Genomic DNA, 144179 nt, shown 5'->3' on the forward strand with positions numbered 1-144179 from the left:
GGACATGGTACAGGAGATGGTCAGAGACTGGGGACATGGTACAGGAGATGGTCAGAGACTGGGGACATGGTACAGGAGACAGTCAGAGATTGGGGGCATGGTACAGGAGATGGTCAGAGACTGGGGGCATGGTACAGGAGATGGTCAGAGACTGGGGGCATGGTACAGGAGATGGTCAGAGACTGGGGACATGATACAGGAGATGGTCAGAGACTGGGGACATGGTACAGGAGATGGTCAGAGACTGGGGACATGGTACAGGAGATGGTCAGAGACTGGGGACATGGTACAGGAGATGGTCAGAGACTGGGGGCATGGTAAAGGAGATGGTCAGAGACTGGGGACATGGTACAGGAGATGGTCAGAGACTGGGAACATGCGCTTGATAAAACGTTGTGCTAATATCGTGTAACATAAATTCTAGAATTAGTCCCGACCGGAGCTCTCAGGTTTTTTTCAGGTTGCACGAAAAAAAAATTAGTAGCGTGTACCAGACAATTTAGACTTGTGCACAAGGAAAATTTTGTTTAGTTTTGTTTTCATTCGTAAAATACATAATTTCGTTCTGTTATATTTGTTCATTCGTTTTCAGATAATTCGTTATTTCTGTAGAGTATCCATATTCGTTATACCGAATTGATTAATTTTGTATGCACACCGATTCGATTCCATATTTATGTATGTATATATATATACATATATTCGTAATAATGATTCGTAGTTTGGAAAGTTGTTTGTTTATTCAATCTATTAACACACACAATGACAATATCTCTTCTCCTCTGCTCAAATACAATACAACACCCTTCTCACTCAGTTCTCAGGAATGTACTTTGCCAGTAATCCAACCTCCAGCACCAAAATTAATCAGCTGATTGGACTGTACTGTTCACACAGGGGCGGCTTCAAAGTCGTCCGACTCTGAAGCCGCCCCCGTACAGTGTGACTTCAGCGCGGCTTACAAAAACGACTTCTGTATAGAAGTCAATGCAAGCCGCTACGAAGTCGCCCCAACGTAGTACAGGAACCTTTTTCTGAGTCGGAAGCGACTTGAGTCGCTCCTATTAGAACGGTTCCATTGCAATGCATGGAGCGCGACTTGTCATGCGGCTAAATCAGGCGGCCCCCGTGTGAACCGGCACTAATAAGGCCTCATGTACACTGCTGCTGGTAAAGGAACGTTTAGGAGCAGTTGGGCATTTTTTTCATCTGCTCCTGAACTCTCCTCTATGTTATCTTATCAGTTGAGTTTTGAGGCCTTTTTTGGAAAGCAAAAAAATGGGTTCAGTCGCTGAGTTTAGAGGCATTTCAAGAGCCAAACGCGGCTAAACGCGGTAATTCGCATTTAGCCGCGCTTCGTTTACAGGCATTTTTCATTTTGGACACACAGAACCCAGAAATCGATCATAATAGAGTATCAAAAATTCTAAATTTATTATATTAAAACAGGTTTGGCACAATCAGAGGCCAGTATTAAAAGAAGGGAAAACAGCTTCACAATAATTGGCCAACAATGAATCACAGTTGTGAATATCTCATAACCAATGAAACCACAAAGCTCCTGATTCACTCCCTGGTTATCTCTCGCCTCGACTACTGGAACTCCCTCCTCATTGACTTACCTTTATATAGACTATCCCCCCTTCAGTCCATCATGAATGCTGCTGCCAGACTCATCCACCTACAAACCGCTCAGTGTCTGCTACCCCTCTCTGCCAATCCCTCCATTGGCTGCCACTCGCCCAATGAATTAAATTCAAAATACTAACAATAAGTTACAAAGCCATCCACAACTTGGCCCCCAGCTACATCACTAGTCTAGTCTCAAAATACCAACCTAATCGCAATCTCTGTTCCTCCCAAGACCTCCTGCTCTCTAGCTCCCTCATCGCCTCCTCCCATATCCGCCTCCAGGACTTCTCCCGAGCCTCGCCCATCCTCTGGAATTCCCTACCCCAATCTGTCAGATTGTCTCCAAATTTGTCCACTTTTAGGCAATCCCTGAAAACTTTCCTCTTCAGAGAAGCCTATCCTGCCTCCATCTAACAACTGCACTATTTTCTCCCTTAGCTCATCCCCCACATCTATTACCCTTTTGTATAACTTGACCCTCCCTCCTAGATTGTAAGCTCTAAAGAGCAGGGCTCTCTGATTCCCCCTGTATTGAATTGTATTGTAATTGTACTGTCTGCCCTAATGTTGTAAAGCGCTGTGCAAACTGTCGGCGCTATATAAATCCTGTATAATAATAATAATAATAACATACCCTATGTCTTATTTGGGGGGTAGGGCTTATATTGCAGCCATCACCGACAATCACGCTAGGTCTTATTTACGAGGAAACAGGGTAGGTGTGCACAGCCTATTGCATTAGAGTGTGCACCCCAAAGCTCAAACACATACTATATGCATGTGTGTGCATGTGTATATATACAGAGGGTGTCAGTAGAGTAGTGTATAGTGTCAGTAGTTTTTATTTTTACTATTTTTCTCCAATTTATTTATTTATTTATTTTTTTCATTTTTTTTAATAGAAAAAAAGAGCAAAAAAAAAAATGTTATTTGGTGAGATTTTAAGAGTCTAAACAGGGGGAATATGCACCACACGGGGTGATTAGGGTGTGCCCAGGAACACCTGGCACACCCTGTGCGCACGCCTATTAATAATATTAATAATATTAATCTATTCAAACACACAGACACAAGACATTACATATAACAATTAAACAGAAACGTCCGGACGCCATTAAACAACACACAGATAAGTTGTCAGATGAAAATTCATCATAATTATAACTTTAAAAAAAAAGGACAGCAATGGCCGTATCAATCAATGACATCTTAACCTGTGTGTGGCTCCAAGGAAGGATGGATAGAAAAGAAATGGTATGGAGAGAGGAAGGCTAGTGTGGTGGTGGGGGGGCTGGGATCCAAATCACATCATCAGAGAAATAACCATGATGGCTTGACCCTGGAATTAGGAAAAAATATCAAATGGAAGTCCAATAAATGTAGCAGAGTTAGCATATGAAAGGTCCTGGTACCAATAACAGTTTGTGGGGATATGGATCCTTATGTGGGGGACTGCATACTCCTGGAATTGTATGAACCTTAATTAGTATTTAATTTTGGTCCCATCAGGGTAGGACAGTATGGGTTGTATCTTCAAATCCCTGTAAGGCAGGGGATAGGGGACTTAGTATACGCCGTTATATTGAAGTGTCCTGTTATGGGCTTGATAGAGTCGCCCTGTAGTGGAGGTACTTTACCGTCCAGTATGAGTAATGTGCGGGTTACCTTCGTCCTCCGTAGTCCCTTCCCTGAGTTGGTAATAAACTTGCCTTACTCACATATCACGATGCATGCCTGTCTATTTGTTGTTCGGTGCACTCGACTGATTGCCGTGCACAATCGGATGTCTCCCCGCTACTGTCAGCATCCTCAGCTGGTGGAGCTCCGCGGAAGCGGCGTCACGTGACGGAACGGTCGTGACGTCAACGCGTTTCGCTATTAGAAATAGCATAGCTTCATCTGGACGATCGGTGAATGATCTACGAGTGACCACTTCACTAGTTGAAGTGGATAATATGTGCCAAGCCTGCTTCTTTGTTTTCTTTATTTTTCATTTTTGGCTATTTTGAAAATAAATAAATTTTTTTTTCGAACGCTTCTAAACGCAAAACGCCGCTAAACACGTCTTTTAAACACGGCAAAACAGTCCTTTTTTAATGCGGGTTACTATCTGTCAAGTTAAATCGTTCAGGAGGGGTTTGTAAAAACGCCCCGTGTACATTAAGCCTTATGCTGCGTACACACAGACGGACTTTTCGACCGGACTGGTCCGACAGACTTTCCAGCGGACTTTTGACGGACTTCCGAAGGACTTTCTAACTATCGGACTTGGATACACACAAATCACACCAAAGTCCGACGGATTCGTACGTGATGACGTACACCAGACTAAAATAAGGAAGTTGATAGCCAGTAGCCAATAGCTGCCCTAGCGTCGGTTTTTGTCCGTCGGACTAGCACACAGACGAGCGGATTTCTGGGTCCGGCGGAGTTACGACGTAAAGATTTGAAGAAAGTTCCAAATCTAAAGTCCGTCAGATTTGCGGCTGGAAAAGTCAGCTGAAGGTCCGGTGAAGCCCACACATGATCGGATTGTCCGCCGGATTTGGTGCGTCGGCGTCCGTCGGACCAATCCGGTCGAAAGGTCCGACCGTGTGTACGCTGCATTAGATTTACTCTGAGTTGACCTTTTGTTTCATTCGCCCTTTAATGAATCATGTCGAATTCATTTGTATTTTTTTCGCTATATATTCTTTCGTATTAGTTGAAATTAGTTTTTTTTTTTCTGCATCCAAATGTCCGAAAGATGCAAAATTTGGCCGAATTTCGATTCGTTAAGAAACAAATTGCACATGTCTACCAGACATTACCTTCAACTATGTAGTGGAAGAGCCTGCCTGATTGCATACAAATTGAAGGTGTTCAGGCTTGACCTCATACTGTATTACAGGGTTTAGATAAATCTAAAGAAAAATTGGACAAGAAAATTGTACAATGTATGACCAGCCAAACACAATGCTAGGCCCCCTAATCTCTAGAATAATGCAGCTTTTAGCACAGAAAACACCATTGTGTTTATTACCTATGTTGTGACATTATGCTTATCAAGCTTTTAGGTATCCATTAAAATACTGCAGATTGGCTTGTTACTAATGGAGACTGTGTGCCCTTACCTATGGGAGTCCAAGCTGATGCATACCTCCCAACCTTCTGAGATGGGAACGAGGGACACCTACTAACAAACGTATGTAGGCATAGGACACGCCCCCTGCCACACCCCCTTAAAGGAGAATTAACAAAAAAAAAAAGGTTAATTAAATCCACAAGTACTTTTTTTTTACCACTACTATTCCTTTAGATTGGCTTTTAAAATGTACAAATGCAGCAATTTAGAAATTGGATGAAAGGTTTAGCACTGGGAACACTTTTCTGAAAGATAAAAAGTGCATCTTATACACAGTGGAACCTCGGATTGCGAGTAACACGGTTAACGAGCGTTTCGCAAAACGAGCACTGTATTTCTAAAAATCCTAACTCGGGTTTGCGAGTGTTGTCTCGCAAAACGAGCAGGATTCAGGCCAAAAGCAGTGTGCAGTACCGCTTTTGGCCTGAGGTGGGGAGGGCGCTGGAGCCAAACAGCGCCGATCATCGGCGTTCGTAAATGCACGGAAAGACCCCAGGACAGTTCGGCTGACCTCTGCAAACTTCGGAAAGGCTTGTGAACTGAGTCTTTTGCCGAGGTCAGCCGAATTGTGCTCGGGCCTTTCGGCCGTTTCCGAGGCTCTCCAGCGCCCCCCCCCCCCCCGCCTCTGGCCCCATGCGGTATTGCATCCCATTGAAGTTAATGCGGAACAAATTATTTTAGTTTCCATTGATCTCAATGGGGAAACTCGCTTTGACATGCGAGTACTTTGGATTACAAGCATACTCCTGGAACGGATTATGCTCGTAATCCGAGGTTCCACTGTACAACTATATAGATCAGACCAAAATGAGGGACAAATAAGAGGGACAGAGGGACATTGCTCCAAATCAGGGACAGTCCCTCCAAATCAGGGACAGTTGGGAGCTATGCTGATGTGATCGTGTGAACAATGCCACCAACTAACGAAATTTGAAGGCTTTCCACTGGGTAAAGCTTACAATTTAAAAACTTGTACAAGAATAAAGGAACAAGATAAGTAAGTCATGAATACTACTCCCTAAGTTAATTATTTTTACTGCTCCAACTTAATCTTATTTAATTTAGCAAAGAGGTGGCGTTACACTTTAAGGTTTCTCGTATGCACAATGGCTTTAAGCCAAAAAAAGAATTAAAAAAGGGATGCGAACATGAATATGAACATGACAGACGGTTGATACTCTGGCCTCAATATTTTCTGGCATATTACAAATAATGGGATACAGTGAATTTAGTTTAGATAATCTCCATTTCATGTTTTGTTTCTGATCTGCAACCTGATATTGCTTTTAATAACTACACCTTGGAAGAATCTCCCTTGCAGATAATGTGCTGTTGTTTTTTTTTTTTTTTTTCAACTGTATGAATGAGAAAAAAAAAAAATACAGTATTTGTCCTAGAGGGGAAAAAAACGTAATCGCGGTCTTCTGCGTTATGTCAATGTTTTAAATAAAACTTATATTGCCATAATATTTACACATCAGCTGACCTCTAGTGGCCAAAACCTCCCATGTTACTCGGTATTATTAATATACTTATGGAGAAATTCTAGGCAACAAGTTAAAGTATTAAATTCAATGCGCACTGCCCTTATGACATCAAAATAAGTGAAATATATGCTGCTATTAAAATAATAATATATCAACCATCAGGTGAAAAAATGAATAAATGAAAAAACATATATATAACATGTTATATATATTTTATTTAAAAGAAAGAGAAGATTTGGGAGGGGACTATAGCGGTGCTTATACAAATGATAATGGAAACCAATCAAATGTATATAAAATATACAAAATAGTTTTTATATTAAACAGAGACTAAAACAAATAACAGAGTGCAATAAGTTGTTGGATTTCATAGAGTATCTCCATTATGGTGGTTAAACATAGAGGCTTTATAGAGATTGAATGGTCGTATGTTATCCCAGACAGAGATTGGGGGCGACCTGTTAGCCATACTTTCCTGTTGTTGAGCTATAGTCCTTAATACTGTGTTTCTACTGGACCTTTGGTTTCTCATATACAGGTGCCCCCTCCTTTCTCATCTTTAAGCTCTGAGTCTATTTGTTTTTATTGGTCTTTGTGTGTGCTCACTATGGCCGCATAGTGCTCTCCGTCCTTGGCATTCTCCGCATCGTGGTTGACCCCTCTCCTCCCCTTGTGCTGGGGGGGTGGGCCTTGAGGTGCTTTTTCGCTAGTCTATGGTTGATGCATATATCCCCTGATGAAGCCACGAGGCGAAACATGTCAGGATAACATACGACCATTCAATCTCTATAAAGCCTCTATGTTTAACCACCATAATGGAGATACTCTATGAAATCCAATGACTTATTGTACTCTGTTATTTGTCTTAGTCGCTGTTTAAAATAAAAAAAATATTTTGTATATTTTATATACCGTATATACTGGAGTATAAGCCGAGTTTTTCAGCACTTTTTTTTTGCTGAAAGTGCCCCCCTCGGCTTATACTTGAGTCAAGCACTTTTCTGGTGCAAAGAATTACATTTTCCGAACCGACTTTGGGGCCCTGTATCTCGGGACCACTTGGTGCTTGGAACCCCAAATTTGGTGTGCAAACCCAGTGGAACTAGCACTACAACATATCCAAGCACCAAGTGGCCCTGAGATTTGGTGCTAGGAACCCCAGCTTTGGATATGTTGTAGTGCTAGTTCCACTGGGTTTGCACACCAAATGTGGGGTTCCTAGCACCAAGTGGCCCCAAGATACGGGGCCCCAAAGTTGGTCAACTGTGTCCATCTGCAGCAATGTCATTTTGGGACCCTTTGGGTCCAGAGATCCCAACTTTTGGCTGCAGCTAGGGGACATCTAGGAACCCTTAACTACTGAGTTTGAAGTTCAGGGGACCTATGGCTGCAAATGGGCACAGTGAGGCTGCAAATGGGCACAGTGAGGCTGCAAATGGGCCCTGTTGACCCTCTTTTCCACTTACAGTAGCTATGCATTTCTCACCCTCGTCTTATACTCGAGTCAATAAGTTTCCCCAGTTTTTTGTGGTAAAATTAGGTGCCTCGGCTTATATTCAGGTCGACTTATACTCGAGTATATACTGTACATTTGATTGGTTTCCATTATTATTTGTATAAGCACCGCTATAGTACCCTCCCAAATCTTCTCTTTCTTTTGAATAAATTATTTCTTGGGATGAGGTGCATATTTTCAGGTGTCTACCCTCAGTCGGACAAAAACTACACAAATGTTATATATATGTTTTTGCATTTATTGATTTTTTTCACCAGATGGTTGAAGTTAAAGTATTCAATGTGCTACTAATGGTATTCAGTTAACACAGCAACTGTGCTACCATCAGAAAATTCCCTTTACCTAAATCAAAATTTTTATCTCCTCCAGAAGAAGCACATGCGCCGCTATCATAGGCGTGCGCACAGGGTGTGCCAGGTGTGCCTGGGCACAGCCTAATCACCCCGTGTGGCACATATTCCCCCTGTTTAGACCAATGATATTTCAACAAATAAAAACAATGTTTCTCCTTTTTTTTATTTTTTCTATTTAAAATAATAATATAAAAAATAATAAAAATAATACGCTGCCAAACTACCTCAAGGCTTATGACCCCAACATACACCAATGTAATGGAAACACCTTGTGTGGTAAGGCGGCTCACAGATACCCAGATAGGCTCATTAGAACGCATCATTGTGTTGTGGTAACGACAGCCCACGGATTAAACGTGGTACCCGTGTTGAATATTTCACCACTTTGTTAATCAACGGGCTAGACGCCCCTGTTGCTTTTCGAATGTTTGTTACTTGTTTATGCTCTCTTCTTGTTACATCATACTTATGTACAAAAGTATAATGTATAACGTGCAATTCAGTATATTTTATCTCATATTCTGTACCAAAGCGCTGTATTACACCTTATAAATTTTCATTCTGTATCACTATTGTGTATTAAATCTTTTTGTATACAATAAACATTGATTTGGAAAAAAAGTAAATAAATAAAAATAAACAGTGGTTTCACTAAAAAAAAAAAAAAAAAAGTAAAAAATAAAAAAATTGCAACAAATATTAAAAAATTACAAAATGTAAAAAAGCATAAAAAAATAAATTCACACAGGTTCTCTTGGGCATACAGTGCGAATGAGCGGTTTGTTTAAAATACTTAATTTGTTTTAATAAAAAATTGTTTGCATTTAACTTTATTTATAAACCATAAAAACGGCCCCCCAAAATCTTTCAGCACCAGGCCCATGATGCTCCTAATCTGGCACTGGCAGAAGTTTTCATACTTCCCTACTCTAGCCAAAGCTAAATAGAAATGTTTTAGCCATACATACATTTTAGGGGGGGGTTCCAGTTTTATTTCAAAGCTGAGTTTGGCTTGAGACCCTTTCCCAGCTCTGGTTGAATGAAGGAATGAATGAATGATTTGTAAAGCGCTGCAAATGCGAACTGAATCGCCTCAAGGCGCTAAATGCGTTTAGTGTTGAACAGCTTCTTAGAAGAGGAAGGTTTTGAGTTCTTTCCTGAAGGCCAGATGGTTTTCTTCCATGCGGATGTGAGTCGGAAGAGTATTCCATAGCCGAGGTCCCTGGACTGCGAATCTGCGTTCTCCCCTTGCTTTGTAGCGGTATTTGGGAACGAGGAGGAGGTTTTGGTTGGATGATCGCAGATTGCGATTGGGTGTGTAGTGTTTTATTTTCTCTCTGAGGTATTGAGGGACGTTACCTTGTATGCATTTGTGGGTGAGGCAGAGCGTCTTGAATGTGATCCGATTCTTTACCGTTAGCCAATGTAGGCTCCTCAGGGATGGGGAGATGGACTCCCAGGATTTTTTTCCTGTTATCAGTCTTGCCGCCGCGTTTTGAATGGCCTGTAGGCGCGCAAGCTGATATTGGGGTAAGACTATGTAGAGTGAGTTTGCGTAGTCAAGATGGGAATTGATGATTGTTCCAACTACTGCTGCTTCGTCCTTTTCTGGGATAAAGGGAATGAGTCTGCGTAGCAGGCGGAGGAGATGGTGAGAACCGCTAACTACTGAACCTATTTGTGCATCCATGGTCATTTCTGAGTCAAAGATAACTCTGAGACTCTTGGCTTTGGTGCTCGGAGAGATGGTCTGTCCGAAGATGGTGGGAGGTATCCATGGAGTCTTGGATTTGGGACTATGGTTACTGGTTAGCGTGTAGGAGGAGAAGTTCTGTTTTTGACCCGTTGAGTTTGAGGGAACTAATGGTCATCCAGTCATCTATCAAAGTGAGACACTTCTCTAGTTGTTGATGGTGGTCTTTTTGTCCGGTGATGCGAAAGTAGATTTGGGTGTCGTCAGCGTATGAGTGGAAGCAGAGGTCTGATTTTTTGATGATTTTGAGGAGTGGGCGGATGTAGATGTTGAATAGTACTGGCGACAAGGGTGAAACCTGGGGGACTCCACAGGAAATTGTCTGGGTGTCAGAGGTGAATGCTCCCAGTTTCACTGTCTGAGAGCGATTCTCTAAGAAGGATGCAAACCATTTTAAACTCGAATCTGTGGCTCCTGCAACTTCTGTGAGGCGGACAAGTAGAGTATTGTGGTCCACTGTATCAAATGCTGCACTAAGGTCTAGCAGTATCAGGAGACATGATTCTCCGTCATCTGCTGCTTCGAGGGCATCATCCCATATTTTTAGAAGTGCCATTACTGTGCCATGGCCTGGGCGGAAGCCTGATTGTAGAGTGTCCAGAAGTTGATGTGTGTCCAGGTGGTGTTGTAACTGTTGTACTACCGCTTTCTCCATAATCTTGGAGATGGTGCTAAGGCTTGTTATCGGTCTGCGGTGGTTAGAGTCCTTAGGGTCGAGATTGGGTTTCTTTAGCAGGGGTTTGACGGTGCCTTGCTTGAGGGAGGTTGGCACAATCCCTTCTTTGAACGACTGATTTATGAGGTGTGTTATAGTGGGAGCCAGGATATCGGAGCATTCTTTCAGGAGTTTCGTGGGAATGATGTCATTCGGTGATGTGCTGTCTCGAAGGCTTCTCATAATGGTTTTAGTCGTGTCAGTGGTGATCGGGGTCAAGAAGAAGTCCGGCTGTTTGATGTTCATGTTGATGTCCTCTTTTTGCTTTGGTTGGGTGAGGTTGGTTGTTTTTTTCTGTTGGATTGATTTCCGGATGTTTTCAATTTTGTTGATGAAGAAATTTGATAACTCATTGCAGAAATCTTGAGTATCGTTTGTTGGGGGCTCTAAGCAAGTTGGGTTCATTGACTGGGCGACTATTTTGAAACGTTCCCGCGGCCGGTTTATGGCAGTTGAGATGGTATTCGAGAAATGTTCTTTTTTGGCTGTGAAGATTGCTTTGTAGGATTTCACGGTGAGTACTTTGTAGTTTGTATGATTTTCCTTGGTAGGATTTCTTCTCCATGCTCTTTCAGCTCTTCTACGTTCCTGCTTGAGTAGGGTGAGAGTGACATTAAACCATCTTGAGTTTTTTTGGCGGATGAGTGTTCTGCGTTTTTGCGCTATAAAGTCTGCTGTTTGTAGTAGTGTCTTGTTTAGGGAGTTGAGTGTTTGTTCCGTTGAGAGGTTTAAGTTTAGCGATTGTATTTTGTTTGATAGTGTGGTTTTGAAGAGTTCAGAGTGCAGTCTCTTCTGAGATCTGTTCCAGTATGTTGTTGTTGCGTGTTTCTGTTTTTGGAGGGTGGTGTTAAAGGTGATTTTAAATTTGATAGCGTGGTGGTCCGTCCATGGTAGTGGTGTGTTGTCGAATATGTTGATGTCCATATTCTGTTGGAAGATAAGGTCTAGAGTGTGTCCTGAACCATGCGTAGGAGTATTTATCAGCTGTTAAAGACCTGGTTCTTCCAGTTGGTTGATGCAGGCGGTCGCAATAGGGTCTTGGGTAGAGTTTGCCCAAAGGTTGAAGTCTCCAAGTACCAGCAGGTTTTTGGTTTTCAGGGTGTGCATTGAAATGAGTTCAGTGAGTGGTGTAGGGAGATTGGTCTTTGGTCCTGGTGGTCTGTAGCATAGTAATATGTGAATGGTGTCTTGGGGTGTTGTTTGAAGATGCAGGGGGAGCGTCTACATGAAAGGCACTGAGTTCTGTGAAGTTGGTTTGGTGAAGGCAAGGTGTGATTTGAAGATCACTGCTAGGCCTCAATCCTTTTTTCCTATTCTATGCTCGGTTAGGATGCTGTAGTTCTCAGGCACCAATTCAGTTAGGATGGTATTGCAGTCGGATGTTAGCCAGCTTTCCGTAATGAAGAGGCAATCAATGTTGTATTCGATGATGAAGTTGTGGATTTCCAGTCTGTGCTTGACTGCAGATCTGGTGTTGATCAGGGCGCATGCTAGTTGTTGTAGTTGGATTGGTGTCTCCCTGTAATTGATGGTTGCTTGTAGGTTGGTCCTTAGTAATTTTTCTTTTTTTAGTCTTTTTTGAGTGGCAGTTGGTAGAGTTGAAACCGTGTTTCTTAGCCTATGGAGGGCCTCCGCTGTGTACTTGAAAATGCACATGGTGAGGGCAAAAGCTGCTGAAGGAAGATGATGAAAGAGATGGAGGGCTACCTAACCACCCTCCCGTTGATCCAGAGGAAGGCGAAAAAACCCCTAGCTGAGCTGGCCAATTGCTCCTGCAGAGGAAAAATTCCTTCCTGACCCCCCAAGGGGCAATTGGATCTGAGGACCCTGGATCAACTACTAGGGTACCCTGGTGGCTTACCTGTACAGGATGGTCCGGAGGATGGCGGTGGGGGGGGGGTATGGGGGGTCTGGCCGCTACTTACTGGTTGGAATGGTGCTGCGGCTGGGTCTCGGAGGATTTAAGATGGGCGCTGATCAGGTCCAAAGTCTCTGGTGGCAGCCTGTGCCCCCGCAGTGAGGTCCTGTGTAGAGGAGGGGGTGTTCCAGGTGTGGGGCACGGGGGCCCTCTGGACAGGAGTGGGTGCTGGGTGGCTGGAGCTAGGCCGCAGCCATGGTCTGTCCCCCGAGTCTAACAACTAGAGAGCGGGGTGATTGGATGGCGGCTGCGGTGGTGCTGTCAGGAGTGGGCCGGACAGGCCTGTCCGGCGCTTTGCCGGCGGTATAGCCGCGCTGCCCCATTGATTTCAATGGGCAGGAGCGGTGTATACACCGCTCCTTCACCACTCCGAAGTGATAATATATCATATATATATATGATTGGACACAGCCGATCACATGACTTAAGAGCCGCGCCTTTACAGAGCTCGGGGTTGCGCCGTGTCCTAGCAACATGGCGTGACTGCGTATGCCACGCGCTCCTCGTGGGCGTGCAGGAGCGGCCATTTGGGTGCGCCTTCATGTGACGTCCACCCAGAACAAGAGCTGCACTGCCTCGCTGTCATTTGACAGTGGGTGGGCGGCAAGTGGTTAAAGAGGAACTGCGGTCTGCTCACATAATCTGTAATAAAAAAAATATTTGTCATTCTGAAGCTTCCCTCCAACCACTTTGCCTATTATTTTATATATACTGTGATTCTGTACTTGCCAAATTCAGTGGACCTGCATAACATATGTTGAAATGTTTACCTACAGTCTCGGAGGTCTAGGTGATGGGGTGACAACATTGGAGCACATATAGACAGGGTCAGAGTGTTGTCACCCGATAACAGGAACAAGAACCTTCATAGCAGGATCACCAGGTATTTTCTTATGGAAAGCTACAGATTGGAAACGATTGAAAATCATTTTTGAAATGACATTAAAGCGGAACCTTCAGTCATTTTTTCATCTTTTCCATGTATTAAATCTTCTGCCCTTGTTGTTGTTTTAACTCCGGATAGTAAAACATTTTTTTCCTGCCAGTAAATATCTTATACAGGCCACTTCCTGTTTCTTGTCTGGTCATTAGCCTAGGCCATAGCTCCCAACTGTCCCTGATTTGGAGCAATGTCCCTCTGTCCCTCTTTCCTCCTCATTTGTCCCTCATTTTGGTCTGATCCATATAGGTGTATATAAAATGCACTTTTTATCTTTCAAAAAGAGTTTCCCAGTGCTAAACCTTTCATCTGATTTCTAAATTGCTGCATTTGTACATTTTAAAAGCCAATATAAAGGAATGGTAGTGGTAAAAAAAAAAGTCCTTGTGGAATTAATTAACCTTTTTTTTGGTTAATTCTCCTTTAAGGGGGTGTGACAGGGGGCGTGTCCTATGCCTACATTTGTTAGTAGATGTCCCTCATTCCCATCTCAAAATGTTGGGAGGTATGGCCTAGGCTTAAGACATCATGCACAGATCCCTCTATCACTCTCATGAGAGTTTTCCAAGAAAGGGGCGAGGGGTGAGTCATAAGAGGGCCAATGAGAGCTGCAGAGCTGGAGGTGTGCCTCCTGTGTAAATCCAGGAAGTGAACAGGTAGCGACTTCAGCTGCCCACAGTTAAAATGTCTGCAGCCAGACTCAGTGGAGGGAGATTTCTGCAGCATATTTGGCACGTACAGAATCACAGTATGTATAGAATAATATGCAAAGTGATTGGAGGGAAGCTTCAGAATGGCAAAGATGTTTTTATTACAAATTATTAAACATTAATTCGTATTTCGTAATTCGTGTCCGAAATTTCGTACGAAATACAAATTTTTGTTAACTTTTCCTAAAAAATTACGAATGTTCGTTATGATGAATTTATCATTATGAGGGGCTCCCCCCATCCCTGTGCTGTGCTCATTATGAGGGGCTCCCACCATCCCTGTGCTGTGCTCATTATGAGGGGCTCCCACCATCCCTGTGCTCATTATGAGGGGCTCCCACCATCCCTGTGCTCATTATGAGGGGCTCCCACCATCCCTGTGCTCATTATGAGGGGCTCCCACCATCCCTGTGCTGTGCTCATTATGAGGGTCTCCCACCATCCCTGTGCTGTGCTCATTATGAGGGGCTCCCACTATCCCTGTGCTGTGCTCATTATGAGGGGCCCCCACCATCCCTGTGCTGTGCTCATTATGAGGGGCTCCCACCATCCCTGTGCTGTGTTCATTATGAGGGGCTCCCACCATCCCTGTGCTCATTATGAGGGGCTCCCACCATCCCTGTGCTCATTATGAGGGGCTCCCACCATCCCTGTGCTCATTATGAGGGGCTCCCACCATCCCTGTGCTGTGTTCATTATGAGGGGCTCCCACCATCCCTGTGCTGTGCTCATTATGAGGGGCTCCCACCATCCCTGTGCTGTGTTCATTATGAGGGGCTCCCACCATCCCTGTGCTCATTATGAGGGGCTCCCACCATCCCTGTGCTCATTATGAGGGGCTCCCACCATCCCTGTGCTCATTATGAGGGGCTCCCACCATCCCTGTGCTGTGCTCATTATGAGGGTCTCCCACCATCCCTGTGCTGTGCTCATTATGAGGGGCTCCCACCATCCCTGTGCTGTGCTCATTATGAGGGGCTCCCACCATCCCTGTGCTCATTATGAGGGGCTCCCACCATCCCTGTGCTCATTATGAGGGGCTCCCACCATCCCTGTGCTCATTATGAGGGGCTCCCACCATCCCTGTGCTGTGCTCATTATGAGGGTCTCCCACCATCCCTGTGCTGTGCTCATTATGAGGGGCTCCCACCATCCCTGTGCTGTGTTCATTATGAGGGGCTCCCACCATCCCTGTGCTCATTATGAGGGGCTCCCACCATCCCTGTGCTCATTATGAGGGGCTCCCACCATCCCTGTGCTCATTATGAGGGGCTCCCACCATCCCTGTGCTGTGCTCATTATGAGGGTCTCCCACCATCCCTGTGCTGTGCTCATTATGAGGGGCTCCCACTATCCCTGTGCTGTGCTCATTATGAGGGGCCCCCACCATCCCTGTGCTGTGCTCATTATGAGGGGCCCCCACCATCCCTGTGCTGTGCTCATTATGAGGGGCTCCCACCATCCCTGTGCTAACTTCCTGGGTTTTTAACTTTTAGGTTTGTTAACTTTTCGTAACAATTACGAATGTTCATTAGGAATTTGGATCTGAAATCCGTAAACGAAATTTCGTACAAAATTCGGAAGCATAGCAATTCGCATTTCGGATCCTCCCAAATGTACAGAATTTACGGAAATTCGTACGAATTTTCGAGTCGTGCGAAACGAATCGCACATGTCTACAAATGATGTGAGCAGACAGACTGCAGTTCCTCTTTAACATGATATAGCTTACATTGAATTTTAGTGATTTACATGTACTTTAGGCTAAGCATAGCCATTAGTCAGGGAGCCGACATTAGCAAATAATATACAGCCATTGACGGCTCTTTCTTTTATTCACTGCTTACATAAATATGCCGGCTGTAGTCAGTAATGGCTCTTTTATATAAACCAACTTGCAGTTTTCTATTTGCTGCTTTTTAACTCTTCCGTTGTTTTATGGCAAATACATTCTTTTCTAATATAAAAATTCACAAAGCATAGCCATCCGAACAAATGATATTTTTACTTGAGGCTCCGGGAAGGCTTGTATCAATGGGAACGTGACCCTATAATTATGTCATTCATGGATTTCCCTTGTTTGGTAGCATGAGCTCATTTTTAACAATAGCAGATTGAGGCCTCGGTGTAAGGATAATGACAGACTTGCTTATATACTGCACTAGCCCTAGTCACAGCCACAGGAGCTGACAATCTGAATTGGCTCTTACTGCTGAGGGGTCTCAATGCGAATTAGCAGGAAGGTCTCTTTGAAGTTCCCTGTTAGTGGTGTTCCTATTACTGAGATGTGCTGTGCTCATAGCTTGGCTATTGATAGAGAATTGTGGCACAGGGGCCTTTATTGCACACGCACAAAGCATTCTCTCTAAGAAACAAATAGAGAGGCCTGAAAAGGTATGGTTAGATGGCGGCCTGAAATTTACCAGTTAAGCACAGCGTAATGGTACACTTGAAGAATACTTGGTAGCTCTTTTGCTTTTGCAGGCCTCCTTCCACATGCACTCACTTTGCCGTTTAGGTACTATCATATAGAGTACAATATAAAAATAAGGGCTCTTCAATCCGAATTCCAGCCATATTTTTCATTTTTTTTGGATATAACAGGGATGAGTTATGCCGCGTACACACGAGCGGACTTTCCCGGCAGACTTGGTCTGGCGGACCGGACTCCATCAGACAATTTGATCGTGTGTGGGCTCCAGCGGACTTTTTTTTCCCCAAAAGTCAGATGGACCTAGAAATGAAACATGTTTCAAATCTTTCCGACGGACTCGAGTCTGGTCGAAAAATGCGCTCGTCTGTATGCTAGTCCGACGGACGAAAACCGACGCTAGGGCAGCTATTGGCTACTGGCTATCAACTTCCTTCTTTTAGTCCGGTGTACGTCATCACATACGAATCCGTCAGACTTTGGTGTGATCGTGTGTAGGCAAGTCCGGTCGTTAGGAAAGTCCGTTGGAAGTCCATCGGATAGACCGTCGGACCAGTCCGGTCGAAAAGTCCGCTCGTGTGTAAGCGGCATTACATTTTTTTGTCAAATTTATATTTTGTCTTTTTCAAAAGACTAACCAAGGTGACAAGCGTGGATTTATAAGCTATTGTCAAGTAGGTGTTTGTGCCATGCACACAGGTCAACAACAATAGACTTGGGGGGGGGCACACCCTAAAAAATGCATTACATTGAAGATGGTGCAGCTATAAGACCAACAAACAGAGGAAAAGATTACAGCGCACACATTAGGGTTGCCACCTGTTTGGGATTCACTCGGACAGTTCAGGTTCGGAATCATGCATCCGGGTTTCAGACTGTCTGAGACCCGGACACATTGTTCAGACTGGACTCTGTGGACTCTGATATAAAGGAGGAACTCTGTGGACTCTGATGTAAAAGGGGAACTCTTGTGATTAACTTCATATGATTAGAAATGCTATTTAAAGTGGAGTTCCACCCACTTTTACAACTCTTCAGCATCCCTCACTAAACTGTGCACTGTAAACGAATTGGATATTTTTTTATTTTTTCTCTCAGCACCTACTGTATATCTGCTGTATTCATTTTTCACTTCCTCCCCCCTGGCTGCGGCCCATCGCATCATTTCCTGTTTGCAATGCCTTCTGGGAAGGGGTGGCAACTTCCTCTGACACTGCCGTTGCTATGGAAACCTGACCTAAAACCCTATTACACTGCTTGTGCTGCACTGAGCATGTGCGAGATCTGCAAGGATGAGATCCAGGAAGAAATACAGTCTGGCTTCAGATGCCCACACTTAAGATGGCCGCAGCCTGCTGTAAGTTTATAAAATAACAAACTACTGCTATAAACTAACAAAACAGACCTTAGTTTACAGACTAACTTTACTAGAATACATTAAGCTTGTGTGTTATATTGGTATTTTTATTTAAAAAGTATAATTTCGGCCGGAACACCACTTTAATAGCAACATCTATGCACACTATGAAAAAAAATTGCTGTGCAACGCTGAAGTTTTTCGGGTTTGACTTGAGGGTCAGGTGGCAACCCTAGCACACATCCAAAAATTACATTTAAATCATGTAGGGCTATTTAAAACACCTGAACATATTCAACAAATAAGCAAAACATTTTTTGGTCACACCATATGGCCATAAAGTGCTTAAGCCCACTACTGCGTCAAAGTACCCCATTATCAGCGGGTCCTACGCTAAGGAAAAATGGAAGATCCATAGAATGGAAGATCCTGCTTCTCTTAACCACTTTGCGCAAATCGCCGTACCCGTACGTCGGTACTTTGCTAGTGGCCATAAACCCAGTATTTTCAGGAATGGTGTGCATTTCTCTTTAAGATGAAAATGGTCTCTGCGGCGCAAGATCACTTTTATCGGTGGCGGGAGAGCCCCCCGCCGCGCTCCAGTCGTCTTTGCCGCTTACCGGAGCCGTCGGTAGCGGCGGAAACTATCGTGTCCGCTCCCCTCACTGCCTGGATGCTGAGTAAGGGAAAGATAGCCCCCTCTCGGCTCCATAGCATTGGAGGGCGGAAGCGACATCAAACGTCAATTTCGCCCAATGCTCTTAAAGGGGAAATTTTTTTATTTTTATTTTCGCCAATGGATATTTTTAAGTGCCAAAGTTTGTCGCCATTTTATGAACGGACGCAATTTTGAAGCGTGACATGTTGGGTATCAATTTACTCAGCATAACATTATATTTCACAATATAGAAAAAAATTGGGCTAACTTTACTGTTGTCTTATTGTTGTACTCAAAAAAGTGTATTTTTTTCCCCAAAAAATTTGCTTGTAAGACCGCTGCGCAAATACGGTATGACTTAAAATTTTGCAATGACCGCCATTTTATTCTCTAAGGTGTCTTAAAAAAGACCAAAACATATATATATATATATATATATATATATATATATATAATGTTTGGGGGTAAGTAATTTTCTAGCAAAAAAAACAAACTGATTTTAACTTGTAAACAACAAGTGTTAAAAAGAGGCTTGGTCCTTAAGTGGTTAACCATGGGAGAAATACACTCCTCTTTATGGGAGAACTAAAGGATTCCTCCTATAACACAGGTGGACACTAATAAGAGGTAATGGCAGAGGGATGGGGTGCTCCAGCCCAAGGGATCTGGTCAGGACCCTTACAACAGACAAACAAAAACTTGGGGGGGCACACCCTAAAATGCATTACATTGAAGATGGTGCAGCTATAAGACCAATAAACAGAGGAAAAGGTTACAGCGCACACATACAAAAATGACATCTTATCAGTGTCCACCTGTGTTATAGGAGGAGTCCTTTAGTTTCTCCCATGGTTAACTGCCTCAGCCCTGGAAGATTTGGCTGCTGAATGACCAGGCAATTTTTTTCGATTCCGCACTGCGTCATTTTAACTGACAATTGTGCATTCGTGCGACGTTGCACCCAAAGAAAATTGACGTCCTTTTTTTTCCCCACAAATAGAGCTTTCTTTTGGTGGTATTTGATCACCTCTGCGGTTTTTATTTTTTGCGCTATAAACAAAAAAAGAGCGACAATTTAAAAAAAAAAAACACAATATTTTGTACTTTTTGCTATAATAAATATCCCCAATTAAAAAAAAAAAACGAATTTCTTTCTCAGTTTAGGCTGATATTTATTCTTCTACATATTTTTGGTAATAAAAATCGCAATAAGCGTATATTGATTGGTTTGCGCAAAAGTTATAGCGTCTACAAAATAGGGGATAGATTTATAGCATTTTTTGTTATTTTTTTGTTTTACTAGTAATGGCGATGATTTGCGATTTTTATCGGGACTGTGACATTATGGCTGACACATTGGACACTTTTGAAACATTTTTGGGACCATTGGCATTTATACAGCGATCAGTGCTATAAAAATGCATTGATTACTGTAAAAATGTCACTGGCAGGGAAAGGGTTAATACTAGGGGGCGATCAAGGGGTTAACTGTGTTCCCTCTCTGTGTTCTAACTGAAGGGGGGAGGGGACTGTCTAGGGGAGATGACAGATCGCTGTTTATACTTTGTATGAACACACGATCTGTCTCTTCTCCCCTCAGAGAAACGGGATCTGTGTGTTTACACACACAGATCCCGGTTCCTGCCGTGTCACGAGCCATCGCGGAAGACAAGCGGTCATCGCCACCGGCGGGCACTCGCAACGGCTCCGGGGCGAGCAGCGCGCGCCCCTAGTGGCCACAGGGTGAAGCGCCGTAACATAACGTCGTTTCGCCCAGCCGTGCCATTCTGCCGCAGTAAAACTTGGTGGGCAAATGGTTAAGAGTAGCAGGATTTTTCATTCTATGGATAGTGTAGGACCCGCTGATAATGGGGTACTTTGACGCAGTAGTGGGCTTAAGTACTATATGGCCATAAAGTGGGACCAAATCCTCATATTTTTTGCCTATTTGCTGAAAATGTTCTGGTGTTTTAAATAGCCCTGCAGGATTGAAAAGTCATTTTTGTCTGTGTGCGCTGTAACCTTTTCCTCCCTATGCACACAGATCAGACACATGCCCATTGACCAACCTATATGAAAGGCCACACATCATCTGTGTGCACATAAATTAGATCAGCCGTTTTCAACCGGGGTTCATGGAACCATAGTGTTCCTCCAGGGGTTCCTCGGGCTGTGGTTGATTGACCTCCCACTTGATGTTGCCTGCAAAACTCTGGGGGGCCAACACCATTTGGCAGACTCAGTGGCATGATACCAAAGATCTTAATAGATATCTGTAAGGGTGGCATTCTAACCATCACTGTAATGCCGCGTAGACACGGTCGGAATTTCTGACAACAAATGTTCGATGTGAGCCTGTTGTCGGAAATTCCAGCCGTGTGTAGGCTCCAACGGACATTTGTTGTCGGAATTTCCGACAACAAAAATTTGAGAGCTGGTTCTCAAATTTTCCGACAACAAAAACCGTTGTCGGGAATTCCGATTGTGTGTACAGAATTCCGACGCACAAAGTTCCACGCATGCTCGGAATCAAGCAGAAGAGCCGCACTGGCTATTGAACTTAATTTTTCTCGGCTCGTCGTACGTCTTGTACGTCACGGCGTTCTTGACGTTTGGAATTTCCGACAAGATTCGTGAGACCGTGTGTATGCAAGACAAGTCTGAGCCAACATCCGTCGGAAATAAATCCATGGATTTTGTTGTCGGAATGTCCGATCTTGTATGGGGCATTAGATGTTTGGGGACATTCTTTCTGCTGACCACCAATGTTAGGGGAGTTTTCCCCCCTAGTGAATTGGTTTTATGAGGTGTACTATGAGACCTGAAAATTATTTAAAGGGATTCTCTGGGGTAAAAAAAAAGTTAAGAAAGGTTGGATTAGACTGGCCTTACTGACAGATTTACAATGGCAGTGCCTTTCTTTTCCACCTTTCACTGAAGGATATTGTTTAATGTAATACCAGAGGTGCACTTTAAACTGACATAATCTTTCAGGAGGGTCTGGTCATGGCCGGCCCCAATCATGGCTCCCAAGGTGGTCTTTCACCATGCAAAAGTAAATATACCAAAGCTCAGAGCACACGCCTGGGTCCCAGCTATGACATTGGAGCTGTCTATGGTGCTGACGAAAAGAGCTGAAGCAACACACAATTACAGCTCGTCGGTGACTCAATTCATCCTTTTTTAGAATCCTAATCAAATGGAAGAAAGAAGGTTGTGCTGCATTCTATGAGCCTGTAATAGATCTTGTTTGAGCCACCCACATAACAACAGTCTAATCTAATCGTCTCTAAAGCTATTAGGGCTTCATATGCAGCACAAGTGGCATCAGACCGAGAGGCATGGATGCTGACGTCTCCCTTCAGGCACGTATGGCCACATGTACAAAGGCTTGTTACTGGAGGCACTCGAATCTCCCTCAAGATGATAAAATAAAATGGACTAGAGAATGCAGCTAAATGGCTTCTTAATGACCTTTACTATACTTTCATTTACCTTAATAAGACAAAATGAAATCTCCTAATATTTGTAATTGAAATTATGTAGGAAGTAGCCATTGCTCAGCTGCACTCATCCAATTCAATGGCAGAGTTTGATATCCCTTTTCTTATTTCGTTATTCTACCAGCAAAAAGCAAACAGCTAATCTGAAACCATTATTATGACAGAGACATACAGTAGATAGATAGATAGATAGATAGATAGATAGATAGATAGATAGATAGATAGATAGATAGATAGATAGATAGATAGATAGATAGATAGATAGAGCAGTGGCGGCAAACAGTATGCCCCCCCCCCGTCGGTCGGCCGTTAGCATTTACCCCATCACCAGCGGCTTCCTCTGCTCGTCGGTGGCGGCCTCCCGTTCTGCTCTCCATCACCAGCCGCTTTCCCTGCTCAGTGGCCTCCCGTTCTCCTGCTATCCATCACCAGCGGCTTCCCCTGCTCAATGGCCTCACATTCACCTGCTCTCCATCGCCAGCGGCTTCCCTTGCTCAGTGGCCTCCCGTTCTCCTGCTCTCCATCACCAGCAGCTTCCCCTGCTCAGTGGCCTCCCGTTCTCCTGCTCTTCATCACTGGTGGCTTCCCCTGCTCAGTGGCCTCTCGTTCTCCATCACCAGCGGCTTCCCCTGCTCGGTGGCCTCCCGTTCTCCTGCTCTCCATCACCAGCGGCTTCCCCTGCTCAGTGGCCTCCTGTTCTCCATCACTGGCGGCTTCCCCTGCTCAGTGGCCTCCCGTTCTCCTGCTCTCCATCACTGGCGGCTCCCCTGCTCAGTGGCCTCTCATTCTCCATCACCAGCGGCTTCCCCTGCTCAGTGGCCTCCCGTTCTCCTGCTCTCCATCACGGGTGGCTTCCCCTGCTCAGTGGCCTCCCGTTCTCCTGCTCTCCATCACCAGCGGCTTCCCCTGCTCAGTGGCCTCCCGTTCTCCTGCTCTCCATCACCAGCGGCTTCCCCTGCTCAGTGGCCTCCCGTTCTCCTGCTCTCCATCACCAGCGGCTTCCCCTGCTCAGTGGCCTCCCGTTCTCCTGCGCTCCATCACTGGCGGCTTCCCCTGCTCAGTGGCCTCTCATTCTCCATCACCAGCGGCTTCCCCTGCTCAGTGGCCTCCCGTTCTCCTGCTCTCCATCACCAGCAGCTTCCCCTGCTCAGTGGCCTCCCGTTCTCCTTCTCTCCATCACCAGCGGCTTCCCCTGCTCAGTGGCCTCTCGTTCTCCATCACCAGTGGCTTCCCCTGCTCGGTGGCTTCCCGTTCTCCTGCTCTCCATCACCAGCGGCTTCCCCTGCTCAGTGGCCTCCCGTTCTCCTGCTCTCCATCACTGGCGGCTTCCCCTGCTCAGTGGCCTCTCATTCTCCATCACCAGCGGCTTCCCCTGCTCAGTGGCCTCTCGTTCTCCATCACCAGCAGCTTCCCCTGCTCGGTGGCCTCCCGTTCTCCTGCTCTCCATCACCAGCGGCTTCCCCTGCTCAGTGGCCTCCCATTCTCCTGCTCTCCATCACTGGTGGCTTCCCCTGCTCAGTGGCCTCCCGTTCTCCTGCTCTCCATCACCAGCAGCTTCCCCTGCTCAGTGGCCTCCCGTTCTCCTTCTCTCCATCACCAGTGGCTTCCCCTGCTCAGTGGCCTCTCGTTCTCCATCACCAGTGGCTTCCCCTGCTCGGTGGCTTCCCGTTCTCCTGCTCTCCATCACCAGCGGCTTCCCCTGCTCAGTGGCCTCTCGTTCTCCATCACCAGTGGCTTCCCCTGCTCAGTGGCCTCCCGTTCTCCTGCTATCCATCACCAGCGGCTTCCCCTGCTCAATGGCCTCACATTCACCTGCTCTCCATCGCCAGCGGCTTCCCTTGCTCAGTGGCCTCCCGTTCTCCTGCTCTCCATCACCAGCAGCTTCCCCTGCTCAGTGGCCTCCCGTTCTCCTGCTCTTCATCACTGGTGGCTTCCCCTGCTCAGTGGCCTCTCGTTCTCCATCACCAGCGGCTTCCCCTGCTCGGTGGCCTCCCGTTCTCCTGCTCTCCATCACCAGCGGCTTCCCCTGCTCAGTGGCCTCCTGTTCTCCATCACTGGCGGCTTCCCCTGCTCAGTGGCCTCCCGTTCTCCTGCTCTCCATCACTGGCGGCTCCCCTGCTCAGTGGCCTCTCATTCTCCATCACCAGCGGCTTCCCCTGCTCAGTGGCCTCCCGTTCTCCTGCTCTCCATCACGGGTGGCTTCCCCTGCTCAGTGGCCTCCCGTTCTCCTGCTCTCCATCACCAGCGGCTTCCCCTGCTCAGTGGCCTCCCGTTCTCCTGCTCTCCATCACCAGCGGCTTCCCCTGCTCAGTGGCCTCCCGTTCTCCTGCTCTCCATCACCAGCGGCTTCCCCTGCTCAGTGGCCTCCCGTTCTCCTGCGCTCCATCACTGGCGGCTTCCCCTGCTCAGTGGCCTCTCATTCTCCATCACCAGCGGCTTCCCCTGCTCAGTGGCCTCCCGTTCTCCTGCTCTCCATCACCAGCAGCTTCCCCTGCTCAGTGGCCTCCCGTTCTCCTTCTCTCCATCACCAGCGGCTTCCCCTGCTCAGTGGCCTCTCGTTCTCCATCACCAGTGGCTTCCCCTGCTCGGTGGCTTCCCGTTCTCCTGCTCTCCATCACCAGCGGCTTCCCCTGCTCAGTGGCCTCCCGTTCTCCTGCTCTCCATCACTGGCGGCTTCCCCTGCTCAGTGGCCTCTCATTCTCCATCACCAGCGGCTTCCCCTGCTCAGTGGCCTCTCGTTCTCCATCACCAGCAGCTTCCCCTGCTCGGTGGCCTCCCGTTCTCCTGCTCTGCATCACCAGCGGCTTCCCCTGCTCAGTGGCCTCCCATTCTCCTGCTCTCCATCACTGGTGGCTTCCCCTGCTCAGTGGCCTCCCGTTCTCCTGCTCTCCATCACCAGCAGCTTCCCCTGCTCAGTGGCCTCCCGTTCTCCTTCTCTCCATCACCAGCGGCTTCCCCTGCTCAGTGGCCTCTCGTTCTCCATCACCAGTGGCTTCCCCTGCTCGGTGGCTTCCCGTTCTCCTGCTCTCCATCACCAGCGGCTTCCCCTGCTCAGTGGCCTCCCGTTCTCCTGCTCTCCATCACTGGCGGCTTCCCCTGCTCAGTGGCCTCTCATTCTCCATCACCAGCGGCTTCCCCTGCTCAGTGGCCTCTCGTTCTCCATCACCAGCAGCTTCCCCTGCTCGGTGGCCTCCCGTTCTCCTGCTCTCCATCACCAGCGGCTTCCCCTGCTCAGTGGCCTCCCATTCTCCTGCTCTCCATCACTGGCGGCTTCCCCTGCTCGGTGGCCTCCCGTTCTCCTGCTCTCCATCACCAGCGGCTTCCCCTGCTCGGCGGCCTCATGTTCTCCTGCTCTCGATGGTGGAGGCTTTCCGTTTCCTCCCTCCTCCTCGGCGACCAATCGGGAGTCTTCTCTTTTCGGCCAATCGGAAAACGGGTCTCACACTGCTTCTGATTGGCCGGATTGAGGATCAGTGTTTCAACAGCGAACATTCATTCGCTGTTGGAACACATCTGGGTGGGCTCCAGGTCGCATGCTCTGCGACCCGAGCCCACCCTAACTTGAAGCCTATTAGAGCCTCTGGCTCTAATGAGGTGCTTCAAAAAAAATCCCCTGCCGCTGTAATTCATGCTCCCGGTGCCATAAAAGGGACCGGACACATGAATGGGGGGGGGGGGGGCGCTGTGGCCGTGGATAGATTCATGGCCACAGAATCTATCCGTTATGCATATAGGGGTGGTGTGGAGCAAGGGGGCGGAGCCTGGGCGCCCCTAATGGACAGGCCACGATAGATAGATAGATAGATAGATAGATAGATAGATAGATAGATAGATAGATAGATAGATAGATAGATAGATAGATAGATAGATAGATAGATAGATAGATAGATAGATAGATAGATAGATTTCCCAAGATCTGCTCTTGGGAATGGACAGTACAATGTGGGTTGGGCTGTCATTCATTAATAAAGGCATCCTAGTGCACCTGTACAGTTGCTTCTATGTAAAGTAGATGAGGTATGTGCCTCAAAGCAACCACAGTAAAACCTTGGACTGTGAACATAATTCGTTCCGGAAACATGCTTGTAATCCAAAGCACTTGTATATCAAAGCAAATTTCCCCATAAGAAATAATGGAAACTCAGATGATTCGTTCCACAACCATTTATTCATAGGTCCTTCAGTTTATAGTCCATATAAAAAGATTATAGCAATGTGACCAGGTTGTGTAACCATAAAATGTCCATCCACAAATGGAAGCCTCCACAAGGGGATTAGAAGCAAAATCCAGCAGGAGCTCCAGAGTATAAAAGAGAAGAGAGGCGCCTCTAAGTGTAGCAATATGGTTACATTTAATGAAGGTACAACATTAAGCAACTCACATGGTTGATGATTAAAGAGGAGGTCCACCTTAAAAAAAAATATTAAAAGCCAACAGCTACAAATACTGCAGCTGCTGACTTTTAATAAATGGACACTTACCTGTCCAGGGTGCCCGCAATGTCGGCAGCAGATGACGAGCAATCGCTCGGTTCTCGGATGCCCCCGCCGCCATCCTCGGTCAGGGAATCAGGAAGTGAAGCGTTGCGGCTTCACTGCCCAGTTCCCTACTGCGCATGGGCAGGGCAAGTCGCGCTGCGCGTCTTCACTGGTCCCCGTTGTGTTGTGGGAACTGTGTGTTTCCCCAGAAGGGGGGGGGGGATCCGATGAGCAGAAGTTCCACTTTAGGGTGGAGCTCTGCTTTAAAAGAGGCACATCTAAGTATGCAGGCATCCGGGGTAAAGCTGTCCACATAGACCGCCCCCGCCCCCCCCCCCCCGCACCCCGCACCACCGGCTCTCACCGCTGTCAGTCTGCAATAGTGACCGGGAAGACTACCCTGCAGTAGAGCGATCTGAAAGCGAGGCTTGAACCACTCGTGGAGCGCAGCGTGGAAGGGATGACATTGATGGCGGTGAGACGATGGTCTATGTGGACAGTTTTACCCCGGATGCCTGCATACTTAGATGTACCTCTTTTATTCATCAACCATGTGAGTTGCTAAATGTTGTACCTTCATTAAATGTAACCATGTTGCTACACTTAGAGGCGCCTCTCTTCTCTCTTATACTCAGTTGTGACATGACGCTACTTGTTTATCAAGACATCGCTTGTATATCAAGTCAAAATGTATTAAAACATTTTGCTTGTCTTGCAAAACGCTCTCAAACCAAGTTACTCTCAAACCAAGGTTTACTGTATAGTATTACGCATATTGGGGGACCATCATCCTAATGATAGCAAAATTTGAAAAGCCTGGGCCCCCTAGCAGAGAAGAGAACCGGTACCTAGAAAGTCCACTCTCTTCTCTGCCAGGGGCACAATAGAGGTAGCCCCAGGCTTTTCTATGTGAAGTAGCTTTTCCTGTGTTTAGATAAACTGCCAATCCTTTGAAAATGGTGAGTTTACACTCAATGCACCTTAGTTGCATGAAAACAAGTCAGTGCCCAAAATGATTTTAAATGAATACAAAAATGCATTTAATGGTGTTTTTTTTTTTTATATCTTTCCAGAGTTCAGCATTAAAATAAGCCGGTTTCAAACCTGGAACTGACTACAAGATCAAAAAGTATATGAGCGAAGGTAAACTTTGCACATCATATCTCTGCATACCCCCCAGGTTTGTGACTTCTCTTCACCATGTTCAGACAGAGAAAATATTTTTTATAAAGTCAGAATAAAGCCATTTGATCACATCAGTCCTGTGTCTGTTGGATTTGGCTGGAATTGGCCGTGTGTATTTAGGCCTCTAATTTATGGTCTATTTGCTTTGGCTATGAAGCACTTAACAATGTATTGGCCTAATTAAAATTGTGCCTCGGTTGTCACAAAGGTGCAGTAACCCGTGGTGATTAGATAGGCATTTGTGTTCATTGAAGCCACATTTACACTTCACTAATCAAATATCTCATTGGTTGCCACGGGTTACAGCAAAAATTGCCTTTTAAACCAACTTCCAGTTCAGGGGTCAGTAATTTCAGTGGAATAGAATTCACTCTTCTCATCGCCGCCTTGGTATTCAGCACTTTTTGTACGGAGCGGTGTGTCTGCCTCGCTTTATTTACATACATTACATCGATGGTCTTTCATGCTTCTTATCTATTTTATTGATCTCCAATCCATGCTGACGGTATTGATGAATTTTAGGTGTTCAATATTCTTTACTTTACCATAACATTTGTATCTCGGCAAAGGGAAACAGAATCAATACATTTATTTAACAGGAACATCCTTTAGGAACTGTATCAAGAATGAAATCTTTCAAGGTATTGCTTTTTAGCCAATCAGATTTTCTTTTAATCTATTTCATCCCCTTTTGACACTTTTAACGTCAACAGAAATTTAAAGCAGAACTTCAGTCATTTTTTCATCTTTCCATCTATTAAATCTTCTGCCCTTGTTGTTGTTTTAACTTTGGATGGTAAAACATTTTTTTTTTTCTGCCAGTAAATACCTTATACAGCCCACTTCCTTTTTCTTGTCTGGCATAAAGCCTAGGCCAGTGTTGGCGAACCTTGGCACCCCAGATGTTTTGGAACTACATTTCCCATGATGCTCATGCACTTTGCAGTGTAGTTGAGCATCATGGGAAATGTAGTTCCATAAACATCTGGGGTGCCAAGGTTCGCCAACACTGGCCTAGGCTTATGACATCATGCACAGCTCTCTCTCTCGCTCACTCTCCTGAGAGTTTGCCAGGAAGGGAGGGGGATGAGTCAAAGGAGGGCCAATGAGAGCTGCAGAGCTGGACGTGTGCCTCTGTGCGTCTGTATAAATCCAGGAAGTGAACAGGCAGCAGCTTCAGCTGCCCACAGTTAAAATGGCTGCAGCCAGACTCAGCGGAGGGAGATTTCTACAGCATATTTGGCAAGTACAGAATCACAGTATATATAAAATAATATGCAAAGTGTTTGGAGGGAAGCTTCAGAATGGCAAAGATGTTTTTGTTACAAATTATGTAAGCAGATTGCAGTTCCTCTTTAAGATCCCAGTAGCTCTTTTAAAAGTTTAAAAGTTGTAAGCTCCTTGAGGGTAGGGACCGATGTGAATGTACAATGTATATGTAAAGTGCTGCCTAAATTGACGGCGCTATTTAAGTACCTTAAATAAATAAATAAATAAATACAATATAAGTACAATGCATCATATTTTTTTTTTCACAAAAAACATATAACTTTTTTGACTGTTATGTAAAATAGAAGAACTTGGTTAAAATTTCTGCAGGGGCAATCAAAACTGATCACTTTCATTGTCTAGAAATTTTTGTCGAAAAAATCAAGAGATTGGAGTCAGTAGGAAAGATGAAATGAAGGTGGTTTTTGGTGGTTTTCATGGCGCAACATACAGAATACTTTATTAATCCCAAAGGGAATTGGGAAGTTACCTCAACACAGACACACTAGCAAAGACCGCACCAGATCACAACAATAATGCCGCGTACACACGATCGGACATTCCGACAACAAAACCGTAGATTTTTTTTTCCGACGGATGTTGGCTCAAACTTGTCTTGCATACACACGGTCGCACAAATCTTGTCTGAAATTCCGAACGTCAAGAACACGGTGATGTACAACACATACGGCGAGTCGAGAAAAATTAAGTTCAACAGCCACTGTGGCTCTTCTGCTTGATTCTGAGCATATGTGTGGACTTTGGTGCGTCGGAATTGGGTACATACGATCGGAATTTCCAACAACAATTTTTGTTGTCGGAAAATTTGAGAACCAGCTCGCAAACATTTGTTGTCGGAAATTCCGACAGCAAATGTCCGATGGAGCCTACACACGGTCGGAATTTCCGACGACAAGCTCACATCGAACATTTGTTGTTGCGGCTTAACTGAACAAGATACAAAAACACAACAAAAAACAATTGGCTTTAAACGGCTCCCAAGGATCACAGAAGCTAATTTCACGTATGCTGAACCTGATCTTATGTCCAAAAAAAATTACTTATACCCCGTACACGCGATTGGAAATTCCGCCATCAAAAGTCCGATGTGAGCTTTTGGTGGGAAATTCCGACCGTGTGTGGAATTTCCGCCAGCAAAAGATTGAGAGCGGCTTCTCTATTTTTCCAACGGAAAAAGTTCCTATCGGAAATTCCGATCGTCTGTAGCAATTCTGACGCGCAAAATTCCTACGCATGCTCGGAAACAATTGGACGCATGCTCGGAAGCATTGAACTTAATTTTCTCGGCTCGTCGTAGTGTTGTACGTCACCGCGTTCTTGACAGTCGAATGTTCAGAGAACTTTTGTGTGACCGTGTGTATGCAAGGCAAGCTTGAGCGGAATTCCGTCGGAAAAACCATCCAAGGTTTTTCCGATGGAAATTCCAATCGTGTGTATGGGGCATTAGCCACATTTTGTAGTGTTTTGTCACAGAAAGATAAAAAAATAGAGAACGAAAAAAGTAAAATAAAAATAATTGAAAAATGTAACTAAAAAAAATAACAGTATGCAAGCAACAATAAAATGCAAAAAAAACAAAAAGGAAAATATACAAATAATACTAAATAAAAAAAGGAAACTACTCTAAATACACCCAAAAGAACACATCTTCTAAAGAAAGAAATAAAAAAGTAAAACTTTTCTTTTCAAGCCAATTTTGCCTAAGCAGCCCAATGAGTAAAACTGAGAATTCCCGATTTGCTGAAATTTCCAACTGTGAAATTGATAACTTTGAGGTGAAATCAATTTTGCCAAAATGACTCTGTTCATCCCTAAATGTCAGCTTTAGCATTACTTTTAGGCAGTAGAAGCATAACTTAATGTGTAACGCCAGTCAATTTTTATTTATTTAGGCTGCATTCAGACCTGAGCAGAGTGATTTTAAGGCGTATTTTTTGAGAATTTTTTATGTGGTTTTGCTCGCGTATATGAGCATTTTAGAAGTGTATTTTAAGCACTTTACGTGTGTATTCAAGCCTCAGGCTTTTCTGTTTCAGGCATGGGAAAGCACTAGTCAGAGGCGCATCTAGTGAAAATGGCGCCTATGGCAAGCACTGAAACTGCGCCCCTGTCAAAAAAAAAAAAAAAAAACAGCTAACAAAACTACAAGTCAAGCTCTTTAATCTTTTAATTAACAAATTATGGATTGGCACTACATAAACTGCCCGATGGGTCAGTTCGCCCCTGGTCATTAAACATTCTACATTCGGTGAAAGTTCATACACTGCGAAGTTTGCACTACATGAATTTTCACTGAATGTAGAATGTTTAAGGAGCTTGTTGCACAAATCACTTTATTACACTTTATGATATCTATTTATTTAATCCATATTGAGCACTATTTGATTGTGCGTGTGTGCCAAGCAGAAGCAGCCAATCAATTATAGTGCTCAATATGGATTAAATAAATATGCATAGCCATAAATATCAGAAATAAAAGTGTAATAAAGTGATTTGTGCAACAGCAGGTACTGCTTTTAAATAGACTGTAGATGCGACTACAGGAGATGACCAGAGACTGCGAATGTGACATACTACAGGAGATGACCAAGTAGCCAGTTTTAAAATTTAAACTTTCAGCAATGCACAGCTATACAGGGGGGTAAACAACATTGTCAGGGAGGGCCATCCGGGCTCACCTCCCGCTCTCAGAGGTCCGGAGGCGGAGCTTTCCACTGTAGGGGTGGGGCTTACTGCGGTAGGGGCGGGGCTTACGACGGTAGGGTGCGGGAATATTCGTGGTCCAGGAGAGGCGATCTTATTGCTCGGAGGCACATACAGAGTACATGGGGCGGCAGGGCAGGGTCAGAGCATCAGTGGAGCTCCCTGCCCCGCCCCTCCCTGCTGACAGAGCCTCCCTCAGCCTAAGCTGAGCCCAAAAGCCGGCTATCTAGTAGAACACCGGCGCCGCGATCCAGCAGGCTGGCCGCGGCACCGGGGGCTATATTAGTCCGGGAGGACAGGTGGGGTTTTTTTTCATGCAGAGGGTGGCTTTTTTGCCGCCCCTTCCCCCCATGGTGCCCATGGCACTTGCTATGGCTGCCATGCCTTAGATACGCCACTGGCACTAGTGGAAGGAGACCAGTTTTGAAAAAATGCCTGAAAAAAAATGTGAAAATGCTTAATTTGAGCATTTTCAGGTGAATTAATTTAAATCTTTTGGGGCTAAAAACACCCAGTTCTGACTCAAAAGTAGCTAATGTAGCTTTTGGAGCATTGGGCATCAAGCTACGGGCACCTGAGTGTTCATATGTGAACAACTAATATGAAATACATGGGAGTTTGGATGTTGAGCATTTTGGAGCTTTGAGCTACAAAACACACAGGTATGAATGGAGCCTTATAGAAGAGTGATAAGGCTTCAAACGTATGCCATCTTCTTTTTGCTCCCTGTGTCCCATTGAAAAGATTTTTCTATCGCCTCCATTGACTGATTATCCTCACTGTGCAAAGGTTATCTAAAACAGAGACACAGGGGTTCATTTTCTATAGGCAATAAGCTGTCCATTTTGCAGGGGAATGTCATGAAAATTCATTTTGCCAAGAATGCCAAATCACGTGCAAGGAAAATGTAAAAGAGAACAGTATTTTTGCTTGCACATGATTGGATGATGGAAATCAGCAAAGCTTCACAGCATTTACATACCTCCCAACTTTTTGAGATGGGAATGAGGGACACCTATCAGCAAAAGTATGCAGGCATAGGACACACCCCATTGCCACGCCCCCTTAAAGGAGAATTTTACAAAAAAACAAGATTGGTTAAACCCACAAGTGCTTTTTTTACCACTACTATTCCTTTATATTGGCTTTTGGAATTTACAAATGCAGCAATTTAGAAATCAGATGAAAGGTTTAGCACTTGAAAACACTTTTTGATAGATAAAAAGTGCATTTTATATACAACTATATAGATCAGACCAAAATGAGGGACAAATGAGGAGGAATGAGGGACAGAGGGACATTGTTCCAACTCAGGGACAGTCCCTCGAAATCAGGGACAGTTGGGAGCTATGACTTTACTAAGCTAAGGTCCCTTCCAAAGTGAACAGCCTATTTGCATTTAGTAAATAAACAAAACATTTTTACAGAGGTTCTAGAGTCTCGTTCTACTAGGAAAACTGTTTTAATTTCTGTTAAGTCACTTTAGGAGGAGATTTTCTCTTACTTCCTGTTACAGTAACTATGTGGCCAAAGGGCCAGGAAGTGAACAGAGATCTTCCAATCAAGAATACAGACAGCATTTAAAGACTGAAAGAGGTTCTAAGCCTTCTCCGTTCTACCAAAAACAAAAAAGCTTTTTACTGAGCTTTTAAGAAAACTATAATTTTAGAATTAAGAGGCTCCCAGTGCTGACCTCTACTTCTGAAAATGCTAAAGGCATGTCTGCTTCGCTGATCCCATGGCATTAATGCTTTCTGAAACATGGACCTCTGGAAGAACATCTGTCAATTTTGGGCGTGCTCTCAAGGATCCTCCTTGCTAATGACCAACCAATGAGGTGGCTTAATTGATGATGTAGATGTGACTGTTGTGCAATAGGACTGGTAGACTGCCAAATATACTGCAGTTTTGCTTATTCTAACGAGTCAGCCAACAAAACCGTACAACAGTTTAACTTTAGGTGGACCAACCTAAAAATATTTTTTTTTAATTATTTCCCAACACCAAGAATGGCGCTAGGCTTATCAGCACTCAACCACTCATGAGAAATGTGAATGATGCAGTTAAAAAATGATTAAACCATAAAATGAACAGAGACAATACAGACCAAAATTGGGGGAGCTTTATGAGCGGGTAGCCCTTCTAGCTAGACAAAAGGAACTAATGACCTAAGGGTGCTGCTGTCAAAAGAGGGAAGGGAGGGAGACAGTGTGACCACTCTGGTGTAGTAAGTTCCAAGAAGGTTTAATTAGAAAGAAAAGTTAAAAATTTATTCTCACAAAAGTATAAAAGCCACACATACTGTATATATATGGAAGTCCACAGGAGAATGTAAGCCTATGGTGGAGGCACAGTCCTAAAAGGATTAAGGCATTTTTGTAGGTTGAATGTGGCACCTGAAGTGATGTTTTAAAATAAATGACAGCTGCCCCTTTAAATGGGTGTAAACTTGATATGGGTAGGACCCCACTGCCGCCATACTTTTGCAGCGCTGTTTTTAAGGAATTCATGTGAGTGTATCTCTTTTTTAATAAATTTGGTACTTGTTTTACGGAGTCACACTATGTGGTCTTTTTCCTTCCTATTTTACAACACTGCCATCCGCCTTCCAATACCATCTCGAGGGACTCACTAGCATCTTGTCAGCCCTTGGACTTCATCTCTTCATCTCTCATCTTTGACCCAGTTGGGTGTATGCCCTTTTGGGTCTACGTGATCCGGTAAACCTCCCTATTGTCGGTGGTGGTGTGTCTCTTCTGTGTTCACTCCAGATGTCACACATTTGATATGTTCCACACATGAAGTCACTGAAATCATATTGACCATTTTACGAGTCCTATATGCATGGAGGATTTCTAGTTTTTTCCTTGATACCATTTAACATTGGTTGGACATTGTTTTTACGTTGGACTTTTAGTGCTACACATATTTTCTGTTTTAAACTTGATATGTGAATGAGAAAAGGTAAAGGTGTTGGTGCTATAAAACATCATGAATGAATACATCATAGAAATTAGTATTAATATATCATGTGCAAAAAAGCAAACTAATAAAGTCCAAAGTGACAATCCCAACACCATATAAACATAGATATGAAATCTTCTTGTTTGATGTTCCTTCATATACAAGCTTCACCACGAATACTCACGAGGTAGATGGCAACTCACCAGAGGTGTTTGACCACTTTTTACAGTAGGTCAAAATGCGCTTTGTTTGAATGGACCAGATGGATCTTAGGTAGACATCTCTCCGCTAGGGGACCTCCTCCAAGAAAGGCTGAGGATAAGGGAACAGACTCCACCAAGGACACAAAGAAGAACTCTTATATTGTAGTAAGTTTATTTAAAAAATGTTTTTTAAAATTTGACAAAGATTGCCCTCACATGTGATTGTGCTATGCCCAGCAGGTGTCTACAGCATGTGCGGGTTGATATATCAAAATCACAGCAGCGTGCAATCCACGCCTCATTCTGGATATACTGGAAAGATAGATGTCACATACAGGACCTGGAAGTGACGAGTCCGCGCTACCGGGTCCTGCGTGTGACATCCATCTTTTCAGTATATCCAGAACGAGGCGTGGATCACACGCTACCGCAATTTTGTGTGGGGCATAGCACAGTCACATGTGAGGGCAATCTTTGTCAAATTTAAAAAAAAACATTTTTTTAAATAAACTTACTACAATATGAGAGTTCTTCTTTGTGTCCTTGGTGGAGTCTGTTCCCTTATCATCAGCCTTTCTTGGAGGAGGTCCCATAGCGGAGAGATGTCTACCTAGGATCCATCTGGTCCATTCAAACAAAGCGCATTTTGACCTACTGTAAAAAGTGGTCAAACACCTCTGGTGAGTTGCCATCTACCTCATGAGCACTCGTGGTGAAGCTTGTATTTGACTGAACATCAAACAAGAAGATTTCATATCTATGTTTATATGGTGTTGGGATTGTCACTTTGGACTTTATTAGTTTGCTTTTTTTGCACATGGAATATTAATACCAATTTCTATGATGTATTCGTTCATGATGTTTCAAAGGCGCCAACACATAGTTACATAGTTGGTGAGGTTGAATAAAGACACCAGTCCATCCAGTTCAACCTGAGTGAGTGTGGGTGCGTGTCTACAATTGTCCCCATCCCTGTACATTGTATCTCATTCAGATGCTCAAGGTACCCATATAGAGCTGTCAATTTACGCAGTGCTGCACACATACATTGCACACTCACATCGGTCCCTACCCTCAAGGAGCCCACAAGGTCCCCAACTCACATTCATATACTAGGGCCAATTTTGGACAGAAGCCAATTAACCTGCCAATTAACACCTTTACCTTTTTCTCATTTACAAGTCCTAAAAGGGTGCAGCTGGATGAGGAAGGTCCCTCGAAGCGCATCCTGTGACCGTGGACTCTAGCTGGACATCACCATCCATTGACACTGGGAACAAGGAAGCCGCGGCACTACACGTTTACTGGGCTGTCAGAGCCATTTCCCCATTAACAGCCAGTGGCACAGAGATCCGGGACTTTGTGCCTGCAGCAGCTCATCATCCATCCATTCAGCTGCACCCTCTTAGGACCGTGCCTGCACCACAGACTTACATTCTCCCGTGGACTTCCATATATAAGTGTGGCTTTTATACTTTTGTGAGTATCCATTTGCAACTTTTCTTTGTAATTATACCTTCTTGGAACTTACTACACCAGAGTGGTCACACTACTGTCTCCCTCCCTTCCCCTCCCTAACTTTAGGTGGATCATGCTGTCCTAAAGGTGGAGCAGCCAAATACAATTAATAAAGTGGTTTTCTTGGTGGTTTCTGGAGGACATTTTCTTGCTTTAAAATCAATTCTAAACTCAATGATTTTATTGGAGACCCTCCTTCTAACTTTCTATATAAGGGTAGTTTATAAACTATACTTAGTCCTAGTAGAGTCCACATTCAGGTAGAACTCATCTCTACAGCCATTAAAACCTAATTTGATCCAGAACGGTGGGGCTAACGCAGGTGGACTCACTGCCAATGCTGTTTAGGGCTTAAATGGAAAATCTATATCAGCGTCTCATTCAGATTTGGCACTGTGGTTTTCATGGTGGCTTCAAATGTAGCCTTTGCTGCAGATTTTCAGTACACCTAAAAGCTTACAGTGGGGCAAAAAAGTATTTAGTCAGCCACCAATTGTGCAAGTTCTCCCACTTAAAAAGATGAGAGAGGCTTGTAATTGTCATCATAGGTATACCTCAACTATGAGAGACAAAATGTGGAAACAAATCCAGACAATCACATTGTCTGATTTGCAAATTATGGTGGAAAAACAGTATTTTTTCAATATCAAAAGTTCATCTCAATACTTTGTTATATATCCTTTGTTGGCAATGACAGAGGTCAAACGTTTTCTGTAAGTCTTCACAAGGTTGTCACACACTGTTGCTGGTATGTTGGCCCACTCCTCCATGCAGATCTCCTCTAGAGCAGTGATGTTTTGGGGCTGTCGTTGGGCAACACGGACTTTCAACTCCCTCTAAAGGTTTTCTATGGGGTTGAGATCTGGAGACTGGCTAGGCCACTCCAGGACCTTGAAATGCTTTTTCTGAAGCCACTCCTTTGTTGCCCGGGCGGTGTGTTTGGGATCATTGTCATGCTGAAAGACCGAACCATGTTTCATCTTCAATGCCCTTGCTGATGGGAGGAGGTTTGCACTCAAAATCTCACAATGCATGGCCCCATTCATTCTTTCATGTATAACTATACCTGAGGTATACCTATGATGACAATTACAGGCCTCTATCATCTTTTTAAGTGGGAGAACTTGCACAATTGGTGGCTGACTAAATACTTTTTTGCCCCACTGTATTCTTATGCCCCGTACACACGATCGGACTTTCCGCCAACAAAACCGTGGATTTTTGTTTGAAGGTTGTTGGCTCAAACTTGTCTTGCATACACACGGTCACACAAATGTTGGCCAACAATTACGAACGTGAGAACGCGGTGACGTACAAGACGTACGACGAGCCGAGAAAAAGGAAGTTCAATAGCCAGTGCGGCTCCTTCTGCTTGATTCAGAGCATGCGTGAACTTTTGTGCGACGGACTTGTGTACACACGATCAGACTTTCCGACAACAAGTTTTGTTGGCGGAAAATTTGAGAACCCGCTATCAAACATTTGTTGGCGGAAAGTCCGACAGCAAATGTTCGATGGAGCGTACACACGGTCGGACTTTCCGACAACAAGCTCACATCCAACATTTCCCGTCGGATAAAATCCGACCGCATGTACGCGCCTCCGTATTACCTAACTATTGCTAACAATGTCTATACCAGTCACACCACAGAAATTAGGTTACATATGGCCGTGCTGATATTTGCATCAGCCTTGCTTTCTGTTGGGATGACTATATAACACAATACTAAGCGACGGAGTCCATTTATGCCATGTCTCACAAAAGGAGTTTGGTCGATAGAATAACCAGGCGGAAATGCATTAGCCCTCCTCATCTGGAGTTGATTTAATGTTTGATGTTACTCTTTTATATTCTGAATAAAACCAAAGTAGCAAAATATATATGTAAAAAAATAAAAAAATAAAAAAAAATAAAGAGGAAGAAGAGAGAAAGATATCAACAGCCCTCTGGCCCTGTGTGTGAATAGAGCGCGGGTCCCGGCATAATTCGAGGGGGCAGCCATCTCATTCTCCGCTAAATAGGTCGCGAAAACAAGTCGAAGTGAACTAGCTCCTGGTTCATAGAATCCCCTTTTCTTACTGGCCCCCCCCTTCACCTCCCTTTCATTACATTCACCAGTCCCGTCGCCCCCCCCCCTCCCTCCTTCATTGCTCGTTTGCCGTCTCACTAATGTACTCAGTGAATAGCAAAAGTGGAGCTAGTGAGAGTAGATGGTGTAGCGTCAGGCCTAAGCTTACCGCCTGCCCCTCCTCCCCCTCCCCTTTCGAAGTAATTGACAGGGAAAGATGCTGTTCACTTCATGATTCCAGGCCCTTTTTACAGGTTTTAACAAGCCTGATGCTTTTAATAGCACTTTGAGCACCGTGTCTTTAGCAAGCGCACTCTCTTTCTAAAGCAGTTTTAACTCGGCTCTTTCTGCCACTAATGTCTGAAATCTGCCCTCCCTTTAATCATTGGCAGGTCAGCCAGCAAACAAGGGGAGGAAAAAAAAAAAAAAGCCACACTCAATTACAGGATTCGACGCAATCAGCCAGAGAAGAAAGGCCGAGAGTGGGAGCCGGAGAGGTGTAGAAAGCTGCCGCCGAAGAGTTTGCTTCTTTTTTCTTTTCTTTTTTTTTTTCTCGTAAGCACTAAAAAATTTACCTCGGAGATTCAAAAAAGAAGAAAAAAAAATAAAAATGAAAAAGCCGAAGCAGAACAGAAAAGTCATAAAGATTTATAAATTTATTTTTTATACCTTCAAACTGATTTTTAAAAGAAGGCTTTAATTTTTTTTTTTATTCGGTAGCGTTAAGGGGACCTGTTAGAGGATGTTTAACATAATAAAACCATAAAGGAAATAGATAGCAGGGAAATGACTAGGAGCTATTTGTTGGGTTGTTATTTTGAAGAGAACAAGAAATGGACATTTGTAAGAATCTGACTTTTCTCCCTTAAAGAGGAACTCCGGCTTTAATGATTTAATGATTTGCAAATCTCATAAACCCACATTTCATTTACAATAGAAAATAGAAAACAGATCAAATGTTTAACCGCTTGCCGCCCGACCACCGTCCAATGATGAAGGGGCAGTGCGGCTCTCGTTCTGGGACGACGTCATATGATGTCATTCCAGAACGGCCTCTCTCCTGCGCCCGCTCTCGCACGCCCTACGATCTCTGTAAAGAGCCGCGGCTCTTTAACCATGTGTTCGGCTGTGTCCAATCACAGCCGGTCACATGTAGACACGGAGATGCCGTTAATTGGCTCTCATCGCTTCACACTGACAGAGTGTGAGGAGAGGAGAGCCGATCAGCAGCATTTCCTCGCAGGCGACATCCAGACATGTAATCAGGGCACTGATCATCAGTGCCCTAATTACAATACAGCACCACCAGTGCCAGCAATCAGTGCCCACCAGTGCCAGCAATCAGTGCCCAAAAGTGCCAACAATCAGTGCCCATTAGTGATGCCAGTCAGTGCTGACTATCAGTGCCGCCTATCAGTGCTGCCAATTAATGCCCATCATTGCTGCCCATCAATGCCCATCATTGCTGCCCATCAATGCCCACCAGTGCCACCTATCAGTGCCCATCAGTGCCGCCTCTCCGTGCTGCCTAACAGTGCCCACCAGTTCCGCCTCTCAGTGCCCACCAGTGCCACCTATCAGTGCCCACTAGTGCCACCCATCAGTGCCGTCTATCAGTGCTCATCAGTGCCACACATCAGTGCCACCTATCAGTGCCCATAAGTGAGGCATATTAGTGCCTCCTCATCAGTGCTATCTAATCAGTGCCCATAAGTCCACCTCATCAGTGCAGCCTATCAGTGCCCATCAGTACCGCCACATCAGTGCAGCCTATCAGTGCCCATCAGTACCGCCACATCAGTGCAGCCTATCAGTGCCCATCAGTGCAGCCTCATTAGCGCACATCAGTGCAGCCTATCAGTGCCCATCAGTGCAGCCTCATCAGTGAAGGAGAAAAATTACTTATTTACAAAATTTACTGACAGAAACTAAGAAAAAACGGTCTTTGTTTTTTTCTTAAAAAAAAAAAAAAAAAAAAGAGTTGTGATTAAATACCACCAAAAGAAATCTCTATTTGTGTGAAGAAAATGATAACAATTTCACATGGTTACAGTGTAGCATGACCGCGCAATTGTCATTCAAGTGGTTAAAGCGTAACTCCACTTTTGTTGAGAAAAAAAAACATTCCCCTCTGGGTGATCGATGTACATTGCAAGGATTATAAGAACCATTGTTGCAGATTCCTACCTTTTGTTATTCTGAAGGAATCACTGTTTGTTTCTCTGTGCCTTTGGACTGAGTGAGTCTAATGGGAGTGGTTTTATAATTATCAATCAGCTGTGCACCTGCACAGCACTAATGAGGAAATCTGCTGTGTCTGCATCACTTTATATGTGTTCCTACAGGAACTATCTCACCAAAAATGAATTTTTTGTTGCAAGGGATGCCTGAAATCTGATTTGTATCTCAGGCAGGACAATGCTAAATCGTATAGTGCATCTATGACAATAGTTTAGCTTCATAGTAGAAGAGTCCAGCTGCCTTAATGGCCTGCCTGCAGTCCAGACCTTTCACCAATTGAAAATATTTAGCGCATATTGAAACAAAAAATATAACAAATAAGACCCAGGGCTGTTGAGCAGTTAGAGTCCTATATTAGGCAAGAATGGGACAACATTCCTCTCCCAAAACTCCAGCAACCGGTCTCCGCAGTTCCCAGCCGGGTACAGAATGTTGTTAAAAGAAGAGGGGATGCTACACTTGGTAGAGATGACCCTGACCCAACTTTTTTGAGATGTTGCTGCCATCAATTTCAAAATGACTTTTTTTTTCCCCTTAAAATTGTACATTTTCTCAGTTTAAATGTTTGATGTGTTTCCTATTTTCTATTGTGAATAAACTGTGGGTTTATGAGATTTGCAAATCGTTGCATTCTGTTTTTATGTAGATTCTACACAGTGTCCCAACTTTTTTGGAGTTGGGGTTTCTATATATCTTTTTTATCCAGGGGACTTCAGACCAGTCCGTTGACAGGACATGTCCTTTCTTTTCTACTCCGACAGCTGCAGTAGGTGAGTCTTCCTCATGCACTAAATATATAGAGATGTGCTAGCACCGTTAGGTGCAATTGTACTCTGAGCCCAGGCCAGCATGATAATGCAACCCCAGGGGGTGCATCTATGACAGCCTGGGATAAGAGGAAGCAGTGGCGGCTGATGGGTTCTTCTTTTAGGGGGTGGCAAACAAAGAACACCCCCCTCCCCGGCGGCACGGCACGAGACTTAAACACCCAGTTCAGCACTTACCTGCGGGGCTGGGGTGTCCTCTCCTCTCCTGGAGTGCGGGCAGTGGGCGCGGCGGCTCTGGCTTCCTCCGCCGTGTGTCTCCTCTTCCGCCAAAGTGCTAGGCATCCAATAGGTTTGCCTGATGCTTTGGCCAATGTCTCCTGATTGGCGGGGAGGAACATTAGTGTGAAAATAGCGAAAATTCATTGGCTATGGTCACACAACTGGGTGGCCTCGAAGTGCAATGCTCTGCGCTCCGAGGCCACCCTTTTTTGAAGCCTGATAGAGCCTCTGGCTCTAATCAGGGACTTCAAAAAACACCCACCCCCGGCATTGGAATCAATGGTCTGGCGCCACTGATATGTAGATCAGGGGCCCGTACCCATGGATAGGGGAGGCGGCGCCCGTGCACCCTCTATGGACAGGCCGCCACTGAGAGGAAGTAGGCTAGATGACGTTGCCCATCCTTCAACCCGAATGATTGGGGGCATCTAGTTGCAGAAATGAATTAATGTGGAGGACAGATCTAGATTGAGGGTAAATATTGCAATACAATCAGCTTCTTTTATTTTTACACTGCTTGCCTATGGATTTTTACCACAAAAGTTCTATTGTAAATAGTTTTTTTTTTTCAATTTTGGATAGAGTAGTAAAGAGACACTAAAAGGAAGTAAAAGGACATTTTGAGGGGAATTCCCTTTTTATACACTTGTCACCGAAACAGGTGATAAATGGAAGCACTAAAAAGAATATATGTTTTGGATATAAATACATTTTACATTCTTATAATACTACAAACATAGTTGTGAGTTGTTATTTAGTTATGTTCTCTACTTGTTGAAAAAGAAATGTTGCCCAGTTTTGGGGCTGTAAGACTCCCATTCCTGAGGTTAAATCTGATAACTTATTCTCCGTCTGGGCTGCTGGATGAGGGTAAAACTTTAAGTGTTACTAAACCCGCCACAACAGTAAGATCAGTCTGTATATGCAGTAAAGCGTGCTTGTTAGTCCTCATGCACACGGACGTTTTTACAGCTGCTTTTTTGAGCTTTTTTTGCAGCTTAAAAAGGCCTGTCTATGTTAGTCTATGGCTTCATGCCCACCTAGGCGTTTTTGAGCTGCAAGTGGCATAGGCGTTTTTAAGCTGTAAAAAAAACCCAGGACCAGTGGGTTCTGAAAGACGTTTTTCAGCTGTAAAAACGCTCTAACGCTGAAAAACGCTGAAAAACGCTGAAAAACGTCATTCACCAACGTTTTTTAGCGTTTTTGATCCATTAAAAAAAAAAAAAAAATTTTTGAAAAAAAAAAAAAAAAAAAAACGCTCAAAAACGCTAACGAGGAAAAACGCTCAAAAAACGCCCAAAAACGCTAAAAAACGCTATTGCAAAAACGCTGAAAAAAGCTGAAAAAAGTTAAAAAAAATCACTGCAAAAATACTGGCGTTTTCATAACGTTTTTTTAACAGCCTGTGTGCATGAGGGCTTATACTCACTGTGGAACCTTTTTTCATGGGAGGGTGCATGCGATCAGCACAGGACCAATCAGCACTGTCCAGACAGAGGGTCAGGGGTCCTGCAGCCTCATAGAACAGAGTCAGAGTAGAAGGAGTAGGTATTTAGCAGATTATATTTACTAAAATAATTACACTCCCATGTTCTGTGTACTGTGGGTGACCAGATATAGTGAATGCAGGGTACTTGGTTTAGTAAGACTTTAAAGTGGAGTTCCACCCAAAAGTGGAACTTCTGCTCATCTGATTCCCCCCCCCCTCCTGTGCCACAATTGGCACCTTTCAGGGGGTAGGGGGGTGCAGATACCTGTATTAGACAGGTATCTGCACCCATTTCCGGGAATAGACTCCCGCGGGAGTCACGCCCCCTCCCGCACCCCCCCCCGCTGTCTCCTGGGAAACACACAGGTCCCAGGAGACAGCGGAGACTACTTAGGACGCGCAGCGCGACTCACGCATGCGCAGTAGGAAACTGGGAAGTGAAGCCGCAACGCTTCACTTCCTTATTCCCTCACCGAGTATGGCGGCGGCAGCAGCCAAGAGCCGAGCTATTGTTCGGCTGCCGACATCGCTGGACTCCTGGACAGGTAAGTGTCCGTTTATTAAAAGTCAGCAGCTGCAGTATTTGCTGCTGGCTTTTAATAATTTTTTTTCAGGTGAACTCCCTCTTTAACAAGTGCCTTATATTTTTTGTATAATTTTGACAACTCTTTTGTTTAACCACTTACCGACCGGGCCATAGCCGAATGACGGCTACGGCGCAGTCGGATAACTGGGTGGGCGTACAATGACATCCTCCCAGAATGGCACGCACCCGAGAATGTCTGTGACAGTCAGGTCTTCCAGACCCGCGTCACGGATCGGGGCAAAGGGCCAATGACAGCGGCCCTTTACCATGTGATTGCTCCATCCAATGACGAAGTAATCAGTTGTCAACAAACCAAAGCATGTCCAGTTTAACTCCTCCCCCCTTCGCACCAATCGGTACAGTGTGCGAGGAGAGGAGGAAAGTGGTGCAGCAGCACTGTGGGCTGGATTTGAAGTTCCCACAGCGCTGATCTGTGCCCATCCATGGCTCATCCATGCATCCTCATTCATGGCTTATCCATCCCTATTCATGGCTCATCCATCCCCATCCATGGCTCATTCATGCACATCCATCCCCATCCATAGCTCATCCATCCCCATCCATGGCTCATTCATCCTCATCTATGGCTCGTTCGTGCTCATCCTTGGCTCACCTGTGCCACATCAGTGCTCATCCGTGCCACATCAGTGCTCATCCGTGCCACATACATACCACATCAGTGCTCATCCATGTCACATCAGTGCTCATCCGTGTCACATCAGTGCTTATCCGTGCCACATCAGTTCTCATCCATGCCACACCCATGCCATATCAGTGCTCATCTGTGCCACATCAGTGCTTATCCGTGCCACATCCATGCCACATCAGTGCTCATCCGTGCCATATCCATGCCACATCAGTGCTCATCCATGCCACATCAGTACTCATCCGTGCCATATCCATGCCACATCAGTGCTCATCCGTGCCACATCCATGCCACTGCAGTGCCTCACAAAAGTGTAATAGGTAGTCAAATTAGATTTGAAATTTATGTCCCTAGAACACCTGATGGTGCTCCCTGCATGTTGGGCCTCTGTATGTGGCCACGCTGTGCAATGCAAAAGTCTCATATATGTGGCATCGCAATACTCAGTACCAGAATATATTTTGGGGTGTAATTTTTGCTATATACATGCTATGTGTTAGAAACCTCTTATAAATTGACAACTTTGTGTAAAAAAAAAAAAAAAAATGCGTTTTTATTTTCTTTCCACATTTTCTAAAAACTTGTGAAAAAAAAATGACATGACTCAATACGCCTTATAGATTTTACGTTGGGGTGTTTGCGTTCCAAAATGGGGTAATTTTTGGGGGGGTTTCATCGAAAACTGTGATAGGTAGTCAAGAAATTATATGAGTAATTTATGCTCCTAGAATGCCTGAAGGTGTTCCCTGCATGTTGGGCCTCTGTATGTGGTCAGACTGCATAAAAGTCTCACATATGTGGTATCATCATACTCAGGAGGAGTAGTAGAGTAGAATGTATTTTGGGGTGTAGTTGCAAGTATGCATATGCTGTGTGTGAGAAATAACGTATTATGACAATTTTGTGAAAAAAAAAAAGAAATGACAAATCTTAATTTTGCAAAGAATTCTGGGAAAAAATTACAACTTCAAAAACCTCACCATGCCTCTTACTAAATACCTTAGAATGTCTACTTTCCAAAAAGGGGTCATTTGGGGAGTGTTCGTACCTTCCTGACATTTCAGGGCCTCAATATTTAGTGATTGGCACCATAGCTTGTGGACTCTATAAGACCCCTTGCACACTGAAGCACCGCTAACACAGCGCTAAAGCGCCGGTCATTTTTGTGGTGCTTTGGAAGCATTTTTAAGGCGCTTCGGAAAGCGCTGCCCATTCATTTTAATGGGCAGGGGCGTTTTTGGAGCACTTTTTACATCACTCCAAACACCGCTTCAGTGTGAAAGTACTCATGCAAATGAATGGGAGGCCGTTTTCAGGCACTATTTCTAGCGCTAAAATGCCTGAAAACCTCAGTATGAAAGGGGTCTAATTTTCACAAAGACCAAATAATATACACCAATTTGGGTTATTTTAACCAAAGATATGTAACAGTATAAATTTTGGCCAAAATTTATGAAGAAAAATTACTAATTTGCTACATTTTATAACAGAGATGAAGAAAAATGCATTTTTTTAACAAAATTTTCGGTCTTTTTTAATTCATAGCGTAAAAAATAAAAAACCCAGTAGTGATTAAATACCATCAAAGGAAAGCTCTATTTGTGTGAAAAAAAGGACAAACATTTCATATGGGTACAGTGTTGCATGACTGAGTAATTGTCATTCAAAATGCGAGAGCGCTGAAAGCTGAAAATTGGTCTGGTTAGGAAGGGGGTTTAAGTGCCCAGTGGGCAAGTGGTTAATGACAGTTTTTTGAGTATTTGTTATCACTGCTGAGCTCAGGCAGAAAATAGGACGGCCATAGAGCCTGACACTCAGTCTGACATTTCTACTCTTATAGGGAGAGGATACAAGTAAATAATACAAAAAGAATAAATCCCTGAGAGATACGGTTACAACATTATTACAAAAGTTACTTTTCTTATTATGTGAGCTGAAGAAGTCCTAATGCTGAATCCTAATTAATCTACTTAAAGAGGAACTGCAGTCTGCTCACATAGTTTGTAATAAAAACATCTTTGCCATTCTAAAGCTTCCCTCCAACCACTTTGCATATTATTTTATATATAGTTGTGCTCATAAGTTTACATACCCTGGCAGAATTTATGATTTCTTGGCCATTTTTCAGAGAATATGAATGATAACGCAAAAACTTTTCTTTCACTCATGGTTAGTGTTTGGCTGAAGCCATTTATTATCAATCAACTGTGTTTACTCTTTTTAAATCATAATAGCAACAGAAACTACCCAAATGACCCTGATCAAAAGTTTACATACCCTGGTGATTTTGGCCTGATAATATGCACACAAGTTGACACAAAGCGGTTTGAATGGCTATTCAATTTATTTATTTATTAAAATGCTTAACCTACGCAGTCTTACCCGAAGGCCTCGATGCGCAAAACAAAAGGACATTGAAATTAAAAGACCTTAAGAGAACCAACAAACCAGCATGGCAACATAGAGAATAAAAGCCAGGGAGTCTGACTGTCCATCACAACCCAATTAAAATTAGGTGACTCCAAAAGCTTGTACAAAAAGTACGGTTTTCAATTTCTTTCGGAATTTCAAAAAGTCATTCTCAAGTCTCAGTTTCAGAAGCAAAGAGTTCCAAAATTCAGCTCCCTGTACTTCACTCGTTCTCCATCCGCATGTTTTCTTTTTAAATTTTGGAGTCTTCAGTAAGGCCAAGTTCGCCGCTCTCAAGGATCGTGTAGGGCACATACTTGACAAATTTTTCCTTCAGGTACTCTGGGCCACATCCATGCAATGCCTTATGGACAAGACACCCGGGTTTGAACAGAACCCGTTCTTTAACAGGCAGCCAATGCAGGGCTCTAAGAGATGGAGTGATGTGGTCATGATGACCAACACCTGTCAGTAATCTTGCTGTGGCATTCTGAATCAACTGGAGCTTGTAGATGGTACAAGCAGGCAAACCCACATACAGGGCATTACAGTAGTCCAGTCGACTGCTGATAATGGCATTGATCATGGCGATCTTGTCAGAGTCTGCGATATAGCGAAAAGTCGACCTCCGGAGTCTCAGATAGAAGTGGCATGAACTCACCACCTGATTTACCTGAGGGCACAGGGTCAACCTAGAGTCAAAGATGACGCCCAGGTCCTTGACCTGAGTGGCCGGAATTGGAAAAGGTTTGAAAGATTCCGACCAGGACGGAAACAGGTTGGAATGCACCTGGTTACTGAAGATGATGCATTCAGTTTTGGTGCCATTTAGCTTTAGATAATTGGCACCCATCCAGGATTGGATTTCCTCCAGGCAGGAGGCCTGACATGACCCTCTGAACCCTGTCTCGCAGGATCAAGGCTACCCATGCCAGAGTTCTATCATCCATTCCCGCCACCATCTTCAATCTATTCACAAGTATAGAATGGTCGATGGTATCAAAAGCTGCTGACAGATCCAGAAGTACCAAGGCTGAAGCTTCATTCTCATCCAAGGCCCAGAGTAGGTCGTCCTGGACTTTTACCAGGGCAGTTTCCAAACCTCTCCCAGGACGAAATCCTGACTGGAAGTCATCAAAAATTTTATTAGATTCCAGGTGAGGTTGAAGTTGCCATACCGCAGCTCGCTCCATGATTTTTGCCAAATACGGCTCCACGTTAGCTTTCATTAGCAAAGATATAACTACCGCCTGCTTCAGAATACATGGAACGACACCGGTAGCAAAAGACATGTTGACAATGTCTGCAATAAAAGGCGCCAGAGCATCTGAGGAGTCCTTCACCAACTGTGCAATGCAGGGATCAAGTGATGAGGACGAGGCTCTGAGAGATTTGAGGATGATTTTAATATCTTCTGGAGTCATCGAATAAAATACCGAGAAGTGGGTCCCTACATATGGTGGGCATGTTTCTTCCACCTCCACAGATGAAATGTTTTTTCTGATGATTTCTATCTTCTCTTTAAAATAACAGGATAAAATTTCGCATAATTCAACAGAGTTTTTCTCTTCAGGTTGACCACATGTGGGATTAGCCAATCGCCTGGCCACCCTGAAGAGCTCTGCCGATGCGTTAGAGGCATTTTTTATTTTGCTTGTAAAAGAAAATGTTCTTCCTTGTAATTTTTTTAATTAACCTAACCATATAATTTAATTTTGATGATTCATTTGGGGATTTTCTCCATGCTCTTTCAGCAGCCCTACATTGCCATTTTAATTCTCTTGTCTCCTGAGAGAACCAGAGCTGGTTTTTCTCAGGTTCCCTTATTATAGAGATTTTTTTTTAAGGATCTAGGTAATCAAGGGTTTTTATAATAGCAGCGTTTAAAAAATTAAATTAATTTTTTCAGCAACCGACTCAGATTTAAAAAAGCTTAGATTATCTATATTTTTCACAAAGTGTCTGCCAAAATTATCAGCAGACACTTTGGATATATTTCGTATCACTTTTACAGGGATATTTCTATTAGGAATATGAGGTTCCTTTTTATTTGTTTTTACATCATGGTACATCATACATAAAGGTAACCATCCTCACCTGTGATCCGTTTGCTTGTAATTAGTGTGTGTATAAAAGGTCAATGAGTTTCTGGACTCCTGACAGACCCTTGCATCTTTCATCCAGTGCTACACTGACATTTCTGGATTCTGAGTCATGGAGAAAGCAAGAGAATTGTCCAAGGATCTGCGGGAAAAGGTAGTTGAACTGTATAAAACAGGAAATGGATATAAAAAGACATCCAAGGAATTGAGAATGCCAATCAGCAGTGTTCAAATTCTAATCAAGAAGTGGAAAATGAGGGGTTCTGTTGAAACCAAACCACGGTCAGGTAGACCAACTAAGATTTCAGCCACAACTTCCAGGAAGATTGTTCAGGATGCAAAGAAAAACCCATAAATAACTTCAAGTGAAATACAGGACTCTCTGAAAACATGTGGTGTGGCTGTTTCAAGATGCACAATAAGGAGGCACTTGAAGAAAGATGGGCTGCACGATTGAGTCGCCAGGAGAAAGTCATTACTACGCAAATGTCACAAAGTATCCCGCTTACAATACGCCAAACAGCACAGAGACAAGCCTCAAACCTTCTGGCACAAAGTCATTTGGAGTGATGAGACCAAAATTGAGCTTTTTGGCCACAACCATAAACGCTACAATTAGAGAGGAGTCAACAAGGCCTATGATGAAAGGTACACCATTCCTACTGTGAAACACAGAGGTGGATGGCTGATGTTTTGGGGATGTGTGAGCTACAAAGGCACAGGAAATTTGGTCAAAATTAATGGCAAGATGAATGCAGTATGTTATCAAAAAATACTGGAGGAACATTTGCATTCATCAGCCAGGAAGCTGCACATGGGACGTACTTGGAGATTCCAACATGACAATGATCTAAAACACAAGGCCAAGTCGACCTGTCATTGGCTACAGCAGAATAAAGTGAATGTTCTAGAGTGGCCACCTCAGTCTCCTGACCTCAATATCATTGAGCCACTCTGGGGAGATCTCAAACGTGCCGTTCATGCAAGACAGCCCAAGAATTTAAAGGAACTGGATGCTTTTTGCCAAGAGGAATGGGCAGCTTTACCATCTGAGTAGATAAAGAGCCTTATCCACAAATACTACAAAAGACTTCAAGCTATCATTGATGTTAAAGGGGGCAATACACGGTATTAAGAACTGGGGTATGTAAACTTTTGATCAGGGTCATTTGGGTCGTTTCTGTTATCATTATAATTTAAAAAGAGTAAACACAGTTGATTGATAATACATGGCTTCAGGGAAACACTAACCATGAGTGAAAGAAAAGTTTTTGTGTTATCATTCATATTCTCTAAAAAATGGCCAAGAAATCATAAATACTGCCAGGGTATGTAAACTTATGAACACAACTGTATACTGTGATTCTGTACTTGCCAAATATGCTGCAGAAATCTCCCTCCACTGAGTCTAACTACAACCATTTTAACTGTGGGCAGCTGAAGCTGCTTCCTGTTCACTTTCTGGATTTACACAGACACACAGAGGCACACCTCTAGCTCTGTAGCTCTCATTGGCCCTCTTATGACTCCCAGACCTCCAAAGCTCCATCAGATTTGAAGCTGCAACTGAAAAACAGAGAATCTCTTTGCACAGAGGGCAATGTGAGCTGAGGTCATTGGACATCTTCTCTCACACACAAGAATAGTATGTATACGGGGGTTGTGGCTGAAAGCTTGCGTATCATATTTAGCTAATTTTTAAATCCCATAACACATCAGTGCAGGAACTGTCAGATGAATGCAAGTCAAGTTATAGTGAAAAAAACTCATGCACTGGAAAAATCAAAGAGAAACGGAGTAATGTGGCCTCATGACTTACAGATTAGAAGAACTAACTCCATTGATTTATAAAACCTTTCAGCAGCTAATTAAACAAACAAAAAAAGGAATACCAAAATCCAACTAACAATGGGCATACTGATGAGGATTATTTTATATTGCATTCATATGTGAAAGTATTTTAAATGCACATTGGCATTTGAAGTAACCCCCTCCTAAAGGCTTCCTCTGCTCTAAAATGCTTTATCTAACAAATATGATGGAAACAGCATCATTAGAGAATAAGTTCATGACATCTATCCTGTGACAGTGAAATGTGACTTGTCCACAGTGCCAGGGAGTTTCGACTGAATGTGAAGAACTTGACGTGTTTAGACAAATATTGGTGCTCAGTCTGTCAATGAAACAAGGGCTTAGATTTCAAATCCATCACCAACTGCTCTCCAGTGGAAAAGGAAAGTCTGGATGTTAATATCTGCTGGTCCATCTGACTTGCTGCACCACCTGGACATAAGACTTTGACCTCTTGTTCAGAGCAGACGACAAGGGCAATGGCCTTCCTGTATCAGACAGCTCACTGTCCCATATGGTCAAAGTCCAGACGGCCTGAGGTGTGTTGGTTAGGGAAGGGACAGAGTTCAAGTCCTTGCTCCTGCCAGGGTCAGCCTGGACTGATGACTTTGCAGCCTGACCAGAAGGTGCCTGGTGAACCTGGTGGAATGAGATACTAAGAGGTCATAACTCAAAGTATTTAGATGGCATGTGAACTCAGATAAGAGGTGCCAAGGGAAAGATCATGATCCCAAACTGCCCATAATGTTTACAATTTTACGGGTGACCATATAGACACTGGACCTCTATTATGTCTCTAGTAACCTGGACAGGAATGTAGAGGTCTTCACCTTTCTTTCTGATAGGGCCCCAGATGTCAAAATGGCCATCTTTAAGGAACCCAGAACACAGTGTGTCTTTGTTCTGTGCCTATAAAAAGATATGGCTCGCATTACATATTGGATCATTAAGGTAACCTAGGTGCCTAAATTTGGGACCCAGTGTAAGCTACCCAACTCAGGGGATGTGCACCTCTTTACTAGACTGCAGTACCACGTTAGGAAAAGCTGCACCAAAAAATTGGACAGAAAACAGGCAGCTCAGTCATTGACTGTCCTTGTATGTGAGTCTATTGTGCCCTCTAAAAAATAGTCAGACACCAAATGAGTGTCCTATGGTCCAGTCAAAAATGTACCGTATTGAGTGTCTACCTTCTGTCTGTGGTAGTGTCAGATAGCGCTTGACAACTGCGGGGATAGGTAGTCAGTCAGACTAGTTAGATAACCTTGTCTAATCCCTATTGTTCACCTATAGCTAAATTGGTCCCCTAGCTCTCTTCTTTTGGATAAGCCAGACTACGTACTATAAATGGGGGGAGGGGGTCCCAGCAGCCATGTTTACAGTGTGCTTCAGCTGTGATAGAGAAATTTAGGAAGTGCTGTGGATAAAGTGTTTAGGGAGTGATTAGTGTAGTGCTTGTAGGCACTGGCAGGTCTCTTAAAGTAAATTTAAACCCTTTATGAATGTCCTGTATTTAGCAAAATACTGTGCATTTTGTAGAGTTCAGGGATGGGGGACGGGAAAGTTTTTTTTTTACATCTTAGACCCCTTTCTCACTGGGGGCGCGGCCATATTAGCGTTAAAGCGTCGCTAGTTTAAGCAGCGCTTTAGCACTGTTTAAGCGGCGCTTTTCGGCCGCTAGCGGGGCACTTTTAACCCCAAATAAGGGTTTAAAAGCGCCCGTGTTGCAGCGCTTACAAACCGCTTTTCTGGTCGATTTGGAAGCGCTGCCCATTAATTTCAATGGGCAGGGCGTTTTGGGAGCACTAAATACAACGTTCCCAAACCGCCCCAAAGATGCAGCTTGCAGGACTTTTCCTAAGGTCCTGCAAGTGCACCGGCCCAATGTGAAAAGTCACACTAAAATGAATGGGAGGCGGTTTTCAGGCACTTTACAGGCGCTATTTCTAGCGCTAAAACGCTTGAAAACTGCCTCAGTGTGAAAGGGGTCTAAAGGTTACATCTTAAAGTGGTTGTAAACCTGAATAAAATATAAAAAAAAACCCCTGTAAGACAAAGGCATAATGAGCTAGTATGCATCTACCAAATACATACTCGAAGTCCATTTTTTAAACATTTTGGGAATATTTGGACATAGGGGGTTTTTGGAGTGTGGGGTTTGAATTTTTTTCGCGCAGTCTGTTTTGAAAATGACCTCTTACCTGAGATTTAAGCCTCCTACACACGGTTCGACTGTTGGCCAACCGAGCGTCTGATTTTTGTCAAAAGGGCGTGTGCCAGGATCTTGTCTTGCATACTAACGGTACACAATTGTTGTTTGACATCACGAACGTAGTGACATACTACGAGGAATTTCAGCTCTTGAGCGCCACCCTTTGGGCCCCTTCTGCTAATGTTTGGTGAGCATTGATTCCGAGCATGTGTGTTTGTACTTTCTTGTGTGATGGATTTGTGTACTGACCATCCGAAAATCTGACGTGGAGCTGTTGTCCGCCGAAAATTTACTAGCTTGTGATCCAACATTTTTGGACGAAAATTGGAAAACAATTGTCTAAAGGAGCGTACTAACGGTAAGAATTTAGGACAACAGTCTGTCAACAGACAATCCCCTTCCAACATTCGAACCGTGTGTACGAGGCTTGAGACAATGCAATGTGGTACTGTGGAAAAAGAAGCGCAAAAAACTGTATCATGGAACTGTATGGCCAATTTATTAGAAGTTGAGGGCTTTAGCTTTATTTTTATTTTTGAATAAAATTTCCTTTTTTCTTTTAGACCTTTTGTGGCTGCTATTTTCTATATTCGATTCAGGCCTATTAACTATAGATATAAAAAAATCAGGTTTTGTAGACAAAACTACATTTAACACAGATTGGGATGCTACTGCTAAATTGACTTCAACCTAAATGTAAAAGTTAAAAAAACAATTGCACATCCAAAATACATGATGCCAGAGTAGAGTGTCACTCATACTATCCATGATAATCATACTGTTCCTCTCCCTTCTGTATAGTATTTTTAAAAAATGTATTTTACTTTGTTAAATGTTCCCTCCTGACAGTGCCCAGCACCCAATGCTCTTTTTTACTATAGCTTGCCTTTTAGCCTTAGCAGGTTTCGATGAAGCCCCTATAGACCTAACTCAGGCAAATTTGCTAATCCCTACCCCAAAACAACATGGTGCTGCCTGCTTCCCATGGCATATCTAGTTATCACTTTTATACAGTATATCATTTTGAATTGCCTGTCCTTAAAGTGTATCGAAAGAAAATTTTTGGTAGAGAAGGGTTAAAACCCTGATCAGGCTTTTATTGCTTCTTGTAAACAAAAATGTGTTGTGCTTTCCCTTTAAGACAGAGTGAAAATTATATACGCAAACACCTATTTGAACAATGTATTACACTATATCCCAAAATTAATCTGCAAATATGCATATAAATCAATTCTTTTAAATAAATGGATGCATGTAAAAATGATGAACTAATAAAAAGATGCAAAAATATTAATATATTTGACCACATGCACAATAAAGTGAATAGAGTCCCAAGAAAGTTCCAAAAAATATATAAATTTCTCTTCCTCATGTGTTCAGTGCTCCACCACCTTATCTGAATCTGCCTCTTAGCAGAAAACCAGACCTCAAGATAATGGAGGTCAGCCAGCCCTTGCAGTGAGGGGAAAAATGTATTTGATCCCCTGATGATTTTGTACGTTTGCTCACTGACAAAGAAACGATCAGTTTATAATTTTAATGGTAGGTTTATTTTAACAGTGAGAGACAAAATAACAACAAAAAAATCCTGAAAAACGCATTTCAAAAAAGTTATACATTGATTTGCATTTTAATGAGTGAAATACGTATTTGACCCCTTCTCAAAACATGACTTAGTACTTGGTGGCAAAACCCTTGTTGGCAATCACAGAGGTCAGACGTTTCTTATATTTGGCCACCAGGTTTGCACACATCTCAGGAGGGATTTTGTCCCACTCCTCTTTGCAGATCCTCTCCAAGTCATTTAAGGTTTTGAGTCTGACATTTGGTAACTCGAACCTTCAGCTCCCTTCACATATTTTCTATGGGATTAAGGTCCGGAGACTGGCTAGGCCACTCCAGGACCTAAATGTGTTTCTTCTTGAGCAACTCCTTTGTTGCTTTGGCTGTGTGTTTTGGGTCATTGTTATGCTGGAATACTCATCCACGACCCATTTTCAATGCCCTGGCTGAGGGAAGGAGGTTCTTACCCAAGATTTGACAGTACATGGCCCAGTTTATTGTCCCTTTGATGCAGTGAAGTTGTCCTGTCCTCTTACAGAAAATCACCCCCAAAGCATAATGTTTCCACCTCCCTGTTTGACAGTTGGGATGGTGTTCTTGGGGATCATAGGCAGCATTCCTCCTCCTCCAAATGTTGTGAGTTGAGTTGATAACAAAGAGCTCAATTTTGGTCTCCTCTGACCACAACACTTCCACCCAGTTCTCTGAATCATTCAGATGTTTATTAGCAAATGTCAGACGGGCCTGTACATGTGCTTTCTTGAGCAGGGGGACCTTGTGGGCCCTGTAGGATTTCAGTCCTTCATGGCGTAGAGTGTTATCAATTATTTTCTTGGTGACTATGGTCCCAGCTGCCCTGAGATCTCCTGTGTAGTTCTGGGCTGATTCCTCACCGTTCTCATGATCATTGAAACTCCACGAGGTGAGACCTTGTATGGAGTCCCAGACCGAGGGAGATTGACATTATGTTGTATTTCTTCCATTTGCGAATATATGCACCAACTGTTGTCACCCTCTCATCAAGCTGCTTTGTGATGGTCTTGTAGCCCATTCCAGCCTTGTGTAGGTCTATAATCTTGACACTGACATCCTTGGACAGCTCTTTGGTCTTGGCCATGGTGGAGAGATTGGAATCTGATCGATTGATTGCTTCTGTGGACAGGTGTCTTTTATAAAGGTAACAAGCTGAGATTAGGAGCACTCCCTTTAAGTGAGTGTTCCTAATCTCAGGTCGTTACCTGTATAGAAGACACCTAGGAGCCAGAAATCTTGCTGATTGATATGGGACAAAATACTTATTTTACTCATTTTCCTGGATATTTTTGTTGTTATTCTGTCTCTCACTGTTAAAATAAAGCTACGATTAAAATTATAGACTGATCATTTCTTTGTCAGTGGGCAAACGTACAAAATCAGCAGGGGATCAAATACTTTTTTCCCTCAACGTATCTCCCCAAACCATCAGACTGGCAGCTATGATCTGCCTCTCCAATGCAGGCACTCCAGTTATACAAGCGTCATCAAGTTAGCCAGGAGGAAAAAAAAGAAGGTATCCATAGTGCAGTACCCTCAAGAACCATTTATTAAAAAGGCACAAGGGGTACTCATAAGTATACATAAAAGACAAGCATAAAAATTAAGCATCGTTCCGACAAGCTGCCAGGTGTGTAAGCTCCACTTACGCGTTTTGTCTAAACAAAAGTCTTACAGGGGCACTGAAGGAGTTGCGTAAAAATTCTCAACATCTTTATTAAATCAGCCTCACTATCTCTGGAAAATCTCTCCAGTAGAACATAGATAGTAAAAATATTACAATGTTTTTAACTATTCCATATTCCATTCAACTTCAAAAAAGGTTTTGGCTTTGTAAACTGTATACTTTAAATGTCAGAGTTACCCACAGAAATCAGACTCCTTTCATCTTCAGGGCTGCAGCAGAATGGTGACAACTGAAATTTGGTAGCTTTGGGTAACACAGACTCTTTCCTTTCAAATATTTGATCCATGGTGTCTCCTCTTGTAGTTTTCTGTAATGAGCATGTAGTTAATAGTATGGTAACTGAGTATTTATTACTCTCTACTGTACTTTTTATTAGCAGGTGAGATTATTTTAGACAAACGGAAAGCTTAGCATCTGTCTAGGGCACTCTTGCTGTAATAGACTTTAAACATAAGTTCTGTTTGTGGCAGTTTTAAAACACATCATTAAATCCAGGATGGCTGAATTATCGTCTGACTTTCTTCCAAGGGGAATCGCACCTTGTGTTCTACAATACAAAGATGGAATTATTGAACATTCTTCAGCCCAGCACTTAATGTCAGAACCTCGTAACATACAATCGGTATGTTCCCAGTCCGGAACTGTGGGGTAAGCTTTTATTTTTATCCAGCTGTCAGAAAATAGACAGGTGTTCCAAGATAGGCATCTGCACATATAAATATCTACACATATTTCAATATATATATATTTATATATACCGTATCTCACAAAAGTGAGTACACCCCATCACATTTTTGTAAATATTTTATTATATCTTTTCATGTGACAACACTGAAGAAATGACACTTTGCTACAATGTAAAGTAGTGAGTGTACAGCTTGTATAACAGTGTAAATTTGCTGCCCCCTCAAAATAACTCAACACACAGCCATTAATGTCTAAACCGCTGGCAACAAAAGTGAGTACACCCCTAAGTAAAAATGTCCAAATTGGGACCAATTAGCCATTTTCCCTCCCCGGTGTCATGTGACTCGTTAGTGTTACAAGGTCTCAGGTGTGAATGGGGAGCAGGTGCGTTAAATTTGGTGTTATCACTCTCACTCTCTCATACTGGTCACTGGAAGTTCAACATGGCACCTCATGGCAAAGAACTCTCTGAGGATCTGAAAAAAAAGAATTGTTGCTCTACATAAAGATGGCCTAGGCTATAAGAAGATTGCCAAGACCCTGAAACTGAGCTGCAGCACGGTGGCCAAGACCATACAGCGGTTTAACAAGACAGGTTCCACTCAGAACAGGCTTCACCATGGTCGGCCAAAGAAGTTGAGTGCACGTGCTCAGCGTCATATCCAGAGGTTGTCGTTGGGAAATAGACGTATGAGTGCTGACAGCATTGCTGCAGAGGTTGAAGGGGTGGGGGGGTCAGCCTGTCAGTGCTCAGACCATACGCCACACACTGCGTCAAATTGTTCTGCATGACTGTCATCCCAGAAGGAAGCCTCTTCTAAAGATGATGCACAAGAAAGCCCACAAACAGTTTGCTGAAGACAAACAGACTAAGTACATGGATTACTGGAACCATGTCCTGTGGTCTGATGAGACCAAGATAAACTTATTTGGTTCGGATGGTGACAAGCGTGTGTGGCGGCAACTAGATGAGGAGTACAAAGACAAGTGTGTCTTGTCTACAGTCAAGCATGGTGGTGGGAGTGTCATGGTCTGGACCTGCATGAGTGCTGCCGGCACTGGGGAGATACAGTTCATTGAGGGAACCATGAATGCCAACATGTACTGTGACATACTAAAGCAGAGCATGATCCCCTCCCTTCGGAGACTGGGCCGCAGGGCAGTATTCCAACATGATAACGACCCCAAACACACCTCCAAAATGACCACTGCCTTGCTAAAGAAGCTGAAGGTAAAGGTGATGGACTGGCCAAGCATGTCTCCAGACCTAAACCCTATTGAACATCTGTGGGGCATCCTCAAATGGAAGGTGGGGGAGCGCAAGGTCTCTAACATCCACCAGCTCCGTGATGTCGTCATGGAGGAGTGGAAAGTGGAAGAGGACTCCAGTGGCAACCTGTGAAGCTCTGGTGACCTCCATGCCCAAGAAGGTTAAGGCAGTGCTGGAAAATAATGGTGGCCACACAAAATATTGATATTTTGGGCTCAATTTGGACATTTTCACTTAGGGGTGTACTCACTTTTGTTGCCAGCGGTTTAGACATTAATGGCTGTGTGTTGAGTTATTTTGAGGGGACAGCAAATTTACACTGTTATACAAGCTGTACACTCACTACTTTACATTGTAGCAAAGTGTCATTTCTTCAGTGTTGTCACATGAAAAGATAGAAGAAAATATTTACAAAAATGTATATACAGTAAAACCTTGGATTGGAAGTAACTTGGTCTGTAAATGTTTTAGAAGATGAGCAATATTTTTTTATAAATTTTAACTTGATAAACGAGTAGCTTGGGATCGGACTTGTGAGACTCTAAGCCGTGTGACATGTGAAATCCAATTTTAGTCAATGTGAGCTGTCTTAATTAGCACTACTGTAGTCGCTCCGACTTTAGAAAAGGTTCCTGTACTACTTCAAGTCGACTTCTATCTGACTTTTACCCATAGACTTTAAGGAGGGTTTGTAAAAAAAAAAATTGCTTATGCTCAAAAAAGCTCAAAGGAGCTCAAAGAAGCTTAATAAAAACATGCACAAGAGCACAAAAAGCGCAAGCTTCTTCAAGCTGAAATAAAAGCTCAAATGCCTGTAAAAGCAGCTTTTTTTTTTTTTTTTTGAGCTGCAGTGTGCATGAGCCCTAAATCAGATCTTATCTTAATTGATGTGATTTGAATCCGACATTACAGGAAGATTACCCAGGATTTCCCTGAAGTTGCCTCGAAGTCACATTGCTATAATCTTTTTATATGGACTATAGACTGAAGGACTGAATAAATTGTTGTGGAAGGAATCATCTGATTTCTCATTATTTCTTATGGGGAAATTCGCTCGCACTCCAAGGTTTTATTATGTATATATATATATATATATATAAATATATATATATATATATATATATATATATATATATGCATTATTGCCCCTTTCTATGAAGAAAGGGGTTTGTCTGCACAGAATTACATCTCCTTTGACAGGCTAAACAATTTTCATATATTTAAAATTCAAACGTGCATTTAACAGTTTGATTAGAGTTCAGCTTTATGGCGGCCATACGCATGTTAATAAATAATTTATTTCTCTCTGATCAAACTCTTACAATAGGAATAATCAATTTATAGTTGACAACCCATTCAATTAATGTGCCACACACAGGGAAATGTATTTCATTGATAGGTATAGCTGTAATAAACCCAAAACCAAAAATGTAATATATTGCAGCTTACCAATCGTTAGATGTGGCGGCTGCATTCGTTAGTTAGTTAGTCAAACTCCAGGTAATATTTATTAATAAGCAGTTACAGCAAACAGTTGTTTCCTTTTGGGGTAAAGGTTTTACATAAATAAATAAAAATTGATCATTGTAAGCATCCCTGTCAGCGCTAAATGGTTTGTCTCATCCCTGTAAATAAAACTGATCTGAAAGAGAGCTTGTTCTTTTGAAAAATAACAGACTTACTGGCTGGATCACCAGATGAAAATAAAAGAAAGAAAGCCTAATAAAGAAAATGAATGCAGCCATCACATCTACAAATTGGTAAACTGCAATATAATGTTGTTTGTATTTCGGGGATGGAGGAGTGTCATTATCGAGGCAGCTTTGAGGCCATTTTGTCTTTGCAATATAATACATGTTTGCGTTTGGGTTAAATAGTGCTTTAAAGTGGTTGTAGAGCTTAATTTAAAAAAAAAATAAAAAAATAAAAAACATGTTATTCTTACCTGCTCTGTGCAATGGTTTTGCACAGAGCAGCCCCGATCCTCTTCTTCTGGGGTCCCCCCCCCCCGGCGCTCCTGGCCCCTCCTCTTCCTCGGGTGCCCCCAGTGAAAGCCTCTTTCTATGGGGGCACCTGTGTGTGCTCGCTCCCGAGTCCCACTGCTGCGTCCACTGACACAGACAGCGGAACCCGGCCCTGCCCCCCCCCCCTTCCGTATCACTGGATTTGATTGACAATCACTCCTGCTGCTATCAATCTTTCCAATGAGGAGAGAGACAGCGGCTGGATCCGTTTTGCTCATGCACATCGCTAGATTGGATGGGCTCAGGTAAGGAAAAGGAGGGGTTTGGGGGGGGCAGCTGCACACAGAAGGTTTTTTGCCTTAATTGGTAGAATGCATTAGGGTGAAAAACCTTAAGGCATTATAACCACTGTAAGATACGATGATAACTACCAAGCTGCAGCAAGCAAAGATAGAAGACTATTAGCATCCATTAAAAAGGAAATCTAAAAAAATAAAATTCTACCACTTTACAAAACTTTGGTTTTGCCACATCTTGAGTATGCCATCTAGTTTTGGTCACCAATCCCCAGGAAGGATGTGCTGAAGCTGGAGAGAGTCCAGGAAAAGGCAACAAACTAAGGGGGCTGGAGGACCCCAGTTATGAGAAACGGCTACAAACATTAAACTTCTCCCTAGAAGAGAGACACTTAAAGTGATTGTAAAGGTTTGTTTGTTTCCTTTTGTTTTTTTTAAATACAAACATGTTATACTTACCTCCTCTGTGCAGTTGGTTTTGCACAGAGCAGCCCCGATCCTCCTTTTCTCGGGTCCTTCTTTGGCTCTCTTGGCTCCTCCCTCCTATCAAGTGACCCCTCAGCCAGCAGCTCTCTACGGGGGCACCCGAGCCGAGTCACAGCTCCATGTATCCATTCAGACACGGAGCCCCGACCTGGCCTTGTCCACTTTCTTCCCTGATTGGCTAATTGACTTTGATTGACAGCCGCGGGAGCCAATGGCGCTGCTGCTGTGTCACAGCTAATCAGGAGGAGTGTCCCCAATGAGTTAGACATTCGTGGACATCGCTGGAGGGAGATGGAGCTCAGGTAAGTAATCGGGAGCTGCTTCACACAGAAGGTTTTTTATCTTAATGCATAGAATGCATTAAGATAAAAAAACCTTCTGCCTTTACAACTCCTTTAAGAGGAGAAATGATCACAATATACAAATATCTAAATAGTGATTCTAGCATAGAGAGAAAACTATTCCGTTTCGGATTGCTTAAGAAGACATGTGGTCATTTAATGAATTTGGACAAGATGCAGTTTACCTTAAATTGTCTTAAGCCTCGTACACACGATTGGACTTTCCGCCAGGAAATGTTCGATGACAGGCTGTTGGCGGACAATCCGACCGTGTGTACGCTCCATTGGACAATTTTTGTCGCACTTTCCGCCAACAAATGTTGGCTAGCAGGTTTTCAAATTTTCCGCCAACAAATGTGTGTTGTCAGATTTTCCGAGCATGTGTACACAAGTCCATCGGACAAAAGTCCAAAGTACAAACACGCATGCTCGGAAGCAGAAGCGGTCGGTCTTGTAAACTAGCGTTTGTAATGGAGAATTAACATTCGTGACGCGGCAAATTATGAAATCTCGAAATGCAGCGCACAATTCTCTTCTTCTTTAATGGGATAATAATGAAGCTACTTTGCTGGTGATACTGATGGAGTTATTGCAAACTAATTTTCAAAGGCTTTTTCTATCTAGTGATATCAAGAATAATATTTTTATTATTTTTTTTTTTTTTTTTGTGCAAATTACCACAACATCATTATTCCGTAGTTTTTAAGATCAAAGATACAACTATGTTGGTGTCCTAATTTTACATTATATTTTTTTAAATGTAACTGCCTACTCCCAAACTGTCATTTGAAGTAAAACACATAGCCAAGTATTATTCTCCACAATTTTTTTTTATTGTGCATTAAAAAAAAAAAAGAAATTAGACATGCTATCCGCCAGTAGAAAATAACCAAAAAGTGCATTCTATGCATCCAAAAATATAGAAAATATACCAAATCAAATCATTATTATGCAATCAAAAAAATAATGCCAAAGCAATAACTCCAAGGCCAATAATAAATAATACGTTATCTCCTCCAATTCCGCAACATGTCTGGTTGATGAACGGCCGTTCAGGAACAAACTGAAAAGCACGAAATGAAAAGCGCGAAATGAAAAATGCGAAAAGAAAAGCACAAATATCACTCACCAAACTTCTACTAACATGAAATTAGCAGAAGGAGGGTGGAGCTAAAGAGCTGAAAACCATGTAGTACGTCACTACAATCGTAATTGTTGGCCAACATTTGTGTGACCGTGTGTATGCAAGACAAGTTTGAGCCAACGCCCTTCGGACAAAATTCCACGGTTTTGTTGGCCAACAATCCGATCGTGTGTACGAGGCATTAGGAGTTCTTTACTGTCAGAAAGGTAATAAATGTGGAACTCCCTTCCACAGCTGGTGGTGTCAGGGGGTTGTACCTTTTAGATGGGCATCCTAGCGAATATACCGGGATATGGGAATGGATGTGACATAGGCACATACACACATACCGTCGGGAAGGGAAGTCCTAAAAGTCGAACATCACAGCAAAACCCTGTAAGGAGGTGTATGACAGCCTCAGTCCAGGCTCCAGACAGGCCGGGCCCCAACGCGTTTCACTCCACACTAGGAGCTTAATCATTGGGATCCATTAAAGTGTTTGTTAACCCCCCCAAAAAAATTACAGATCCAGGTCCCTTAAAGCAGATTAAACACCACAGTGCTCGTGCTGTGTAATCTGCCCCTCTCTAAACTGTAAAAAACCTGGCTGATCCTGCCACTTCTCTCTGTGCTGACGATGAAAATCAGGGCTTCTGAGCCCTGACCACTGTGGTCAGTTTACGTCCCTTCATCATCCGCACCCTGCTCTCTGCTCTCCTCTCTCCCCCTCACCCCCTCCTTGCTGCCTGTCAGCTCTGTGTCTGTGTCTCCCCCCCCCCCACCGCTATTAGTACAAATAAAAGTTTACAAAATGTCACTGCCAGCCCCTCTAATATAGTTATTCATAGCACACTGTATAAGTATTTTATAAAAACGAGCGTTGTAAATACAGTTTTAGTGTGATCTTCAGGCCGGTCACGTGACTCGCGGCCAGTCTCCAGGGCTACTACGGCCATGTGATCTCCTAGGCTGACGTCAGAGGGAGATCTCGGCCCCTCCTGCAGAAGCCATGTATCGGATTTATACATGTGAGTCATGTGACCGGACTGAAGATAACCCTAAATAGGTATTTACAACGCTCGTTTTTATGAAAGACTTATAGAGTGTGCTAAGCCAGGCTCTAATAGAGGGGCTGGCAGTGATTTGCACATGTGGGTTAACAAACCCTTTAATAAGCTTCAGGGGTGGTGTGAAACGCGTTGGTACCTGGGCTATTTGGAGCTGAAGCTGTCATACGCCTCTTTACAGGGTTTTGCTGTGATGTGCAACTTTAGGACTTCCTTTCCGTACTAGATGTTTAGAGTTGTGACGAGCTCTGTCCTTGTCGGCACTCCTAGCAGTTTGTCATGCAAGAGGACCTGGTGGAGCCTTGAGCAGCACCTGTCATTTTTGTTGTGGGTTACATTCACACATACACCTACACACGTTGAACTGGAAGAATATAGGTTGTAGATTGAAACTCTGTTTCCACTGTAAAATTTCATATTTTGATCAATTGAAATATGATCATATTCATAAACAAAGCATCTCAGCGCTGCCAACTGATGGCAAACGATTGATAATATTATGATCTGGCTGATCGACTCAGTTTGATTGAAACCAACTGAAATAGAGTCTAAATAGATCAGAAGTGAAGTTACAGTGGGGCAAAAAAGTATTTAGTCAGCCACCAATTGTGCAAGTTCTCCCACTTAAAAAGATGAGATAGGCCTGTAATTGTCATCATAGGTATACCTCAACTATGAGAGACAAAATGTGGAAACAAATCCAGACAATCACATTGTCTGTCTGATTTTTGAAATAATTTATTTGCAAATTATGGTGGAAAATAAGTATTTGGTCACCTACAAACAAGCAAGATTTCCGGCTCTCACAGACCTGTATCTTCTTCTTTAAGAGGCTCCTCTGTCCTCCACTCATTACCTGGATTAATGGCACCTGTTTGAACTTGTTATCAGTATAAAAGACACCTGTCCACAACCTCAAACAGTCACACTCCAAACTCCACTATGGTGAAGACCAAAGAGCTGTCGAAGGACACCAGAAACAAAATTGTAGTCCTGCATCAGGCTGGGAAGACTGAATCTGCAATAGGCAGCTTGGTGTGAAGAAATCAACTGTGGGAGCAATAATTAGAAAATGGAAGACATACAAGACCACTGATAATTTCCCTCGATCTGGGGCTCCACACAAGATCTCACCCCGTGGGGTCAAAATGATCACAAGAACGGTGAGCAAAAATCCCAGAACCACACGGGGGGGACCTAGTGAATGACCTGCAGAGAGCTGGGACCAACGTAACAAAGGCTACCATCAGTAACAACACTACGCCGCCAGGGACTCAGATCCTGCAGTGCCAGACGTGTCCCCCTGCTTAAGGCAGTACATGTCCGGGCCCGTCTGAGGTTTGCTAGAGAGCATTTGGATGATCCAGAAGAGGATTGGGAGAATGTCATATGGTCAGATGAAACCAAAGTAGAACTGTTTGGAAGAGAGAGAATGCTGATTTGCAACCAAAGAACACGATACCTACTGTGAAGCATGGGGGTGGCAACATCATGCTTTGGGGCTGTTTCTCTGCAAAGGGAACAGGACAACTGATCCGTGTACATGAAAGAATGAATGGGGCCATGTTTTGTGAGATTTTGAGTGCAAACCTCCTCTCATCAGCAAGGGCATTAAAGATGAAACGTGGCTGGGTCTTTCAGCATGACAATGATCCCAAACACACCACCCGGGCAATGAAGGAGTGGCTTCGTAGTAAGCATTTCAAGGTCCTGGAGTGGCCTAGCCAGTCTCCAGATCTCAACCCCATAGAAAACCTTTGGAGTGAGTTGAAAGTCCGTGTTGCCCAGCGACAGCCCCAAAACATCACTGCTCTAGAGGAGATCTGCATGGAGGAATGGGCCAACATACCAGCAACAGTGTGTGACAACCTTGTGAAGACTTACAGAAAACATTTGACCTCTGTCATTGCCAACAAAGGATATATAACAAAGTATTGAGATGAACTTTTGATATTGACCAAATACTTATTTTCCACCATAATTTGCAAATAAATTCTTTAAAAAATCAGACAATGTGATTGTCTGGATTTGTTTCCACATTTTGTCTCTCATAGTTGAGGTATACCTATGATGACAATTACAGGCCTCTCTCATCTTTTTAAGTGGGAGAACTTGCACAATTGGTGGCTGACTAAATACTTTTTTGCCCCACTGTATGTCTATTCTATTGTTTGTGGATTCCATCGTTTTGGTTTGATAAGATACAAAATTTGAAGCATGTGTGGCCACCATGTTATGTTGCTTTCTGCTATCTTTTTCAGAAACCATAAAATGGCTTCATTATAGGATATACCTTTAAAGCTGAACTCTGGGGAAAAAAATATTTTTGCACATAAGCTATGTACCGGTAAATTAATGCTGTGTTTTCAGTGTGTGAATGGCTCTTAGTTTTGGTCTGTGTATCCTAATATGGAGACCAGCGCATTATGCCCTGCTGCTGTCCTTGCAAATGTGTCCCCTGTCTATGGCTGTCCATACATTTTACAATTTCCTTATTCAATTTCCTTCAGATTTACTTTCAGCTATGTAGTGTAAGGACCTTCCTGATTCCATGCAAATTGAAAGTGTTTAGGTTTGACCTCAAATTATATAGTTTTGGTAAATCTAAAGGAAAATTGTACAAGAAAATCGTATAACGTAAGACCAGCCTTAGAGCATGATACCGTCCAAATCATTTTTAAATCAAACAATCATTGCATTGCTCCTTTGATTTATAAAGTGTACACATTCCTGCGATAGATGAAAAAGAACAGCCACCCCTGGAACCAGCCTTATACTGGTGGAAACAATAGCAATATTCCAGCGTACGATCGCCAGGTTCCCACCGACAACTATAATCTTCACGTAAAAAGCCAAAGCTAACCACATAGGTGTCCATCATCCTATGTTTGTAGAAACCTTCAACTGTTTCAATCTACTGCATGATGTTTGTAGTTTGTCATGATGCCACAGAGATGCTTGTTGGCTTCTCGTCATGCACAGAAGTACAGTCTGGCCTGGTCCTGAATGGCTGTATAAATGGGCCTGGTAGCGGCGTGCCACAGCGCCCTGCAGAGCTGTATCGGTATCCTGCAGGCCTGCCGCTGAGAGCAGCATTAGTAGCAGCTGTGCTCTTTATGTTGCAAGTTCTGTTAATATAGAAGCCACAGATTCCGAAGAGCTCCCCAGAGGACCTCCAGATGTGTTTTATTCTAATAGGGACATTACACGCTAAATTAAAATGAGACAGTAAAACCACAATGACTCTCAGAGCACAGGCTTCTCAGCTTCAAGCTTCATGTGTGACGTCAGGCTCCCAATAAATGTGAATTAACTAGATGCAATAACTGTTCATCATCCCTATAATAAATAGTGATGAGCACAGGGAAAGAGAGCGAGGAGGCAGACAGCGAGAGATTGTGTGTGTGTGTATGAACAGGCAGACAGGGGAGAGATGGGGTGTGTGTGCGAGACAGATGAATAGCTGGCAATGCTGAAATGAAGAGCGGCTAAATGATTCAATATAGACCGTTGGAAAGGAGAGAAAATAGAGTAAAAATATAAAACGAGAAATGGAAAAAGACAAAGAAATCATTTAATGCTGCAGCCGAGGTTTAACCCCTGTACAGAGAGGAGTATTTCGTTCCTTTCAAAATGTCATTTGGCGGGGGGTTTAAGAAAATTGTTGATTTGATTTCTGACTTGGTGGTTAGCTCTGGTATCTTTGTATACATCTTTGTGTAAAATAAATGACATTTACAGTATATGTTTCTTCATTTACTTCCTATGAGAAGTCCTATCATTTATGCTTTGTTTGCTACAGTGCAGAAAGTTCTCCCTGTGCAGCTTTTTCTTGTCATCAGAATTTAAAGTGTATCCAAACCCAAAAAGTAAAGATGTAATTTATTGCAGCTAACCAGTGGTGGCTGGTGTTTTTTTTTTTTTTTTTTTGAGGGGAGCAGCAAACAACCCCCCCCCCCATTGGTCGGTCAGTTGGTTTGCGGCACCCCCCACACCCAGGGACTTACCCCGGCATTTACCCCATCGGTTGCAAGCGGGTGGGCTCCTATGGGCGACCGGCAGCGGCTGGGTTGCGGGCTCCTATAGGCGAGTTGCGGGCTTCTATGGGCGAGTTGCGGGCTCTTATGGACGGGTTGTGGGCTCCTATGGGCGAGTTGCGGGCTTCTATGGGCGAGTTGCGGGCTCTTATGGGCGGGTTGTGGGCTCCAATGGGCGAGTTGCGGGTTTCTATGGGCAAGTTGCAGGCTCTTATGGGCGAGTTGCGGGCTCTTATGGGCGGGTTGGGGGCTCCAATGGGCGAGTTGCGGGCTTCTATGGGCAAGTTGCAGGCTCTTATGGGCGAGTTGCGGGCTCTTATGGGCAGGTTGCGGGCTCCTACTGGCAGCAGGTCACAGGCTCCTATGGGCGGCGGGCAGCGGCTCCTGTGTCCTCTCTGCATCACGGCGGCTTCCGCCGTGCGGCTCCTCCCTCCTCCTCCTCCAAGGTGTTCAAAAGGATCACCTGTCCTTTCAGCCAATCGAGTGACCGCTGTAGAAACCCGCTTCCTGATTGGCCGGGAGGAGGATCAATGTTACAACAGCAAATATTGATTCGCTGTTGTAACACACCTGGGTGGGCTCGGAGTGCATTCTCTGCGGCCCGAGCCCACCCTATATTGAAGTCTATTGGAGCCTCTGGCTCTAATTGGTGCTTCAAAAAAATAGCCCCTCCGCATTGGAATCCATGCGCCGGTGTCCTGAAAGGGGCCGGACGCATGGATAGAGGAGGCGGCGATAGACGGGGGGGGGGCTGTGCCGATTCACCCTTAATGGACAGGCCGCCCCTGCAGCTAACCATTCTTAAAGGGGAACACAATACTTACCCCTGCTCAGACGCCTGATAGGTCCCTCATCAGCTGGCATCTTCTTTTGGGTGCCGGTCTTTTAATTGGCTGGCCTGGGATGATGTACTCCTTCACATGTGCAACAGTCAATGATAGATGCAGAATATCAATCAAAAATCCAGAAAAAACACATGATACAAATGTTATAAATTGAGTTGCAGTTCAGTGAGTAAAATAAGTATTTGAACCCCAAAGCAAAACATGACTTAGTACTTGGTGGAGAAACCCTTGTTGGCAAGCACAGAGGTAAGACATTTCTTGTAGTTGGTTACCAGGTTTGCACACATCTCAGGAGGGATTTTGGTCCACTCTTCCTTACAGATCTTCTCTAAATTCTTAAGGTTTCTTGGCTGTTGTTGAAGTTTCAGCTCCCTCCATAAACTTTCTATAGGATTAAGGTTTGGAGACTGGCTAGGCCACTCTATGACCTTAATACCTTGGCGGTATGTTTTGGGTCATTGTCATGCTGGAAGACCCATCTGGCTGAGGGAAGAAGGTTCTCATCCAAGATTTTACAATACATGATGACCCGTCCATTGGTCCCTCAATGCGGCAAGGTTGGCCTGTACCTTTAGCAGAGAAACAGCCCACAGCATCATGTTTCCACCTCCATGCTTGACTGTAGGGATGGTGTTCTTAGGGTCATAGTCAGTATTTTTCTTCCTACAAACATGGAAAGTCGAGTTAATGTTAAAGAGCTAAATTTTGGTCTTATCTGACCACAGCACTTTCTCCCAATCCTTCTCCGAATAATGGTGGTGTATTGTGTTACCAATGGTTTGTTTGGTGACTGTGGTCCCAACTGCCTTGAGATCATTCACAAGCTCCTCCCATGTAGCTCTGGGCTGATCCCTCACTTTTCTCATGATCATCCTTATCCTATGAGGCAAAATCTTGCATGGAGCTCCAGACCGAGGGCGATTGATGGTTATTTTGTATTTCTTCCATTTGCGAATAATCGCTCCAACAGTTGTCTCCTTCTCACCAAACTTCTTGCTGATGGTCTTGTAGCCCATTCCAGCCTTGTTCAGGTCTACAATCTTGTCCCTGACGTCCTTTGACAGCTTATTGGTCTTGCCCATGATGGTTAAGATTGAATGGAAGAAAGAGATTCTTTGGACAGGTGTTTTTCATACCCATAATGAGTTGTCGTTAGGAGCACCTTCGTAAATGGACAGGACTAATCTGTGGGCCACATGAGCACATACTGTAGCCAGCCTGTGGGAGCCAGAATTATTGTTGGTTGGTAGGGGATCAAATACTTATTTTACTCACTGAACTGCAACTCAATTTAAAACATGTGTATCATGTGGGTGGCACAGTGGTGTAGTGGATAGCACTCTCGCCTAGCAGTAAAAAGGGTCGCTGGTTCAAATCCCAACCACGACGCTACCTGCCTGTAGTTTGCATGTTCTCCCTGTGCCTGCATGGGTTTTCTCTGGGTACTCCGGTTTCCTCCCACACTCCAAAGACATGCTGGTAGATGAATTGGATCCTGTCTAAATTGGCCCCTAGTATATGAATGTGAGTTAGGAACCTTAGATTGTAAGCTCCTTGAGGGAAGGGACTGATGTGAATGTACAATGTATATGTAAAGCGCTGCATAAATTGACGGCGCTATATAAGTACCTTAAATAATAATGTGTTTTGTTTTTTTTCTGTATTTTTGGTTGATATTCTATTTCTATCATTTTAAAGAACACCTGTGATAAAAAATGATAGACCCTTAAATTCTTTGTAAGTGGGCAAACTTACAAAATCTACAGGGGATCAAATAATTATTTTCCCCACTGTGTGTATATATGTAGGAAGGCCAGTATGGTGGCCTGAATTTATGGGAGGAGCCCGGGGGGTACTTAAGCAGCCCGCTCACCTGTGGTGCTTGTCGGTTTCCTGTGCGCGATATACGTCACCAGGCCGACTATTCGATATACCAGCGTCCGCAAGTTCTTGCCTCGCAAGTTCCCGCATTCGATATTCCGTACTCAAAACTTTCGAAGTCCGCGTTTCGTTCGTAGTTGTACCACGCGTCTGGCTTGGCTGTCGCAGGTAAGGTCCCGTCGGACTTTTCGTTTTCATATCATGTCACTAAACCGTGATTTCAAAATTTTCGTTTTCACTCGCATTTTACAAACTGCAATGTGTATCGCTCGTACTTTCGATATGTTACCATTTCGACAGCACCGCGACGCAGACGTCGCTTCATTTCTAGCATGTCGGCATTTAAAAATGAAAAAAAAAAAAATATATATATATATATATATGCGTCGGTAGACAGCCATAGCGAGTCGCAATTTGCAATTTATCGAATCAAGTCAGTTCGATACCAACCATTTCTCATTTCTGAAACATTTCTAAACTCATTTCTGACATTTCAAATCATTTCTCATTTCAGTCACTTACCGCGCTCCGATTCGAATCCAGTCGCACCAAAAGGTGCGCCGATTCGTTCCGGTGTGCCCCAGTTATTATGGCCTCATTTCTATACATGCTCCAGAGTTACGTTTTATCAGTCATACGTACCTCTGTCATGGTTATCATTTCATTTCCACGTATCACGTTCCGACATGAATTCAGTCGCATGGAAATGCACCGATTCGTCTCGGCGTGCCCCAAGATTGGCCTCATTTCTATACATGCTCCAGAGTTACGTTATTATCAGTCATTCGTACCTCTGTCATGGTTATCATTTCATTTCCACGTATCACGTTCCAACATGAATTCAGTCGCATGGAAATGCACCGATTCATCTCGGCGTGCCCAGGATTGGCCACATTTCAGTACATGCTCCGGAGTCCGATTCGCAGTCAGTCGCTACAACAGCACGACCGATTCGAGCCTCCGTCATGGTAAACGATATGTTACATCCTCACTTACCGCGCTCCGTTTCGAATCCAGTCGCATCTTCGATGCACCGATTCATTACGGCGTGCCCCAGGGCTCGGCCTCATTTCTGATACATGCTCCAGAGTCCGGATCATAGCTAGTCGCAGACATCGGGGGATTGATCCATATCTCTGTCATGCAATTACTACCATTTCACTCCCACAACGCATCACCATTCCGAAACCAGTCGCATCTGACATGCACCGATTCGTCACGAAATGCTTCGCTGGTTCCGATCGCATTTCATACCTATACCAGAGCTCGGTTGGTTGCCAGTCGCAAACACGGCACAACCAATTCGAGCCTCGGTCAAAATAATCATTTCTCTCATTTCATTTCATACTGCGCTCCGATTCGAATCCAGATGCATCAAACAGGCACCGATTCGTCCTGGGTGCACCAATGTTTTCAGTTGCCTCATTTCAATACATGCTCCAGAGCCCGGTTCACGGTCGAATAAATCATGACGACCAGGCCGGACCTCTGTCATGGAGTTCATTCATAATCAAGGCAAACATTTCGAATCATTTCATTGTCACAAGATTGCAAGCACCATACAAATCGTTGCTTCAAGTTAGTTAGCAATCCCTTCACGAATTATCACCTTTCATTTTCCTCTAGGTCAGTCAAAGTTCAGTAGGTCCACCCTGCACCAGGTTGGATGATATCCCCCCAGGTAAAAAAAAAAAAGGGAATGGGAGAATAAGTCGGGTAAGTATGTCTCAGCGGATCAAAGGAAAAACTTGAAATTCATGTCACCCCCAATAGGTTACAGTCAACCAGGAAATAAAGCTCAAGAGATCCTCACCAGAGCAACCATGTCCCAGGCCGGCAGCGAAGACTTCACGGCCCCTCTGTCACCTTCTCCGGTCTCAGAAAGCGGCAGTGTGCAATCCCTCAGGGGATGGACTATCCCCAAACTGACGGCAGAGCTCAGACGCAGAGGTGTCCCCTTCCCCGCCACAGCGAGGAAAGGCGAGCTCTTCAAACTCCTCTTTCCCCCACCAGCAGCAGGACCCAGTACCCAACAGGCATCCCTCCAGTCGATATCATCGGCCATCTCGCAATTACACACGATGGTGTCATCTCTATCCACCTCAGTTGCAGACGTCCAAACCAGGGTTGCACTTCTGGAGGCCCGACCGGCCACGGCTGTCCCCGATCCAACTGCAACTCAAACCTTGACACCTCTTCCTGCAGGTACCTCAGGCTCGAGCCCCATTGTCTACCCCTCCCATCTGGTCCCAACCAGTATCAGGAAGGACATTTTGGATGGCAAGGACGTCAACCTGGCCTCTCTCCTTATTTCCGTGCATGATTTGGCAGAAAATAAGGCCTACTCCTGGGGCGACATATCGGTGGTCCTTAAAGCCAAAGACCCCAGATTGAACCGCAAGCTATCAGTCCCAGAATTTACCCTGGCCTTTGGCATGCTCAGAGATGTCCTGTGCTCAGCCACCCCTGGCAGGCACGAAGAGCTGGACTTGTATCTCCATACTGTGGTAGACTTGGGCCACAAGTATGGAGGTTTTGCCTTTTACGATTATCATCGTTCCTTTTCAGCCAAGGCCGCCGCCAGACTCGTACAATTCCAGACTACGACAGATTGGAGTCTCATGGACACAGAGCTCTTCTGCCGCCACTTTGCCGGCTTACGCTCACCTCTGTGTGCGATTTGCCAGTCTTCCACCCACACTGCCACCTGGTGCGCCAATACGGCGATCAGACGGCCCTTCGAGTTTCCCTCTACCTCAGGTACAGTACAGGGTCAGTCGATCCCTGAACCAACGCCTCAGGTGGACAAACTCGGACGCCCAGTCCGAACCGTGGGAGGGGCAGCCATCTGTAACAACTTTAACTATGGGTCCTGCAACTTCAGCCAGTGCCGTCTACTTCACATCTGCACCTTATGTCAACGAGCACACCCTAGGAATTTGTGTGAAGTCAAGCAACACAAGAGGGCATGACTAAGCCGGATCAACCTCTTATGGTTAGGACTGTATCTCACTTCACATCCCACCCCTTCCCTGGCCACCTACCTTATCCAAGGCTTCACAGCAGGCTTTCACACCGGCCTCATTTCACTACCCCACAGTACTCACGAATGTGCCAATCTTCGTTCGGCAGCCATTGACGAACAAGCCATAGATCAGCTCTTACAGGCAGAGGTAGATCGAGACTACGTGATAGGCCCTTTCACTTGCCCCCCTTTCAGCACATGGAGAGTCAGCCCTATTGGGCTTGTCAAGGGCAAGTTCTCAAATAAATTGCGTTTGGTGTACGACCTGTCTGCGCCTCATTCTTCCCACATACCCAGTCTCAATTCCCTGATCCCCTCCGAAGAGTTTTCCCTAAAATATTCCTCCGTGGACATGGCAATACAAGCGATCATCAAAGCAGGCACAGGTGCCTGGCTCTCCAAAGCCGACATCTCGAATGCTTTCAAGCTCCTGCCCATCCACCCATCCCTTTGGTGCTGGCATGGCATCAAATGGAAGGAAGCATATTATTTTGCTACAAAACTCACCTTCGGTTCGAAGAGTAGCCCGTGGCTCTTCGACACGTTCGCCCAGTCCCTCGTTTGGATACTATTACACAAGGGTCAATGCCATGAAGTCATCCATTATCTGGATGACTTCCTACTGATAGAACCGCCCAGCAAGCCCCCAGGAGATCTCGACAAACTTAGAGTAATTTTTGGAAACCTCAATGTTCCTATCGCCGAGCACAAAGTTGATGGCCCAGCAAACATCATCACCTTTCTCGGGGTCAGCTTGGATACCTGCGCAATGCAAGCCAGTCTCCCCCCCGACAAACTAACACGCATTAGGGCAGTCCTTCACGAGTTTACACACACCAAGGGCTGTACCAAAAAACAGTTGCAGTCTCTCCTGCGTATGCTCAACTTCGCTATGCGAATTATCCCACAAGGCCGCACATTTGTATCACGCCTGCTCAGATTTCTGTCAGAAACTCAAGACCCTGATCAGATTTTGAATTTAGACTCCGCAGCTATAGCGGACCTATCTATGTGGGAGGAATTCTTGTCCGCCTGGAATGGCATATCTTTATTTATACCTATGGTTTCGGTCCATTCACCCCAGGTGGTGACGGACGCTGCAGCCTCCACAGGTTTCGCGGCAATTTTTGGCCATCATTGGTTTTCAGGACCCTGGCCTCAACAGATACTATTGATACCCGGCTTTTCCCAAACATCTGCCCTCTTCGAGCTTTATCCCATAGTGGCAGCCGCACAACTCTGGGGCCACCACTGGACAGGACAAACCGTAGTCTTCACCACCGACAACCAGGCCACGGCAGACATCATCAACAGAGGCAGGTCCAAGTCCCTAGCAGTCATGTCCTTCCTGCGCAGGTTGGTACAACTGTCTTTACAGCATCAGTTCAATATACACTGTGCATTTATTCCCGGCAGATACAACTCAGCAGCTGACGCACTGTCACGTTTCAATTATCCCTCCTTTTTCAAACAGGTTCCCGATGCCGATCCAATGTCGGCCCCTATCCCTGTCTGGTCACAACTGACCCTGGACTAGTTCAACATCTACACGGAGCTACGCAACTCATAAATCATTCCCTCTCCCACAACACACTCAAAGCCTACCAGACAGCTTGGAAGGCCTTTAATAAATTCCTCACGTCCGGTCATCAGCACTAAGCGCTTGCCCATTACGGGGCCCATCTTTAGGGACATGTCAACTATTCTGGCTACTTCGCCATTCGGTCTGCTCCCCAGCACGGTCTTACAAGCAGCCATATATTTAGCTTACTATGGGTTCTTGCGGCCTGGCGAATTCACCTCTAACAAACCCACAGACCAAATACTATGCAGACGACACTTGCTTCGATACCAAGACCACTTCATCCTGCACCTCGAGGTCTCTAAAACCCAGCAAACGGGCTCAGGAGTGAACATTCACCTCTACAAAACCAACAACAGCTGGTGTCCAGTCGCCGTACTCAACCGACTCCTGTCACTCCTGCCTGAGCAACCAGACAGCAGTCCCCTTCTACCATTCCCAGTTAAACCCTTAAACGCCTCTCAGTTTGTGGAACACATAAGGATACTTCTCCGCAATCTTCACCTTAACCCTAGTCAGTATTCCGGACACTCTTTCCGCATCGGAGCAGCCTCCTCGGCGTCCCGCCACGGGGTTCCAGACCACATCATCAAAAGACTAGGCAGGTGGAAATCAGCCTGCTTCGCCCGGTATATTCCCAATCCACAAACAGAGATGGCACAGGCATTCTCCAAATTGGCTCAATAAATAACTGAAAACCAATAAAATTATAACCCTACCTGAATGTTTTTGCCCCCTTATTTTGGCATACCGGCCATTAGACCAAGGCACACTTTCAGGTCCATTTCATATGGTAAGTCCACACTTTCAGGTCTATTTCCGATGGTAAGTCTTATCTTTACTATAAGTGTTATCTATGTACATATCGGACATAGGGCTCCAACCATAAGTAGGAAGGCCAGTATGGTGGCCTGAATTTATGGGAGGAGCCCGGAGGGGTACTTAAGCAGCCCGCTTACCTGTGGTGCTTGTCGGTTTCCTGTGCGCGATACCCACCCTCCCATCCCCATTTCACAGCATTTCTCAAACTATTCATTTCATTCATTTCTCTTACAGAATAATCATTTCTTAAACCAGGGTATGCCCCCTTATTTTGGCATACCGGCCATTAGACCAAGGCACACTTTCAGGTCCATTTCATATGGTAAGTCCACACTTTCAGGTCTATTTCCGATGGTAAGTCTTATCTTTACTATAAGTGTTATCTATGTACATATCGGACATAGGGCTCCAACCATAAATATATATATATATATATATATATATATTTTTTTTTTTTTTTTTTTTAGGTAGGTCTGGTGATCTGGCTATTATGTACACGTTTGCACTGCATACAGCACATGCACGATTACTGCAGTGCTGAGTCATTCACTTTTATGAATAAATTACAGCTTGAGCTATGTATTCCTGTAAACAAAGGTATTGTAAAAACAGAGATATGTATGTGAAAAAGAACATGCAAGTCCACCTCCTGGCTCAATAAGAAGATACAAAATATGAATATGCAAAATGTAATACTTGTCTAACAAAAAATCTTTTTCCTTCTTTTTTTTTTTTTCTTTTTCTTTCTTTTCTTTTCTTTTCAGACCTTCATGGAAAAAATAAAGAAGCTCTATATGAAACCAGTAAACATTCTATTTAGGAGTGAAAGAACAGAAAAATATGTCTAAGATGACTTTTATCCAGCTTGGCATATGGAAAAGGGAAACAGAAGTAGTGAATAATGAGAACAACTGTCACATGGCAGAGTTTGAAGGGCACAGCGAGACATCTGGAAGAGGCAAGGAGAGTCAGCAGACACATGCACTCAGCTAGATATAAAAACAGATAGGGGGGGTGCTGCTGTTTAAGGTTAAGGTGAACATTAACGGAGGGTCATTACCTTATAGCCATCAGTCCTAAATCTGTTAACTTTGTGTGGACTTAACCTTTAACCTGAGACAAGCTGCTGTGTGACCCCAGGCTGCAGTGAATAGCCGGACACGTTATAATGAAGGGATGGTATTCTATCATTGAGGTATACTGTGGGCCTTCTAACTTTTTCGACATGAAAACAATGAACAATGTTTAAGGACATATTAAAAGGTTATCTAAATCCAAGAAAAAAAAAATGTACATATTGCAGTTTACCAGTCGAGGCTTTTTTTTTTTTTTTCATCCAGTGATCCTGCCGGTAACACGCTTCCAAAGGGATAACTGGTAAAAATTCTAATGCTAACTAAAAACAGTCAGCACTTGTACAGAGCACAGGAAATTATCAGCTCACAAGATTTCTGGTGGGATCAACAGAAAGGCTTCGGGCATAAGAGAAGATATCTTCACTACTGCACTTATTTCCATATCAGCATCTTGTTATTTGTTGTTATGTTTTAATTTGGTGATATATATACACCGATTGTTTTATCCATATACTTAATAAATTTTACATTTTATATAATTTTTGTCTACTACATGCGTTGCCCTTAACCATTTCAGCCCAGGGAAGGATTTACCCCCTTCCTGACCAGAGCACTTTTTGCGATTCGGCACTGCGTCGCTTTAACTGACAATTGCGCGGTCGTGCGACGTGGCTCCCAAACAAAATTGATGTCCTTTTTTCCCCACAAATAAGAGCTTTCTTTTGGTGGTATTTGATCACCTCTGCGGTTTTTATTTTTTGTGCTATAAACAAAAAAAAGCAACAATTTTGAAAAAAAAAACACATTATTTTTTACTTTTTGCTATAATAAATATCCCCAAAAAAACATTTTTTTTCCCTCAGTTTAGACCAATACGTATTCTTCTACATATTTTTGGTAAAAAAAATCGCAATAAGTGTATATTGATTGGTTTGCGCAAAAGTTGACCAGAGCACTTTTTGCGATTCGGCACTGCGTCGCTTTAACTGACAATTGCGCGGTCGTGCGACGTGGCTCCCAAACAAAATTGACGTCCCTTTTTTCCCACAAATAGAGCGTTCTTAAGGTGGTATTTGATCACCTCTGCGGTTTTTATTTTTTGCGCTATAAACAAAAAAAATAGCGACAATTTTGAAAAAAAAAACGCATTATTTTTTACTTTTTGCTATAATAAATAGCCCCAAAAATATATAAAAAAACATTTTTTTTCCTCAGTTTAGGCCGATACGTATTCTTCTACATATTTTTGGTAAAAAAAAAAAAAATCGCAATAAGCGTTTATTGATTGGTTTGCGCAAAAGTTATAGCGTCTACAAAATAGGGGATAGTTTTATGGCATTTTTATTGATAATTTTTTTTTTTTACTAGTAATGGCAGAGATCAGCGATTTTTATCGTGACTGCGACATTATGGCGGACACATCAGACAATTTTGACACATTTTTGGGACCATTGGCATTAATACAGCGATCAATGCTATAAAATTGCATTGATTACTGTAAAAATGTGACTGGCAGTGAAGGGGTTAACCACTCGGTGGCGCTGTAGGGGTTAAGTGTGTCCTAGGGAGTGATTCTAACTGTGGGGGGGAGGGGCTGTGTGTGACACATCACTGATCGCAGCTCCCGATCACAGGGAGCTATGATCAGTGTCACTAGGCAGAACAGGGAGATGCTTGTTTACATTAGCATCTCCCCGTTATTCCTCACTGTGAGACGATCGCGGGTATGCCCACGGACATCGAGTCCTCGGGACCTGCGTACACGGTCGCGGAGCACCCGGCGGGCGCGCGCCCATGAGCCGCCTCTCAAAGGTCATCATACAGGTACGTTAATCTGCCTGTACGTGCCATTCTGCCGCAGTATATCTGCGTGAGGTGGTTGGGAAGTGGTTAAAGTCCCACTGTGCCGAGGGGTACTCATTTTCAAATTTTCAGATTATTAGGGATGCTGGCAACAATCTATGGCTTTCTCTGGTGATCTAACTTTTTCAACTTTTGTACCAAATGCATATAACAAAATACCTTTAATGGCATCTTTCACAAACCAAAAGGGAGCAAAATGAGAGAAGATACCTATTATGCCGCGTACACACGGTCGGATTTTCTGATGGGAAATGTTGGATGTGAGCTTGTTGTCGGAAAGTCCGACCGTGTGTATGCTCCATCAAACATTTGCTGTCGGAATTTCTGCCCTTCGGACAAAAATCCACGGTTTTGTTGGCGGAAAGTCCGATCGTGTGTACAGGCCATTAGAGTTTGTTTGAAAGCTGCTGCCGAACATTTGACTCCTATCAGTCATGATTTCCTAGGCATATGGCTGGGCCCTACCTGTTTTATTGGAAAACAACAGGAACACAGAGACAGGGCATTACATCATAACCATGTAGGTCCACTAGGAAGAACATTACATTATACAAAGATTAAACTTAACATACATTGCCTCCCACTGGAAGAATCACTAATCACAGTATAATGAAAATGGTTATTGCACCATTGTATGTATAAAGAGGATGGTAACAGGGTTTACATACCTCGTACACTTTAAGGACAAGACACTTCCTCACAATATCTTAATTGGGGTTGGAGACCCAAAGACAAGATCTGTGGTGATGAGGAGACCCTCCAGCCGTTGTCCAACCAGCCTGGAGCGCAGCTTTTCACCAGCAGAATTATTACTGTGGCACTAGAACTCAGAGTCAGTCTATGTCATTGGTTCTCAACTCCTGTCCTCAGGACCCACTAACAGGCCAGGTTTGCAAGATAACTGAAATATGTCACAGGTGATATAATTTGCTGCTCAGTGATTGCAGTATTTTAGTCTGCATCTCCCCCAAGGTAATACTTAAAATCTGGCTTGTTAGTGGGTCCTGAGGACAGGAGTTGAGAACCACTGGTCTATGTGCTCTGCGGTTAGTCCCTAGTAACATCTAATCTGTCATGCAACTGGAATTCTAACTACCAGAAGTGGCAGTTGGATGACTAACCTGGCTCTAGCATATGCTGGTTATTGAGCCCTGAGCTAAAACTAGCTAAAGAATCCCAGACCCTAGGGATGCCAAAAAGAGGAAGCACAGTTTTCAAACTGCAGGATCGTTGCACGGGGCTGTATGAGCAATAGAACTCTATCACTCCAGGAGGGTTACTGCTGAGTGAGTTGCTGATTTAGTGGTCCTGGATTGAGCGGTGCCACCAGTGTTTGAATATACCTGTGAGTTTATCCATCCAATACCTATCTCTACGATCTTCGGTGCAAGCAAAGGCCTTGGCTGGGCAATAGCCACATGCTGGTTTTGCTTGCCATCTGGTAAGCGAGTTTTTCTTCAGGTGGTGGCATACTTATTGAATTATACTCACTGTGGTGTTATTTGAACAATTGACGTATATTATCCCACAATTTTGCCATATGAGAGATGTCCTCCATTTCTACAATCAAATATCTGCTAATTGGACTTTACTAGCACGGCTTCTTCTTTTTTATGTTTTTCTGTATCTCACATTGAGCTGCTGCTTATTGGAAAAAAAAAATCTTTTAGTGTTTATTTTTAATGTTACATTAGCGCAGTTGTTTCCCCCTTTATAGAAATACTTGCATTATAGTCTCCGCTGGTCTGGGTGAAAAAAATAGCTTTAATAGTATATTTCACAAACCAAAGGGGAGCATAATAAGAGACGTTAACTGTTTTGTTTGTTGTAAATTTGCTGTAGAACATAACTTACTGATCAAGATGGTGCTGGACATATGGTTGGGTCCAGCACCATCACAACACAACAGGAACACAGAGATGGGACATTACATCATAACTATGTAGGTTCTATAGGAAGGGTTACAAACATCCGACTTACAGACAAACGGAGGGAGACAACAGGAAGTGAGAGGAAATCTACCTCTAGGAAGGGAAATTCACTCCTGTTATGCCCCGTACACACGGTCGGACATTGATCGGACATTCCGACAACAAAATCCTAGGATTTTTTCAGACGGATGTTGGCTCAAACTTCTCTTGCATACACACGGTCACATAAAGTTGTCGGAAAATCCGATCATTCTGAACGCGGTGACGTAAAACACGTACGTCAGGACTATAAACGGGGCAGTAGCCAATAGCTTTCATCTCTTTATTTATTCTGAGCATGCGTGGCACTTTGTGCATCGGATTTGTGTACACACGATCGGAAATTCCGACAACGGATTTTCTTGTCGGAAAATTTTATAGCCTGCTCTCAAACTTTGTGTGTCGGAAAATCCGATGGAAAATGTGTGATGGAGCCTACACACGGTCGGAATTTCCGACAACAAGGTCCTATCATACATTTTCCATCGGAAAATCCGACCGTGTGTACGGGGCATAAGAGTTATCATGGGAAAAAGGTGTCTCCTCTGAAGCTTTATCACCGATCCTTGTTTCCACGACAACCCAAAATTTTTAAAATCCAATTGTCACAGGAACAGAAAGTGAGGTGAAATCTTCTGAACAGGGGCTCAGACAGCAAAACAAACGTTACAGGGGTGTTAACCCTTCCCTATGCTATCCAAGAAACTCAAAAATTTTTTTTTTTTTTTTTGCCTGTAGTTACACTTAAAAACTGTACCTGTTCCAACTTACATACAAATGCAACTTAAGAACAAAACTACACAACCTATCTTGTTTGTAACCCGGGTACTGCCTGTACTTTATACAAAGATTATTAAACATAACATACTTTGCCACGCACTGGTAGAACCAATGAGTGGTAATGTATCACCCACTGTGAGCAGGCATCTCCTGTTGTATATCCACAGACACTGACATACTTGTGTTTCTGTGGGTGTAATGCTACAGAAAGATGTCAGTGTCTGTGGACATGCAACATGAGATGGTCATAGACGGCAGACATGCTACAAGACTCCTTATAGGCTGGGGACATTATTCAGGAGTCATGGAGGTTGATTTACTAAAGGCATATTGACTGTGCAGTTTGCAAGTGCAGTTGTACTCTGCAAGAGCATTAGCTCCAGAGCTTAGTAAGTGAGGTGAAATTTAATTTTGCAAAGAATACCCAATTGCATGCAAGTAAAATGAAAAAAAAAAAAAACTGCATTTTTGCTTGCATACTTACAAAGTTATGGGCAGCTATAGTTAAGCTATTAGAACATAGGAATACTTGCATAATAGTCTCTGTTGGTCTGGGTGAAATACATCAGCTCATGTGTGTGTAGGATCATGTGGCTCATTTCCTCTCTCTCTCTCTCTCTCCACTTCCTCCTTCTGGGGTTTCTGACCCAGACATGCAGAGGCGTGAAGTGATGTGCGTAAAGAATATCTGTGAACATTCAGCAGCACAGCCACTTGCAGACAGTAGCAGGCGGCAGATCACTGCCCAAATGATTTAAGTACTCAAACCCAATCCTTAAGAATGTTTTTACAGAAACAACATTTTTTCTGGGTGTAGGTTGGATGGCTTTTGAGTGGCTTTATTGGATTTTACCATTGTAATGCCTTTGCTTGTGTTAGCTAAAGTGTGCCCAAAGCAAACTAAAGCCCTTCAGTCAGTCCAAATATTTATCTAAAGTTCTATCACATCTAGTAGTTGGATGGACTTTTATGAGACTGCTAGACTTCAACCTGAGTGCCAAAGGGGGAATGTTGTAGATAAGGTTGCTGTGTGATGCACTTTCACAGATGCTCCAGAGATAGACCAGAGGACCTCACTGTCTATACTGCTGGGGTCTCTTCCTACAGTGACTGCTTCAGGATTTCCAGACAACTTTGTCCTTGGAGGGCTTAAAAGTCAAGTAGAATGCCAGGAGGGAGTGCTATCCGAAACTACCATGGAAGAAATTCTACTGTCCCCTACCCAATGACTGAATAACTTGCCAGCCAGGCAGTGAGGAGCTGGCTCTTCCTGACAGTAGCCAGGTAGGGTTGCTTATCTTAGTAATGGACCACTAGTAAGGCTTTGCGTATGGGAAAGGGTTGGGACAGGGACCCGACCCAAATGATCCTGAAAGTAAGTATATTTCAGAGCAGATCATTTTATGGAAGCCCAGGGCCCAGAAAGAACTTGACCTGTAGTCACAAGGGGTTGTTTGTTGTGTACTCACAGTGCTGGGTTAGGCAAATATAACACACTTCAGGCTTTCTTCAACCCTGACATAATCCTTGAATGTAGCTCCTATAAAAACTTTGCATTGTTGGGTGCAAGGCAGACACAGGTGTAGCATACAGTCCACTGCCAACAACCGGTCAATATCAATCACAGGCTGAAATACACGATGGCTGGACAGTAATCTTAGCAGTTCTGAAATTTAGGGCCATATGCATTTAGGGAATTATGACCCGAACACAGGAATTCCCACATGTAGTACATTGTGATGTGTTGCATTAAAAAAGGGTGATGTCCATTTTTTTAAGCATTGTGTATGTGCGCCTGAAGGCATGATAACACATTGGGGGAGGGATTTACTAAAACTGGAGCACAAAAAATATGAGTGCAACCAATCGCCTTATAGATTTTATTGTCAAAGCTGAGTTGAACAAGCTGAAGTTAGAAGCTGGTTACTATACACAGCTGCAGCAGATTCTGTGTACTCCAGTTTTAGTAAACCCCCCCCCCCCCCCCCATTGCATTAACACAGTGCATAGTGTAAATGGGCCCTAAACTACAAAGTAAGTCATAATGTGATCGCCAGATCCAGAATTAACATTAGGTGTAGTAGGCCTGTGGCTATAGGTGGCAGATACTAATGGCCCCTACACACCATCAGAAAATCTTATGAAAAATACCGCTTTCAAAGCGATTATACGATAATCTGATTGTTAGTACACAGCTTTCGAGAGCCGACCACAACAATTCATACAAAATTATCCGATGGGACAAGCACGAAAATGTTTCTTGTACGATACCAGATCGTATGATTTGGTGGGTTTTACTTCCTCGGGAGGAGCTTGTGAATGATCCCAAGGCAGCTGAGACCACAGTCACCAAACCATTGGTAACACAATACACCGCCATGGATTGACATCCTGCAGCGCCCCCCAAGGTCCCCGCAAGAAGGCACATGTACAGCCCCATCTGTTTGCCAATGTACATCTAAATGATTCAGAGAAAGTGCTGTGGTCTGATGAGACCAAAATTAAGCTCTGTGGCATTAACTCGACTTGCCGTGTTTGGCGGAAGAAAAATGCTGACTATGACCCTAACAATATCTGAGCAGCACACATTGGTTATCTGTACCTCTGTATATGTATATTAAGTTATATATCTATGTGTTTTATTGTTTTTTACTATGCAATTCATTCTAAACATTGAGAAAGCCAAATACAACGGGATTTATTTACTAAAGGCAAATCCACTTTGCACTACAAGTGCACTTAGAAGTGCAGTCGTTTTAGTCCCGAGGGGAACATGCAAGGAAAATAAAAAACAGCATTTTTGCTTGTACATGATTGAATGATCGAAATCAGCAGAGCTTCCCCTGATTTGAGATCTTCCCCTCAGATCTTGTAGTGCAGAGTGGATTTGCCTTTAGTAAATCGATCCCAACATATTAGATGAATATTATGCCCGGTTTCCCATCCATTTTTTCAGTAATTCTTCTCCCCACCCTGGGTATCAAGACAAATCTCTATGTGCTCAATTTTGGAAATTAGAAGACTCCATTTCATCTGCCAATCAACATTGGTCGGATGGTTTCTTCCTCGAACAGTACCTCCGCCATAAAATTTCCCCCAGAGGACCTTGGGGGTTATCTACTAAAGGCAAATCCACTTTGCGCTACAAGTGCAAACTACAAGGGCAAAGTGCACTTGAAATTGCACTGAAAGTACACTTGGAAGTGCAGTCGCTGTAGATCTGAGGGGGACATGCAAGGAAAATAAAAAACAGCATTTTAGCTTGCACATGATTGGGGGGTGCAGAGGTAGATACAAGTAAAGCAAAGGTGCGAATACTGTAAACATTTTCTACCTATCTACTCATTTGTTGCCTCATGACATTTCTCTGCTTATTAAAGGTCTGACATTTGCACCCACCGCCCATCGCAATCCCTTTATCCTTTTCAAAGACCTCAACAAATTTATCTGGAATCTCACCTTAAAAAGGTTTTGTCATATTAAAACTCTACAAAATGAGCCCCCTTCTGTGGCACCCACCAGTCCCTCTCCTCCAGAGGTACTCCTGGACGATCCTGATCTACCTATTCTTATGGATTTGGAAGAGCTATACATGGAAAGCCATTCTGATGATTTGGAATGTTATCTCAACATTGCCCTACTTCCCCTCCAGTACAACATACACACTTGAGACCAAAGTCGGTTTTCAACCCTGTCCATAAGAAGGGGCCATATATACAAACCTTCTTTCATGTGTTATACTCTGATTTCATTAAGATGTGCAAATCCCATTCCAAAACATCCTCCAGTCTCACCCCCTGTAAGTGGAAGGCTTTAGAGGACCTAGTCAATAACCACAATATAGTCATCAAACCTGCAGATAAAGGAGGTGGGATAGTTATTCAGGACAAACAAACAGGTCTATACTCAGGAGGCCCATAGACTACTCTCTGATCGCAACACCTACACTAGGCTCACAAAAGACCCCTTACCCACCTTCTCCATGGAAGCTGACTCATTAGCGAATGCAGGTGCCTCAGAAGGTATTATCTCCAAGGCTGAACGGTCCACCCATACCGCCAAAAAAAAAAAATATTAAAAGCCAGCAGCTACAAATACTGCAGCTGCTGACTTTTAATACATGGCCACTTACCTGTCCCAGGGTCCAGCGATGTCGGCAGGCGACGCCGAGAACCCGCTCGGTTCTCGGCAGCTGCCGCCGCCATCCTAGGTGAGGGAATCAGGAAGTGAAGCGTTGCGGCTTCACTTCCCAGTTTCCTACTGCGCATGCGCGAGTCGTGCTATGTGTCCCAAGTGGTCCCGCTCTCTCCTGGGAGCTGTGTGTTTCCCAGGAGACAGCGCGGTGGGGACGGGAAGAGGCGTAGACTCCCATGGGAGTCTATGCCGGAAGTGGGTGCAAATACCTGTCTTAGACAGGTATCTGCACCCCCCTCCCCCCTGAAAGGTGCCAAATGTGACACCGGAGGGGGGGAGGGTTCCGAAAAGCGGAAGTTCCATTTTTGTGTGGAACTCCGCTTTAAGAGAAGCTTCTACAAAACACCACATTTTCATCATCTGCCCAAAGTCCACAAGGACCAACACAACCCACCAGGATGGCCCATAATGGCCTCTATGGAGACTGTCCCGAGTGGGTTCTCGATGTATGTTTATAGGTTCCTCCAACCCTTGGCTCAGAACCTACCCTCATACATCAGAGATGCTTCGACCCTATCACTGGGAACTTACAGATAGGTGTCACTTTATATGTCTATACCCCACGAGGTAGGTCTTAGGGCGGTAGAACACATACTAGCAGAGGACCCCCCTATTTAACCCAATTTATATTAGAGGCCACACATTTCTGCCTCAAACATAACTATTTTGAGTTTGATGGTTTATTTACAGTCAAATGGCACAGCTATGGGGGCAAATTGCCCCCAGCTATGCCTATTTAGCCATGGGTTATTGGGAGCTACAATATAATACCCGCAACAACCCCTTTGCTGCCCACATTAGATTTTATGGCCGCTATATTGATGTATAGCGATCATATGGGACGGCACTCTGGATAGTACTGATCTGTTTATACAACATTGCAATAACAATTCTTTAGGGCCCTTCTTTACACATGTCACCGATCCAGACCAACTAGCCCTCCTTGATCTAGAGCTTTGTCATGACGGTCCTACCATGTACGCTAAAAACTTTGTAAAGCTCACTGCTGGCAACTCCTTTCTCCATTATCGGAGTTGTCACCACCCCAAATGGATCAACAATATTCCCAAAAGCCAATTCCACAGAATTGCACGAGGGATGTAGATTTCCATATACAGGGTGAACTTCATAGTCACAAATTTCTGGAAATAGGGTACCCTTCTTCATTGGTGTCAGGGGCCTTTCAACAATACAAAAATCCTCCACCTCTGAAACCAGCTGGTAGCACGGAACTTTAGCCCATGCGATTTACCACCCAATTTCACGACAAATATAAAAATATGGAGAGTATATTGTCCAAAGATTGGTCCATACTACTCAAGGACCCTTTCCTGCAAACCACTCTTATCCAGAAACCCAAAGTATCATATCGCAGGGCAAGAATATAAAAAGGAAAATCACACCGAGTAAGTTGAAACAGTAAACTCAAACCCAGAGCAACCACATGCCCTTGATTCCTTTGGTGGGCATTTTCCAGTGCTGTAAAAAATTATGCTTGACGTGCCAGTTCATTGAACATGGCCAAAAGAGTTTTACGGTTAATGGCAAAACATATGCAATTAACCTCCCTGGCGGTATGATTATTTCTGATTTTAGGTGCTGAAAGCGGTACAATTATTTTGCACAGAAATTTGGCGTTTTATATTGTAGGCCTGTAATTCTTAGGAATAGTTCACTTAAATCTGTCCAAACAAGAGTCTAGTAGACATCCCGGGTATGATAAAGTTTGAAAAATGAAATAAAAAATTATAATATAATAAATAACTATAAATAATTATAACAAATAATAATATAATAATAATAAAAATTATATAATAATGTAATCAAATCAAAAACACTGAAATTTGCTCAGTTGCAGAATTTTAGCTTTCGTTACTTTTAGTGTTTGATGACGGATCTCCCCACAAATCACTATCGCTCAATTCTGCAAGTGATTCTAATTTATTATCGCTTTTTTCTAGCTGCTCTAAAACCACTTTTGATGTAAAGAGACAGTTTTGGTTGCTATGGACAATCTCCAGTTTCCTGGCAGAAAGAACAGTTTTATATATATAAAACTGCATGCAGGACACTGGACAGACCACTAGGGACAAAGGGGATGTGTAATTATTTAATACAGTACTGTAATCTGTAAGATTACAGTATGCTGTATCTATACTGTGTGTTTCACTTTTGAATTTACCGCCGAACTCCGTCCCCGTGCGTCGCAACGCTCGCAGGGAACGGAGCTCGGCACTGTGAATCGAGCGAGACACGGCGGCTCGCCGATCACAGCGGAGAGGCATCGCAGGAACCAGGGGACAAGGTAAGTATGCTCTTCCTGGATCCTGCGATGCAAGCCCGAGTCTGGCTCGGGGATACCGCTTTTGGTATAAAAAATCCAACCCGAGCCAGACTCGGGAATACCGCCAGGGAGGTTAAGGAATGCTATAATCGTTTCAGCAAATATGTTGTATACTGCCTGACCTGTGAATGTGGCCAATTTTATGTGGGTAGAACTATTCGCACCCTTCGCAAGCGTTTTGGTGAGCATACATGCTTCATCGAAGTGGGCTGTGACAAACATATTGTTCCCAGACATTTTTTGGAAAAGCACCAGCAGTCCACAGTCGGTCTAAAAGTATGGGTGATAGAGGCAATCCCGGGTAGCGTGCCTGCAGCAGAACGTTTCAAATGTCTATGCCAGCAGGAGACTTTTTGGATTTATTCCTTAAATACTCTTACTCCAGGGGGGTTGGGGGTTAAATGAGGAAATTGAGATCCATACTATATTATAATAATTTGTTTCCTGTATATTTTCAAATTTTTTCATCACATATCCCTCATCATTTTATACAGTGGACCCTTACGGTCCCATACATCCTGGATATCACATGCAGGGGCGGACTGACCATTGAGCCACTCGGGCAGTGCCCGAGGGCCCTGGGCCACTAGGGGGCCCCATCAGGGTTGCCAGCCTCAGTAAAACCAGGGACAGTATGTATAAATCTGTGTTTTTTTTACATCTGTCTGTATACTGTGTGTACATGTATGTGTATACTGTGTGATTGTATACTGTGTGTGTGTGTATACTGTGTGGCCCCATAATCTCTGATTGCCTGGGGGGCCCCATAATCTCCTATTGCCCGGGGGCCCCATGAGTTATCAGTCCGCCCCTGATCACATGTTTCAGATCCTTGCCCGGGGGTGGTGGTTTACAGATAGTATGTAATCACTAGTGCTGTATTTCTGTGTACATGGTGTACTCAAATGCGGTTTATATGACATGATAATTTTATGTAATACCCAGGTTGGTTAATATTGACCTTTTCTCACCCCCCCCTTACCTTCCCCCCTCTTTTTTTCCCTCCTATCCATCCCCCCTTTTTTTCCTTTCAATTTAACATTTTCATTTTTATTTTTATCTTTATTTTTTTTTATATTTTTATTAATGTTTTTGGCTCTTGTTTAGGATGATAAACCTTCTATATTAACTTATGTTTTACATTGGTCTATACTACTTTTTAACTTATGTACTGAAATCCACTTGTTGTACTTTGTCTTAATATGACTAATGTCCTGGGACCACTGGCCGTTAAAGTTCCTTTTTTCATTTTTTTTCAGATGGCCACGAAACGCATTGAGCCTATCAATGTCATCATGTTCTCAACACATAGCTTGACCTCAACTGTGATTCATTTGTATCTTATAACCCATTTGTATCCATTACTCAATAAGCATTTGGCTTTTTACATTAATTACTTACATGGGATACTATGCGATTTCAGATGCGTGCATGTGTATTTACATATATATGAATCCTTCTTTTCTGCATGACATTGGCTTGTATAAAGGCAATGTCATGTTAAAGTCCCAAAACCCCTTTTGCACTCTAACTTCCTGGACGCTTCTTGCATCCCAGCTCTCCCCTCTACAGCCATTTGGACCCCGGTAGAAGCTTTGGACACTGGCAGCCTTTAAGGATGATGATCCCTTTATTACAATGCGTGTGCTCTCCTTACATTTAGTAAGTGCATTTTATATTGAGCAATAAATTGTGTTATTAATACTACACTTAGGTGCGCCTCCCTCCCCCTTCCTTTTCTGTCGTTTCTCACAGAGTTTATGGACATATTTTGGAGATGGCTGCTACCTAAACTACCATGTGATAATTTCCTCCTGGACTTTGGATTATTTATATACCTATTATTATCTGCTACTGCGGTGCAAGTACCCATCTGTTGTGCGCCGGTGTGTTTTTACCTTCAATGACTATGACCCTAAGAACACCATCCCTACAGTCAAGCACGGAGGTGGAAACATGATGTTTTGGGGCTATTTCTCTGCTAAAGGTACAGGTCGACTTTGTCGCATTGAGGGGCCAATGGATGGGGCAATGTACTGTAAAATCTTGGATGAGACCTTCTTCTCTTCAGAACACTGAAGATGGGTCTTGGATGGGTCTTCCAGCATAGGTCTTGGATGGGTCTTCCAGCATGACAATGACCCAAAAGATACCAACAAGGCAACAAAGGAGTGGCTTAAGAAGAAGCACATTAAGGTCATGGAGTGGCCTAGTCAGTCGCCAGACCTTAATCCTGTAGAAAATTTATGGAGGGAGCTGAAACTTTGAGTTGCCAAGCGACAGCCTAGAAACCTTAAGGATTTTGAGAAGATCTGTAAAGAAGAGTGGACACCATCCCTACAGTCAAGCACGGAGGTGGAAACATCATGCTGTGGGGCTGTTTCTCTACTAAAGGTACAGGCCAACCTTGCTGCATTGCGGGACCAATGGACGGGCCATCATGTATTGTAAAATCTTGGATGAGAACCTTCTTCCCTCAGCTAGAACACTGAAGATGGGTCATCCAGCATGACAATGACCCAAAACATACCGCCAAGGCATCAAAGAAGTGGGTAAAAAAAAAGCACATTAAGGTCATAGAGTGGCCTAGCCAGTCTCCAAACCTTAATCCTATAGACAATGAATGGAGGGAGCTGAGACTTCGTTTCCCAAACGACAGCCAAGAAACCTTAAGGATTTAAAGAAGATCTGTAAGGAAGAGTGGACCAAAATCCCTCCTGAGATGTGTGCAAACCGGGTAACCAATTACAAGAAACATCTTACCTCTGTGTTTGCCAAGAAGGGTTTCTCCACCAAGTACTAAGTTATGTTTTGCTTGGGGATCAAATACTTTTAACTCATTGAACTGCAACTCAATTTATAACATTTGTATTGTGTTTTTTCTGGATTCTTGGTTGATATTCTGTCTCTGTCGTTTAAAATATACCTATGATAAAAATGATAGACCCTTCATTTCTTTGTAAGTGGACAAATTTACAAAATCTGAAGGGGATCAAATAATTATTTTCCCCACTGTATGGTAGAAATTCCGAGAAACGTGTTTTAAAATGTAAGTTGATACGCAAGGGAGTGACAGAGCATACCGTGGCTTTGTAATCACACCCCATATTTAATTTCAGTCAATCTTATAGGGACAGTCTTACACCAAATTCCCGGTTCCTCCTCATTATAATGGACTTTTTTGGTTAAACAGACCTGCGCCAGGTTTTTCGTATTTCGCCAAACCTAGCCCTCGATAATTAGACTGCGCAAAACAGAATAAATGGCCAATTTACTGGTGGCGCTTCCATTATGTTGATCAACACAGTTAAGACTATAGGCAGGTTAATGGGAATTGGTTAATTCAGTAAATTATCAGCACCACTAATCACTTTCATTCTACGGCTAAAATGCAGCAATTTCAATTGTGTGAAAAAAAACCCATCCTTTGCTTTTGCTGCCCTATTTTTTCTCCCTCGCTTTTTTCTCTAATCACAGAAACCTTTTAAAATGTTAATTGCCGTCGGCCTCTCACTCAGGTCCCTTTCATCCAAAACACTTTTCTAAGCGTCCATCTCTTTTTCCGCTTTCACGTTCTCTTACTTTGTTTTTTATGCTTTTGCTCGTCTCGACTGATCTATTTATCTGGGTTTAGCGTTTCTTTCTCTCCACTTTGATCTCGCGCTCAACACCCCCCCATCTCATTCTTGTTTGTTTGTATTAACAATAAGTTTATTACCAGGTCCCGAGCCATGCGCTAACTTGGTCATTGCCTCTATCAAAGCCAGAGTTTTTAATGGCATGTCATATTTTTCTAGCTTGCCGAAGATTAAAGTATATTACAATGTATTCTTGTCTCTATTTTCTACATTTTTAAAAGTGGTCAGTTTTTTTTTTTTTTTTTTTTTTTAAGTCTTCCCTCTCCTGTCTTTCATCTCCTGAAGGCGATAAATTGTCCAAGCCTTTCATAAGATGGTGCGAGCAAATTGAGATGTGTATTACAGCTCTGAGTATAGCTTAGCCCATTATCGAGGGGATAAAACCTGGTGGACTACATCAAAAGCACACGACTATCTCCCAAGTGGGGAAAAGTGGCACTGAGTCACGGATTCTGTGCTGTTAATTGTTAGTGATTAGCGAAATAGGCTCAGGTGGGCCACATTGATAGATATGGTGTGTCTTTACATCAGGATAAAAGTGATGGCTTATATTTTATCTAGCAACGGTGGAGAGGGTCCCCTCCCCATGTGTGTGTGAAGATGGGTTCTTACCATTTCCCTTGGTAAATTAGGCCATACTTAAAGAAGTACTCTGTTTCAAACATAAATGGTCTATCATTTAAATTGGTGGAGCTGTTAAGTCTATTGACAATGTTGTCTCTTTTTCAGGAGCGGGGAGCACTGGAAATATGCAGATGAGTATTTCTCCTTAACCAGACTAATTTGCTGCTTCTTTGTTAGACAGGTTATTTGGTTGTCTGCGGCTGGTGGTAAGTTAAGCTTGTTTTTTTCCCTTGGATTTATCCTTGGCCTTGTTTGTACCTGTTGTTAGCCTTCCAATGCTTCTCACTATGATAGCCAGGTATAGACGGGAGCAAGTGGCGTCTTTTTTGTAATTTGTTTTATGCCTATCCTCTTCAAAGTATATCTGAACCCAAAAACCCCAAATGTAATACATTGCAGCTTACCAATCCCTGGATGTGTAATTTTCAGGTTTTTCCATTCTATTGTCACCTGGTAATCTTGCATACAATACACTTCCGGTCCTAGGGTGACTATGGCACTCCTCTGCTGTATCTATGGAGGGCAATGCCGGGACAAGGTCATATAGAGCCCAGGGTGAACATGCCAAACTGACCCCCTTCCCCCCTCAAGATGTACAGTATCTCACAAAAGCGAGTACACCCCTCACATTTTTATAAATATTTTCTTCTATCTTTTCATGTGACAACACTGAAGAAATGACACTTTGCTACAATGTAAAGTAGTGAGTGTACAGCTTGTATAACAGTGTAAATTTGCTGTCCCCTCAAAATAACTCAACACACAGCCAATAATGTCTAAACCGCTGGCAACAAAAGTGAGTACACCCCTAAGTGTAAAAAGGTCCAAATTGGGCCCAAAGTGTCAATATTTTGTGTGGCCACCATTATTTTCCAGCACTGCCTTAACCCTCTTGGCCATGGAGATTACCATAACTTCACAGGTTGCCACTGGAGTCCTCTTCCACTCCTTCATGACGACATCACGGAGCTGGTGGATGTTAGAGACCTTGCGCTCCTCCACCTGCCGTTTGAGGATGACCCACAGATGCTCAATAGGGTTTAGGTCTGGAGACATGCTTGGCCAGTCCATCACCTTTACCCTCAGCTTCTTTAGCAAGGCAGTGGTCGTCTTTGAGGTTTGTTTGGGGTCGTTATCCTGTTGGAATATTGCCCTGCGGCCCAGTCTCCGAAGGGAGGGGATCATGCTCAGCTTCAGTATGTTACAGTACATGTTGGAATTCATGGTTCCCTTAATGAACTGTGATTTATAGAGATCCAACCGAGAAGACCCATGTGTTGCCAGCATCCCAATTTAACCAATATTGTATAGAGCGTACTCCCCAAAGAGATACTGGGGGACTTTGAAGGCCTTCAAAGTCCCCCAGTATCTCTTTGGGGGGTACTTTCAATACAATATTGCTCAATGAACTGTAGCTCCCTGGTGCCGGTAGCATTTTCAATTGGCAGTGTACTCACTTGTGTTGCCAGCAATTTAGACATTAATGGCTGTGTGTTGAGTTATTTTGAAGGGACAGCAAATTTACACTGTTATACAAGCTGTATACTCACTACTTTACATTGTAGCAAAGTGTCATTTCTTCGGTTTTGTCACATGGAAAGATATAATAAAATATTTACAAAAAATGTGAGGGGTGTACTTACATTTGTGAGATACTGTATGTGCATTATGTGTCAGCAAAAATCTCCCCACAAAAACACTGAGCACTAATCTGCATGCTTGCCCCCAAAATATTAAATTTCCCCTCCTCCCAGTACAAATCCCCCCCCCTTGCTGAAATTCCTCATCTCAGCACAAATCTTTGCCCCCCCCCCATCCCTCAAGTTCCCCCAGCTCTAAAATAAATAAAATAAAAAATTCACCCCTCCTAGCACAAATTCTCTACTAGACATGTCGAAAAAAAAATTTAGTTTTGTTTAGATTCATTAATCTAGTTATTTAGTTTCGTTCACTTCAGTTGATTTGTTCAATTCGTATTCAGCATTTGTATTCAGGATTCGTATTCGGAATTTATTTTATGTCTTTTTTCTAATTTTGTTTGAATTTACCAATTTTTTTTATTCAAAACATTTGCATCAAAAAATTTTGAATCGGTCAAATCGAAATTTTCTATTTTTTTCGATTCGAATGCAGCAAAGTGAACAAACAAAATTAAACAATTTTCATCAAATGATTACAATGACTCTTTAAATCACATTTGGCTTAACAAAACTAGCATTATTTTGAAAAGGTACTCTAATAACACACACAGTATTTGAATTCAGAAATATGATTACAGTTTGAATGGAATTCTATGTAAAATTTAATTCGAATCTCAATTAGAATTCAGGAAATTCAGACTAATTTTGTTTCGTTATTCGGAGCATTCGGTAAACTTTGTTTATACTGTCATTCGGGTATTTGGATATATCCGAATTATGAAAAATTTGTCAGAATATTTATTCAGAACAAAACGAATCGCACATGTCTATTCTCTACCCCAAAAATGTCCCCTCCTAGTACACCCCCCCCCATTTCAAATCCCCCCTTCCAGCACAAATTGCCTCCAAATCCCCCCACCTAGCACAAATTTTCTTCTTCCATCCACCTCCCAACACAAATCCCTCTAAATCACCACACTTAGCACCTCCCCCAAATTTCCCCTCCTAGAAGAATACACACCCCCTGCAGTCCCCCAAATTCCCCCTTCTAACACAAATCCCCTCTCCCCCAATCTCCTTGTGGGCCCCCCCCACCTCCCACTGTGCCCAGAGCAGGCACCCCTCCTGCCCACCCCTTGCCCCGGCCCTGAGGGTAGGTTCACATTGGAGGCGGGTTTGAAATCGTGCAAGTTCAGCTGAACTCACACTATTTCAAACCTGCATTTTATTGCGAGTTCGGGGGGCGATTTGAAAGAAATCTGTGTGGGTTCATGCACAGATGTCTATTGAAATCGCCCCCTGAAGTCGCCATAAGTAGTGCAGGAACTACTTTTGGAAATCAAAGTCAGAGTCGCACCAATTCAGACTGTGAAATTGTTGGCAATAGGCCGCGACTTGGTATGCTATTGGACATGTCAAATCGCCTGATGTGAATGGGGGCTGATGGAGGGAGCCATAGCTGTCACCCAGACTGGGCTCCAAATATGTCTTCTTCTTTTTATCTTCATTACAATGAGGATGGACAGATACAGGATTGACATTTTTTTTCTGTATTTGCTAAAATGTTTTTAGCCTGGAAAAAAAAAACTAAAGCAGCCACCACATCTAAGGACAGATAAGCTGCAATATAAAGGTTTGATTTCTTTTTATGAAAGGACTGCTATGCTTCTGAGACTTTGACATTTCAAATTATATCAAATCTTAGAAAAATTTTAAGGATGAGAGTAGTTTTGTGTTAATCATCAAAAAAATCACTTTCCCACATGGACACATACAAACACACAGGGATCTCTTTAGAATAATAAAAAGGTAGGAATCTGCAACAAAGTTTGCTAAAATCCTTGCACTGTACATAGATCACCCAGAGGGGAATATTTTTTTCTCAACAAAAGTGGAGTTACTCTTGTCCTAAATGTCCTAAAGTGAAACTTTTATTAGAAAATTAAGTCCTGCTATATGACTTCATGCTGGCCCCTTTTGCAGGTATATCTATGTAAAACATTAAAAAAATGCCTATACTGTTTAAATACTAGTAACACAATGGGGTTTATTTACTAAAGCTGGAGAGTGCAAAATTAGGCTCACTTCTGCAGAGAAACCAATCAGCTTCCAGGTTATATTGCCAAAGCTTCATTGAACAAACTGAGGTTAGAAGCTGATTGGCTACCATGCACAGCTGCACCAGATTGTGAGCGCTCCAGTTTTAGCAAATCTCCCCCACTGTCTCCCCCTGCTTTGCACATGCTCAGTCGCTCTCCATTTTTAGGCATCTTTAGGCAATACCAAATTTGTAGAGGCCAAACTGCTGACAGCCTTAAAGTGAAATTATACCCTCCTATCCTTTACAGCAAAGGAAGTTGCTTCTGTTTGATCTGCAACTGCAATGGTGCTGTCCAATTCTACACCCTCCAACCAGCTAGCAAAATATTTTCTTGGAGGTATGAACTCCAGAGAGAGAGATATCATTTTGCCCCTGCACAGATCATTAGTGAACTGGAATATGCAGTTCAGTTTTGGGCTCCAGTTCTGAAAAAGGATATCGGGGAACTGGAGAAAGTGCAGAGAAGGGCAACCAAACTGATAAGAGGCATGGAGGAGCTCAGCTATGAGGAAACTGAATTTATTCTCTCCTGAGAAGAGGAGGGATATGATCAACATGTACAAATACATAAGAGGTTCATATAGTGAACTTGGTGTTGAGTTATTCACTTTCAGGTCCTCTCTTTACGTCTACAAGAAAAGAGATTTATCCTTCACATATGGAAAGGATTCTTCACAGTAAGAGCTGCGGACATGTGAAATAGGCTCCCTTAAGAATATAACTGGACACTAACATTTATAGGTAAAAACACAAGGGGTAGTTGATCTAGGGAATATCGAATTGCCATCTGGGGGGATCAGGAGGACATTCCCCCCCCCCCCCCCAATGGAGAAAATTGGATCAGGCTTTGGATTTTTTTTGCCTTCCTCTGGATTAACTGTGGTATAGGATTGTGTATATGGAGGTTTTCTATTAGTTTATTTTTTTTCCTATTGGTTGAACTAGATGGACTTGTATCTTCTTTCAACCTGACTGTGTATCAAATTAATAAATAGGATAACTGACTACAATGAATTTGTTTAATCCTTGCTCACAGTGATTTGAAATCTGGAATAAATTCCAGGAAACACCATAGAACATAATGGCTGTTCTGGGTGAATGTGCCAAGCCGGAGATGCATACGGCCATAACTCTGTGGTGGGTTCTGGAGCATGTGCTTGAATGCAAAGTGTCATCAGTAACTATCAGAACCTAATCACGGTCCCAGCCCTGGGAAGGTCAGGCATTGTAAACTATGGAATAAAGCTAAAGTAATTGATGGTAATTATTTATTTATAGAAATTGCTGCAGGAGGGGGGGGGTCTCAGGGCAGTGCACTTAAAAGGGAACTGTTTCACTTTCTCAGAACCTCACTTGCCTATACCCGTCATCCTTTTGCTCCCTTTCCAATACAATTGCCTCCGGGAATTAAGAGAAATACCCATTACTGGGTATAGTAAATAATGTGACTCACTCTCCTTCCACCCATATGACAGTGTGGTTGTTTGGCAATAGGAACCAGCAGGGTTACAGAATGGTGGGGGGAGGCCCTAAAGTGGTATTAAAAAATGTTGACTTTAACTGCTTGCCGACCAGCCGCCATAATTATACTGCGGCAGTGTCAGAAACCATAAAATCAGACTGAGACAGAAGTACAGTTAAATCACACTTGTTTAATAATAAAAGTAAACAGAACAAACGTAGTCAAAACATAGCCAGAGTTCAGGAACCGGAACAGATAGTCAGACAAGCCAAACGTCAGGGTGCCGGAGATGAGCGTAGTAAAACAGCAAGCAGGATCTGGAGCCAGAAGGGATGTCAGCCAAGCAAGTCTTTTAACAGGAATGCAGGAGAGCGTCTCTGTGATGTTGACTAAGGCGAAGGCAGAGATCCTCTGGGCTGGACGGCTTAAGTAGGCAGGACTGACAAGCAGGATATCATCAACAGGTGAGTACCTGTGGAGAGATAGGACCTGGCAATTAGCCGACAGCTGAGCGGCCTGCTCAGTGAAGGAAGGGCTGAGCCCAGCCCTGACAGGCAGGTTGGCTCGGCTGCGCAAATCGTCGTAGCTGTACGTCGGTCCCTTTAACAGCTATAGCAGGCGCGCACGCGCCCACGGCATGTCGCCGGAGCCGATGCGTGTGGCCAGAGGCCGCGATGTCTGCCGGCCACCTGCAATCGCTCCATAGAGTGCCAGAACGGAGATCTGTCAATGTAAACAAGCAGATCCCCGTTCTGACAGGGGAGTAGAGAGTGATCGTCTGTTCCTAGTGATCAGGAACAGCGATCTCTCTGTACTTCCAGTCAGTCCCCTCCCCCCCCACAGTTAGAAACACCTCCCAGGGAACACTTAATCCCTTGATCACCCCCTAGTGTAAACCCCTTCCCTGCAAGTGCCCTTTATACAGTGATCAGTGGCTATTTTTTAGCTCTGATCACTATAATAAAGTTACTGGTCCCAAAACAGTGTCAAAAGTGTCCAAACTGTCCGCTGCAATGTTGCATTCCTGCTAAAAATCGCTGACCACCGCCATTACTAGTAAAAAAAACGAATTAATAATAAAAATGTCATACATGTATATCCCCTATTTTGCAGACGCTATAACTTTTGTGCAAACCAATCAATATACGCTTATTGCGATTTTTTTTTACCAAAAATATGTAGAAGAATATATATTGGCCTAAACTGATGAAGAAATGTGTTTTTTTGGGGATATTTATTATATCAAAAAGTAAAAAATATTGTTTTTTTTTTCCAAAATAGGTCTTTTTTTGTTTGTGTACAGCACCGCACAACCGCGCAATTGTCAGTTAAATTGAAGCAGTGCCGTATCGCAAAAAATGGCCTGGTCATTAAGGGGGTAAATACTTCCGGGGCTGAAGTGGTAAAGAGGCATCACAATAATTTGACTTTACCCTACAGGTAAGGCTATAAAAATCTTACCTGTAAGGACCTTTCATACAGCTTAAACTTGAGCCATTTAGTAGATTAAGGCTGAAGCCGATGATGTAATTGGCACATGCACAATACTTTCTGCATCCATAGAATACTGAGTGTGCCGTAGATGCAGATAGCACTGTGCCACTATGGTGACTCCCATGCACATACGCTGTAGTGGCGTCAGGGCTGCAGATAGAAATGGCGGGGCCCTGTACAGACTACCTGACAGCCTGACAGCCCCCCCCCCCAAGAAAATATTAAAGCTATATTTCGCTAAAAATACAATAAAATCAATATTAGCAGACACAAATACAACATAACTCACGGAATTCCTTCTAAATCTAAGAGATAAAACTGAGTTAATAAACAAAAATTGAGTTGAGATGAAAAAAATATACAGGCTGGGCAGCTGAAAGCTCCGGGATCAGAGAGACAGAGGGAGAGAAACAAAATTACAGAGATAACAAACTCAGGAGCAGAGCTAACATTAGAGCCAGTGCTGGGAGGGGGATTAGTGAGGGACGAGGGTCTCTTTAGAGGGTCTCTTTAGATAAAAGCTGGCAGCAGGGAGAGGGGGAGAGACCGGCTTTCAGCTGCTGGCGGTAGCGTTCTGCAATTGTCGTCCATCACTAATCCCCCTCCCTGTGTGGGCCCTCCTGTGTGCTCGGGCCCCCTACAAGAGGTCCGGTGGTCCCCCCATCAGCAGGCCCTGAGTGGCGTTATCCCGGCCAGTTCAAACAACTGGAGAATGTGAAGCTGGATGGAAGACCAGACAAAGATGGAAGCGCCTGAAGCAGTGACTGGAGGTCTTCATTTGTAAGGCAAGTCTGTCATAATGTACGGTGCATACTAGCACATTATGGCATTAACCTGAAGGGACCATTTTTTTATTTATTTTTTTAAGTTTACTACTGCTACACGCTTGCGTTATCTCTGATTTGGATCAGTGCTTTATATTTTAGACAAAAAGGAAAAGGTCTGGTGTCACCTGCAAACCACCTCCATCCCAATATATGCAACAAAAAAAAGGAAATCGCCCCGGGACTTTAAATGAGGTGAATGTGGTTAGCCAACAATTGACAGAGTAAATGTAGTTTCAAAATTTCTTAAAATATTCATGCAAACATAAACAGGAATCATAGCCAAGCCACTGAAATTATACATACATTAGAAAATGTCATTACACGTATCATGGTATAAAATGTAAATTGCAGAGTACACAGGCATAAAAAGTATCCCGACGCATTTCGCAAGACTGTGCTCGCTTCATCAGGGGTAGATGCGTGTGTAGTACATGAAAGGCTGGATCAGACTACCAATTGCTTCATACCCAGAGGGGGCAGTAATGCGCGTCTGGCTCAGGAGCTGAGGAGGCAGAGGAAAAACCAACCCAACAGAGCACAAACAGGGGGGCAGACATGGCTGGGATGGGGGAATGTGTCACCAAAGATCTCCCAGTATCCATTAATAATGTCAACTTGAATGAAGTAAACTGCTGCATGTGAGTGACACAGGAAACAGGAAGTGACAAACGCTTTATATATTGTACATTCACATCAGTCCATGCCCTCAAAAAGCTTCTCTATATATCAAAAGGTCCCTATTTCACATGGATACCTACACTTACTAGGGCCAATCAATCTACTAGCATGTCTTTGGGGTGTTAGAAGAAGCAAGAGGGGGAGAACCCACACAATCACAGGGATGGCATGCAAACTCCATGCAGGTAGTGTCCTGGTTGGGATTTCAACTAAGGACTCTAATGCTGCAAGGCAGAAGTCCACTCCTAACCACTAAGCTGATGATAAGCATAAAGCTGGCTGCAGATTCTTCCATTCATGCTATACAGCTTGATGGATAAATGCCACTGTCCCTAATGTATTTTGGCAGTCAGTCCCGGCCAGCCACTTTTCCCAGCTTCTTCGATTTTTCAGTTAAGGGATGTTGGGCAGAAGGTGGACCCACTGAGCGAATTTTGCCTGGTTCTTCAGGAATTAGCTGAGGAACCGGGCAATGTATGGCCAGCTTTAGATGCTATCACATGCCATCACTGCCCTATAGCATCTAAAGCTGGCCATACATTACCTGGTTCTTCAGCTGATTCCTGAAGAACCGGGCAATATATGGCCAGCTTTAGATGCTATAGGGCAGTGATGGCGAACCTTGGCACACCATATGTTTTGGAACTACATTTCCCATGATGCTCATGCACTCTGCAGTGTAGGTGAGCATCATGGAACATGTAGTTCCAAAACATCTGGGGTGCCAAGGTTCACCATCACTGCTCTATAGCATCTGAAGCTGGCCATACATTGCCCGGTTCTTCAGGAATCAGCTGAGGAACCGGGCAATGTATGGCCAGCTTTAGATGCTATAGGGCAGTGATGGCGAACCTTGGCACCCCAGATGTTTTGGAACTACATTTCCTATGATGCTCTGGCACTCTGCAATGTAGGTAAGCATCATGGAAAATGTAGTTCCAATACATCTGGGGTGCTGAGATTCGCCATCACTGCTATAAGGGTTGGCTGTATTGTGAATTTGACGTGCTGGAAAAATATACTTATCCTTTAAATGGGGCTAATTCCAACCCAGTATACACTAGCCCTTTTATACTAGCAAACCTAGCAGCTCTTCTGGCAAATGCTAGATTGCCCATCCTGGCTCCATAAAAAAAAAAGGATTTTCTCAAGTTGGAACAATTATGGAAGGTGGCAGAGAGTGATTTGTAGAGTTCCCTTTTTACCTGTTCATGTCACAAGACCTCCTTTGTCATTGGCCAAAGTCATGTGACTCCCTTTCTGATAAAAAGTGGATAAAAGGTGCAGCGCTTACTCCAAAATCTCAGTGGCATAAAAACTCCAATTCTAAAAGTTATAGGTCTCTGCAGGAACAACAATGGAACTAAAGCTTTTTAAGTAAGAAAACTCTGCTCTGGCCGGAGGGTTCTGTCAGAGCCTCTTAATGAATGGGGCTCCCTCCATACAAATACGCTATTTGCTTCTCTATGTTAGCTCTCAGGAAATAGAACCTTTTTTTTTTATGATTTATGAGTTGGGCTGGGGAGAGGGAGGGGGTGCGAATAAATTCTTTTCCGAGCTCTGTATCGGTTCCATGTCAAGAAGAAAAATACAGACAACATATAACGGTGGTAGAAACACGAGCGTGACGCTAAAAGTGGAGGAGGACCAACTGTACAGAGCGACGGTCATCGTTGGAGTGTGGACGATAAATGGAAACTGCGAGTGTAATCTGCTTCACTGGTGTCTAGGCCCGATCTCCTCTTCTATGCAGGCTCTGTATACAGTATATGCAAAGCCAAACATAAAAAATGGTAGGAAATGCAATAGAGCAGAGCGCACTGGATAGGGCAGGTAAAACACCCTTGAGGGCCCATTCAGACAGGAGTTGAGAACCATCCTCTGTGCTGAGCCGATTTTCGCTGTTTCTGCATCCACCTCGGAGCTGCGTGCAGGCAGCCTTTAGAAGTGAATGCAGACGCAAACACAGTCGCATGTTAAATTTTGAAATTTTGAAATGTAGGCACTGCGCATTCAGATCCGTGCACCCGCTCCTGCCCGCATGCCAAGTTTTGACATGCAATTGTGTTTGGTGCAGCTGCTGCATCCACTTCTATGGGCTGCCCACATGCAGCTCCAAGATGGATGCACATGCAACAGAATGCGGTTCAACATGGAGGATGAGTCTTAGCAACCATTTGAATGAGCCCTTAACCACCTCCCGCCCGCCCTATAGCAGATTGACGTCCAGGAAGTGGTTCCGTTATCCTGACTGGGCGTCATATGACGTCCAGCAGGATAACATGCCGCCGCGGGGGCGCGCATCGCGGCGATCGGTGGAGCGGTGTGTCAGCCTGCGGAGGCTCTTTACCACGTGATCAGCCGTGTCCAATCACAGCTGATCACAAAGTCAATAGGAAGAGCCGTTGATTGGCTTTTCCTCACTTGCATCTGACAGACGCGAGTAGAGGAGAGCCGATCGGCGGCTCTCCTGACAGGGGGGTCTGCGCTGATTGTTTATCAGTGTAGCCCCCCTCAGATCACCACACTGGACCACCAGGGATCACCACTAGGACCACCAGGGAAGGGGCAACATGTGGATGGCCAGGTATGTACCCCATGGCTATCCACATGTGCCCAATGTGCCCAATCTGTGCCAATCAGTGCCCACAAATGGGCACTGATTGGCACCATTATGTTTCAGTTATGCCCAGCAATGCCACCAATAAGTTTTATCAGTGCCACAAATCAGTGTCTACAGTGCCACCTGTCATTGCCCATCAGTGCCACCTGTCAGTGCCCATCTGTGCCCATCAGTACCCACCTATCAGTGCCCATCAGTGACACCTATCAGTGCCACCCATAAGTACCCATCAGTGCCACCCATATGTACCAATCAATGCCACCTACGAGTGCCCATCAGTGCCGCCTATGAGTGCCCATTGGTGCCACCTATGAGTGCCCATCAGTGCCGCATACCAGTGCCACCTATCAGTGCCCATCAGTGCCGCCTATCAGTGCCCATCATCAGTGCCCATTAGTGCCCATCAGTGCCACCTTATCAGTGCCACCTCATTGGTGCCACCTCATCGGTGCCCATCAGTGCTGCCATATCAGTGCCCGTCATTGAAGAAGAAAGCGTACTTATTTACAAAAAATTTTAACAGAAACAAAGAAAAACTTGTTTTTTTTTTCAAAATTTTCGGTCTTTTTTTATTTGTTGCGCAAAAAATAAAAACAGCAGAGGTGATCAAATACCACCAAAAGAAAGCTCTATTTGTGGGAACAGAATGATAAAACATTTGTTTGGGTACAGTGTAGCCTGACCACGCAATTGTCATTCAAATTGTGACAGAGCTGAAAGCTGAAAATTGGCCTGGGCGGGAAGGTGTCTAAGTGCCTGGTATTAAAGTGGTTAAAAGGAGAAGTGAGGGAATATTATAGAAATGCAGCATGACTCTGAGAATATGAGAGCTGAGCAATCATGTGATCGCTTATCGCTCAGTTCATGGCTCTGCTCTGAGTCAGTCACCTCTCTGCCCCTTTAGCACTCACTTGAGAGCTGGGCTGTGGGGGAGGGGGGGCAGTAGCGGGTGTCCCAGGCCCTCAGCAAGTAACAGATCTGGGTGGATCTCAACATTATTGGATTCCAAGAAAACTTCAGGGGCTGTTCTGTTGGTTAGCCCGGCCATAGACGGTTTGAATCATGACCGGTTCAACAGGAACCAGCCGAGATTCGAACCATGTATGGGCAGGCTGAATATACCAAGTTGATCGATTGATCAGCTTGGGTACAACCAGCCTACCAGATTTTGCATACAATTATCTCTAGCAGCTGGTATAGCAACTAGCAATAATCACGGTCTTCTCCTGTGGTTGTAGGAAAGAAATGTGCTATGTGTATGGCCTGCATAAGGCTTACACAAGGATTTTGGGTGTGTTAGAAAAAGAATGAAGGCCTATTTCCACTTGCGTACGTTAATGCACATATTTTTGCATTGAGATACATTGCATTAAAGTGGGAGTAAACTCCCATGGATGATTTTTACCTATAGGTAAGCCTATAGTAAGCATACCTCCCAACTTTTTAAGATGGAAACGAGGGACACTTATTAGCAAAAGTACATAGACATAGGACACACCCCCTGTCACGCCCCCTTAAAGGAGAATTATACAAAACAAAAAGATAAGTTAAACTCACAAGTGTTTTTTTTTACCACTACTATTCTTTATAATTGCTTTGGACATTGACAAATGCAGCAATTTAGAAATTGGATGAAAGGTTTAGCACTGGGAAACACTTTTTGAAAGATAAATAGCGCATTTTATATATTATATTATATTTTATACAATTGTAAAGATCAGACCAAAATGAGGGACAAATGAGGAGGAAAGAGGGACTTTGTTCCAAATCAGGGACAGTCCCTCAAAATCAGGGACAGTTGGGAGCTATGCGTAATGCCGCGTACACACGGTCGGACTTTTCGACCGGACTGGTCCGACGGACCAAATCCGGCGGACAATCCGATCGTGTGTGGGCTTCACCAGACCTTCAGCGGACTTTTCCAGTCACAAATCTGACGGACTTTAGATTTGGAACAGGCTTCAAATCTTTACGTCGTAACTCCGCCGGACCCAGAAATCCGCTCGTCTGTATGCTAGTCCGACGGACAAAAACCCATGCTAGGGCAGCTATTGGCTACTGGCTATCAACTTCCTCATTTTAGTCCAGTGTACGTCATCACGTACGAATCTGTCTGACTTTTGTGTGATCGTATGTAGACAAGTCCGTTCGTTAGAAAGTCCGCCGCAAGTCCGCCAAAAGTCCGTCGAAAGTCTGTCGGACAGGCTGTCGGACTTTTATATCCGAAAAGTCTGACCGTGTGTACGCGGCATAAGACTTACCTACAGGTACAGTAAATATCTCCTAAATGTGCACCGTTTAGGAGATATTTATTTGTGAAGCCGCCGGTGAAGTCATACAGTGCGGTTCCTTCTGAGTTCTGTGCTGTGAACAGCGGCTCCCACACGCATGCCAGAGAGGGACGTCATCCCGGCTCATCCAATCAAAGGCCCGGAGCCCGCCAACCTGGAAGGAAGACCAGGTGAAGATGGAAGCCCTGTCAGCAGTGACAGCGCGCCGATCGAGGGCTTCATTTTAAGGTAGGTTTCACATAATGTGCTAGTATGCGATGCATACTAGCACATTATTACTTTGCCTTGCAGCTTTAAAAAAGAAAAAAAAAAGCCGAAGGTTTACAACCGCTTTAAGGCAGCCTATAGAGTACAATTTAAAAGGGTGTTCAATGAGCCTCCTTGCATATGTCCAATGCAGCACACCACAGAGTATTCACATTGATTGTGCTTTTTCTTACATTGAAGCGCCATTCAGAATAAATAGCAATGTTCCGTAGCACCCATATACTTGCACATTACCACAATGCAAATCCATCCTCTTAACCTGCTTTTCCATGACATCAGAGAGTTTATTCCTGTCTGCTCAATATGTTCATAGATGAGCACTGCGATGATTATTCAACTTAACAGCCTGTGAGAGAATGCCGAGCACCGAACGCCTTAATTGCCATCTTCAAATAACATTTTACAGACCAGGCGGACTATACGTGTGTACATTCTATCAATACACAGGGCGTACATTTATACTTATGTCTATGAAAGAACCTAGCGTCCCATCGATGGTTATTGTATGAGAACCGACGCTGTCGAAGGCTGATAAAAGCCTACACGCTTTATATCCTAATGGCCCTGTAGAAAAAGCCTTCTGTATCCCAGAGTCATTTTATGAATCTATGTACCGCCTTTAGAAAAGGTTAATGTTATAATCACACAACCAAAACTCTAGTGCTGTTACTGGGCATAATAGTTGGATAAGGCTGAAACATTCCAATAATTGTTGCTGGAACTCTGTCCACCCAGCATATTACTGCGGAGAAAGTTGGCAAAAAAAGACATTCAATACATCCATTGACTGTAAAACACCATATAAAAGAGCAGAGTTGGGATAGAGCGTTTTAAAGGTTCGCCTCGCCTAAGTCACGGCTGTTGAAATAGTTGGCTTCACCGCCAGTCCTTTTCAGCCTCGTTTATCAAACTATCTACAAGTAGAAGTGTCTGCATTGGCAACATAACCAGTCCAACTTTTATTTGGAAGTAAGGAGGGGTGAAATTGGCTTGTTCCAAACAATATAGACAGGTATTGTTTGAGGCCATGGGGCTGCGGAGTAATGGGGATGGAGATAGCAGAGGTAGGCCTAGGGCTCTGGTTAGGCAACCAAGTGCCGCTATTACCATTGTGCCATCTTATGTGATTTATTCTCGATTGACATGTGAGTGTTCAATTTTTTTTTTTTTCCCATAAAGATTTTATTTAGTAATAAGAAAGCAAGTTACAATTCACATCAAATGACACGGTAAGACAATTTACAAGCAGGGTATAGAAGCAAAAGAAACGCAGGGTACATCTAATGTAGGTTATGATAATAAAATACCGGCAACACAACCAAATATACATAATGTGGTAGATGTGGGGTGGAGGATCATTATTCATATTTCCCCTACCCACCCTCCCACCCCCACCCCCCGAGCGGTAAAGCCCAACTAAAGAGAGGAGGTAGCTGATACGGTTGGTTCCAGCCAACTTCTCATGAGTGAAGTACCCTTACGAGCATATAGGTAGGGCCCAGTTAAGACGCGGTTGTGATGATCAGCCACCAGGTAGGAGGCCAAAGGTGGGGAGATAAGAACACGGGGTATAAGAGAGGAAGGAGAGGAAAGGGCAAAGAGGGTAAGATAAGGAAAATAAAGCAGGAAGGGAGAGAGGGACAACGAGAAGAAAAAGAATAAGGGGGAAGGGGTAAAAGAGGAAGGAGGGAGGTCGAGCAGGCACCAATGAAGACACCCCTCAGAGGGCCCCCTCCCCGCCACCTCCCATCGAAGGATGAGAGTCCACAGTTAGGGTTTGAGTTCACGTACCACCTTTTACAGATGCTGGCGATAGCGTTCAGTAGTCACAAAGTGATTCCAGCACGCCCAAGTGAAAGAGAATTTGTGTGTTCTTTCCTGTGAAATATGGATCAATTCTTCCATCTCTTTTATTTTAGAAATTCTCCTATACCACTCTCCAATCGTTGGAGTGTGTGTGGAACGCCAGTGAACTGGGATGCATAATCTGGCGGCGTTCACCAAATGCATAGCCAAAGACTTGTAGTATTTTTTTTTGGGATAGAGATGTGTGATGTAGAAGAAATTGTGCGGGGGTGTAATCCAGGGTATCTGTAGTGACATGTGAAATGATTTCACTGACTTGGCTCCAGAAGGGTTGAATGCGTTCGCAATCCCACCATATGTGGAGCATAGTCCCTTCCTGTTTGCCACACCTCCAACATGTGTTAGGTATAGAGGGGGAAAATTTGTGAGTGTTCAATTTTTATCCTTTTTTAATTAAACTACTTGAAACAATATCACACTATGTGGATACTTTTTTATTCTTCTGGTTTTATCGTGTGAGCTGATTTTCACCTACCTGAGTGTCCTTCCATTGGCTGTATCTCACTTGATGTCCGTCTGAACACATACTGATGCCGAAAGCCGTACCAAGTTATGGATATCGATGTCATTAAGATTGTCGGTGGTTTTCCATCAACCATGGTGTTTTGACACCCAAGCCTTTTTGACTTGAGAGGTATATGCCCCTTCAAGTCCAACCTTTCTGGTAAGCCTTCAACAAATTGGTGGCAGTTTTTTCACAACATTTCTTCACCTATTGACCTGCATTGATGTCTACTGGTTTACATTCATTCACGGACAGTGTTCATAATCACTAAACCAATTGGTCTTCATTTATTTTTTGTTAGTTATCACGTGGTGGACATTCTCACAAATGCCATTTATATTTATGTATAATTTTTTATAAGTGCTGCATAATTAGTCATAGCATAGATATGTATTGTTTGAGGCCATGGGCCTGCGGAATAATGGGGATGGAGATAGCAGAGGTAGGCCTAGGGCTCTGGTTAGGCAACCATGGCTTTAGATCTCATTACCATGGGCGTACTTATCCATACAGCCATGAGAAGGCCTGTCTTTACCTTCATGGGATGCACAGCCCCTGGTCCTAGTTTGAGAGCTGTGTGCAGACAGTATACATTCATGTCCAAAAAAATATTTACAAGGAACACGTTCCTGAATGTGACTGAAGAATAAGAGGGTGCATACTGGGTGCTTATTGGAAACCAGAATGACTCAAGGCAAGCGAGATGTCACCAGAAAACCAGGGAACTCTGTAAAAAAAGTCCAATGCTTTATTGAACAATCACATCACAGTAGTAGATAGCAACGTTTCAGAGCCACGCAGGAACCCTTCATCATGTCACATGCCCAATGAAGGGGTCCTGCGTGGCTACAAAACATCACTATATTCTGCTGTGGTCGTTCAATAAAGCGTTGGACCCTTTTTAAGGAGTTCCTCGGTACGCTTGTGACATATCTCTTGCCTAGTGCACATTCAGGGTCGCACGGCTGTCAAATTGGGACCATTGGCAGTGTCCGTACAACCATTGCATCCCAAAAGACATGAATCTGACATTTTTGTGCGATAGTGTTGATAGGGTTGCCACCTCATTCCTTTAAACCCGAACACATATCAATTACACAGGTTCTGAGGCTAATTTAATGCAGACCCCAAATTACTGGTAGTTTATTTACCACCCTAATTAGCCACAGAATCTGTTTAATTCATATGTGTTCGGGCTTAAAGGGAGGAGGTGGTAACCCTAAGCTTTGGACTGGGTGACTAGTTTAATGTTGGAAGTGCTGTGGAGTCATCTATATTTATGGAGGGCTTGTACTCAATGAAGATGTGATGTTGGTAGACTCTGTTGAGGTCTCGGCCTACTGCCTCTCTGAAAGGGGCAAAAAGACGCTCTGAAGGATACTTGTGGATGGGTATAGGGGCGTTTTTGGTACAAAAGCTTGAGGGTAAATTTAACAAGTTTATTGAAGTTCACAGGTCTTAAGGTAAAGTCAATGTTTTTTTAGGGGAAATGCAAAGGGAACAGTGCAATTAAGGATGAGGCCTGTTAGAAGCTGTCTGGTTGATACCATGCCACCACTCTGCAACTGAACAGCTTCTAACTCATCCTCAGCTGCTTCATTGTTCCAAGTCCTGTTCATTTGCATCCACCCTTACAGCCCTGATGAAGCATTGGCTTTACCTTTGACCTGTGAATGGCAATATACTCCCTAAATATACCCTCAAGTGTGACGAACATTTGTATCGAGCGTACCTCTCAACCCATCCACATTAGACATCAATGGAATTTGCTGCACACAGATGCACAGAACATCTGTGCATTCCACGGGTGTACAGATAGGTATCCCTGTGTGAATGAGGCCTTTGCCAGGATTACTGCCCACAGCCTTCCTGTACCAATACGCTTTTAGTCCTAGCTTACACCTTCAGTAGAGGGGGTGGCCCAAAAACATGTGGTTGAGCTGCATTTTTATTGCCCTCCCAATCTGCAAAGGCCGCCTTAAAGGGATAGTCCAAGCATTTAGAAAGAAGAAACAATGCCCATGTGAATTCCCTGGCAAAGGTGAGTACATGGTGCTCTGGCTGATGGTGTCTTCCAAACACCCGAGTACAGCATAGAATCAAGATGTATAGCTGGAAACACGTCATCCAAAGCAAATGTATTTATTGATGCAGTAAAGATTTACAATGACTTACATGTTTCAGCTATGAAGCCTTAGTCATAGCCTATGACTAAGGCTTTGTAGCTGAATTGTGTAAACCGCTATATATCTGTACTCCCCCTACATCAATAAATACATTTGCTTTGGATGACGTGTCTTCGGCTATACATCTTGATTCTAAGCATTACAGGGATATACACATGCTGAATGCATGATGCTTTGCATCATGTTTCGGCAAAAATGATGCTCCCGGACATTACTGCCACCCCCGAATGTGACCCTTTCAAGTGAATGGAGCTACGCTGCAATCGCGTGCAGTTGCAGTGCAGTGGTGTGGGCTTTGAGGGGTTAAAACTGGGATGAGGATGTGACATGATGCCTTCTCGCCACTTATCACATGCCCTTCTGAAAAGTGATCCACCACAGATCACTCTTTAGAAGGCTACCATAAGTGTAAACCAGCCCTTATTGTAACTTCATCTAACGGATAAGGCTGTCAGCACACTGTTTACACTGATAATCAGGGCACTGATCATCAGTATCTTGATTATCAGTGAAGCCCCATCTGTGCCAATCAGTGCTTATCATTGCAGCCCCATCTGTGCCCATCAGTGCTGCCCCATCAGTGCCCATCAGTACCGCATATCAGTGCCCATCAATGCAGCCTCATCAGTGCCCATCAGTGCCGTCTCATCAGTGCCCATCAGTGCATCATATCAGTGCCCATCAGTAATACATTTTTTGCAAAATTTTATAACAGAAACTAAGAAACAGAAACTACGTTTTTTTTTTTGGTCTATTTTCATTTGTTTAGCAAAAAAAAAACCCAGTGATGATTTAATACCACCAAAAGAAAGCTCTATCTGTCTCAAAAAAATGCTTAAAATTTCATATGGGTACAGTGTTACATGACAGAAAGCCAAAGTGTGACAGCACTGAAAGCTGAAAATTAGCCTTGGCAGGAAGGGGGTAAAAGTGCCCGGTATTGAAATGGTTAAAGCATATCTATGGTCAAGATGGTGAGAAATAAGATTCTTTGGTCTGATGAGACCAAGATAGAACTTTTTGGCCTTAATTCTAAGCGGTATGTGTGGAGAAAACCAGGCACTGCTCATCACCTGTCCAATACAGTCCCAACAGTGAAGCATGGTGGTGGCAGCATCATGCTGTGGGGGTGTTTTTCAGCTGCAGGGACAGGACGACTGGTTGCAATCGAAGGAAAGATGAATGCGGCCAAAAACAGGGATATCCTGGGTGAAAACCTTCTCCAGAGTGCTCAGGACGTCAGACTTGGCCGAAGGTTTCTCTTCCAACAAGACAATGACCCTAAGCACACAGCTAAAATAACGAAGGAGTGGCTTCACAATAACTCTGTGACTGTTCTTGAATGGCCCAGCCAGAGCCCTGACTTAAACCCAATTGAGCATCTCTGGAGAGACTTAAAAATGGCCGTCCACCAACGTTTACCATCCAACCTGACAGAACTGGAGAGGATCTGCAAGGAGGAATGGCAGAGGATCCCCAAATCCAGGTGTGAAAAACTTGTTGCATCTTTCCCAAAAAGACTCATGGCTGTATTAGATCAAAAGGGGCTTCTACTAAATACTGAACAAAGGGTCTGAATACTTAGGACCATGTGATATTTCAGTTTTTCTTTTTTAATAAATCTGCAAAAATGTCAACAATTCTGTGTTTTTCTGTCAATATGGGGTGCTGTGTGTACATTAATGAGGAAAAAAATGAACTTAAATGATTTTAGCAAATGGCTGCAATATAACAAAGAGTGAAAAATTTAAGGGGGTCTGAATACTTTCCGTCTCCACTGTATTTTAAGTCCTACTGTCCATACATACAAAATTAGGAATTAGGCTTCATGCACACTGAACATGTATCCTATCTATGCTTTTTTCTCTTACAGGGGTTTAGCAGCAGCAAAAATGCAGTGTAGCACCCTCATGTTTAGGCAGGGATGCTCCTAAATTTACCTGCCTGGTGTAGTTACCTTGGCTCATTGTTAGGGATCAATTGAGTTCACCCTAAGTCTGGAATTGCTGCACTTCTCCCTTCTGCCCCTAGGGGGCCGGGTACCTGGCGGCATTAGATATGAGAAGGGCAAAGCAAGGTCAGATTAGGAGTATATGGGGTATCTCAGCCAATGGGCAGGGGTTTTCTTAAATCCCTTGGCTTGCTGGGAGAACCTATATATTTGGGTGGAGTCAGGTGATCTATGTTCTGTGCCACCTGGACGGCTGTCTAGGTGGACATGTAGGCAGCTGTGGTGCAGGGCAGCCTATTTGGCTGCAAGAGGTAGTGGTTTAGCAAGTGTATATTCTCATTTTCAATGCCTATTTGATATGTTTATGTGTATATATGTTCAGAGCTGTTTGGCCTCTATATTGTCTCCAGCACCATTTTGGAGAAGCCTGGTGTCCTGATAGGACAAGCAAATCTCGAGAGATTTGGTCAGCCATTTTTGGGTGAATACTTTATATAAGAAAGCCCAGCCACAGTTAGTTCAGTTCACGTGTGTACACAGACAGGGTGAGTGAACCTGCTTGTGAGAGAGAGTTAGGATAAGATAGGGAGAGTGTTCCGGCCTGTGAGGGATAGCTCAGGGTTCTTACGGAGTCCTGTATCAGCAATCCTGTTCAGATGAAAGACTCCCCATTGCGGATAATAAATCCGGTGTCCTCGCTGTGAGGGAGGGACAAGTGTATCAGATGCCTATATCCATCTGCTGAAGGAATACCACTGTTACTGGGTAACGTGTGTGAATATAAGCCTCTACAGATATGCATTGTCTGCTTGGGTTTATACTGTGTTAGTCAGTGGAAAGTGCCTATAGTGCTGACGAATACAACTACTGCTTACATCAGAAGTGACTTTGCTGTGCAGTGGCGTCGCTAGGGGGTGGCTTTTGGGGCTATAACCCCGAATTTGGGGCCCATAGCCCCGAGTCTCTGCAGGGGTCCCAAAGGGGAGGGGAGGCTCTCTGGGGACCATGATGTAAGTGGGGGGCTCTCTGGGGACCCTGATTTTGAAGGGGAGGCTCTCTGGGGACCCTGATTTTAAGGGGGAGGCTCTCTGGGGACCCTGATGTAAACAGGGGGCTTTCTGGGGACCCTGATGCAAGGGGGAGGCTCTCTGGGGACTCTGATGTAAGGAAGAGGCTCTCTGGGGACCCTGATGTAAGAGGGGCTCTCTGGGGACCCTGATATAAGTGGGGGGCTCTCTGGGGATATATACACACACGCGTATATTACTGTATATACATGTGTATGACCGCCCAAGCGCATGACTTTCTTTACTACGCTGCTATGGGCTCTAGCCCCAGATCTTTTGTTGACCTAGCAACGCCCCTGGTGCTATGTATCTATGCCTCCATGTCTTGAGTGAAACTACTTGCATTACTGCTGTAAATACTCTTTCTTTCTCGAACATCACGGGACACAGAGCCACAGTAATTACTGATGGGTTATATAGGTATCACTGGTGATTGGACACTGGCACACCCTATCAGGAAGTTCAACCCCCTATATAATCCCTCCCCCTTGCAGGGATACCTCAGTTTTTACGCCAGTGTCTTAGGTGATGGACGTGTAAAGATGTCCTGTGCTGAGCTCCAAAGGGAATATCCTAAGATCCTATACTGGGGCAAGCCAGGCGAACCGGATCCATTCAAAGTGTCTTTTCATGGCCGAATTGAATGGTACCCGGGCCTCGTGTCCGAAGAAACGAGGTTTTACCCGTAATGCTTCTCTTTTTAGAGAGCTGGACCCCGCAGATCAGAAAATGGCTTTAAACTTCCTAATTTCTGGCGAGGTGCTTTACGGTCCCAGAACTGTTGGATCCCCCTACTGATGGGGGCCCCAGTCTCTGACGGTTTTTTCAAACGGAGCCCACCGTGAGAGGTGAAGATTGGGTCTGTGTAAACGGCACCCTGCGGCTGGATAAGGTAAGAGGAGATTCCACAGAATTTTTGAGTTCTAGTGGCTTTCTCCTTTAAGGTAAATGCATGCTATGCCTATTGTGACCACCGGGGGCTGCCAAGAGCACAAACCTACACATGCTGAATGTCTGTCTCAGGTGTTGTAATCGCTGTGTATGTCCCAGCGTATCAAGCAGGCTGCAAGCAGGTAAGGTGGAAGGGGGGATTTCTCATGTTTGAATGTTCCCCCCCAGGCTAGAGAGGGGCCACAGGGGTCTAGAAAGTGGTTATACCACCCGGGCTCTGTGGCCTAATGGCCACCATCTCTGAAGATAGCCGTTCAGGCAAATCTTGTTACCAGTCTCCCTCTTTCCCCCCCCCCCCCATCCCCAGCCTTTTCTCCAGAGCATGACAGGAGAGTCGGCAGTGCGGGAAGCGCTCGTTTTTTTTTTCAAAACTCGAGGGGGGGGGGCGGTAGAGGAGGGGGCGGGATGTCAGCACAGAGTGTTTAGACTCCCACTCAGGCCAGCTGCAGGCTATTAAAGGCACTCTGTACAGGTGCACTCAGCCTTCTGAGAGACACAGAGCTAACGGTCGCATGTAAGGTGGGACACAGGCATTCTCCTAGGCAGCATTTACTGAAGTAACACCAGACTGAGCATTGGGTAGCAAGGCTTTTAGCCAGACTACATCGCTCAGCAAGCAGTGTTCATTTGTATACCTCACACCTTGTTGCTTTGCACTATGGGTAGCAGAGGTTCAAGCACCCCAGGAACCAGAGACACTAGGGGATCTCGTTCAGGTTCTGAGGGCCCCCTGTCGGCAGCATCCTTCCCCCCTAAAGATGGGCCAGGGACGGCTAGCCAGGGAAAGCCATCGGGGTCAGGGGCTACACCTGCTTCTGGCACTTCAGCCCCTGTATATATTACACAAGAGGTTTTTTCCTGAACCATTAATGGTCTAGAGGAAAGATTAATGGCCGTGATTACGTCTTCACTCAGTGGAAGAAAACGCACTAGGCTTTCCTCTGTTCCCCAAGACCCTCAGACAGAGGAGCTCTGGGATAAAGGAGATGAATCCCTTTCAGAGGATCGGGATGGGATGGATGATTCCTCTTCGGAGGATTCAGGTGGAGAGGGACCCTCTGCGACTTCCCAAGAGGAGAAAGTCTTAGTGCAGATCCTCACTGGATTGGTCCGCTCCACATTTAAGTTGCCCATACCTGAAACTGCTAAAGAATCCTCTTCTGCTTTGGGGTCACTGAAACCTTTCCAAGCAGCACATGCTTTTCCTGTTCATACTTTACTTGAAAAGCTTATTTATTCTGAGTGGGATCACCCAGACAAACGTTTTTTTCCGCCGAGAAAGTTTTCAACACTTTATCCGATGGAAGAAAAGTTTATTAAAATGTGGGGAATACCAGCTATTGATGCCGCCATTTCCTCCATAAATAATAGCCTGACTTGTCCTGTAGACAATGCTCAGATGCTCAGGGATCCTGTAGATAAAAGGATGGAATCCCTATTGAAGGATGTTTTCTCCTTAGCAGGATCAGTGGCCCAACCTGCAATAGCAGCGATTGGAGTCTGTCAATACTTAAGAGACCATGTTAAGCAGGTCATCAAAGTATTACCTGAACAGCAGGCCCAGGGGTTTGCTAACCTTCCAGCGGCCTTATGCTTTGTGGTTGACGCCATTAGAGATTCTATCGTGCAAACCTCCCGTCTTTCACTGGGGTTGGTGCATATACGTAGAATCCTATGGTTGAAAAATTGGTCAGCCGAAGCACCATGTAAGAAGCTACTGGCTGGGTTTCCATTTCGTGGTGCAAGGTTGTTTGGAGAGGACTTGGATAACTATATCAAGAGAATCTCTTGTGGGAAAAGCACTCTCTTACCTGTCAAGAAGAAGAGTAAGCGTCCCTCTTTCAAACGGACTCTTTCCCCAGCGCCGGGGGCTTCAGCCTCCAGGCAGTCTCGACGGCCGCCTCCATCGGGGTCCAGAGACAAGAGTCAACCCCAGGGACAAAAGAAGTCCTGGGGAAAGAAGCCTACTAGGCAAAACACTAAGACCTCTGCATGAGGGGGCGCCCCCGCTCAGTCGAGTGGGGGGAAGACTGCGACAATTCTCAGAGCTCTGGCAGGAGGACTTCCAGGACAGATGGGTAGTCTCCACGGTAACCTTAGGGTACAAGCTGGAGTTTCAGGAATTCCCTTCTCCTCGGTTCCTCAGATCAAATGTTCCCAGAGACCCAGAGAAGAAGCAGTCGCTCCTTCTAGCGTTAGAGCGACTTTTGTCGCAGGAGGTCATTATGATAGTTCCCGTAAAGGACCAGGGATTGGGCTTCTATTCCAACCTTTTTACGGTCCAAAAGCCAAATGGGGATGTCAGGCCCATTTTGGACTTAAGGGATCTGAACCGATTCCTAAGGATTCAATCCTTCCGCATGGAATCAATTCGAACAGTAGTTCCCACCCTGCAGGGAGGAGAATTTCTGGCATCAATAGACATCAGAGATACATATCTGCATGTGCCCATTTTTCCTGCTCATCAGAAGTTTCTGCGCTTCGAGGTAGGAGGGCGCCATTTCCAGTTTATGGCTCTGCCCTTTGGGATAGCCACTGCACCTCGAGTGTTCACAAAGATCTTGGCTCCTCCTCTGGCCAGATTAAGGGCTCAGGGTATAGCTGTCATAGCATACCTAGACGACCTGCTCTTGATAGACCGGTCGGTAGCCTCTTTGAATGGAAACTTGAGGACCACGGTCAGGTATCTAGAACACCTGGGTTGGATCCTCAACTTAGAAAAGTCTTTCCTAAAACCAGTAAGAAGACTGGAATATTTAGGTCTGATTATACATACAAGCCAGGAGAAAATATTTCTACCCCAGGCAAAGATCACTGCTTTGAGAGAGCTGATTCTGACAGTAAGGACCAAGAAGGGTCCCTCAGTCCGCCTTTGTATGAGGCTACTAGGGAAGATGGTGTCTTCATTCGAAGCAGTTCCCTATGCTCAGTTTCACTCAAGAATGCTGCAACACAGTATTCTGTCGACCTGGAACAAGAAGGTTCAGGCATTAGACTTTCCGATGCACCTGTCGCATGCGGTGCGTCAGAGCCTCAATTGGTGGCTCATACCCGAAAACCTGCAGAAGGGGAAATCCTTTCTACCGGTTACCTGGACGGTGGTAACAACAGATGCCAGTCTGTCAGGTTGGGGAGCAGTTCTGGAACAGGCTGCGGTCCAAGGGGTATGGTCCAAGACAGAGAGGACCTTACCCATCAACATTCTGGAGATCCGGGCGATACATCTAGCTCTAAAAGCCTGGACTATCAGGCTACAGGGTTGTCCGGTCAGGATCCAGTCCGACAATGCCACAGCAGTGGCTTATGTCAATCATCAAGGAGGCACCCGGAGCCGAGCTGCTCAAAAAGAGGTGAACCAGATCTTAGTCTGGGCAGAGATGCATGTGCCATGCATATCGGCAGTTTTCATCCCGGGAATAGAGAATTGGCAGGCGGACTATCTAAGTCGCCAGCAGTTACTTCCAGGGGAATGGTCTCTGCATCCCGACGTCTTTTGGGCCATATGCCAAAGATGGGGGGTTCCAGATGTAGATCTCTTTGCATCCCGATTCAACAAAAAGATAGACAGATTTGTGGCAAGGACAAAAGATCCTCTTGCATGCGGGACGGATGCGTTGGTGATTCCGTGGCATCGGTTCTCACTGATTTACGCATTCCCGCCTATTCTGCTACTACCACGACTCCTTCGCAGGATCAGGCAGGAAAGGAAGTCGGTACTTCTGGTGGCCCCCGCTTGGCCCAGAAGGACTTGGTATGCAGAAATAGTAAGGATGACGGTGGGTTCCCCCGTGGACCCTACCGGTACGCCCAGACCTGTTATCTCAAGGTCCAGTGTTCCATCCTGCCTTACAAACGATAAATTTGACGGTTTGGCTATTGAGACCCACGTTCTGAAGAGTCGTGGGCTCTCAGGTCCTGTCATATCTACCTTGATTAATGCAAGGAAGCCAGCTTCCAGGATGATTTATCATAGAGTCTGGAAAGCTTATATAACCTGGTGTGAATCCAGAGGTTGGCATCCCAGGAAATATGTCATAGGTAGAATACTTGATTTTCTACAGATGGGATTAGAGATGAAGCTGGCCTTGAGTACCATCAAGGGCCAGGTCTCTGCTTTATCAGTATTATTTCAGCGGCCACTTGCTTTGCATTCTTTGGTCCGAAACTTTATGCAGGGGGTGATGCGTCTTAATCCTCCGGTTAAAGCGCCCCTAAACCCCTGGGACTTGAATTTGGTCCTGGCTGTGTTACAGAAACGGCCTTTTGAACCAATAAGTCAGATTTCTTTGGTCTTGTTGACAAGGAAATTAATTTTTCTGGTGGCCATCTCTTCTGCTAGAAGAGTATCAGAATTAGCAGCCCTTTCCTGTAAGGAGCCTTATTTGATTATACACAAGGATAGAGTGGTACTACGCCCTCATCCTAGTTTTTTACCGAAGGTGGTTTCTGATTTTCATTTAAACCAAGACATTGTTCTACCTTCCTTTTTTCCAGATCCCTGTTCTCCGGAAGAGAGATCTCTACATTCGTTGGATGTAGTAAGAGCAGTTAAGGCCTATCTAGGGGCAACTACTCAGATCCGCAAGACGGATGTTTTGTTTGTGCTGCCAGAGGGTCCCAATAGAGGACAGGCAGCGTCAAAAGCTACCATTTCTAAATGGATTCGACAGTTGATCATTCAAGCTTACGGTTTGAAACAGAAGATTCCTCCGTTTCAGATCAGGGCACATTCCACAAGGGCTATTGGTGCTTCTTGGGCAGTGCATCACCGGGCCTCTATGGCTCAAATCTGCAAGGCCGCAACCTGGTCTTCAGTTCATACATTCACCAGATTCTATCAGGTGGATGTGAGAAGGCATGAGGATATCGCCTTTGGGCGTAGTGTGCTGCAGGCAGCAGTACAGGGTCCTCAGGTCTGATTGCACCCTACTTGGTCGTGGTTCCCCCCCCCTCAGGTAGCATTGCTCTGGGACATCCCATCAGTAATTACTGTGGCTCTGTGTCCCGTGATGTTCGAGAAAGAAAATAGGATTTTTTAAAACAGCTTACCTGTAAAATCCTTTTCTTTCGAAGGACATCACGGGACACAGAGGTCCCACCCCTCTTCTAATACACTATATTGCTTGGCTACAAAACTGAGGTATCCCTGCAAGGGGGAGGGATTATATAGGGGGTTGAACTTCCTGATAGGGTGTGCCAGTGTCCAATCACCAGTGATACCTATATAACCCATCAGTAATTACTGTGGCTCTGTGTCCCGTGATGTCCTTCGAAAGAAAAGGATTTTACAGGTAAGCTGTTTTAAAAAATCCTATTTTCTACTACCGTCTCTCCGCTAATAAACGTTGCCTGGTTTATCAAGTCAATACGTGTGATTCCCTCTGTGAAGCCGCTACACCCTACACCCGCTTACAAGACATGTGTTGTATTGCCCGGGCTGCTAGGCTGGAGTTTGGGCACATCTGGCTGCTAGGCTGTCTGAGGGCCTATGCAGAAGCAAGAGAGCAGTGCAGGGTTGGGATTGCGGCTTGCAGTCCAACCAGAAGTGCCAGTTCTGCCTGATGGAGAACCTGTCATGGTCAGAGGTAGAGGGGAAGCTGTCGCCACAAAGGAACCAACCACCTTATTACCAGGGACCAGAGTGAGTAGCTGAAGCAAGTACCGGAGCAGCATTCTTACCAACCGGGGGCGGTGAAGAATCAGGAAACTTCAGCAGGTGTCAAGCCAGGGACCCAGCCAGCGGAGGTGATGCTTGCAGAGCAGCCTTGTGTGTCAAGTCAGGGACCGAGCAGGCCAGTGGGGTGAAGCTTGAGAAGTATCTTGAGTGCCAAGCTAGGGACCCAGCAGGGACATGGGGGTGACGCTTGAGGAAGATACTAAAGTGAAGATTGGAGGAGCTCACAGGATTCAGTGGCAGTGAATCAGCAAGTCTAGAGAGAGAGACTGGGAACTCAGTGGGCTGAGATTCTACAAGAAGTGATTGTAGAAAAAGTAAAGGAGTTCGTTCAACTTGTGTTAGGAACTGTTCTAAAACTGTCCCCATAGGAGACAGCGATCCTACACATGAAGATGTGGCGTCTTGCTGGATGTCTTTCCCTGCATGGCTGTCTACCTGTAGAAGTCTCGGAGTCTGCAAATTAACATTGGAACTACCTAAGGGTGTCCTGGCCCTAACCCTCTCTCCCACAGTTCTGTTCAAGAGAAGTAAAATCTCTTTGCATTCAAGAAGTGTCTGCACCCATAAATCTAACTTGCATTACACCCACTATGCCTTACAACCCATTCTGTACGGAAGGATGTCAGCAGCTCTTGGCCCTGGAGGTTCTCATTAGAATAAAGGAGGCCTGGGATCTTGCTACAGCAGTAAAAAGCCGTGCTTGTGCATGCGTGTTTACACATGTTCACGTTTGTTTATGTGCGTTCTCACATCTGGCATTAGTACATTCTTTTGGCCAGAATGCATTAACATGGGAACGCACCTAGCACCTCAACGCGCAATTGATTTTGAATTTTTTTTTGCCTCTATACGCCCCTGCCTCTAAGCTCCTGTAAACTCCTATGTGTGCATGGGCACATAAGGTAGCATAGAGGAACGTTTAGAGACAGAAAAAAAAAGCACAAACGCCCTTTTTTGAGCTCAAGTGTGCATGAGGCCTAAGAACTGATACTGAGAATTACACCCGGCATACAGAAGATATGACACACGACTGTATCAAGCTGGCATACCCAGAACACAAACAAATAATATGTATAACAGGAGAAGTACTACACGTTTACTGCATTGTGCATGCAATATATGAACATATTAGTTAGGACTGTCTTGCGAAATCCAGGACACCGGGCAGTACAGAGGGAATAGGGCAGAAGTCAGGTTTCTGGTGAATGAAAGAGAAAACGGGGGGACGGGGTGAGAGGGGTTAAGGATGGGGTGAAGTGACTGGCCTCACGGAGATGAAACAAATCCTCCTACATACGTTGTACCTTTTTTTTTTTGTGCCTGTGCCATCTCTCCTCTGCAGCTTCCTAAAGCACACAATGTACACAGCATATGTGAGCTCCAGCAGGCAGGGGGCTGGGATCTGAGGTCACACTCTGTACAGCATAGACATAGCTCCCAACTGTCACTGATTTCGAGGGTCTGTCCCTGATTTGGAACAAAGTCCCTCTTTCCTCCTCATTTGTCCCTTATTTTGGTTTGATCTGTATATATCTATATATCTATATGTATATAAAATGCACTATTTATCTTTCAAAAAGTTTTTCCCAGAGCTAAACATTTCATCCAATTTCTGCTGCATATGGAAATTTCAAAAGCCAATATAAAGGAATAAAAGTGGTAACAAAATGCACTTATGGAGTTAACTAATATTTCTTTTTTGTAGAATTCTCCTTTAAGGGTTTGTGGCAGGAGGTGTGTCCTATGCCTACTGTACATATGTAGCACCTCTACTTAGATGCTAGAGGTGAGTTTTTTGGTGAGTGCAGGTCTGGCTGAAAGCCTGTTTGATCTGTGTGGGCTGGGAGTGGCTTAGTGTAGGATGGTGACTCACAGATTGCATCACTCCACTGTCACCTCCATTTTCCTTCTAGAGGATTCTAGAAGAAAGGTGGGGAAGAGAGGTGGAGCGGTCTGGGGGTGTTTCAGGGAGCCCTGACCAATCCCCAACTAGAATTGGCAGAGGGCAGGCCTCCCTGAAATACCTGGGGTCAGCCCAGCTGGGGAGGAGTTGTCGGGTGGAAGAACTGAGGGTGGAGTACTAGGCTGTTTGGGGCCTTTGAAGGAGCCCCCCATGCTGGGGGGAGGGGGGGTTGACCTTGACCCTGGGGACTCTGGTGCAGGACGGATCCCTTCAAGAACACATGAAGGATCTGAACAGGAGGCACAGAGAGGAGTCATAGAGAGGATAGCAGGAGCTAGTACTGCTGGGCAAGTCTTCAGGAGGGAACCACCGGTGTGTGCAGCCAGGAGGGCTGGCGAGTGCCATGTGCTATCGAGAAGACTGGAGAGGCATGTCAGAGCTGGGTGAGGATTGCAACGTCACGGGCAGTGGAATTGGGCAGCTAGAGCCAGGAGGGCTGGCAGGGCCTAAAGAGGGACTACTGGGAGCAATAGTCCATCATAGGTCAGACTTCCTATTCTTTTGATACATTAAAGTCACCAGCAGTCCCTGTCTGCAAAATGGCTTGACCATGTGCTAGCTGTACATGGAAGTGAAGTGTTGTGCAAGAGAGAGAGAGAGAGAGAGAGAGAGAGAGAGAGTGTGTGCAAGAAAGTGTTGTGCTGGAGGAGACTGGAGCTGTAAAGTGTATATAGTGTCCCAACTGATTGAAAATACAATCAACCAATTGTTCGTTCTATTGGGCATCCCATATCAGACATCCCAAATCTCCTGTGAGGTGCGGGAGTCTCCCGCATTTCTGCGGTGGCTCCCAGACACACCCGCAAGCGCCTCCCGATATCCCGGGGATGATCGGTGCGGCGGGGAACAGCTATGAACACCGATCGCACCGATCATTCCCCGCTGTTCCCTGTGTGCTGCTCCCCTGCTCCTCTGGTCCCCTGTCCTTCTCCTGCCCCCTCCGTGATGGAGAGCAGAGGAAGGGACCGGTAAATATGTCATTTACCGACCCCTTCCTTTTCTGAAGAGAACACAGCGAGTGAGATCGCTCCTGTGTCCTGTGATAACTGAGCAGACTAAACTGTGTGTCACTCTGCTTCAGTTTATGAATGGGGAGGAACCGCTGTCTCCTGTCCAATCACCTTCAATGCTGAGAAAGGACGCCACCTCCCTGAAATTAGTTTTTGCAGGTTGGGATGTCTGACATATACTCCTATCCCTATCCAAGTACAAATCCCTCAATAAAATAACAAAACAAACACCTGGACTGTTCATTGTCTCAAAAGTGATTGGGAAGTGAATGGCTGGCTGGGCTGGGTGACAGGTGGGCCACAACTTTCAGCGACCCCTACAAAGGTACCGACACAAATACATTTGCTAATAGGTGTCCCTTGTTCCCATTTCAAAAAGTTTGGAGGTATGACATAGACATACCTCACAACTTTTTGAGATGGGAATGAGGGACACCTATCAGCAAAAGTATGCAGGCATAGGACACACCCCATTGCCACGCCCCCTTAAAGGAGAATTGTACAAAAAAACAAGATTGGTTAAACCCACAAGTGCTTTTTTTACCACTACTATTCCTTTAATTTGGCTTTTAGAATTTACAAATGCAGCAATTTACAAATCAGATGAAAGGTTTAGCGCTGGGAAACACTTTTTGATAGATAGAAAGTGCATTTTATATACATCTATATAGATCAGACCAAAATGAGGGACAATTGAGGAGGAAAGAGGGACAGAGGGACATTGCTCCAAATCAGGAACAGTACCTCGAAATCAGGGACAGTTGGGAGCTATGCATAGAGCAGAGAGCTCAGTGTAATCTGAGACCTCAATGGATGCACCCACCTCTACAAAGTCTCATGCACAACTAAGGCTGTTTTTCACCCTTTGTGTGCTGGAAGGGGAGCGTGGCCGACCCCTGGGATTCCTGTGGTGTCGGCTTAGGCTGCCCGCAGCTACTCATGCACATAGCAGAGGGAAAAGAGCAGATAGGAACCACATTGGGTGTTTTGTATTTTTTATAATTGTATTGAGGCAAGTACACACAATAGAAGGATGTCCTTTGTTCATTTTTTATTGCAGAGCTTTACATCCACTTTAATTATTTCCAGTTTTCCTATCTATGAAAAAATTTATTTAGAATTTATCACAAATAGGAACTACATAAACAGCCATGCAAGAACTGTTATGCCCCGTACACACGGTCGGATTTTCCGATGGAAAATGTGTGATAGGACCTTCTTGTCGGAAATTCCGATCGTGTGTAGGCTCCATCACACATTTTCCATCGGATTTTCCGATACACAAAGTTTGAGAGCAGGATATAAAATTTTCCGACAACAAAATCCGTTGTCGGAAATTCCGATCGTGTGTACACAAATCCGACGCACAAAGTGCCACACGTGCTCAGAATAAATAAAGAGATGAAAGGTATTGGCTACTGCCCCGTTTATAGTCCCGACATACGTGTTTTACGTCACCGCGTTCAGAATGATCGGATTTTCCGACAACTTTGTGTGACCGTGTGTATGCAAGACAAGTTTGAGCCAACATCCGTCGGAAAAAATCCTAGGATTTTGTTGTCGGAATGTCTGATCAATGTCCGACCGTGTGTATGGGGCATTAGGCTACGGTCACACCAGAATGCAGTGTGGGGAAACCCGCATTCCATGTGCGTTTCCCGCACCGCGTTCAAAACGCACTGTAGTTGAGATCTGCAGTGGGTGTCTAAGTTAAGTTACCGGCATCCCAAACACAGGTCGCAAACGCAGTGCGTGTGCTTGCTAAACATGTGCAATTCGTTTCGTTCTGAGTCAGTTTTTTAACGAATTTCGACAAATTCGTTAATTCGGAAACCCGTTTAACGAATTTTTCCGAATGTTCGTAAATTGGAATATTCGAGAATTCGGAAATTCGGAAATTTGGAAATTCGGAAATTCAAAAACCCCAAAATTCGAAAATCTGAAATAATAACTAACTAATAATAACCTAACCATTACTAACTATTAAATTATAGGTATTGGAATTTCCTTTCAATTTTGGCTGTTAGTGAACGTAACAAATACAAATTTATCCGAAGTTACGAATTGTCCGAAATAACGAATGCCATATCTAAACGAATGGAACGTAACAAGTTAATAATAATAAAATAACAATAATAATAATAATAAAAACTTTTTATTATTATTTATTATTATATCGTTCCGTTCCATTTGTTTAGATGCGGCATTCATTATTTCGGATAATTCGTAACCAGATAAATTCATATTCGTTACGCTCACTAACAGCCAAAATTGAAAGGAAATTCCAATACCTATAATTTAATAGTTAGTTATTATTAGTTAGTTAGTTATTCTTTCTAATGATCGGATTTTCTTTCTTATTTAAGTTACAAATTTTCGATTTTACGAATTGTGATCATAACGAATGACCCGAAAAAACAAAAACAAAAACAAAAGACAAATGAAACAAAAACAAAACAAATTTTGCGGCAGTGCACATACCTATAATTTAATAGTTAGTTATTATTAGTTAGTTATTGTTTGGAATCTTTGGATTTTCTTTCTTATTTTCGGATTTTCTAATTTATGAATGTACAAATTTACGAATTTACGAATTGTGATCATAACAAATGACCCAAAAAATGAAAAAAAAAACAAAAAAAAAAAAACGAATGAAACGAAAACAAACAAATTTTTTGGCAGCGCACATGTCTAGTGCTTGTGCTGGATCGCATAGTAGAAATCCAATTCAGTTGCAGTGAGTTTCCAAAAGTAGCACATGCACTATTTTTGCTGCAAAGCAGTACAATCCAAAACACACCACACTTTATCGCATTTGGATTGTCATATGTGTGTGCAGCCTATTGCACTAGGGTGTGTACCCCAAAGCAAGCATGTGTGTGTGTGTGTGTATATATCTTTATATAGATATATATCTATATATATATAGATATATATATATCTATATATATATAGATATATCTATATATCCATATATATATATAGATATATCTATATATATATATAGATATATCTATATATAGATATATCTATATATCCATATATAGATATATATATATATATATATATATATATATATATATACATAGTAGTAGGGCAATGGAGAGTGTCGGTAGGGCAGTGGACGATGCCAGTAGGGCACAGGTTGGTGTCAGTGGAGCAGTGGAGGATGTCATAAGGGAAGAGGTTGGTGTCAGTAGTTTAATTTTTATAGATTTTTTTATTATTACTTTTTTACAATTTTAGTATTTTTTTCAATATTTTAATTTTTATATTTTTTTATTATTACTTTTTTACAATTTTAGTATTTTTTCCAATATTTTTTTTTTTTACTATCATTTTTTATTATTGTTTTATACAAATATTTTTTAGGAGCTCCACTGGGGGGCTTTGGTGAAATATCAGGGGTCTAAAGAGACCCTTGATGCCTCTCTCTGAGACAGAGAAAGGGACTGAAAACAGAGATCCCCCAGCAGGGGGAATCTGCCCAGCACAGGGTGATTAGGGTGTGCCCGGGCACACCAGGCACACCCTGTGCGCACGCCTATGTGGATTGCACAGGAGGCTTTACAAAGATGACGCAAGGCTTTTCATAACTTCAAGGCTTTCATAGGACTTTCTAATGCATTGATAGCGCCACTAAAAGGGCGACAAATGTTGTATTAAATGGCGTTGCGTTGAAAGAGCGAATCTAGTTGCTACGGTAACACATGTTCACACACAATGCCCTGGCTGGGATATCTGTGTTGCATGTAGCAACCAATCAGATGAAGGTGGGCACCTGTGGATGTGTGCGTTTTCTTTCCTTCAACTTTTACACACACACCAGCTTGGCGCCCATATAGCCTGATCTGGTCGCCGCACATCGCACTAAATTACGTTGCATTAAATTGAGAAAATTGCGGCTGTAGAATGACATAATTGCTTCCAGCCTTGTGTCATTACAGCCACGAAAAAAAAAAATACGATTTTAGTCATCATCAAACATCTCTTTCCGATTTCCTTGCATCTGTTCACGTTTTTGAAAATGGCGCAAAGTAAAGGTAATATTGATTTTATTATTTTTTTTTTCTATGCAGTATATTATATGTACTTTTTTCTTTTTTTTTCACACTGGGGTTGGAGAGGAGTTGCACCATTTTCAGCTTTGCCACCTTTCTACCCGCTCAATACCACTTCATGTGACCTCGCCGCCCGCCTCGCTGCCGTGCCAGAGCACACAGGAAGCCATTAGCGCAGCTGCAATTACATAGCACATCCATCCAGCAAGCGCTCCTATTTTACTTTAATCTGCTTAAGTGCATTTTCTGCACGAGGTTAAAATCCAACTCCCAGCAGCCCCCTGAACTCGCGGCTGCGTCTCCGGCCGACAAGAGAGGCCAATTTAGTGCTGATTCAATTTGTTCTTTACAAACATGTGTAAGGGCTCTGCCATCGCTCCCTGACCTGCCTCTTATCACATTAACTCCCAAATCTTGTTAAAGACCATATTGATGCGAGGCGTTATTAAGGGTGATTATGGGAACAACAGACAATGCGCCAAAGTGTTTACTAACTGGCTTATATATAATTTTAGTAATATCTCGTCCAGATGGGAGGGCTGCAGACAATAAATCCAGCTTTTCAGCCTTGCCATGAATTGGCATCCTGCACTGTATATATAGAAAGCCTCATAATAATGGGGACTGAATGGTCCTCATACAGCCTGTCAGTCCGACGCTTCGGCGCGGCAGGATTTGCGCTTTTGTGTTCAAGCGTATTTTGCTCGGCTAGAGAGAGAGAGATGAAACACCTTTAAAAGGGAAAGCTGTCAGCAGTCAGGAAGCATGCTACCTGTGTGTGTAGCTTCTGATGGAAGCTGCCGCCCCCCCCCCCACCCCCCTTTCATGAGTCGTTCTGTGGCAGTCTAACATGAAAGTTTTAGAATGGCGGCTGCTGTCGCACGATTTGCGGAGGGCAATTTGTTATGCCAGAGAATTAATTTAAGAACTTGTTTAGATTTACAGATGTTTATTTATGTGATTCATGTGCAATGACAATACCTCTTTAAAGTGGAGTTCAACCCCCCCAAAAAAAAAAATCATTAATGTACATAAAACAAATAAAAAAAAAAAATTTGGAGAAATTTTTATTTTTTTTACTCACCTCTAAATACCTGTTGCTAGGGGGTCCCTTGTAATCTGCCTCCTTCAGCGCTTGGGCTCTTGACGTCACTTCCCTCGGTGCAGGAAGGGAGATCAGCCCTCCCCCCTCCCTCTAGGCAATCATCTGGGACACGTCACAGGTCCCAGATGACTGCGCGGCCAATCACGGCACGCGGCGCGGCTCGCGCAGTGGGTGCCCGGCTATAATGTAATAGTTAGTTATTATTAGATAGGTAGTTAGTTATTCTTTGTTCGGATTTTCTTTCTTATTTTTCGGATTTTCGAAGTTACAAATTTTCTATTTTACAAATTGTGATCATAATGAATGACCCGAAAAACGAAAACAAAAGACAAATGAAACACAAACAAAAACAAACACATCGCTGGACCCTGGGACAGGTAAGTGTCCGATTAATAAAAGTCAGCAGCTGCAGTATTTGTAGCTGCTGACTTTTAATTTTTTTTTTTTTTGTGGAAGGCGCTTTAATAAAAAGTTTGTAATAAATTAAAAAAAAAAAGAACTTGTTTAGCCTTATGCCGCGAAGACACGATTGGATTTTCTGGTGGTAAATGTTCAATGTCAGGCTGTTGGCGGTAAGTCCGACCGTCTGTATGCTCCATCGGACAGTTGTTGTCGGACTTTCCGCCAACAAATGTTGGCTAGCAGGTTCTCAAATTTTCCTCCAACAAATGCGTGCTGTCGGATTTTCCGATCGTGTGTACACAAGTCTGTCGGACAAAAGTCCAAAGTACAAACACGCATGCTCGGAAGCAGAAGCGGTCGGTCTTGTAAACTAGCGTTCATAATGGTGAATTAACATTTGTGACGTGGCAAATTATGAAATCTCGAAATGCAGCGCACAATTCTCTTCTTCTTTAATGGGATAATAATGAAGCTGCTTTGCTGGTGATACTGATGCAGTTATTGCAAACTAATTTTCAAATGCTTTTTTTTTCTAGTGATATCAAGAATAATATTATTATGCTTTTTTTTTTTTTTTTATTTGGGAAAGTTACCACAACACCATTATCCCGTAGTTTATAAGATCAAAGATACAACTATGTTGGTGTCCCTTGTCAATTTTACATTATATTTTTTTAAAATGTGACTGCCTACTCCCAAACTGTCATTTGAAGTAAAACACATAGCCAAGTATTATTCTACACAATTTTTTTTATTGTGCATTAAAAAAAAAATAAAATTAGACATGCTATCTGCCAATAGAACTTAACCAAAAAGTACATTCTATGCATACAAAAATATAGAAAATATAACAAATAAAATCATTATTATTCAACCAAAAAAATAATGTCAAATCAATAACTCCAAGGCCAATAATAAATAACACGTTATCTCCTCCGATTCCGCAACATGTCTGGTTGATGAACGGCCGTTCAGAAATGAACTGAAAAACGCTAAATGAAAAACGCGAAAAGAAAAGCGCAAATCAACACTCACCAAACTTCTACTAACACAAAATTAGCAGAAGGAGCCCAAAGGGTGGAACTAAAGAGCTGAAAAACCACATAGTATGTCTTGTACGTCACTACGTTCATAATTGTTGGCCAACATTTATGTGACCGTGTGTATGCAAGACAAGTTTGAGCCAACGCCCTTCGGACAAAATTCCACGGTTTCGTTGTTGGAAAGTCCAATCGTGTGTACAAGGCTTTACAGTTGGGAGGGAGGTGTTCAATAGTTGAGCTGTGTTTTTAGCCCCCCCCTCCCCATCCGCCCTCTTGAGCTGCAATGGCAGCAGACGGGTGCGTTCCCATGCCATGGTCGCGATGCATCGCGTTGTGCGCACAGCAATAATTATCAGCCAAGTTGCACTCCAAACGTAACCCATACAAGTGAATAAGGAAGCGCCGCAAATTTCCCACAACCACGTGTAATGCATGCGGTTGGGGCACATTTGTACGCCAATTATGGGGATAAATGGTGTAGAGGAGGCGTCACATCGCCACCTCACTACCTGTCAAATGGGTGGCGTGCTCTATGATCGCTGAGTCCTTCCAACCTAGCTGATCACAGATTAGGGTAAAGGGCCAATCACAGCGGCCCTTTACCACATGATCAGCTGTGTCCAGTGACAGCTGATCACAATTTAAACACAAGCCAGTTATCGTCTTTCCTTTCCTCACGCTGACATCATAAGGAAGGGAGAAGAGAGCCGATAACTGGCTCGTGTTAAAGGGACATCTACACTGATAATCAGGCACTCAGTGTCCTGATTATTAGCCCAGTCCCAACAGTGACCACCAGTGCTGCCTATCAGTGCCCACCATTGCTGCCTATCAGTGCCCACCGCTGCTGCCTAACAGTGCCCACCGCTGCTGCCAATCAGTGCCCACAAGTGCTGCCTATCATTTCCCACCACTGCTGCCAATTAGTGCTCATCAATGCCACTTATCAGTGCCTGTCAGTGCTGCCTATTAGTGCTTATCAGTATCACCTATCAGTGCCGCCTATTGTCCCATCAGCGCCGGCCTATCAGTGCAGCCTCATCAGTGCCGATTCATCAGTGCACACCAAAGCTGCCTCATCAGTGCCCAGCAGTGCCACCTATCAGTGCCCCTGAATGCCACCACATCAGTGCCCATCAGTGCCACCTATCAGTGCCCATCAGTGTCACCTATCAGTGCCCATCAGTCCTGACCTATCAATGCAGCCTCATCGGTGCTGCTTCCTTAGTGCCCAGCAGTGCCACCTATCAGTGCCCATCGTTGCAGCCTTTCAGTGCCCATCAGTGCAGCCTCATCAGTGCCAACAGTGCAGCCTATCAGTGCAGCCTATCAGTACCCATCAGTGCAGCCTCATCAGCGCACATCAGTGAAGCAGAAAAATGACCTGTTTGCAAAAAATTTTAACAAACTATGATAATTTTTTTTTTCAAAATTTTCTGTCTTTTTTTCGTTTGTTTAGCAAAAAATTAATAAAAACTCTGGTGATTAAATACCACCAAAAGAAAGCTCCATTTATTTGAAAGAAATTATAAAAATTTCTTATGGGTACAGTGTTGCATGACCGTGCAAGTGTGACAGCGCTGAAAGCTGAAAATTGTCCTGGGCAGGAAGGGGGTGAGGGTGCCCGGTAGGCAAGCGGTTAAATGAACTGTTTTGGGAAATGTCTTTTGAAACCATTAAATCGATGAATTTAGTCCTGCTTTTAAAGTCTAGAGTGCTGTCCCTACAGCTCTTAATGCCAGTACACCGCCCAGATCACTATTATTCTGCATGTACAGTTATGTGCAACCGCTCAGGCGGTACAGATCAATGACAGGCTGGGAGGCTCTGCAGCTGCCCACATGTACTCACACATGGAGCGATTACCAGTGCTCAGGGACAGATGAACAGCTCTGTACGCAGTCAGTGTACAGAACCACTTATTGGTCCTTAGCTGAATGTAATCACTTCTTGTGCAATTCCATGTGAACAGCCGCGGGCATTGCCAGCCTCTCATTAAACTCTATACGCTTCCTGTCTGCAGTTAAATATAAGCACCTGGCCGGACCTGCCGCAGCTGTTCTAGATGGTATATGGCCATTCCTGGTCATGTGAATGAGCCCTAACCAAAGTGCCAGCAGTACATCAAAGGCAGCTGATTGTCATTTCATATTTATAATACCTTTTGCCCTGGAAAATTGCACTGAAGTTAATGGAGAAGGTGAGATTATGGTGGATTTTGGTGGGTTTTAAGGGTGCAAAATTCTTTAGAGAAGACCTGCATTCCAGACCCTCACCTCTGAATATACAGGGCTCTAATCACCAGTACAACTTGGTATAGTGCTCAGTCTTGTCCAGCCGCTTAGGTCTTCCATGCATCTGCTAGCAGACCATCCTATACACACTCACTGACCACTTTATTTGGTAAACACCTTGCTAGTACCGGGTTGGACCCCCTTTTGCCTTTAGAACCGCCTTAATTCTTCGTGGCGTAGATTCAGCATTCCTCAGAGATTTTGGTCCATAGTGACATGATAGCATCATGCAGTTGCTGCAGATTTGTTGGCTGCACATCCATGATGTGAATCTCCCGTTCCACCACATGCCAAAGGTGCTCTATTGGATGAGATGTGGTGAGTGTGGAGGCCATTGGAGTACAGTGACCTCATTGTCCAGTGGTGAGATGATTGGAGCTTTGTGACATGGTGCATTATCCTGCTGGAAGGAGCCATCAGAAGATGGGTACACTGTAGTCATAAAGGGATGGATATGGTCAGCAACAATACACAGGTAGGCCATGGCATTTAAACAATGCTCAATTGGTGCTAAGGCGCCCAAAGTGTGCCAAGAAAATATCTCCCACACCAGTGGCGGCCCGTCCATAGGGGGACCACCAGGGAAGCACCTAACATGTGGATGGCCAGGTACATCCCCCATGGCCATCCACATGTGAAAATTATTGCCCAACATATGCCAATCAGTGCTCACAAATGGGCACTGACTGGCACCTCTATGGCACAATAAAAATCAGTGATGCCCAGCAATGCCACCCATTAGTGTCATCAGTGCCACCCATCAGTGTCCAACAGTGCCACCTATCAGTGCCCATCTGTGCCCATCAGTGCCCATCTATCAGTGCCCATCTATCAGTGTCCGTCAGTGCCCATCCGTGCCACCTATTAGTGCCACCCATAAGTACCCATCAGTGACACCCATAAGTACCCATCAGTGCCGCCTACGTGTGCCCATCAGTGCCTCCTATGAGTGCCCATCAGTGCCACCTATGAGTGCCCATCAGTGCCACCTATGAGTGCCCATCAGTGCCGCCTTATCAGTGCCCATCATTGAAGAAGAACACGTACTTATTTACAAAAATTTTAACAGAAACAAAGAAAAACTTTTTTTTTTTTCAAAATTTTCGGTCTTTTTTTATTTGTTGCGCAAAAAATAAAAATCGTAGAGGTGATCAAATACCACCAAAAGAAATCTCTATTTGTGGGAAGAAAATGATGAACAATTTGTTTGGGTACAGTGTAGCATGACCGCGCAATTGTCATTCAATTTGCAACAGCGCGGAAAGCTGAAAATTGGCCTGGGCAGGAAGGTGTATAAGTGCCTGGTAAAAAAAGTGGTTAAAAAAAAAAGTTTCTTATTTATTTTACTTTTTACTTTTTATTTTTCCACTGTCCCTTTAAAAAAAAAAAATTCATTTTATTCCTATTACAAGAAATGTAAACATCCCTTGTAATAGAAAAAAAGCATGACAGGACCTCATTCAAAATTCTACCTATCTGTGGCTTTACTGTGATTTCTAGTCCACAACTGAGAAAGCTGAGAACACTGTTTTACCACTTGAAGACCAGAATCCCCCCCCCCCCCCCCCCCCATCCAATCAAGACCTTTTTTCAGTTTTCAGGGCTGTCTCATTTTGACAATTACACAATTGCATGACAATTACTCCGTCATGCAACACTGTACCCAGATTAATTCTGCATCAATTTTTTTTAGGACAGATAGAGCTTTCTTTTGCTGGGTTTTGATCACCACTGGGTTTTTTAATTGTTTTTTTCTATAAAAACAAAAAAATACTAAAAAATTTCAGTCTACAAACTATTGTATATACTGTATATTTAAAAATTGCTAAATCCTTGTTTTGTCTGCCGATCTCATTTCTTGAGGCTCTAAAATGCCAGTACAGATGCCCCCAATTGACCCTTTTTCGGAAAGCCAAATTATTATATTTAATAAGAGGCATGCTGAGTTTTTTTGAAGTTGTAATTTTTGTCACCATTTTTTGGAAAATGAAGAAATTAAATAAAATGTGTTTTTTTTCCACACAAAAAAAGTTATTTCTTTTACAAAGCATACAATTACATCCCAAAACCCATTCTGCCCCTCATCCCAAGTATGGTAATACCACATGTGTGAGACTTTTTCACAACCTACCCTCATAGAGGACCCCAAAATTCAAGGAGCACCTTCAGGCGTTCTAGGGGAATAAATTATACATTGAATTTCCTAACTATCACATTTTTGGAGGCCCTGGAGCACCAAGATTATGAAAACACCCACAAAATGACCACATTTTGGATATCAAACATCCCAAGTAAGAGGCATGGTGAGTCACTTGAAGACTTACATTTTTGTTTCAATCTTTTGGAAAATACAGAATGAAAATGAAATTGATTGTATTTATTTTTACACAAAATTGTCAATTAATAAGACATTTCTAACACAGAGAATAGACATACGTAGAATTACACCCCAAAACACATTCTGTTATTCCTCCTGCGTATGGCCATACCACATGTGTGAGACTTTTTCATAATCTAAGCAAGAAGTATTTCAACAGCACACCGAAGGATCTCCAGAATGGGTCCAAAGCCTTAATCAGTGATCACATCATTGTTACAAAGGTGACATTTCAGAGCCTTGCAGGATCCCTTCATCAGGCATGTGACCATGCCTGATGAAGAGTAGCTGCAAGGCTACAAAATGTCGCCTTTGTAACTATGATGTGATCACTGAATAAAGATTTGGACCTGTTCTGGAGATCCTTCGGTGTGCGGGTGACATGCTTCTCGCTTTGAATGTCTTCAGTCTCCAGCCGGTGGTCGCGGCAGCACCCTATTACATTTACAGACATTTTCAGAAACGTGTGTTGGGACGATTGTGTTTATTTTTAACATCCAAACCTCACAGAGAGGCCCAAAATCCAAGGAACACCATCAGGCTTTCTAGGAGGCTAAATTATGCATCTAATTTCCTGACTACCAATCACATTTTTGGACACTGTGAGTGGTGTGGTGGTGATCAGAGACAATGTGACTGGGTGCACAATTAGGGCTCAATAACACGTTTGGTTGGGAGGGTGATAAACCTTGCGGTTGTGAAATCAGAAAATTCCTTCTTGCAGTACTTTAACCCAACAGGGTTAACTGCTCCTTTAGGTCCAAGGGAATGTAAACATTTTTTACTTACCTGACCATCTACTCCCCCAGCAAGTGGCGCTTCCCCATTCTTTGACAGTGGACTGTCCCTCAGTGTCATCATGTCCAGTGCATGACTGTAGGCCAGGGGTCTCCAAGCTTTCTAAAGAAAGGGCCAGTTTGCTGTTCTTCAGACTTAAGGGGGGCTGGACTGTGCCCAATGGGAGTAAACAATACCCGATCTTTGGTATTAGGGGGGAGAAATAGTTGGTGTCCGTGGAAGTAATAGTGCCCCATTGTTGGTGTCAGGGTCCTGATGTTAGTGGCAGCAATAATGTCTCAGGGGTCGGATAAAGTCAAGGACCACAAGGGGTCATAGTTTGGAGACCACTGCTATAGACATTGGTGTCTGGACGACGTCAGGATCTTAGACTGGTTGAACATGCAGGGAGAGGACGCTGTGGTGACTGGTCTAGCAGCACCAAGGATTGGAGGATCAGATAAGTAATTATTCTTCATGCCGACGTAAAGGAGCAGTTAACCCTTGGAGCGTGGGCACAGCCCTACTTCATGGAAGAATTTTCAAGTCGGGCTTTGGGATTACATAAGAATTTTGAATGACATAAATCTTATCGTGGCTCTGTATTGTATATTGAGTATAGGCCTCCTTAGCGCCAGGTGTTGAGTACCTCCCTGATCCCGCTTATATTTTTATTTCTACACCACAGCATGCTTTATGCGCAAAAAATAGATAATTTATGGCTATTCTATCCTACAAAGACCTGTCCATCAAGCAATGTGCCAGGTAACGCGTAAGTTCCACACAAGTCTGTGGAATGTTTGAGGCTATACCAACATAATTAACCAAAAAAAGCTGCAAATTATCTCATTGTGCCGCACTTCCGCGAGACCGAGGAAGACGAAGGAGAAAAGGTGGAAAAAAAAAAAGGCAGCGCCAGATTCTAAAGAAACTTTAATTAGAATGTGATAATAGGCTGCTATCTGATTCCTGGATAATTACCTCACCACATTCTGTGTGTGTGTCGGGACCTCAGAAAGCTGGGCACATCTCAAGAGCAAACAGTGAAAGTGTAGCCAGAACAATGTGCGAAGGACGGCCAGCCTCCCCGCCTCCTGCCCATTCATCGCCTTTATTCTTTCCAATTTAAGCAAATGCTAGTGAAACTGTAATTAAGAAAGCGCCGCGACCCTGATCGCTGCAGCATTAATGAGGGACTATTGATTCCTCTATTATTCCTAATGACCGTACACAGAAATCGCCAGGAAACAAATGAAAAAGAGCGAAGTGTGCGTGAAGAAGAAGGACCGGAGAGGGAGAAGACAGGGAGCCGGCGGGATGGGACCCGGAGACATGGAAAACACATGGAGGGGCTGGAGAGGAAACAAAACGAGACAGAAAAGAATAAAGAGAAAATAGAGATTATGAATGACTAAGGAATATAATACGGGTAGATTGCACTGGAGAGGAGGACTATGAGTACTCTTCACAGAGCCTTAGAGTGCTTGATTATCTGTTGCTTTGTAGCTATTTTTAAAAGTGTGCGTAATTTATCATATATAGTTGCTGCCTATTTTTTTTCCCATTAAAGTATTTGTAAACCCCAATCACTGATATCTCATATAAACTTTAAAGGAGTTGAAAAGCCTCTATGTTTTTCACCCTAATGCACTCTATGCATTAACTGCTTGCCGACCAGCCGCCGTCGTTATACGGCGACAGGTCGGCTCTCCTGCACGAATCTCTGAAACTGTATGTGGGCTCGTGCCCGCTGCGGGAGCGTGCCCGCCGGGTCGAGCGGACTTGATGTCCGCCGGCAACCCGCGATCGCCTTGTACAAAGGCATAACGGGGATCTGACTTTGTAAACAAGGCGGGTCCCCGTTCTGACAGGGGACATGACCGAGATCTACTGTTCCCAGTGATCGGGAACAGCGATCTCTGCCATGTCCCAGGCAGCCCATCCCCCCTACAGTTAGAACACACCCAGGGAACACAGTTAACCCCTTGATCGCCCCCTAGTGTTAACCCATTCACTGCCAGTGTTATTTTTACATTGATCAGTGCATTTTAATAGCACTTGATCAATGTAATAATTGAGGATACAAAATAAGGTAGTACTGAGTATTACCAAGGAGGCAGACTTTTTAGGCTAAGAAACAGTGGAGAAGATATAGCAGTATAAAAAATATAAATTTATTGAAAAATACAAATATCTAAAAAAAAACAATGACAATTGTAACATATAGCATCTATGATTATTGTGCAGTGAGCCCTTGTATGTCTACGCGTTTCCTTGTTGGGCTTCCTCAGGACACGGCCAAGGTGCACAGATGAGACAGAGAAGGGAATATGTCTCTCTATCTTAAAAATCATGCAAGTCACGGTAGAATGAGAAAGTTCAATCAGCAGTAAGAAAGTATATTAGATATAGCTAAATATCTCAGCAGGGGCATGTAAACAATATTCCTAATTATAGGAGCAGCCATTAGAGGGAGGAGGGCCAAAACCGGATGCACCAATTAGATTCTGGATTTAGTATCAGCAATGCTGAAGGCTCAATACAATCCAATCGCTGCATATTCAGGATACAAATAATCAAGCGTGCCCCTGGGAGACAGCAATACACTGCTTTTATACTGCTATATCTTCTACACTGTTTCTTAGCCTATAAAGTCCGCCTCCCTGGTAATACTTAGTACTACCTTATTTTGTATCCTCAATGAGTTATGGACGTGTCTCATTTTTGGTGCACTTTCCTCTCTTTTTTTGTATCAATGTAATAATGTCACTGGTCCCCAAAAAGTGTAATTTGGGGTCAGATATGTCCGCCGCAATGTCGCAGTCCTGCTAAAATTACTGGTAAAAACAATAATAAAAATAAAAGTCCCTAAATCTATCCCATAGTTTGTAGACGCGATAACTTTTGCACAAAGCAATCAATATACGCCTATTGGAATTTTTTTTTACCAAAAATATGTAGAATATATATCGGCCTAAACTGATGAATGAATTTGTTTTTTTATTTTTTTGGGGGGGATATGTATTAAAGCAAAAAGTTAAAAACATTTTTTTTTTTTTTTCAAAATTGTCGCTCTTCTTTTTTTATAATGCAAAAAATAAAAACCGCAGAGGTGATCAAATACCACCAAAAGAAAGCTCTATTTGTGGGAAAAAAAGGACTTCAATTTTGTTCGGGTACAACGTCGCACGACCGCGCAATTGTCAGTTAAAGCGACGTAGTGCCGTATCACAAAAAATGGCCTGGCCATTAAGGGGGCAAATTCTTCCAGGGCTGAAGTGGTTAAGGTGGAAAAACCTTCTGTGCTGCAGCAGCCCCCCAGAGCCCCCCTTTTACTTACCTAAACCTGATTTTTCCAACAACGAGAACGAGCCCAGCAGTTCCACCCGCTGTCTCAGGTCCTCATTGGATAGATTGATAGCAGCAAGAGCCAGTGACACGGGACCCGGGGGCGGGGCCGAGTCCTGCTGTCTGTGTCAATTGACGCAGCGGGATTCGCACAGGTGCCTCCATGGAATGCGGCTCACCGTGGGGGAACTCGATGCAGAGGAGGAGCCAGGTGCACCACCGGGGAACCCCAGAAAAGGAGGATCGGGGCCGCTCTGTGCAAAACCCTTGCACAGAAGAGGTAAGTATGACATGTTTGTTATTTAAAAAAAAAAAAAAGGAACCTCTACAATCACTTTAAAGTCTCAAGGATTTTCAACTTACGGCCCCTTTCACACTGATGTAATGCGGTTCGATCGCACCGGGGGGTGAAGCGCAGTGTGCCCGCGGGTTTGGTTCAGGTTAGCTGCGCTTTTACATAGAGTTCTATTATGTCCATTGGTTTTGGTGCGCTTTCTGAAAATGCATCAAAACTCCTGTATGCAGAAAGCGCACCAAAACTGCGGTGCGGTTTGAGACATCAGTGTGAAGGGGCCTAATGCATTACTTGCACTAAGGTAAAAAAAAAAAAAAACCTTTCACTAAATGTTTGCTTCTCACCCTCCCTAAATGCTTACCTGAGTCCAGCTGTCAGGGACATGCTGGCTATAGCACAGCCGAAGTTCCTAGGCAAAGGCAGATAAGCATGCGCAGACACGGCCCTGCAGGTGCCCGTCTCGCCCGGCAAGGGTGAATGTTTATGCGCATGCGCGCCTGTTAGCTATTAATGCTGCCGCCAAACAGCCTATACAAGGGCAGCAGCTGCACTAGTACATTGCAGTCTTATCTGCAGCTTTACCCATGTTCCTGTTACTGTGCCCTGTATATTGATTCCTGTGTTTGACCCGGCTTATCCTGACCACGCTTGCTTTCCACCTGTCCTGACCTCGGCTTGCCTTACTTAAGACTTTGTTTATATCTTCTCATCTGCCTGATATCCTGTTGCAGTGGCGGCTGGTGTTTTTTTTTTTCTTGGCGGGGTGCGGCAAACAACCATCTCCCCCCCTCCACTCACTGTCTGCCAGTCGGTCCGGCAATTACCCCATCTAGGTGGCGGGTGGTGGGCAGCAAGCATTGAGCAGCTGGCAGCGGCTCCTGCATCCTCTTCTCCGTCACAGTGGCTTCTGCCATGCATCTCCTCCCCTCCTCCTAGGCGTCCAATAGGACCGCCTGTCCATTTCGGCCAATCGGGTGACGGGTCTCAAGAGCCGCTTCCTGATTGGCCGGGAGGAGGCACAGTGTTACAAATAGCGAATATTCATTTGCTATTTTAACACACCTGGGTGGGCTCGTTCTCATTCTCCGCGCCCCGAGCCCCGAGCCCCGAGCCCACACTATTTTGAAGCCTTCACTTCTGCCCCATAGCAAGTGGCTTCTTATGGTGGCAGATACAGAAGAGTGGGAGCCTAGATTGCCAGTGGGGGACCTCAGAAGAGGAGGTTCAGGGCCACTCTGTGCAATACCAGTGCACAGAGCAGTTTAGTATAATGTATTTTTTATTTTAGGTAAAAGAAGGGAGCCTTTAGAATTATTTTAACGTGATTTCAAAAGTAATTTTCAATAGTTTTAATGGACCATTGGTGTGCGCACAGGGTGTACCTGGGCACGCCCTAATCACCCCGTGTGGTGCATATTCCCCCTGTTTAGACCCCTGATTTTCCACAAAAGCTCCCTAATAGGGCTCCTAAAAACATAAAAAAAAATACTAAAAATAAATAAAATTGTAAAAATTGACATCAATCTCTGCCCTATTGACACTGTTCACTGCTCTATTGACACCGTTAGTATATATATATATATATATACACACATACACATGTGTTTGAGATTAGGGGTGGACACCCTAATGCAATAGGCTGTGCACACCTATGCAAGGGACCATTAACCACTTCAATACCAGGCACTTAGAGCCCTTTCACACTGGGGCGGTTTGCAGGCGCTATTGCGCTAATAATAGCGCCTGCAAACCGACCCGAAAGTGCCGCTGCTTTCATTCCAGTGTGAAAGCCCCGAGGGCTTTCACACTGGAGCGATGCGCTGGCAGGATGGTAAAAAAAGTCCTGCTAGCAGCATCTTCGGAGCGGTGAGAGAGCGAAGTGTATACCGCTCCTTCACCGCTCCTGCCTATTGAAATCAATGGGACGGCGTGGCTATACCACTGGCTAAGCGCCTCTGCGGAGGCGCTTTGCAGTGGTATTTAACCCTTTCTCGGCCGCTAATGGGGGGTAAAACCGCCCCGCTAGCGGCCGCATACCGACGGTAAAACACCGCTAATAATAGCGGCGTTTTACCGCCGACGCCGCCCCCGCCCCAGTGTGAAAGGGCTCTTAGACACCTTCCCGCCCAGGCCAATTTTCAGCTGTCAGCGCTGTCGGAATTTGAATGACAATTGCGCAGTCATGCTACACTGTACCCAAACAAATTTTTTATCATTCTGTTCCCACAAATAGAGCTTTCTTTTGGTGGTATTTGATCACATCTGTGGTTTTTATTTTTTGCGCAACAAATAAAAAAAGACCGAAAATTTTGAAAAAAAACAAGTTTTTCTTTGTTTCTGTTAAATTTTTTTGTAAATAAGTACATTTTCTTCTTCAATGACGGGCACTGATATGGCTGCACTGATACGGTGGCACTGATGGGCACCGATGAGGTGGCACCAATGAGGTGGCACTGACGGGCACTGATGATGGGCACTGATAGGCGGCACTGATGGGCACTGATAGAGAGCACTGGTATGTGGCACTGATGGGCACTCATAGGTGGCACCGATGGGCACTCTCAGGCGGCACTGATGGGCACTCGTAGGTGGCATTGATTGGTACATATGGGTGGCACTGATGGGTACCGATAGGTGGGCACTGATGGGCACAGATGGGCACTGACAGGTAGCACCGATGGGCAATGACAGGTGGCACTGATGACACTGATTGGTGGCACTGATAAAACTTATTGGTGGCATTGCTGGGCAGAACTGAAACATAATAGTGCCAATCAGTGCCCATTTGTGGGCACTGATTGGCACAGATTGGGCACATTGGGCACATGTGGATGGCCATGGGGTACATACCTGGCCATCCACATGTTGCCCCTTCCCTGGTGGTCCTAGTGGCGATCCCTGGTGGTCCAGTGTGGTGATCTGAGGGGGGGCTGCGCTGATAAACAATCAGCGCAGACCCCCCCTGTCAGGAGAGCCGCCGATTGGCTCTCCTCTACTCGCGTCTGTCAGACGCGAGTGAGGAAAAGCCGATCAACGGCTCTTCCTATTGACATCGTGATCAGCCGTGATTGGACATGGCTGATCATGTGGTAAAGAGCCTCCGCCAGAGGCTCTTTACCAAGATCGGTTTAGCGGTGTGTCCGGCTGACACACCGCTCCACCGATCGCCGCGATGCACGCCCCCGCAGGCGTGTGGTGGCATGTTATCCTGCTGGATGTCATATGACGCCCAGTCAGGATAACTGAACCACCGCCCAGTGTTCTGCTGAGAAAGTTCCCCTCGGCGGATAAGGACCCCCCTCTACTGCGCAGGCGCAGCGCTTGCGCAGTAGGAGCCGGCGGAAATAGCCGAAGCCGAATAGAATAGAAATCAGCTGTACACGGCGCCTCGCTTCGCTCTGCACTTTTTTATTCTCCCTCAAGGTCCACTTGGATTGTGGGGCTTCAACCTGGACCCAGGGCACAGGCGCCGTGTACAGCTGATTGAAGTTTTTCAGTTTTGGCTATTTTCGGCGGCTCCTAGTCGTTCGCACTGCGCAAGCGCTGCCCCTGCGCAGTACAGGGGGGTCCTTATGCGCCGGGGAACTTTCTCGGCAAGACACCGGCTGTCATCTGCTATGGGCCGGGCGGGAAGTGGTTAATAAGTGTTCCATTATAGCAGGGATATGCAATTAGCGGACCTCCAGCTGTTGCAGAACTACAAGTCCCATGAGGCATAGCAAGACTCTGACAGCCAAAGCATGACACCCAGAGGCAGAGGCATGATGGGACTTGTAGTTTTGCAACAGCTGAAGGTCCGCTAAAATGCACATGCGTTAAAGTGACTAGTTTAAAAGGAAAAAGATCTATTGAATTATGTGTTTGTAACTTTAAAAATTCCTTTCTATTGCCCCCTTTGAACCTTTTGCTGCTGTGGATCCACTTCTTGTTTGAGGGTGGCTACATTCATTCTCCATGGTCCCATTGTATGTAGGAACGTAGGCACCGTCTCTCGCTCCTGAGATTGACCATGGATTGTGGACTGTGATATTTGTAGTGTGCGTTGTGCAGTGAACCAGGGCAAGAGGTAAAGAGAAATCTCCCTAATAGGACACAGACCACATAAAAGAAACACAACATCACCACAGGGGTGCCAACTGCCTCTGTCGTCTACTCTATCCATAACTAAGAGGTTCTACGTTCATGGTGCGTTAACATGTATTATGTCATACGTTATAGTGTAACTTCAGCACCCCCCTCCCCTTTTTTGTTTTTATCCCCTGCTTATCTGAAAAAATCTATGCTTATACTTTTTATACCCTGCTTATCTGATGTTGTGTTCTCTACAGTTCAGATACTCACCCACCCAGTAGATCCAGCATTGTCCTGCTGGGATCCTGTTTTCAGCAGCCCCTACTTGGTCCCGTGCCGCCATCTTCTTGCGGGACATCATTGGGAGGCTGCTAGCTCTTTTTTGTCTAGCCGACAAGCCTCCCAATGATGCACCACTAGCCCAGCCCCATCTCCCTTTGTCAATGAAGTTCTTTACCTCCGGGGATGTGTGACGTGCATATCCCAAGAGGCACAGCGAGCATAGAGCATGTCATTCCCCTAGGCCAGTGGCGTGCAAGGTGGGGGGCATAACCCTTTTACTGAAAAAGGTAAATAAACAAAATAAAAAGTGCCCCATGTAGCAGAAGGGAGGAGGGGTGGATAGGAGGGAACTTGCATTTCATGGTGAAGATCCACTCTAAAGCTTTTGTTAACCCCCCCAAAAAAAGGATCCTGCTCCTTTAAAGCATGTTATACAGCACAGTGCTTGTGCTGTGTCATTTGGTGCCCTGTATCATCTAAAAGACCTGGCTGATCCTGCCAGTTTCTACCCTCTCCCATGTAAATTGACCACTTTTATCATGGCTGCTGAGCCCTGACACTGTGGTCAGTTTACGTGGCTCCGTCATGCGCAGCCTGCTCCCCTGTGTTTGAGTCCCCCTCCCCCCTCCCCTCCCTGCCTGTCAGCTAGTACCAGGGCTGCCCCCCCCCCCCTTTGTGCTGGTATTATAAGATATTTTTGTTGCTACCATTCTCTCTGCAATATTAAATAATAAGCTGCACTGCATCTCGTGTTTTCTAAAAACATAACATTAACATAGTCAATGCGGACAATACAGGAAAAATAAATCTGAACTATAAAAACAATAAGTATAAGGAACTCATGTTGGTCGTGCCCCCAGAACATCTGGACCCCCCTATTAGGAGCAAGCTGTGTCCGGGTGGGGGCAAGACCAGCCACCTCTCTCAAGTATTCATGAGTTTTCTTTCCTATGAATGCTGTTATTTTTAGAAATGACAATAGACAGTTCCATAGCCAAGAATGAAGATAGACGGAGAAATTCTGGACAGCCGCACACCAGCAGAATTTTCTTATGCCTTTATTTGTGAACCAGGATCACAAAGTATACATGACACCAAAGCAGAGTGGTACAGGAAGACAGCTGACGCGTTTCACACTTATACCATGTGCTTACCATAGCCAAGAATACCATGTGAAAATATGCGAAAATATGAACAAGCGCAGGAGGAGTTTCTCTCTGCCGTACGTAACATCACAATGATATAGAAATGAAGGACCTTTGGTCCCAAACAATATC

This window comes from Aquarana catesbeiana, linkage group LG08 (assembly GCF_042186555.1).
Source record: "Aquarana catesbeiana isolate 2022-GZ linkage group LG08, ASM4218655v1, whole genome shotgun sequence".
Lineage (NCBI taxonomy): Eukaryota > Metazoa > Chordata > Amphibia > Anura > Ranidae > Aquarana > Aquarana catesbeiana.